This window comes from Liolophura sinensis, chromosome 8, assembly GCF_032854445.1.
Source record: "Liolophura sinensis isolate JHLJ2023 chromosome 8, CUHK_Ljap_v2, whole genome shotgun sequence".
Classification (NCBI taxonomy): domain Eukaryota; kingdom Metazoa; phylum Mollusca; class Polyplacophora; order Chitonida; family Chitonidae; genus Liolophura; species Liolophura sinensis.
This window is the reverse complement of record NC_088302.1, coordinates 25452419-25554268: the sequence shown is the minus strand read 5'-3', so window position 1 is coordinate 25554268 and position 101850 is coordinate 25452419. Positions and strand designations below refer to the sequence as shown.

The window sequence follows — 101850 nt, the reverse complement described above, 5'->3', positions numbered from 1 at the left end:
GCCATATGATATATCAGACCCTAATGAATAATGAAAAAATTCTTTTGTATTTGAGTGTGTGTGAATTTCCAGAGGTGAGAAAAATCTGTGAATATTAATTGCCAGCATAAAGCAAGACAATACACATACATTCATATATTTGCTTATAAAATCTATGTTAAAGGTAGTACTTTTACCTACTTGTATTTCACAGTGATGTTGTAGGCGTGTACCTACCAGTTGTGATTTTGTTTACGTTTTGTTTCATATATTTATGTCTTTGATTGCTGTTTTATGCTGTATGCAAGAAAATTTCACTAATACGACCCCAACCAGCACTATACAGCTGCATAAGGAGGAGCCAGCGATTGGCAGAGTCCTTGGTAAACCAATGGCCATCCGCAGGTTGCTAGCAGACATTGCCATGTACAACTGAAGAAATACACCAAGCATGACTCCTCCAGACTGATCCGTTCTTTGACCATTTTACTATGCTGATCAGTACAGCATAAGGTAAAATAAAAATTACCGATTTCCAAGCGTGGACAGAAAAGGTGCTGAAACCTGATACCCTACTGACAAGGGACACATAATAAGGCCTTATCAATTTGCTATACCATACTATGGGACAACATTACAAAGCGTATCAATTAAGTCTGTAAAATTTTGGTCCCCACAGACCATGAAACCCCCAAGTCAACAAGAAAATTAAAGTTAAGTCTACAAGGAAAATGATAAGCCAGTTATGAAACGGTGGGCCCGATTTGAACAATCCACGTGATTGACGAGTTGTCTCTGTCAAAGGATCTCGTATCTACACCACCACTCAAAGTCCGTGTATTTTGTGGGATGATAGATAGATATGATGTAAGACTAATAAGTATGTATAGATGTAACAGTTTATTCCACATCAATAATACAAAAGAACAACTACACTCTGCTGACTTACACAGGCAATGAACATAAACAAAGAAATGGAAAAAAAAAAAAAGGGAACAGGGTCAGTGATCCTCTACCAATCCATTTAAATCAATGACTGGAACAAATGACTGGAAATCATTTCTGCAGACCAACAGAAAAGGAAACTACAGCTTCAATGTGGCAAGCACACTGCATGCCTGGACTTCTAACTTGTCATTCATATATGCTACCAGCAGTGTGTGGTGTACAACAGCAGCAAATCTACAGGTAATCAACAGCCTTTAATGTTGTCTTGTGGAGAGTGGCTCGGCTGATTTACCAAAGTCAATCATGGAATGTGAAACAAAAAGGAGCGTCTAGCACTTCAACGGGAATTGTCATGTGGACATTGGGAGAATGAATTGAAATAATGACAACATATGAGCGTTACCTGGTCAGTTAACAATGTTTCAAATTTAATGTAACATACATTATTGCAATCAAGCCTGACCACTCTGCTTCAAGAATTATGATGCCCTTGTCAAGCAACTGAAAAATTTGACCTGAATGCATTTTATACAATGAAATATGAACTGAAAAGGGACGTGCTCCACAAAGCAATATTTTATGCTGAGCTGATTACCTACCGGTATCTTGGCAACACCTATTAAGGACAAAAGTAGCCGTGGTAGTTATATTCTAATCAGCAAACGATTGCTTTCTGGAATGGGGTCTTATGACGCCACCTTTAAGATATGCTGTTCAGTAGTACTTTTAGGAAAGTGCCATACACCGCAGTCCAAACAGTACTGTTTACTCAGTAAAGAAGCCCACTTGGAACCTTGATAAAATCTGTCATAAATTTTACAGCAATACAGAACAGTGGCTGTCCGTGTTGCATTGCTTGTCAAATCTGGAACTATTTCACACCAGACCCACCCTCAAGTCAAAATGTTTCAATTACAATCAATTGTTTCAGTTCCAGACTTGACAAACTATTCTGGGCATCGATCTAGACTACATGTCCAGTTACGCTGCAAGACCCAACAAAACAGCTGATTTCATAATCAACAACTGAGACTCTAATCATGCTGACAAAGGTCTATACTAACATACAGAGCGAAATGTTTCTCAACAAAGACATGGATGTGGCAGTGATCAGTTTATAATGGTCTTAATTACTTACATGTACAATTCTTCACAATTTTCACGTTAGTCAAAAATCACTAAAATTACATACATGCTTGTTATTCATCCAAAAATGTCCATAATTTGCTCTCCAATTTGAAAAAAAAACATTAATAGGCATATATCTAAAAAAAATATCCTAGATGTTATTTTTAAAATCACAGCTTATTCTCCTGTTTCATTGGGTATCCTTTCCGGCAAAAGTAACTCAGGCCGAAGCTGAGTAGTCTAGTCAAGTTGTTCACTCCTATATTAGTGAGGATGTTTTGTGGACAGAGTGGTAACACACTACTCATCCAATGCCAGAAAACAATGTTCAATTCAGTTTGGCCTCGAGCTGCCAATGCGCAGGAAAAGGTACCTATTTCACTTGTAACAGTTTTATTGCATTAACTGTATTGTATCCAAAATCGGATCTGCATGCATGCCAGCCAAATTATACGAGATCCTGACGGCCAGCGTCCAATATCTAACTACAATTTTTCCTATGAATGCATCAGTCACTGTTTTCATGTCTTTACTTACGTGAAGATACTCTATAGAATTGAATGAAAACACAAAGAAATTAGTTATGTACTAACGCTGACAGACGGAAAGCCAAGAAATACTACTTGTTTACAATGCTCACATGTTGTATGCTAAAAGTTGTCAATCTTGGAACACTACATGTGTAAATTTTCACTGTGCCAAGCCATTACTTCTATATTTATTTCATTAAGAACACAAATGAACGAGCAGCTAAAGGATTATTAAAACAAAACCACACCTACATGAAGGATGAATGTAAAATTCAGCTCTTGAAACAGCGAAGTGAAGAAAACAGCGAAGTGAAGAAAACGAACAGTACACATGGGAGAACACACAAAAGATTATGGTTGAAGAAAATACTGCTTGGTGACAATACAAACTTGACAGCTATGGACTGGCAAAGGCTGTGATTCAAACCTCAAAGCGGATGTGCCTGCACAATAACCTGCAATCCCCTAGCCCCCCACCCCCTTCAATCACCCTACCCCCCAATCCAACTGTTGCCTCTTCCTGCTTAATGGCCAGTGCAGTCCAACCTAAAAATGAGGTACACTGTACAAGTGTTTAGTCAAAATAAATTTTGGGGTTACACACTAAATGTATGCATTTCATTTTTCAACACCATGTACCAAAAGAAATGTTGAACCAAGCTTTTTGCATGGAGTTCAATCTTGGCTTAAGTAACCACACCAAAATATCAGATCTTTGTTACCCGGAGAAGTTTGTACAGCTAACCATCGGCATGTTTACCTCATTTTCAGCAAGTCATACACTGTTCCCTTGAACTGAACAACTCCAAACTAAGCCAATTTATGGTGATACACCAAGACTTCCCTGACTTCTATTCCATGTATGTCCACTACAATGGGATGCACATACATGTGTTACATTAGAGAATCAAAGTTCACAATCTTGATCAAGGGTTTTGATGAATGGCTGAAACTAAGAAATTTAATTTTCTTCGACAAAAAACATTCTCTTTGACCCAGTTAAAAAACTCTGCAAGTGAGATCTACTCTGTAACTGTAATCAGTGAGTCACCAAAAGTCGTTCCTTTAAAAGTCTTAGATTGATAGTATCCCCGTGAAAGAGCTGATATACTAAGTAGTGTTCTTCCCCTTCCAACATCAATACTCAAGATACATGTAACAAAAGCTTGTGAACAATGATTCTCATGCACAAAACAACAAGGATCGCCCAAGCATTTTTTCACATACTTCTCTCACCATTCTCACCAAAGCGCTCCACCAAGCACACTAGCAGATGGTTCATACAAGTACATAGCACAAGTACAACCACATTCCAAACCCCTCACAGTCTGCCTAATGTTATAACCTCATCTTTGTTGCTCTGTACATGTGTCTGTTTTCTAGCAATCCAAGGAGGCCATATTATGCCTTCCATCTAACAACACTGTCTGCACCCACAGGGTCTCATTCTTCTACAAACAGGCAGAGGTAGTCAGCACAAGGCTGTGTTTTACAAGTCCTGTCCAGTGGAGTCCACGTTCAGAAATTCTGGAATCTTCAGTTCTCGGCGCACATAGAACAGAATGTAGGCTTTACATTTGGCCACTGTTTCTTCTTCACAGGCAGTCACTGTACTGTCATTGAAGTGGTACCACCGCCCTGAAATATGCACAAGGAAGGCAGAGGTGTTACAGTTACGGATGGAAAATATGGACATGCACTTGCCGCAGCTGTAATCCAAGCCAATATGAAGTGCATAAATCACATCAGGGTTTTAATGTGCAACTTCAGTCCAAAGAGAAACCAGGTGAAAACATTAAAGTGAGAAAACACCACAGGTCAAAAAGGTAACACTATTTAACCGCTAAACATGCTATAAGTGAGGAGTCCTCAAAAACAAAATCTTTGGCAGTTTCCATAAAATTGTCAGGATTTAATGTGATAATATAAGTTACGTGGTTACTCAGTGACGGGATACGCAAATATATGGTGTCAGTAATCCTCGACCCACATGACGTTTACACCATATACACCACAGGTTACAACATATATTTCCATATCCTATCACTGAGTAACCGTAATACATTTATCCTGCAGAGACCCATGAATTCAGTGCACAAGACCGATATATAGTTGAATCACTTCAGCTATGGAATATTTGTATTGCCATTCCAACTACGGGCGATAGTCTACTCAGCATACACGTTTGAAGTCATCTGCAGGATTTGAGAAAATATCTCCGAATATATCCCCCAATGTATCCCCGGTGTTGTCCAATGAAAAGCGGTGTATTTTGTCTGATGCGAGATAACATTCCTTTTGTAACAATGAATTAGGCAGATATGACGCCACATAAGGCTGAAATGACATCATGAGTGACCATACATCAGCGATACATTGGTGACATCAAGTGTGCTTGGATGACGTCACATCAGGAACAAAACTGACAATGACAGGAAACTTTTGTATCCGTTTTATTCTCGGAAACTAACGATAGCAGTTTTAACACATTGCAATTCTGTTACAATTAAGGCAAGCTATTCAGACTTGATCTCAATCTTTATCATTTAACCCAACATTTAAGACCTACAGGTTTTCACCCTGGAAAAGCCCTTTAAATAATTTAGGCCTGTGCAGCTGAATAAGCACAGGAATAAGCATGACCAGTTTGACAAACTTCATTTTCTTTGTGATGTTGCATTGCATGGTGCTTCATCAAAATGTCATGCCACTAAACTGGCACTGTCTGCTGTGGACATGGCTTGTGTAATTACTAAGTAACTAAAATGAAGCTCTATTCAGTCATGTGCTGTACAGGAGAACTTTTGGGCTTGGTATGACTGTCTTTTGATGGAGATTACTACATGCCCAGTATTATGTGATAACAGAAATGTAATGCAGTTATACTGCATGCACTTACCTTCATGAATAGCATATGCCGTGTAATGTCCTGAGCCAGCCCTAGTAAATACAGGGAAGAAAAGAAAGATGTCAGTACTGGGCTGAACTTAGCTCAAAATCCACTTAGACAAAGATGAAATTATGCAAGTAGCAAATGTGACCTGAATGTAGCTGAATTTGCTTAACTATATAAATTGTGTCGATTTTTAAGCCTTACCATTACACTAACACAAGTGGCAAAGATGGCGTGTGATTTGTAAAAATTACTTCAAGGTGTCCTTTCAAAAGATGAAAAGACGTTGGCAATAATGTGTAGCTGCAATAGTGGACGACATAAATGTGAAGGAGACCATTTCAGTTTGGAGTAAATAGAACTTTGTATGAGCTTGTCTGGGAATTTTTCGATCAAACCTCTTGAGACAGGGCTACAAAACCTACCCGGATCCGTGATGTACAATAACAGCTGCTAGGTCATATTCATTGCTCCCTGAGTAACTTCCCCGTGTCTCGTGCTGTCAAGAGGTCATATCATATTTATTACTGTTACACACTCAATCAAAAGCAATCTTAATTACAGAATTCTAAGATCACTTTAGTACCTCTACCTCAATACCTCAGTGCGCCTGGAGAACTGTCTGCACACATACAACCTGCTAGAGGATATATCTTAAATTTAACGATTACCCTTGTTACATAGGGTAATTATGTTGAGACCATTAGATCCTTTAAAATACCCTACGATATGATGAATATGAATGGACACCAATGGTAGGTCAACATATTTCATACAAGGCAAGTAAAAAACAACACAAAACATATCTCACTTAAAAACTAAAATTCGTATGAAACTAAGTATGTAAGAACAGAAAGTTGCTTCCTTTAAATACAACCTTGTAAGTGGATTTCAGACTTCTTATATATAAGTTGTCCTTTTGTTCTATTGTACAAAAATTTGGGTGTGATGATAAAGTTGCTTTGCTATTTCAAAAAGGTAAGTATCAGTCAAAGCAGAGAGTATTTCTTCCCCAGGTAATTCATGAATAAGACAGCACAGTAAATGATATCTTATTTAATAGCATAATGTGAACACCTATTAAGAGCAAGTTTTGAAGCAAAATACAACGCTTAATTAAGCCATTACTTACCAAATTGTTCAAAACATATCGACTCATGTCCAGTCCGCGTAGAGGGAAATCCACAAAGGTCTCTAGCTTTACCCTGAAGCATGTATTCCACCGGAATCTCTTGATGTGTAGACACAGCACCTTCAACCATCAAAAACAAAACTATGAACTAGTCATATCTTACCCATCTTATCACTCAGTCCCACCCAACTTAGCATTCAGACCCACCCATCTTATCACTCAGGCCCTCCCATCTTATCACTCAGGCCCTCCCATCTTATCACTCAGTCCCTCCCATCTTATCACTCAGTCCCTCCCATCTTATCACTGACACACACCTAACTTATCACCCAGTCCCACCCATCTTATCACTCAGACCCACCCAACTTAACAATTAGACACACTCAACTTACAACTCAGGCCCTCCCATCTTATCACTCAGGCCCTCCCATCTTATCACTCAGTCCCTCCCATCTTATCACTGACACACACCTAACTTATCACCCAGTCCCACCCATCTTATCACTCAGACCCACCCAACTTAGCATTCAGACCCACCCAACTTAGCATTCAGACCCACCCATCTTATCATTCAGACCCACCCAACTTAGCATTCAGTCCCACCCATCTTATCACTGACACACACCTAACTTATCACTCAATCCCACCCATCTTATCACTCACACACACTCACACTTCATGACTCAAGACATACTTAACTTGTCGCTCAGACATATCCAACTAATCACTCACACCATATCACATAATATCACTCAAACAGAGCCAACTTAACAATTACACACACAACTTAACAATTAGACACACTCAACTTACAACTCAGACACTGCCTTCTTATCACTCAAACATACCTCACTTAACAATTAGACACACCCAACTTATCACTCAGACAAATCCAGCTTAATAATTAGAAAGAGCCAACTTAACAATTACACACGCACAATTTACCACTGAGTCAGCTTAATGGTCAATTACACAATTAAATATGTAAAAGCACAATCAGACAATACCCAGTTTTCCTTTATGACTGCTTGTGATGATGGTTTGCTGGTTGTTCAAAATATGACATCGACAAATACTGCAGACAACAAGTCAATTTGAGGTAAAGGATTGGTAAAATAAAACAATAAATTACATCTCACTTTGCCTCATGCATAAAATAATCAAATAGTCAAAACCAAAGCGCTAATAGCCACCAGGACAGTATTACTCTGACAAATCTGTGATGTTCTGAGTAGCCCACATGCACCCTTAACCTGAATCTGCACACCCCAGTAACAACAGCGAATGTTAGCACTTCAATCTTACATTTGGAAGTCGACGTATCCAGAACTTTTTGGTTGATCTTTGTCGTTTTTTACAGTTACTGCACATATAGAGTTCTGATTCCTCCAACTCCTCTATATCTGTGAAACTGGATAAACAATCTGTAACAGAAAGGTTTTCAAATGAACTCTTATCGTTTACAAAATGGAAACGTGCATGTGTTACACTCGTCCTAAAGAATTTGCAATAAGCAGTCAACAATAACCGTGTGGCCTGTTGTGAAGTTTGAAGTTTATTGAAGACCACTTGTGTTCCAACAATATGGTAAGCATATCTGCACTGAAAAATTTTAGAGCATGCTGACAAAAAAAAACAATCAACTAAAATAGGTAATTTATAAATATCAGAATAAATATTTAAACTCACTCCTTTGGATGTTTTTCTCAATTCTGATTTTCAGTCATAAGCTATGTGCACTTTTCAGTATGCAGAGTTATCTCTATCGCACAATTTAATAGCGTATGTAAGGTCTGACATCAGGCCAATATTGAAAGCAGTGAGTGTTTTTCCTTTCAAGCACATTAGGTTTGAAAAAAAATATCAAAACTACATCCACATAACTTTGCTGACTTTAAATAACACGATGAACAGTCAGAACACTACTTTGCTGGGAGTTCCCCATTCTGCTGAAGAAAATCCGTTTAGAAATCAATCACACTAAACTTCAATCCTGATTTAAGACTTTAACTCTTCAACAAAACACCTACTGTAAATGTAAGATTTAACAGAAGAATATCTTCATAAACCACATGAGTTTGGAAATATTTCCAGTGCATGGAATCAACAAGCAAAGAGAATGGGGAAATTTTTACGGACATCAAACATTACCTGCTACTGAGCACACCGGCTCTCCATCCTTTGGTTTTTGTGACTTTGAGGCAAACTGGACTGGAATGTCCAGAGATAAATCTGTGTATTAAATAGAGGACTACAGTTAGCAATATATATATATATAAATGTCAACAGATATTATTCATTTATTTGACTGCTGTTCTATAAGAATATTTCACTACTATGACGGCAGCCACCATTAGAGTGGGAGGAAACCCACAACCATCCGCAGGCTACTGGCAGACCCTCCCATGTACAACTGGAGAGGAAGCCAGTATAAGCTGGACTAACAGCATATCAATATGAAACTATAACAACAATGTAACAAATACGAATATACAACAAATATGAAAAATCTGTCAAAAAGGCTTAGATGGCACATTATCATTGTACAGAAGAATTAAAAAAAAATCATTTCTTCTTATAGCTATACTGTATCATTCAGTGATTGATTTAAAACAACATATATAATCTGAGAACAATCTTTGAGAGCTCACATTTGGTCATGAGTATGTACTGACACTGGACAGTGTAAAGAATAACCAAGCTGTTGAGCACATCTGAAGGTCTTATAGCAACTGTGGGTACATGTAAGAGTAACCCATAGACACATTACAGGCTTTGATTGGATTCACCAGGGCTCACCTAAAAATGGGTCATGTTTCTTAGACTCCATTCCACATATAAGGCAGTTGACTTCATTCTGCAACAAGCCCCCAAATATGGCAGTAACTATGGTGCTCTTTCCTTTGGGGCCTATGTAGGGACTGTTACTATTGGGATATGGCAGTAGAGTCAACAGCTCTGTATGCAAACGGTCAAGGAGGTAGCGCATAAACTCATGGGCATCTTGCTGTTGATAACCACTGCAACAGAAAAACAATTCACTTGTCACAATTTCCATACTGAACAGAGGGTCAACTTGTCTGTGAAAGGCCGAGGGTTATTTAGAAAAATTCTTGAACTAGAATTGTAAACCCTGCAATCAATTATCATCTGCAGGTCTGCAGTTATATCACTGGGTACGTTCTTCAATCTACATGAAAAACTTACCGAAACCTAGGCACAACTTTCCATATAACAGAGAAGAGAGATTCTGGTGAAATGGCTGCTTTACTGCCCTGCCAGAGAGCAACAAGTGTCTTCCTTAGTTCTTCAACCAGCAGTCTGCAACAAGAAGCAGCAATTGATACAGGATTCCAATTCTTCCTTATGAGTATCTTGCATACAATGCATATAATGGCATCTACAAACCACAATGGTAAGGTAACTTCATATAATTAAATCTCATATGAAATTATTTCTACCAGAAAGTGCTACACCTAGGTGTATTACATACTTGCAGGTAAGCGAATGATTTTACACTGTGATACCGATGAATTTACACACCTCACTGCAAGAAACTGTACAAATACAATGCAAAATATACATATACTTCTGCATCAGATCTTCTGATGAATGAAATAGTCAAGCCAGTGACTTGGATGCAGAGGGTGACAGGACTAGGACTACCTATTTGACTGATGTGTCTGAATGCTTATATCTGGGACCTTGCATCAATTGCATACATTATTAGACCTGCTACAGTATTTAAGTAGAAAACCCTTATTTTAAGCCCAATTAGATGCTTAATTTGCACTCGTAGGTGTGAGTTCATCAATTATTTCTGCAGGATGTGTCCGTTCAAGGGAGATAATTCTTAATATAACAGCACATGTAATTCATAACTGTCTATCCATAGTCACAAACACCTTAAAAAGTTTTTATTTTTTTCCCTGAACACAAAAAATGTATTTTGGGATACACACTCTTTTTCTGTTCTCCCAGGTTCCTGCGGGGGAGAGGGGAATAACTTATATCTTGTTGCTTGTATTCAGATCACTATAAAATTACTCACTGTCCCTACCAAAATTTCCTTTAGTCAGTAACAAACAGCATCACAAACTCAACACAATGACATGTTGGACGTTCAGATTAATTCAAAAAAAAATACCAATAGAACATTTTCTCTATTTCACTGAGTCAACTCTATGAGCTTGTTTTCCAGATGAAAAAAAAACAAGTGGATTTCCCTGGTGTGCGTATTGACTTTATCAGCAAACCCTTTCAGCTAATCTATAAGCTTAAAAATATTAATGAAACAACTATTATGTACACAAGCGCTAATTAAATTATTCCTATTTTTGTTAGATAAATATGAACTGTAAATCACGCTGAAGATGAATAAAACAAGTATATTAAAAACCAACATTGCATCTCCGTCCTTAAACTTCCTGGTAGGGTTGACTTTTTTAACTTTGCACATCTTATCTTCTAGCGATGGGAGTTGTTTTATGTATCCACAAAACTGCTGGATGTTACTGAAATAAGAAGGCATAAATCAATCAAAAGGCTTTCAAAAGCAAATACTGACATGAAAAAAATTGAGATAAACGCCAATTAATCACACTACTGGTAATTTACATAAACAGTTAATATCTAAATATCCCCAAAAGCACAAGAGCTCATGTATACAGTCATACTTACATGGATATACATACATGTCAAATACACTAATCTTCCATCCATTAATCCATTCATGTAAATTTCAAAATCTTTAAGAAAAACAAACTGACAACAGAATGATGTTATATCTACCATAAGAAATGAACAGTAATTCTCACAAACAGTACTGCTGATACTAATGATATTTCCAGCATGTGTCATCAACCCATCCTATGCACATCTTAATCAGATGAGATGCTGATCCTACGTGGATCATTCAGTCAAGATGGTTGATCCGTATGCCTATGTTGACACCATCCTTATAAAAATCCTTAAAATTATAAAAGATATATCTCAGTTACGTCTGCTTACATCTACTTGTCAAAATGACTGTCAGACCTTACTCATGTAATAAGTACTGATATGCCAATCTTGGCAATATGATTTCAACCACTAGCGCAGATATTACACTGGCGTTCCGGCCCATATTTGTATCAGAAATATCATTAGGGCAGCACTCTTGTTGTCCCACAAATGATCTGTCTTAGTTGTACATGTAAGAAATGAAAAATACATTCCACTAAAATTAAAGTAAGGCATGAACACTGCACTCAATACCTTAATGACTGAAGGACTGCATTCATAAAGCATGTATTTCCTAAATTGCGAAGACCAGATGACCTAGGTTTAAGAGATTTGCCATCCTCCTGTAAAGAAAACAAGAATTCCTTCATTTCATCCACAGCAGCAAAACATATTCTACATGTACATACAACTAGATATATATGTAACCAATGTCTTCAGACAAAATTAACATGGGGCAGACAGGGTAAAAATGAGAAGAAATGGGAATGAGACACCTTGATTTCAAATTCTCGCTAGGTCAGGTAGTACAGGAACTACCCTTAGCATCTTCACACACCCACAGTTTGTAAATACCACCTGCATCTTGAATCTCACACACATGCAAACCAACTTTATATGTAAAACACACAAAGTGGCGCATATAGTTTGTGTGTTAAGCTAATAACTCATCTATGCACACAAATCTTTAACATACCAAAAACAGAAAATATAATAATATAAATTTACACATCAATCATATTGAAATTTACACACTAAATTTCAAATTAAGACACAGATCTTCAAACATAGAACTACTTAAAACAAACTAAAATATGGGATCTTTTAAAAGAACCATACAGATTGTAAATAAATTGTGTACATCTTAATGCCTTCAAAACAATAAACTCACAACAATGATGTACTACCATTTCGTCTGTGCAACTCACAGTTTTGATTTTTTTCCTACTTGGGATGTTGTTTTCAGAAGACTCTGTAGAACCCCTGCGTCTGTTTTTATCTCTTATATGATTCTGAGCACTGCAAATAAAAAAGGACATAACACGCGCATAAAAAACAATCAAGTCAAACTATATGCATATTTTTATAGATGTTCAATGACAGAATTAAATGAGTCAAACTGTTTAGGTCAACAGTGGGCTTTATCAACCATTCAAGTAGGACTGGATGTCAACATATATGTGGTCGGCAAATTTCATCTTAACCTTCCTGTATACCCATGTTTGTTTAAGTGCTGCTCTGACATTCAATACTGACCAAGTTCGAAGTGAACAGGTCAAGTCTGAAAGGTCAAGTAACCAACACATTATCAATACAGTCCTCAGAACTAATTTACAAATTTCCACACTGGAAACTAAATGCATCAAATATAAGTTAAAGTACAATTTTCAGGACTGAAACATATGCCTGAGATGGCAGACAGAATAACAGACAAAACCATAAGGCTTAATGTTTACCATCAAAACATATGTTTACCATATCATAAACGACAAGCATATGAAACTAGTAACTAACTGAGAAAATATGTTTTTAGATGGATACACTCAAACTGCACAGCAGATGTTGAAACAAGTGTATCAAGTATACAGGTAAAGTAACTAATCCAAGCCTCCTGCAGGCAGAAAGCTCATCAGTGGATGGCCTAAATAGAACTGCATCCTGGTCTGTAGTCCTATATATCTGGTGGGCATTAAAATATGGGCCGTACTTTGATGCTGCATTTCTCCATTATCCTAAGTTCAAACTCTTTCAAACTTTAGACATTCAAATGGCATGATTTTGTTAATATACTGACCAAACTGATACAATTTTCAAGGTCATAGCTTGACTAGTCTGTACACAGGGTTAAAATGAAAATATAGCCTCAAAAACTCATGTTTCGGTGACCCACATTGCATCACCTATCAGGTGTCATGAGTAGAGAGCGCGCTGGACCTGTGACACGCGTCAATCAAGTGTTGTCTGGAAAAATTGTTTGGCTCTAGTGTCAGATAAACCCTTCTGCCAGATGTGCATAAGTTTTGCTGAATCCAGATGGTTTTCTCTGCAGTGGACAAGGAATTGATCGCAAGATGTTTTACTGAAAAGGGTCGGAGAGGGGCAAAAATTGTGAAAGAATTCCTGGTGAAAAACTGGAATAAAAGTTCCGTTAACAATGTGATCAGAAAGTTAGAAAGGGCAGGTTCTCTACAAAGGAAGTCAGGCAGATTGCAAGGGACCTTGGGGTATCTCGGACTTCTGTGAGAAATATGACAAAAGAACTGGGACTAAAATCATACAAGTGAATACGGACTTCAAGAAGTGATGAAACGGTTTGACAGAAAAGAAAAACACGCAGCAGAAACCTTGATAAGTTTTTGACAGAGAAGGTGAAGAAAACTGGCTTCATGGATGAAAAAAAGACTGCAAGCAATAGACAGAACGATCGCATTTATGGCAACGAAAGCGGGACATTCATGTTAAGAGGTTGTACCATAAATCAAGTCGGTTTACAAAGAAATTGATGGTTTCTGGTGAAGTTTGTTGGCGCGGGAAATCCCGCATAAACTTTACTGATACTGAAAAGACTAAGGTGAATTTTGAAAATTACATGAAACTTCTGGATCGTGGCCTTCTCCTTGATTTTCACTAGTTGTACCCAGAAATGACTCTGTCTTCCAGTAAGACAGTGTGCTATCCAATGCCAGCCGTGCAAACAGCAGCATCTTGAGGAAATGACTCCTTCATTCATAACTAAAGACGAGTGGCCACCGCAGAGCCCCGACTGCAATACCAAGGACTACTGTGTGTGGAATTCTCTGAGCGAGAAGGTTTATGAGGGTCACACGAAAAAATTCACTGAGGATGAACTAGAAGCACGCATCAAAGACTGTTCGAAAAAAATTACTCTTAAGGAGATTCGGGACTCAATCAGTTCATGGAAGAAATGTTTGTGCACCCTCCACTGAGAAGATGGAGGACCAACTGATCACCTTTACCAAGTAAAACAAGGTAGGACATCATTTTGAAATGTCCGGAACATGTGTTTTTTTACTCTACTTTCATTTTGGTCCTATGAACAGAAACCTTAAAGGATGAAATTGAAATTTGGTCTGTATACTTACGACATAATGGCTTAATTTATAATTTATTCATAATTCATTTATTTATTTGATTGGTGTTTTATGCCGTACTCAGGAATATTTCACTTATACGACAGTGGCCAGAATTATGGTGGGAGGAAACCATGTAATGGCTTTTGAGTGTGTAAATTTTTAGAAGCTGAAGTAAGAGGGTTTCGGAGATATTGAGTGTCACAGTACAGCCCTTTTTTTAAGCCCACCCTACATACTTCCATCTGTTATATACCTACCTAACTACTGTCTGTATACATTTCCGCACTTTCTCCACATTCCCTGATTGGGTATCATTAGTAACAAACTCATCACAGTTGTAGCTGAAAAAAAAAAAAAAACATGCAGGAAGATGTGACATGTATTCTCCAGTACCTGTATTTTGAGCAAAGCTATTAGGTATCACATCTTTTCTAAGACTAAACCAATAACACTCGGCCAAACCAGGAATACTGGTTCAATGATCAGGTACATGACATTCTGAGAAAGTCAAGATCCATCATAAATGGCATAATATTAGGAAAACAACTAAGTCATAGTTCATAGAAGGGAATCTTTGAACTCCTTTTCTTATCCACTTTCACTCAGATTGGTGCATGCATGTAAGCATATTGTTGTGCATTTATGTATTTGATAAATCGCTGGGTGCACAGAAACATATCTGTACCTAGTCAATGTTTCCTGAACAATCAACAGGAACAACATTCACAAAACTTTGTGTACATATTTGCTCCATAGACCACAACACAGAGTCGAGATGGCGTATTTTCAGACAGAGCATTTTTTCATAATAAGTCTGAAAAAAACGTCCCTTAAGTCCTATTCCCTTCCAATACACTGTACAGTCAAACAAATGATTAGAAGTGAAGTGTGGTTTCTTACCAGAAGGTGGCGTAGCTGTTACAGTCCATGCACACTGCGTGCTGGGGCTGTTCTTCATGGTGTTGTTTGGCGTGGGCGTTCACATATCTGAAATAAGCCAGGTTCAGGTGTTAACTTGTCAACCCATAAGTGGGTCATTCCAGGCTACAGGAATACAATCTACTGGCATGTTCAGGCAACTGTCAATAATTTAACAATCAAGATTCAGGAAAGGACCAAGATATAAGGAGCAATGTTCACGTTTTGATAACTGCATACCTGTACATGTAACTCTACTACTGCAGAAGTGAATCCGAAACGTAACATATTCTTCAAACTCTGTTCACTCAAACTACATGTACAATGTACATGTATGGGACAAAAGTCGCCAGCATACATGTACATGTACGGGACGAAAGTCGCCAATATACATGTAGTTGTCTCATGAATTAGTAGTGGATAGGGTTTAAACGTCTTCCTTACTCGTTCCCTGGGGTGTGGTAATATTGTTTATGCTCCACATTTTACACTGTTCTAGAAAGCATTTTATGTATGTCACAGCTGTCAGGTTTATGGTCAAATGATTTTCTAGATATAGCCTGAAGAAAAACATTGTTCTAAAAGCAGAGGGAGACAATGAAATGTCATGTATTAATCACAAATTTCTTCTCAGGGCGACTATACTGTATTATATGGGCTGAGGGAGAGGAGACACTTTGACTAAATGTTCACGTATTAACAATGTACAAGACTACATGTGCAGTATGCTCACCTGCCACAATTCACAATACCACAGCCAAGACACACCCAAGGGTTTTTGTTTGTCTTACACACTGAAAAAAAAAAACAGACATAACATAAATAATGAACATGAAGTCTGTCATGTGACTTCATTCAAATGCCTCTAACCTAACATACACGTACAGTGTATTACAATCTTGATTTTAGGCTACCTTATATACATGTGCCTGTATCTGAATGTACATCCAAGGCCACATTAACAGGAATATGCTTACACTTACCCTAATTCCTCAACATTTTAGTATAAAAAAGGGCAATTTTTATTGTAGTTTATGCGCATTTTTGGAGGCAAAACTACACTGGTCAGGTTGGCCCATTTCAGGGTTTCACAAAAAGTAGAATCTTATCAGTTTACAGAGAATAACACCTTTAGAATAAGCTTGAATAAGCCTTGGCTCAGTTACTACATGTTGTTACTTACATGTACACTGTACACGTAGGAAACCAAAGGGCATTCATATTTCATACCTGTAGAATACAGGACTGAGAGGGTATGTATTTTGACAAAACAAAAACAAAGCATTATTGATCATTTTGCAATGTAAAACTCATTACCTGTTGAAGAATCAATTAAAATATGATGTTTATAATTTTTCAAGATTCAGTCGGCCTAATTCTCTAAATAATACTTACTTTTAAATTTAAAAAAAGTCAAATACATGACTACAACAATTCCTGGATCCGACACTGAAAGCTATGATTTCAGTATAACTGACTTGTCCATATACGTGATGAGATGACGGTACATGTAGCTAATGTACACATATAATTATACTGGAATCTTCAACATTTGACAAAAATATATATAAAAAAAAAATTCAATCAAAAGTCCATTAAAAACTCTAAAATTTGGGGTCTTTTGAGTGATGTGGTCATGCAGGTAACATCTAAGGAACAAATTTTTATTTACAGCCTGAAGTTTAGGTTTTTGAGATCCTAACTAGATGTACACCTTTTTGAGTGTAGGCCTACATGTGCCTGAAGTGTCAGAAAAAAGCTTAAATCATGCCTAGAGTTATCTCCCTTTCCAAATTCTATTTGATGGAAAATATTGTTCATGAAAAAAATCAAAGCAAAAGAACGTAACTTTGCCTCTAGAAAAAAAAACTCCAGTCATCTGTGGGCCACATGTACAAAATCTCACAGGTCTTGAAAATGGACTTTTTACACTGTTGCTTTTGAACTTGGGGCATAAGTCATAATTAAATATACATGTATGACATGGTTTAATCCAACCAACTCTCCAAAAAAAGTTTTTATTCGCATTATGATTGATTCATGAATAATGCATTGTTCTCTCCACATTAATTTCATTAAAATCCCTATTTCATCATTAGCCAAGATAGCAAAAAATAATTCCCTAGCACCGACAGATTGATAGGTTAGGAATAATGATCTTCGAGTTTTGAAGGTGCAAGAAGTTTATTTAGTTTCAAATACAGCAGGACTATATTATGCAGACAAGTAAGGGCAAAAAGTGACAGGTGAAAATTCTCAACCTGTCGTCTGGGACAGGTAGGGCTTTTCAAACATCTCTCACCTCGCTTGTCAATTTTCACGAGACCAGCCAATAGCCTGCATGTATGAACCTGCACCAGGTAATTTCCGTGGTCTTGTTTTAAAATCTAGTCATGAGTGACTTTCAATATTATTCCAGAGCATAAGGCATGGGAGATTTAACATGAATAAGCCACATTTGCCTTTCAGATGGCTTCCATTTTTTTTTTTTTTTTATTGAAAAAGTCACCAGATCCCTCTTGACGGCCTATGCTTTAATCTAGTGGCAGCATGCTTACTACATTTAATATCTGTGTCATGGAAATACTCCATTTGAAATCGAATCCCTAAGCGCAATAACTTGAAGTAAAACACTGGAAAATCTGAAAACACCAAGTAGAACATTTTACTTTGAAATGAGGCTGTTTTAGTGGAAATGGAAAGCATCAGCAACTTCAAACTTCAAAGGCCACTGTGTATGACTAGCCTTACTAGTACATGTAAGCTGAATTGGCATTTCAAGAGTCTCACAAGTTCAAGCAACAAGAGAGTTTTAGGCTCTGGCAAACTAACGCAGATAAATAGTGTGGCCTTACAAGATTCGTTACACATCTAGAATAGTCGGGTCTATTCAATCAACAGGACCATTCGCAACTATCTTAGCCACGTTAGTTTGCAAGAGATCCCGCGCCCCCCTTATCTAGTCTATACCTGCATGAACTCACGACTCCTGAAATACCGATTCAGCTTATTTGAGTATGGCTGCTCTCATTTGGCGAGTATAGTAGCATGCAGCCTGAAATACAAATGTGACTTATTACATACAAGAGTAACATAGCAACAGGGATGGTTATCCAGCTTGCACTTAGAGGGAACAGTGCACACTGCATGGAGTGTACAAATATTGATTGCAACAGTATATGAAAGCTGTGGTGAATAATTTTCCAGATGTCTCCCATGTTAATTTTGTCAGAATAGGGTGTCTCAATGACACTCAGACACCCTCCTGGCTAAACCTATGGTTAGTTTTCACTCTGAAGGTCTTGGTCCATCAACAGATAAAAATAGGAGAGCTGCAGTAGTAATGTATAGACAGCCTGCACTATGAGCTAGTAAAGCTATTGTATGGTGTTCAGAATTTCTGTTGTGTAGATAGGGTACGTTTTACGAAGCTGCCTCCTTTATTACAATCTTGTCGCATACATGCAGTTTCACTATGGTTGTCATGAACATTATGTCAGGCGCAATTTCCAACTGCTTCATAAAAAAGGACCTGGGTAGGCCTACACATAAATTACCAAGCTGACTTAAATGGAGTGCCAAGAGGGCTTATTATTAACATTTTTGATAATATTAAAGTAATTTACAGGCATTTTACTAGATTAGCCAAATTAACTTGCAAGCAGCAACATTTTTTTTCTTTTGAGTCAGAAAGCTAAATTTGCACACAAACTCGTAAATGCCAAGGCAAATTGAAAATCTTAATAGTGTGAGACAAGATAATATGGAGACAAGAGACTGGGGCTAGAATGAGGGTAATTCACACAAGTGGTGTGAAGATCTGTGAGGAATCAAAGGAAACTTGCTTGTGGGAGGTGGGGGGGGGGGGGGGTCACGTGCTGGAGGAAACACTCTGCTGTCTGTCAACAAAGGCTCCCTCATCCACGACCAATTCACGTTACCTGAGCAGCAAAACTGAGGCGGGGTATTCTCTGTTCTCATCGGAAGCCTGCTGATTTTTACATTCTCTTCCAAATGCGGACACTCCATCTACTTCCACTGAGAATACTTCTGATGCCCAACTCGGTGATCTTACAGTGGAAAATGGTTTTGGTGGCATACAAATCACCTAGTTTCTTCAAGACGGACATCTAGCGTTATCACCTTTCCTTGCCGCAAGTCGATTTGCGGAAGCCAATTCACCGAGGTCAAGCAGCTGAATATCGTTTCATGATCTCGAGCATGACCCTTTAGTTAACACTTTGGCGCATCTTCGTTTGGATTAAAAGTGTTCGCGGCACGTTGTTTTGTATTAAAGGCTTCTAATTTTAATAAATATCTAAAAAAATCACAGCACTTATTTGCGACGCTCACGAACTTTTTTCTCTCTGGGAGTAAATAGGCCTCGCCTCGCGCAATCCCGCGGAATCTCGTAAGTGCACGTTATTAAAGCACCAGTCACTTGACACAAATCTGACGAAAGGAGGGTAGGCCAGCCGTTTCTGTCAGAATGCTGTAGACGTGTTTCTTCTCGGTATTTGTTCATTTGCTCCTGGTACATAACATTGTTTTTGTGTGTGTGTGTTTTTTTTGTTTTGTTTTTTTTTTTGTCATCTCGAAGTGACACTCAATCACAATCTCAGTCTAAACAAACTCACTCAAGCCGGTGCATTTGGACTTCGGCAATTAAGAGGTCTATAGTTGCATTTTCCAATAGCAGCACCTTTGTCCACGAAAATCTCCATTCCAATAATGTGTACAAAGTTTGTGAAGGTAGCCAACTACAAATGAGGAATAAGCCGGCTTTCATACGCGATGCGACTGAGCCACTACCCCTTAGAGTTATCTCCCTTGTGTTAGCAATGGCATGCTCAATAGTATCGGGTAACCGTTAGAATTTGATTGAAAGCAGGATATATAAGAAATAAACAGTTTCTTGCCTGTGGTGTGGTGAAAGCTAGGGATTTGTTCAGCACGGACATTCCTGGTTTTAAGGGTGATTTTGAAGCTGAACAAAAAATCGTTTACGGAATATAGGCCTGTAGACCTTATATTCTTATATAAGACAGAGGCCTGCATACATGTAGTACATTAAGCTCTGTGCATTTTAATGACAATTGGCTATCAATGATTTTAATTTTAATAACCAACGAAAAATGAACCTGCTTCACTGATTTTAAATGAAGGTCACTCCTTGGCTGAATAAGAAACAATTCGACCAAGACCATTCTTTCTGGGCCGAGAAATTGTAGGCCTTCATGTATATCGGCCCTATGCATGTCGTCTAGAATCGGCCTATGTACCCTAAATAGTCTTCGATCCTGATTATAGCCCACCTCTCCGCACAGATTTGTAAAATGCATGATACATATGTAGGCTTGTTCGTGTCCGATGGTTTTGTGTTCTTCACTAATCGGACTTTACCTTTTCTTACAAAATTCTAGTTCTTGTTCCGTTGATAAAACCATTTTGTGAACGAAAACGGCATTATATATTTGTGGATGCCGCGCGTTACTCCATACTGGGGAATATTTTACGACAGCCAGCATTGTTTTAGGAGGACACCGAGCAGAGCCTGCGGGAAACCAACAGGTCACTAAGTCATGTAAGGGAGATGGTGAATGCTGAGCGCTGACTACCACGTCTAGGCCTATACATACAAGTCTACGCGCGGAAATGACTCAGTGCCGATGTGTAGCCTATATTGTTGTGGTTTCAGTTGATACATGTTGATGTAACTCGGCTTTTCCCATGAAATGAGTTTTTGAGTTTTTGGGTATATTTTTCCGACTTGTAAACCGACTTGGGCCGACTTGTAAACCACCTTGTACAGGCACGCGTGCAGCGTGCGCCTTATATTCAGTTAGACTCATACGGCGATCTGCGTAATGATTTACGCGTAGGCCTACTTCTACATAAAATGCATGTGAAAGAATTGGTGATTGTAGGCCTGTAGGCCTAAATATCTGAAGGGGTCATGACAATGGTTGATGTTGCTAAAGTTGTACGGCTTATTGTTTTAGGCAAGAGGAATGGCTCTATCATTCCAGCTTTAATCATATTTTATGATATCATATTCATAATTATACTTGAAGTGATTGTACCCAAGATCTGGAGATCATTGTTAAGTGGTACATGATCGATGTTGTCATTTTCTGTCCATGCATCTCAGCTTATATGTATTTATTTGATTAGTATTTACGCCGCACTGTCCCAAAAAAAATCTGTTGTTTGGTGTCTGTTGTTTGAGAGATGCTAGAATGTATTCCATTCCACTTACTCTCCTGATTCAACATTAAGGTTGTGCTAGACTAACAGCTCCGAAATAATGTTAAATATGACACATTGTTATGTTATAATAACAGATAACATTCTAGCATCACTCAGACTTTCGATTGAAGTTGACACATTATTTTTTTTTGTTTGACTGAAGAATATTTCACTTGTACGATGGCGGCCAGCGTCAGGACCGGGGCGAACCCACGACCATCCACGTGTTGCCCCCAGACCTTCCCACGTACGACCGGAAAGGAAACTGGACTTTAACTCTCAGCAGGCCGCAGAATTGGTGAGGGGCTCCAGTTAGGGGCCTTTGCACCCTAACCACTCCGCCACGGGGACCGCCGTCCTCAGCTTATATGAAGGGGTGATGTTTGATTCCTGATCAAATCGAATTTAGCCCCATTTGTGTACTTAGAAGGTAGAAAATAAATAAATAAATAAATAACCACAAAAAGGAGGATGAGTGGAAACGAGAACTGGCAACGAGGAATATATGCAGCATAGAAAACAATATCGAACATTGAGTTTCTGGCAAAATAGTGAATGATGTTGGTAGAAATTTCTCAGCCAATCTTGTTAGTTTGATGTCTAAGACTGTTGCATTAACCTGCATATACGCAACGCTGATTTCTACCAGTAGCAGTCAACGTGTAGTATATGACAACCTTGTAGAAATATAATCCGGACAACTTATCAAAAATGTATTGTTGATTTATATTTACAGGTTAAATATATTGTTCAGTTTGATGCGCACAAATGATCTTATACTGCTTTGAAAATTGTTTGTATTTACATGTATAAATACGACCTGGACATTATAGCTTCCAAAACCTGTATAGGTGGCCCTTGAACAACCCCCTGTGATCTGGATTATCGCTCCAACTATATCCCCACACAAATTAACCGTCTCTGCTGCATATGGTGGTACATAAACATAGTGCCACGCGAAAGGGGACATATATGTTTGAAGTTGAAATTGACAAATTTACTACATTAATAATAAAGAAAACCAATGTGTAACGTATAGAACTACAGGCGACGACCATGACATATGGACAGACTGCTTTATGTTATAACGTTCCACGCGTCTTTATGTATTGTTATTTCCAGAGCTACCTCATGCAACTGGTTCACGAATAAAGCAGATCTATTTGTGTGTAAAATGATCATTTTTCTTTTTAAAAAAGGAGGATTAATTCACGAGATATTGAGATCAGAAATCAGAAAAGCGAGAATAGCAAAATACATTGCCAAAAAGTCGCAATAAGGTCAGTCTTCAACGTGTATTTTGGAGTTGCACTTGAGCACACTCACACACACACATATATATATACAGACAATAACTGACCACGGGGTCTCCGTGGCCCAGTCGGTTAGCGCGCTAGCGCAGCGTAATGACCCAGAAGCCTCTCACCAACGCGGTCGCTGTGAGTTCAAGTCCAGCTCATGCTGGCTTCCTCTCCGGCCGTAAGTGGGAAGGTCTGCCAGCAACCTGCGGATGGTCGTGGGTTTCCCCCGGGCTCTGCCCGGTTTCCACCCACCATAAAGCTGGCTGCCGTCGTATAAGTGAAATATTCTTGAGTACGGCGTAAAACACCAATCAAATAAATAAATAAATAAATAAGTGACCAAGAGATTACGTTTTCAAGCAAAATTTTGACCTTGTAATATAAGAAACAACATTTTAAAAGTAATTTGAAATTTTGACGTACGTTTATGGTCACGTCGTGATCCAATGTTTCACGACGCGATGTTTTGAACATTCTATTACCCTATGTCTTCAACGTTTTCAAACGCCTCTACATGGGGTGTAGAGAAATAATTTACAGTTTTATGAACTTTAATGACACAAACAAATCACTTTAGCGTCATTTTCATAATAATTGTGTGCATAAATTCCACTGAAATAAGTGCTTTAGTGGTTGAAGTGATTGAAGATTCGCATCAATAATTGGATTCAAGCTGGCTGAGCGAAAGAGGAGACGTCCATACAGATGACCTGCCTTTGCCGTGACGTACATAGATGACCCGCATTATGACACGCATCAAACTTGTTGATGTAAATCGAGCAGCGGGTGTCCTGCATGGAAGGAGTAGATCTCAATTCAACGTTGCTTTGATTAGATAAAGTGTGCTTGTATCCTGTTCTCAGATGTAACGACTAAAATTTGAAACTATTTGGCTTTAATTTTCAAGTACGAGAGACATGCCGATCATAACAAATACGTTTACACTGAGACGTATGCTAACACAATTTTAAACCTATAACGGTATAAACTCGGCCATGCAGGCCAGTTTGACAGAGCCTGACCTCCGCTCATATTGGCTTCGCCGCAAGTTAATATTTGCGTAATATGAGTGATAAAGTCGAAATCACAGACTCCCAGGTGCATTATCTATTATCGCTACAAGTCATCTAATGAATTTGCGATATCATTAAGAGAAATACTGTATTTCATGATGTTATTTATATATTAATCGGGAGAGTAAATGCCGTCTACCGGGATTAGAAAAATTGAAATAATTGAACTTTTCTAGTTATTTCCATACACTGGAGCATTGGGTATAATATGCTGCATTTATATGACTTTTTTTTAAATGTCAGCGTCGAATATGTCATAGATATGCGTAAGCTATATACATGCATATAGAGGTTAATTATGTCACTGTGTTTAGCCTATCAGGATAGATCTCTTCCTAGCTACATCCTGCTATAGTTTGTTTGTACCGTACGGATACAAGAGCCAGATTATGCCCATGAACATATGTTATAACAAATGTTATATTATATGTTGTTATTCGTCCCGTTAACGGTTCCTCATAAACCAGGTCTTCTACAAAATTGCTCTGGTTTTCGCTTGATAAAGACGTATAGGCGCTGCTGCTTTTGACAGAAAACTTGAAGGCCTAGGTAAACCTCGTCTCTTTTGTTTTACACATGTAAATTAGAACACTGAAAATCTGTTAAAATATCTAAAAGATACATATACACAGAATACGTTTACAGTGTACCAATAAATGTTTCGTTTATAAATGTTATGTTTAAAAATTGAAATGATATCGTTATTATTGTAAACATGACAAATGTTAAGCGCTTCATACCGGCTGTAATTGCGTGCTTGAATGTCTGTGTAAAAATGCCATTTGTTTACATAATTTTACACGTACATCGGCTGATGAAGGCAGCAAGCAAACTGTAGTAGCCCAAATCGACTATGCTCTATATTTGACTACTGGAATGCGGCCCATTCACATGGTTTATCAGAGATGTCGCGTGGCAACTTTACCGTAATTGGTACTCGTGATACATAAACACATGCTTGTTCTTCCCAGAGATGCAGTGAAGCCATGCTATGTTCTTATACAGTGATATGGTAAGTGGGAAGGTCTTCCAGCAACCTCATGATGGGCGTGGGTTTCCCTCGGACTTTGCCCAGTTTCCTCCCACCATAATGCTGGCTGCCGCCGTTTAAGTTAAAATTACTATTGCTTTATCGTATCACCTTTAGACATATTATTGTCACACTTTTGGAAGAATCTGATCCAATCCCCAAGAGCTCAATCTCCTGTGGGCTTAAGGTTAAGTCACTGCCAAAGAATATTTGGACAAAAAATCACAGACAAAAATTAAAACAAATCATTGTTCTATACTTTGGCATCATTTTGCCAAAGTATTGAAGTTCCCGACTAGTCTTTTCTGGAAATTAGATTCAAGGTGAAAATGATTATCTTTTGAAAACATAATACGCTTAGAAAGATTAAATATCACATATCACTTCAAATATCACACGGAAGGTACTAAATATTCAAATTTCGTCAATGGACACATTGAAAAGTATGTCACACGTTTTTATCACAATGACTCGCAACTGTTCCTCTCTCTCAACCGTACTCATGGTGTTTTATATGTTGTTTTTCTATTCTTCAGCGAACACACATCATGGAGAAGGAGGTGCTGGTTTTCGCTTTGTTGATTACCTTCATGGCTGTACATACACCACGGGACGTACTGGCACAACAACAATCTTATTCGTCTCAACAACAACAATCTGACATCACTCAAGGTTCTATCCAGGTATGTGCATATCCCGACAATGTGTCAATCATCTGGGTTAATGAGCCAAGAGCTTATAGGTTTAGGACACGACAACAGCGTGCCATTTAATGTGTGTACAAGTTTGTGTTCCAAGTGAGGCTCTTGCACCTGGATTAAGAGCTTACCTGCATTTCGTCGATTTCAGATATATCAGGTGCCAAAAGCTGGACGCACAGGTGAACTCAGCCCGTGATAACTCTGCTTTCGATCAAACTAAGATGATTGATTTAATACGCTGCTATTTTGAAAACTGAAATTTTTTACACCTATAATCATGTACCAAGACTCTTTCTCGGTTACGTCGACCACGTGGATGGAGAATCTGACTTTAGTTTAACATTACGTCGCCATTTTGACTCAGAAACCCTAGATTGTCGCCATCCGACAATGTTGCCAAAAGGTATCTTTCGTACATAAGGAGAGTGGCCCCACAGGGATCTTGCCCTACAGTCATTGTAGATTACATGAAAGTAACTCGAAATATTCCGATAGAAAAAAATTGTTTACCCTGAAAATGACACTTAATCGTCATTTGTTGTGGACACATCACACCTGCGCCCAAACACACGTACAAATCACCAAGTTTGCTTTCGTGTCGTTTTGTACGCACTGATACAAGATTTTGGCTGTTCAGTGAACATAACCCTGAGGGACATTGTTAGTCGGAATCGGAGGATATAGACTATAAATCATCAGATTCCAACACTCGTATACCAATCGTCAACCAAATTGAACGTTCCGAGTCTATAACAGCGTTCAGTACATAGCACCAAAATTCAGCAGAAATTATATAAAGTGAGAAATTCAGACGGATTTACGTACAGGATCCCCCTTCTACCTCTTCACATCATATTCTTCCGCATCCCTCTCGTTGCCCTCATCTTCCAAGTTCTCCTCAGTTCGCCACGGCGCAGTCAGATGTGCTGGGAAAGCCCCCTGAAAGCTCCTGTGGGACCACGGCCAGTTACCTTATAAACAAGCATTGTGCACGATGTAGATAAAGATTTAACTCATGCGCCTAGAACAGCAGCAGGTGGGTCGGTGTCGCTCTGTTTTGCTGCCCTTGACTTGGGTTCCCAGCACATCTATACCTACGCCAGAGCCGTCTGAAGAAAGTAGACCAAAATAAATGATTTTTTTTTTTCATTTCTGAAGATGGCGATCTTACATTTGTCTTAGAAAATGATGCCGTAACATATTCACAAATATCTAAGCAACAGTGTAGAGAAAAACATCAATGATAAAATGTAATTTTTGCCTTGTTTTCTTCATACATTTAACTGCTGTATCACACGGTTTCAGAATCACCATTGTTTTTTTTTCCTATTCTTGCAGGCCGAAGACATCGTAGTTGATTTTCGGAATATCGTAGACACTAACAATGACGGACTGTTAAGCTTAGACGAAATTGAGAGTTTATTGGACCGGACAGTATTCGGCTATTACAGATTGTTCATCGATGAGCTTTCCACAGGTTCGGACACCAACAACGATGGATACCTCAGCCAATTAGGTAAAAAGGGCAAGGCATCCGAAAAGAAACCAAAGAGATGTACACCGTGTAAAGAGCGATTGACAAATTGTTTTGGAGTCTTGGCTTCAATTTCTGTGATGATAATGAACAGGAAGGAACTGTAATTAACCATTCTAAGAAAAGAAAAGAGTTGATCTTAATTTTGGGACGACTTAAACGTTATACTCCTTATACAGCGCATGTGCCTATCTACTCTCGCTTTACATCACCATTACCGCTGGACAGTGTTGACCCTTGGAGCCTTGCGATGAACGTAGGCCACAGCCTCCTCGTGCTGAACTAGTTAATGTGAAACGAACACAGAGAGCGGCGCATGGGGTGTAAGGCGTATGCTTAAACGCAGATAAACTCGAATAAAGTATCCAGTGAAAAGTTGTAATACGTTTACAGATAAACAATACGAGTCATTATATCTTCTTTCTCTTATCTTTCAGAGACTCGACAGTTTCTGTCAAACTTGGTAACAAATTACCCCACCATTTGGCGGAATGTTTACTTGTACATCCGGGAGCAGAGATTGGCGGGAAGACAGGCGGCCGTCGAGTAGGCCGGGACTGTTCATTGAGTCCGGGGGTGTTGAATACTAAGCTCAACTACATAAAGAATAGCAAAATGCTTTAAGTTAACAAAGCGCCTTAATATATGTTTGATGTACTCTCAAGAGGTTGAACTTCATGGAAAACAACATGGGAAATAAAGAAATCCAATTTAAAAAAACTGTGTTCAGACATATCACTGCTTCTAAATTTATTTAAGCCTGTAGACATGTTGAAAGTTTTTGGCCACGTGTTATTTTAATGCATGTCGTTCTCCGTGTATATTTACACATGGGGAATTTGTAAGTAGCCTGAAATCTGAAAAAAGTTAACATTTTTTCAGGATGGGCAATCTGCTCTATCAACCACTAAATTTCATCGATGGCCTATTGTAATTGACATTTATCTTAAGTGCAGTGTTAAATGCGGAACAAATGATTTGGTAAAACAGGACATTCATAGCTCTAGTAACCCTGTGCATATCTGTGGAGAAAGAAGAGTTTGAAGATCGGTCCATCCGAAAGTTAAGATACAGTTTATGTACCGGTAATGCAAAATCCCGCTTTTCTACCTGAATTGCACGTGAACACAAGTCAATCTTATAGCATGCAAATTTCACTCTAAAGCGACATTTCACTCTGCATGGATTTCTTTCCCACAAAGTTTGTCGTGTGGTATTCTCATTGTTTATCAACATGCCTACCATGTGGCCAAGAAATCAGCGGTAGACTTTTAATGGTGAAGGCAGTTAGCCAGCAGTGGTGCCCGAAGGGCCAAGAGAGTGCAATGTACAATGCATAAGCGTACATGAGGTAACCACAACAGAGTTATCTGCTCTTATTTACATCCCATGGAAAGTGAAAAGGTTTTGGCCGACTCGACGGTCTCGTGCAAAACGTTCCATTTACCTCGTTCTCACCTTGGGGTTCCTGTTTCGCATCCATCGTGGAGATTTCATATTCAATTTTTTTTATTCTGCACTAGAATAATGCGTTATAAACAAAGGCCTACTTACAAAAACATCATGCATCGAAATCACACTTACACCAATATGCCTACACAGTTCGAGCAACATTTCAAACAACTTTCCAACCTTCGCTCTAATCGGGAATGCCGTTTCCGTCTAATGTTTTTGATTACTTACTCCGTTTTGTCTCTCTAAACAAACAAAAGTTTCCATGAGCTGAAAATATTCCCACCTCCGTTAACAAACTACAACTAACGGAGAAGAATCTCCGTAAGTTTTACGAAACGTCCTGCACTTGCCCTACCATGTAGAGACGGTTGCTTGGACATGTTAAGAGGTAATACCACTGACTGTCAGCCAATCAATCACAACCTCAATAAAATTTAATAACAACACAGATGTTTCTGTTCCTAGAAAACATATCTAAGGTGACTATGGATAAACACACTAAGCTAATTATGTAAATGAGAAAGACAACAGCAAACGCGGGTCATCAGAGTTTGAAGGAAAAAAAAGAAAAATAAAATACAACAACAAAAGAAAAAAACGTTAGGCCTAACTACTGCCTACAAGTTTCTAGCAAATGTAATCATAGAGTACATGTAGGCAAACGATTAGGGTTTTCATTTGTGAGGCTAAATACAGGGTGGAGCAAAAGTTTGGACCCATAGACAATTTACTATATAACAATTTACAGTTTACAATAAGTGTTCGAACTGACTTCCACCTTCCTCCAAACACTTTCTTACTCGGGAGATACATGGCCTTTCGACATTTCGAAGCATAGAGTTATTCCCTCTTATGGTTTTGATTTCTTGTTAGATGTTATCTTTTAATGCTTGTAATGTTCTTGGTTTGTTAGCATAAAACACAATTGCCTATGGGTCTACTTTTGCTCCACCCTGTATACTGTCTCGGTAACTGAAATTCTAAGTAGATTTCAGTTATAAAGGAAATTGTCTGCCATCTAGGAAGAAAAAAATTCCTGTTGGATCAATATACTTGGATAAATAAGTATTTTTTTTATATTTTCGTAAGTACTGCGGAAGCATATTCCACCCATTATGGTTTGAGGCAAAGAGAAAAGCTATAATCTCCAAACTTTTAGTATCAGGGCTAAAATTTGAAACCATTTGTGTTTGATTTTCAAGTACAAGTAACATATTAATCAGCCTATACTTTGTTTACTTTGTGTACTTTATGACTTAAGCTAATACAACTTATACAACGTTATACTCCGTCAGAATCTGACGTCAGGTCCGGTATCTATGACTTATGCTAATACAACCTATATAACGTTATAATCCGTCAGACCTCAGGTCCGGTACCCTTGATACTCATTTCACCGCAAGTTAATAAATGCGTAATAGGCCTATGAGCATTCAAGTCGAAATCACAGATAGCCCTGTGCATATATGAACATCACCGCCCTGGCATTTCGACAGGCATGAAAGTTTTGATATCCTCTGTGTCTTTGACTGATCGAATGATTGACAAATTGCATTTTTGTTGAGAGCATGTCTGGGAGACATGGAACATAAGAAAGCGCAAACGGTCACAGGAGCGTTGTCAACCACTTGTTTTAGACCCATTTGAACCGGGCAAGGAAATATACTGTAAATTAAACTCTTCAGACTAAATACCCAAATGTGTCCATTGCTTTCAGGCATTTAATGAATTTGTGATATCATTAAGGAAAATGGTATATTTCCCGATTTTATATATGTATTATCCGCAAAATTAAATGATATTAACTGGCACTAGGAATATATAGACCTACATGGTTTTTATGTATATGTATTTACCCATTATTAAGACAAATTTGTTGTTTTAACACAATCAAGAAAATAATTGAACTTTTCTAGCACTTTCCATAAATTGAAGTAATGAGTGTAATATTTGGCATTTGTATGGATTTGTAAATGTCATCATCGCATATTGCCACGGATATCCGTAAGCTACGCATGTATAGGCCTAGTGCATTTACTTATGTCACTGTTTTCAGCCAATCAGGCCAGACATATTCTTATCTACATCCTGGAATAGTTGACATTTACGGATACAATTTTGAAGTTATGTCCACAAACATAACAACGGTTGTATTATATATTGTTATTCATCCTGTTAAGGGTGTCTTCATAAACCAAGCCTTCTCCAAAATTACTCAATCACAGGCGCATACTTCTGTTGAAAGAAAACGTCAAGGTCTAGGTAAGCGTCTCATTCGCTTTACACATGTAGAGCACTGAAATTCTATTGAAATATCTAAACGATAAATATGCACAGAATATAAGCTTACACGGTAAAGATAAGTATTTTATGTATAAACGCTAAGCAGATTTTTGTTCTTGTTACGTTTAATAACTGAAAGAATGGGTTTTTTTTATAGTGAACAAGACAAATTTTTACATTGTAATGTGGTGACTATGTTTACAAATGTCTTTGTAAATATGCCATGTTTACTATACTAAACAGTTGCACATGTGTATGGGGTTTTTACACTTGATAACACCAAGTCACGTTTATTTTACTGGACTATTCATGTTTATTGAAAATATCCACCACATTATTACATGTATGTAAAGTTTTACGTGTTTATTATCATAAACACATCCCTTTAAATACTAAACCTGAACGAGAGCATAACTAACAACAGAAATGTGACCAAATAGAGCACACTCTATATAACTTCCGAGGTAGCTTCATCGCTTTTAATATAAAGCCACCTGCAAGGAATATTTTGACAAAACATCTGAACGAATTAAATATAAATAAGTCAGTCATCATATCTTGAGGGAGTATCACTTTACATTCAATTTTCCGTGAATGGACACACTGAAAAATATGTCACACGTCTTCATCACAATGACTCGCAACTGTTTCTCTCTTTCAACCGTAGACTCATGGTGTTTTATATGTTGTTTTTTGTGTTATTCAGCGAACACACATCATGGAGAAGGCAGTGCTGGTTTTCGCTTTGTTGATTACCCTCATGGCTGTACATACACCACGGGACGTACTGGCTCAACAACAATCTTACTCGTCTCAACAACAACAATCTGACATCACTCAAGGGTCTATCCAGGTATGTGCGTATCCTGACAATGTGTCAATCATCTGGGTTAATGAGCCAAGAGCTTATAGGTTTAGAGCATGGCAACAACGTGCCGTTTAATGTGTGTACAAGTTTGTGTTCCAAGTGAGGCTCTTACAGCTGGGTTGAGAGCTTACATGTATGATGTAGATGAGAGACATATAACGCACAAAAAATGAAACTAATTTTTTACGTGATAAATCTGCTTTTTATCAAAGTGAGATAGGTAATTTAATTCGCCGCCATTTTCACCCGAGTGACACAATGAGAGACTCGTGAGGTCAGAAATCAGATAAAACAAGTAACAGAAACTCATTCGGCGATGACACCAGATCACAAGTGGACGTTCAACTCACTAACTGGTGTCTCAATCATCTCAACAACTGGTGTCATCATCATCTCAACGACTAGTATCACCATCATCTCAACAACTGGTGTTACCGTCATCTCTGCAGTTGATGTCATCATCATCTCAATAACTGGTGTCACCATCATCTCAGCAATTGGTGCCACCATCATCTCAACAACTGTTTTATTGAAAGGGCGTATGGCTATCTTATATATAGTTAGCATCAAATACACCCCAGAATACGAATTAAGACTTGGACGCGCCTATCTTATGACATGGTCCTTTGTTGGTTTGTTCAGCTAAAGTTTGCTTTTGGTATTACCAGAACGGTGTCTCCTTGTTATCGATTCATTTGTGGAGATATACATGTATTTATGGTGCTGCCTCATTGGTAGGTAATGTCGAAGACACCCGTTATAATACCATAATACACCTCACCATGCGTTACACAGTAGACGCGAGGCCGATCAGCACCGAATCCTTTAAATCATTTTGAACGCCGTGCACGGAAACCACAAGATTGCCAACTCTGTACCTCTTTTTGACCACTTGTTTCTGTGTTTACACGTACAAAGTGGGAAATCTAGCCTCCTTCCGCTCATGTACATCTGTATTTCCGGATATATACATCATGTAGCAGTCATAAAACAAGCTACAAAGTAATCTTTTGAACGTCAGTAATAATCCATAAATACACCTGCGTTTCAGTCGCCTGCGAACGCCATTGTCACTGTGGCTCTGGAGGAATTAGACGCCAACAACGATGATAAGATCGAATTGTCCGAAGTTGGAGATTTCATCGACAGATACGTGCTTGGAACTGGACCAGCGCGATCGAGAAATGCAGAGGTAAAAGGCTATCTACTGACAGTGGTCAGCCTAATTGACTTGGACGACAATGGATTGGTCACTAGAACCGGTAAGGTTTATCATATACAAATTGGCTTCTAGGACATCTCCAACCTTTTACACTACCTACCGTGTTTAACCATTTGTTCGCGTTTCCTTCCCTCATACATGTATAAGACATGATTTCCTCAACCAGAATAGATTGATCTTTCGACCACTAAACATGGGCGAATCAATTCAATAAATCAATTCAAGCCAAATTTAGACGCAAAATGTACGTTATTTTGTTCAGTACAAGAAATCTGCAGTGGCCAACGGAATCGCTGAAATATGATTATACTGTATTATAATTTTTCATTCCGCGGTCCTTTTTTGCGCATTGTGCATACCACCTTGTTGGTCTATTCTATACACCTTAACTGGGGATAAAATTTCGAGATATAAAGTGGAAAACTACAATTAATATTCTTATTGATTTTGGCCAGGACCTTGGCTGTATCTTGTTCAAATTGATTTTCAAAAAAATTACAGAATAATATTTTGCAAATACATAAGTTAAAAGTGCAGTATTTGGTTTTCAGAGTTACGGCGAGCTGCATCAAAACTGATAAATCTGGCAGGTGTTGTTCAAGTCGGCCGTGCCATTGAGCTACCGCTTAACTACAAGCACGGAGATTTGGATCTCAATGCCATGGTAAGTCGTGTACGATAAAACCAGCCTTAAACGTACTATACTCAATGAGCGAACTAAGCCATAATACATATAGCTGAACCTCATTTTCTTGGCCATTTTCTGGCTAGAAAGGCTTAATGATTGATTTGACTTTGCACATCTTTTATAAAAAGTTCAGGCCCTATTCCCCCGAAAAATTTCTGCATTTTTTTCCAGAGACCCATATCCATAATGGGCACTGGTGCCGTCTTGATAGGTTATGTTATGAAACAGATCGCCTAGAATCATGAACAAAATACACATTTCTGAAAGGCAACCACGACTATTACGAATCTAACATTATTTTGATGTTACAGAAACATTTTGACCCAGAAATCCAAGATGGTGAGCGAGGCCGTCTTGAAATTTTAAGTTTTAACTAGCGCACCCATAATCATGTAACAAAGACACTTTCTCGACAGAGTTGACAACGGTGTGTTCAGAATCTGAGGTTAACTTAACGTTGCGTTACCCCACGTTAGCCCCACAGGTGTGGTTTTACTTCTAAATGAGCTCTTTCTAGTCACTGCAACTTGACGACTAGTTTTCAAATGAAATCACTTCAACATATTGTTTACCTTGAAAATAATACCTTTCGCCATCAGCTATGGGCAAATTACACCTCCACCCAACACATTTAGAAATTTAAAAAGTTTGCTATCGTGTTCTGTACACACTTTTCTGGTATTATGGCTGGATTGAAAATAAAATAATTTTACATATGTTTCAAGTCTTTTCATTTATAATCTTTCTTTGTACTTTATAAAACTTGCCCTGGTTAAAATTTCTTTTTTTTTCTAAGATGGTACCAAAGGTCATTTTGTATATCTCTTGTTATAACGTCTTGTTGTAACTATGTCAGATTCGGAATCTGACTTTCCCGACAAGGTGCATTTGTACTTGTTTCTAGATGTTCTGGAAAAATATAATTTTTTAATGACCGTTTGTTTTTTTCCTGTCCCTGCAGGCCGAAGGCATAGCTGTTGATTTTCAGAATATCCACGACACCAACAACGACGGACTGTTAAGCTCAGGGGAAATTGAGACTTTATTGGACCGGATAGTATTCGACTGGAGCAGAGCGTTCATTGATGGACTCGCCACAGATTCGGACACCAACAACGATGGAAACCTCAGCCAATCAGGTAAAAATGACGAGGTACCCGAATAGAGAAAAAAGAAAATAGCCACTGACAAGAAAAATCATTTATTTAATTGTGTTGATTTATTTCATTGTTGCCTTAAGACACGCTTAGAATTTTGGTATGCGCACCATTCGACCGGTTCAGGATAGAGGAAACTAAGGAAATCATTGAGGAAACCACCGTATCTCCTAGAGTAGATTAAACTGACGTAAGGAAACAGCCTATTCTTGCAGAAATCTGGATTAGAACACACGGCTTTATCGTGACCGTTTGCACTGTTTATCTTTAGTTGAAGACTAACTTGTTCCATCAGTGTGGTGTGCATAGCGGTATGTCACAACTGGAAAGGTTAGTCTGGAACTTTCCAGACATCGCTGGGTTGCGGCGGGTACTCCGGTTTCCACCACTCATAAAATTTACCCTAATCGTACAAACGAAAACTTCTTCAGTATGACGTTGGACAACAGTGAAACAAGACACGACCTAACTCAGGCTTAACCAGGCTCTCAGGCGTACGAGGCTTACGCTATATATACATTATTCTCCCGAGGCGGGGGTATATCAGTGGCGAATCTGTGTCAACAAGCAACAGTGTATCAGCTCGACTTAAAACCTCATACTTCTTAATTGCAGCGCATGTGTCTTTCTCTACGTTTGCTTTACATCACTGACACCACTAGACAAGCTTGACCTTTTCTGAGCCTATGCTGTGCACGTACATATAACAGATCCATCACTGGTTAGAGGAATGCTGTGCGTACTTTAGATAAAGAGAATGCATGTGTATAAAAGTTGAGACAGGGTTTTCTAACATCATTGCCTGTCTCACCACCGTGATACCAGTGACATCGACATTGTTTTAGATTTCTGTACAAATTTTTACTATAGGTGACAGAGATGTAAAGCGAACGTAGCGAGCGGCGTATGCGCTGTAAGGGTTATGCTATGTTAAGTTTAAAGTAAAAAACCACGATTCATTGACCTGTTCGCTCTTGTCTTTCAGAGACCCGACAGTTTCTGTCAAACATGGCAACAAATTACTCTTTCATTCTGCGACGTATTTACATCTACATCCGGGTACACAGATTGGCGGGAAAACAGGCGGCCGACGAGTGGGCCGCGGCTGTTCACTGAGTCTGGGGTGGGGGTGTTGAAATAATAGAGATCTAAGCTCAGCAGTATAGATATACTGTAACTAAAGAATAGCTATGCATTTAATGAATCGCCTAAATTATATGTCTGATGTACTGATGATTTGCTGAGTTAAGTGCTCATTTTTGTTACACGAAAACTAATGGTAATCATCTTGGGAAATAAATAAAAGCATTTTAAAACAATTGTGTCCAGATTAGTCATTAGCCTTCAGCTTCTTTTATGCCTGTATAATTTTTGAAAGGACCTTTGTGTTGTGTTGGTGCATTTCATCCTCCATGTATAAATATAAGGCATACATGTAGAGAATATGTCAGAAATCCGAAATCTGCAAATCGTAACCTAGCTTCTTTTTCATCCACTAAATCTGATTGATGCCCTATTCAAAATGACATTCTCTTATGTGCAGATGGAGGTGTTATTGTATCCACCCCTCTCCCCCCTTCGTGATATTTTTTCACGACTAGACTGGCAAGTGAACACGAGTCAGTCTGACAACATGCAAATATAGCTCTAAAGTGTGATTGCACCCACATCGATTTCAAATAACTCGAATCGTTTTGAAGCCACTCGCAGTTGTTTGTTATATTTACTTTGTTGTATTTGCTATGGTCACCAGATGGCAATTTAGACATTGAACAATTGACAGGTATATGTTGATTGTCTCGACTTCCTGACGTTTGGAGTTAAAGCAGTCTTCTCGCAACATTACTCAGATATATTGTCCTTGTCACAAATAACGAGACTGACATTGACTAACAGAGTTATTGGTGCTGTACTCAAGAGTACTTTAATGATTTGGAGATGATTAATTATAAGGGCGACGGAGTGTCGCAGTAAAACCATCCGCCATTGTCAAACATCTCGGGAACCTTGCCACATATGAGAGACAAATTTTCAGCCTTACAGCGTGGTGACCAGGTTAGATAACGGTGGAATTAAGACAAGTTATCTCCAACAAACTTTACCTGAACTTTTCAACGAGAGCTGCCGATCGCGCTTTTCCACCAGAACCCTCAGGACAGAGGAAATTGGAAAATCTTGAGTTCCCTGTCTAAGACAAACACCTCGCTTGAATAAGCGATTCAAAGGCAAACCTCAAAAGCATGCAATGAAGGCATGACCCACGGCCACGAAAAACAGCATTTCCAGGGGCATATACCTATATATGATATCTTATTTTCAGTCACAAAATCTGTTAATTTAATCCTGGTGTGATACTTGATAAAAAACACAATGCTCTGGCAACATTCAGGCAGCATAATATTCTGTTTCAAGGGTGTACCTGCTGTTATACAGTCTTGGCCACAATGGTTGGTGCATGGGTAATTTGCTTGAATCTTGACGAATGAACTTAAAATAAAACTTGTTTTGTGCGACCCATAACTAGTTATAAAAAATTCTTGTCATCTATATGGACTTTGACATTTATCAAATCTACTACCGACATCCTACAGCAATTCGTAGACAGTTAGTGATTAATTTAGATGGGACTACTCAGAATAAAGGAAATTCATTGAAAACCATGAGACAAATCAAAGCCTAAATCATTTCAAATCAAGCCGGTCTTTTACGGTACATTTGATTGGCTACAATGTCAATGCTTATCTTTGCCAGTTCCAGCATCTCAGTATTTGGTGTGGCCACCTCTGACGTCCATTATGGCCTGTAAACGACGTGGCTTACTCGCAACAAGGTTCTCCTGCCGAACATCAGGGATATTGTCCCACTCTTCTAAAAGTGCTGTTTCCAACTGCCTTTGGTTTTGAGGCTGCACATCCCTTGACCTTACTGCGCGGTCTAACTCCTCCCACATGTGCTCCATCGGATTCAGATCCGGAGATTTAGAAGGCTGGGGTCTGACATTGACGTTATGATTTTGCAAGAAATCGCGAACTACGCGGGCCCTATGTGGAGTGGCATTGTCATCTTGGAACGCATAATTGTCTTGGAACTCTGCCCGAGCCCACGGTATCATGTTACGCTCAAGGATATCCCTGTAGCGCACCCCATTTACGTTTTCCCTCAACACGATAAGAGCTGATTTCCCTCTGGAGTGCATACCTCCCCACACGTGGACGGATCCGCCTCCTCGTGCCACTGTTTCCTGCACACAGTCATCATTGAACCTTTCTCCTACCAGTCGACGAACTCGCACCCTCCCATCACATTTATGGATGAGATAATTTAATTCATCGGCAAACACCACATGTCGCCAGTGACCGATTATCAAATGTCGCCATTGTCTTGCCCATGCTAGACGTTGGAGGCGATGGCGTCGTGTTAGAAGGGGCTTCCTGAGCAGTCGTCTTTCCCTGTAGCCACGTTCAATCAACCTTCGTCGAGTCGTTCTAACGGAAACTGCCACATTGGTCGCCTGGACCCATTGATCGCGTAGCCATGTCGCCGGTTTTTTCCGGTTCCGTCTAGTTATTTGCAGCAAATGACGGTCGTCACGTGCAGTCGTTCTGCGCTGCGGACCTGTACTTTTGCCAGGTGCCATTTGACCAGTCGTTCGGTACAAGGCTAACACTCTGGTAACAGTGTTACGCCCTATCCTGGCTCTTCTGGCAATGTCCAATTTAGAATAACCCTCTTCGTCCAAGGTCACTATCTGCCATCTTGTTTTTGCACTACAAGGACCCGGCATGCTTATAACATACCGAGAATACCGAATGACGTTTTTTGTTGTCTGGCTGTATCAAACAAACCCGTCTGCAATGCCAACTTATCTGGTCTACGAATGATAGCTCAATGGTATGCCGTTCTTATATAGTCCCGCCAGCAGTAGACGGAACGTGTTTGATTGGGTTTGCCGCTCCTTTCAGATGCAACTTATAGTGATTTGGAAAGACAACATCCAAATTAGGTTGTAGTGGATACCATTATTATGCAAATGCCATTATATTATAGGTCAACGCAATGCACCAACCATTGTGGCCGAGACTATACATGCACTTGCCTTTGAGTTCTTTATTTCTTTACATCCATGACCAGAAGAAAGCTGTCCTTAGTAGCATGCCGTGTTATTAGTAATTGCATCCCCTACCGTGTCGGCAACTTAATTGTAGTTAACTATAGTCCCAATAAAAAGGTGGGGAGGAAATGGGAGTTTAATACGGTAGGAATTCTTTCATCACTAAAGGTACATAAAGTCCTACTGTACCATGTAACCGGTCAAAAATGTTAGGTAACTATTGCGGGATCAAATTTGCTGTAACGCAGGTGTCTGAAAAAAGCTTCGCAAAAACTTATGTAGATAGGACAAGCACTGGAGAAAATTGAGGAAGTGAACGTTTGTGAACTTGAGAAGTTTGTAAAGGAAAGAGGTGTCGCCTGTGCCACTGGAAGACGGTGAGACAAGTGATGGGTAAATTAATGTCTACAGAGGTTGCCTAACTTTTTTTCACATTTCACATGAATCAGGAGAACTGAAAATGGAGTTCTAATTGAAAACACCGCTACTGTACGTTACCACAATGTCCATGTACATTGCTGTTAAGAGTTAACTCCCTTGTATCCCTACAATGATCTACTCACAAGACTCTACCTCCCTCAGTCCCATGCCATTACGGAAAACCATACTTGCACTAAGCTGAAATTGAAATAGATTGTAGGGCAATTGCTGCACGTCTTGTCAGGTTGTTATTTGCATACTGGTTATGCCCAAAGCACTTTTGATAGGGTTAGTTGTGAAAGGCGTAGTGGCTCTCATTCGTGAAAATATTGTCATCGTTGCAATCTAAATGTTAGCGTCTATAACGTACATCTCTCCAATAAATAAACGTATACTTTTGCTTCAGGACACCTTCCTGTGAACTCTTACTTGCCCTGGATCAATCGATCTACACGAGCCTGGGCTATACAACTCTTGCTTAGTTGAATATTCCGTTACCCACGTCACATTTGAATGCAAACGTTACCCGATTAGCGGGTATTTGTTTTATTTGATTGGTGTTTTACGCCGAACTCAAGAATATTACGACGGCGGCCAGCATTGTGAAGGCGGGAGAGTGGGGTGCGTGGAACCTGGCAGAGCCCGGGGGAAACCCACGACCATCAACAGGTTGCTGTCCGACCTTCCTAGGTACGGCCGGAGAGGAAGCCAACATGAGCTGGACTCGGACTCACAACGAACGCACTTGTGAGAGGCTTTTAGGCCATTACGCCGTGCTGGCGTGATAGCCACCTCGGCCACGGAGGCTTCATGTGATTTATGGAATCTTCTTTTAACACCATACTGCAGAATGTTTCACTTGTGTGATGGTAGAGGAAAAGAGAGTGCCCGGCACAAACCACAATTTTTTGTCAAGTTACTCACCAACATTCGCACATGTGACGTGGAGATTTGCGCCCTATATTGGTGGTATAAGTGGTATTCATCGAAGGTCAGACTGAGCAAACGGCCACATGAGGGTCGTCGATCGCTTGAAGGAGAAGAAAACATAAAAATGATGCCAAAATCAGATGAAAGAGCGCCAAAACTTATTTGCAAATATGATCTTTAATATTTTATTGGATTATTTGAAAATATTTTTGTATGGTGGGTATTTGGAACCAACTTTTGGTATTTGTTGTTGTTGCATAATAATGTTCTAAATATGGATGTGATGCTTGTCTAATAAATTTATTTGCATGTAAATTTGTTGTTTATATCGAAATATATGCATTTAACTTAAATTATGATAATATTTATAAACATATTAAAAATATAAATACGATCCAAATTGCTTAATACATTTGTTAGCTGAAAAGAACAAATTCTAGTGCAAACATATTTATTAAACCTGTGTTACATCCTCATTTATGACATTATTAAACAAAGACTAGAAATACCAAAAGGTGGTCCCAAATACCCACCATACAAAAATTATTTTCGAGTGTCTTTTTCTCCTGAAGGAAAAATCGGAAAAAATATTGAAGACCACATTTAGGAATAACTTTTCGCACTCTTTCGTGTGAACCGAAATACAACTGGTGCTAGACAGATAGATATCGGTTGAGAATTCATTTCATTTACTTATATAAATAATATATAAATAAAGTGATTTAGAAGCATTCTGTACATTTAAATATGTGTACAAATTCAAGATACATCTTAGATTGCACTGATAGTTTCAAACGATAGTTCGTTCGAATCTCGCTGTGTTGTTCAATGTAATAGCCTATTCAAAATATTTTGCCACTTTTGTTTTAACTGGAAGATGGGTCAGATCAGAGTTAAAGATAGCACAGTAAAGTGTATGATTTTAATATGTTTTAGAATGTCATGACGTCACATTGGTTCCGTCTCATTCATCTCGTTTTAGTCGACGTCACGCAATTTGTATCATTTAATGAAACGTGAATAAAATATATCATATGAACGTATGTACTCAATTATTTTAATGCAACTACAAAGGCCTTTTAAAAATTAAAACTCAATTAATTAATTTCGTAACTTCATATGAGGAGAAATGTTACATAACAGGTAACAGCGTGGCAAAAGCTGAACTATGAATCAAGAAAATGCATTTGGCCAAGAGCATTCAATCCGTGACGTCATGATGCCACATCTGCTTTCTGAGTATGGAATAAATAGCTGCGCTATGACAATAAGTGGTGAGGGGCAATAGGCATGTGAGATATGCTTACCTTTTTGTTGTCATGCTCACGATGTCTAATAAGTAATGTATCATGTAGGACCTGAGACAACAGCATAGAGAGTAAAACCAAAGCAGTGACAACAGTGTGATAGTTGGCAAATGGTCACATCTCACCGGTGAAATTCGGCCTATTTTCAGTTTACTTTAGTTAGGATTTATTCTGTCTTATTATGTAAATGCTTAACAATGCAAAATATGTAAATACATCAAAAGCGCGTCAGGGTCTTCAAGTGCTCAGGACTTTATATAGTGTGACGTCATAAGCAAAGTTTAGTGTTGCGCAAGTGCAAACATTGTAACATTGTATTCTCCTCCGGCATCGTGTTTGACGTCGACTTTCCTCTGTATCTCTTGTGACGTCACAGGGCCTTGGATACCTAAAGGCCTGTTTGTGTTGCTGGGTGGAAAACATGGAACAGCAAGATGTTTGAGATTCTGCGATTTGGCGTTGCTTGGATGGCCATTTTGTTGCTGGCAGGAATGACGTCTGTTCCTCCAGAGGCAGACGAACCATCTTGGTAAGCCGATCGTACATTTAAGCTGGGTTTGATGGTGAGATTCTTTCGCCACAGCACAACTCGTCCAAAAATAGACACAACAACTTTCCCAGAATTTGCGTTGATGAGCAATATTTTGATCAGTATAGTAATATGACTAACAGATTTATTTAGCTAAAACGGACCTCCGTGGTCGAGCAGGGTTAACACGTGGAAAGGTCTGTGGATAGTCGTGGGCTCCCCCAGGCTCTGCCCAGCTTCGTCCTACCATAATGCTGGCCGCCGTCGTATAAGTTAAATATTTTTGAGTACAGCGTAAAACAACAATCAAATGAATAAATAAATAATATTTAGTTCAAATTTATTTAGAAAAAATAAACAAATTTATCATTGTATTTGACATTATATTGCGGATAAAATAATTTCTATTGAATTAATTCCGATAATTATCTTTACTTCAGAGTAACTTACAGCACAGGAATATGGTTAATTGAAATAAATAAAAACAAAACCATATTCAAAACAACACTGATCCGCCGTTTACAGACGGAACGATGTTTACAAATGAATGGTAATCAAGGATGTTCAACTACGTAGATATCCGACATAAAATAGGCCATATAATACACACAAATTAAATTAAATCTCAATCATATCGCATAAATCAATGAACATATAAGCAGGCAAGTTGTATATTGAAAAGAGCATTTAAAGGAACAGCTGCACGTTGACTTGGTTACAGTTGCCAGGCACCAGTGGAGCGCGATAGCATGTCATTTCGTCACTGGATCTCCGATCACTTCAAAGGCTATGCACCTAGTTTTTCTCCACTCGTGGACAACGCTGAACAAGCCCATGACAAACAGCCTGGACTGTGCTCCAAAACGGAATCGGGGTCGTGGGCCCGAACCGTTGGCGACAGAGAGTGAGTAGATAAACTGCGTGATATATAGGCATTTTATAACGGTAATTTGTTGTTCATCGTTCGTAGTTCTGAGTACTTCTGAGTCAATTTTATATGATTTATTATTTCTTATTTCTGACTGAATCCTGACTGCGAGAGTTCTCTAAGCAACTAATCTCTTGTCTTTGAATATTTGCTTTTAAGCATCCGAATCCAATTTTCGCCGACCATTGCAGAATTTGTCTGGACACAGTGAATGGTGAATAAACGACATACCATTTTGAGTACTTTTAATAAATTGTAAATGTCATAACTGCATTTTTTTACATAATTCATTTTTTGTCATAGTTGCTACTGTTTAAATGTTAACTTTGCCAGAAAATTAGGCCTTAACTGAGGTAAACTGGCAAGAGGCCATTATTTCACTGGTTACGTGTGACCATCTTCCAAATATCACATACACTGTCGTCAACTGCTCTTTCCATACTGTAGACTTTAATATTGTACAGAACTTACATTATGCAAACGTGATTAAGGCAAAAATCCTTCAGCAAAGAAATAATCAATAACAAGTGACAATGACACGGTGCATTTGACAACTGATGATTTCAAACAGCAGTTTTGTTTACTTTGTTGTTGTTTTGTACTGCGTGTGGTAACAGGCGTCTATGATGCGTGTATGAAGTGTGGTAATGGTACAATATTAGGTTATTATGGTAGATACAGAATGTGTAATATTGGCTGATAGTTTTAGTGGATAGGGTATAACAAATTAGAGAAGGGCTCCCGTGGCTCAGTTGGTTATCGCGCTAGCGCAGCGTAATGACCCAAGAGCCTCTCACCAATGCGGTCGCTGTGAGTTCAAGTCCAGCTCATGCTGGCTTCCTCTCCGGACGTACGTGAGAAGGTTTCCCCCGGTCTGTGCCCGGTTTCCACCCGCCATAATGCTGGCCGCCGTCGTATAAGTGAAATATTCTTGAGTACGGCGTAAAACACCAATCTAATAAATAAATAAATAAATAAATGACAAAGTAGACATGGTGGTATTAACTAGATATTGTATTACTGGACAGGTGTGGTATAAGGCCTCTGTGGTTTAATGTGGTCATTGTATAAAGCAGGTATGGTATATTTATTTATTTGATAGGTGTTTTACGCCGTACACAAGAATATTTCACATATACGACCGCGGCCAAAATTATGATGGGAGGAAACCGGGAAGAGCCCGAGGGAAACCCACGACCATCCCCAGGTTCCAAAGGATCCAGGGTCATTGCGCTTAGCTGGCGCGCTAACCAACTGAGCCATGGAGGCCCACATGTATGGTACGACCCGTCGATGGTTTAATGCGGTCATTGTATAAAGCAGGTATGGTATAAAACGTCTGTGGTTTAATGCGCCCATTGTATAAGCAGGTATGGTATAAGGTGTCTATGGTTTAATGCGGCCATTGTACAAAGTAGGTATGGTATAAGGTGTCTGTGGTTTAATGCGGCCATTGTATAAAGCAGGTATGGTATAAGGTGTCTATGGTTTAATGCGGCCATTGTATAAAGCAGGTATGGTACAAGACGTCTATGGTTTAATGCTGTCATTGTGTTAGACAGCTATGGTATATACTTGTGCATGTATGATATCACCATGGTATTGTAAAAAGCGGGCATGATACTGGGCGGGTATGGCATAAGACTGGTATCATACTCATGCCTCTAGTACCATAATGGTATTGTAAGATTTTATGGTATCAGGTGCAAGACAGTGTTCATCAACATTGGGCGTCTCCTCTTCGCATTATTGTCATTTTCTATAGCTTGATGCAAGCATTTCACCTCCTCTGACCCTTTCCCTTGCAGAAAAGCATGGATAGGCTTTAACTTTCCCTGGTGCAAATTATCCACCGTTAGCTTCTAGTGGTTCAACCTTTGACCTTTTGACAACCCTTGATATAGAGTATACCGTAATAAGCAAGCGAGGGGAATATTGCACTGCGTAAGATTGAAATGTCCAGATGCTGTGGTGAGTTCAAAACGCCATAGCCTCTATCAGATTTTCGCAGCTGAATTTATGAGGTGACCCAGGAAAACCTGTACAGAGGACAACATTATTTTGCGTACATGCGACATATAGTGAGAAATATAGCCAATTGCAACTATACCTAATTCTGTTCTCTGTCACAGCAGTATTCGAATTGTTAACATTTCTTTAAATTTATAAGCAAAGCTGCGAAAAATGACAATGTTTCCTTGTTCCAGGCCACGTCCCAACGGCTTGCTTCTCAGCATATTTTGTGAAACACGTTATCATACCATGTGGACCATCAAATACATCTCAGACGGCCAGTCGTGGAAAGAAGCGAGGGAAGCTGTGGAAATCATGTCAGAGGAGGTAGTCACCGGCTGTTTGTGGACGTTATCAGAACTAACTAAGATATCCGCAACGGTGTTAGAGGCAGGGATGGAGGTTACCAAAGAGCATCTTCCGGCATCTTGGGTTGACAAGTTGTCACGTTTCGCGGCTAGTCTGGAAAAGATGGGCGCCGCTGATGTGGGACTTTACACCATGGACTTCATCGCCACTTATCTACTGGAACTAACAGTTACTGATGTTGTCTCGTACTGTCTCAGTTTGAGAGAACCGGCGTACGAAATCACGCGTGGATGCGGTATTATATTGTCAGAAGCTGTAAGGAATTTGTCGGACAAGTGGAAGCGTTTTACGGAGTTCGTAGATGACCATTCTGGGCAACCATTCTTTCATTCTGGATATGGGTTATTCACTCTTATTCCAAGCCTGTTGAGCGTTTTCTTTGAAAGCTCGAAGTCAGCTGCGACACAGCTATTTGAAATCATACAAAATGTGGAGTATGGGGAATATTACGCACGATTATCTGCAATAATATCCAACAGTCTGGAATCTGGAGTGCTGAGTGGTATTTGCAAATTAACGTCGCGTCTTTTCAGTGAAAGCTGTCGGCTCTATAAAGCCATGATGTGTGTTTTGTGTACCACATGCTCCCCTGTACTTAATTATAACACGGTGAGGAAAATCACAGAATCTTTCAGCAATATCTGGACATCTTACGTAACGTCGGAGTCAATGTTTCTTGTAACAGAATGGCTCAGGGGATCGTGTGAAGCTATCTACGGGGTCCTAGTGACGTCACTCAATGTTGTCATGGATGTTTTTGCAAAAGCGAAGCATTTTATTATCTTACCAGCTTTTGACATTGTGTCACAGGCTTTATTTACATTCGGCATACCTCTAGAAATTCCGTCAATTGATGACATCTCGCAGCATCTTCAATACCTAGCAATGATCACCCTGCATGGAATGATAGCTATCAGCAAAGGCTCGCTGCTCATGACTCAGAAGATCGGAGGATTCCGGAAAGCCGGACATATAGATACGGTTGACACTGCGGGAATCATAATACACTGGCATGCCATTTATCGTCTCATAGGTGAGTAATCTTTAAATCTTAATCAAAATCAAATTGCCAAAGTATTTGTACAGATCAGCGCACACTACATTATAAAGTCAAAACGGCGCAAACCTTCCCATACACATACACACATTGGCTCCACCTGGAAACTGCTCTTTGAGATGGTCCTCCATAAATAAACTTTTAATAAAGCCGATGTAGGTCTTAAACTTTGAGACTGAAATATTTACTCTACCAAAATTTTAAATGTAGAGCTGAACGTCTCTTTACGAATCTTCAAGACAGGAAACCCATATGAACGGAGATTCATCGCTGTAACCAAAGGTTATACGAGATGAACCTGGCAGCAGCACCTCATGCTCACTGTTCCATCCTCGAAAGACAGTACATTTTGGTTTTATTAGTAAACCATAAAGTGAAGGAATCCCACCCTTAGGAAGAAGTATGAAAAGCATCTGGCGTTTCTGTACTTACACATCCTGACTTACTAGAAAAAGTATACTGTGTCTGATGGCCAACGCTCGTATTAATTAATTAATTTATTTATTTGATTGGTGTTTTACGCCGTACTCAAGAATATTTCACTTATACGACGGCGTCCAGCATTATGGTGCGAGGAAACCGGGCAGAGCCTGGGGGACACCCACGGCCATCCGCAGGCTGCTGGAAGACCTTCCCACATACGGCCGGAGAGGAAGCCAGCATGAGCTGGACTTGAACTCACAGCGACCGCATTGGTTAGAGGCTCCTGGGTCATTACGCTGCGCTAGCGCGCTAACCAACTGAGCCACGGAGGTCCCCTCGTATTAATTAACAATTATTTTGATTCTTTTCTTGCAGGTCTTGTTGCCATTGGTGGCCTTGTCATGCTGGTGGGAATGTTTCACAAATTTCTTAGAAGTAAGTAAATAGTATGTACTGTACATGTCAAATTATCATGAGATCAGCACAGCTCATTACAGGAAATATTATTCAGGAAATAAACGTCATCAGAAATCATTAACTTTCGTTGAAGAAACAGAGAAGGGTCTTCGGATATAGCGCACCACGTGTATATATATATATATATATATATATATATATATATATATATATATATATATATATATATATATATATATATATATCACCTCGAAAATTAGTTGACTTGGTTCTCTGCTGAGTGAAAATTGGCATCTCCACAAACTGTTCAAAACAGTTGTATACTTTGTGTAGATGTGTTATTTGTTTGTTTCATTGTTGCTTTATAGTATACTGACGAATATTCCTCTTAAACCAATGAGAATAAAATATGTCAAGGCCAAGGTCAACAATCTCGCACACATCCTGTGAGAACATCATTTTAGATTTATCAGATTTCAGATTTAGAATTGTCGTCTGTTGTGGAGAAACCACCGGACGCTTGACCAGCGATGACTTCTATAAACGACACATGATGCCGTTTATAAATAATACATCTGTAAATTTTTTATCAACAGTATCCTAGCTTTTTCATACTGTATACTACAGATTCATATTCAATGTACCACACGTTTTCTTTCTTTTCTTTTGCAGTTTCTGGACGGTACAGACGATGGCCTGTCCCCACTAGAACTGTCGTTTGTGTTGACGTAAGGCCAGATCAGGGCACCATATCGGCATCAGAAGCCAGTCCAGCTACTGAAGAACCAAACGAAAATGTGAACAAGGCAGTTAAAATTATCGCAGAACAATTTACCGCCATTGAGCGAATGAAATCCGACCCCAACTATCACTACTTCCATATGGAAATAAAACAATCGAAAGTACCAGTATATTTAAAATGCCTTCGAATTAGGGCTTCAAGGATAGCAAGAATCCGGCTAGCCAAAGAATGTCGAGCGACGAGGAAGTTGCAGCATGCGCACATCGTGAGGTTTGTTAACTGGATCCGGGTTGGGAATGTGTGTGCCCTAGTATTAGAATACACACCACACGGCCATCTTAGATCCGCCATGGCGTCACCGGGAACTTCATTCAAGCTGTTCGAGAAGATGTCTGTATTTCGCCAGATCCTTACAGCTGTGATATATCTGCATAAACAAAAAGCAGCGCACCTCAACATTCAACCAGGAAGTGTTCTGGTTTTCAACAAATGGAACAAAGTTAAACTCTCGGGCTTTGGTCACGTGATTAAAGTACGTCCGGATGAGACGTGTCAGGAGTACGACCTTCACCATGTGGCGGGTCCCATGGAAGCTCTCGTGCGCATGCAGCCGTACAACCCTTACAAGGCGGACACCTGGGCGCTCGGCTCGCTACTGTTTTACATTATCACAGGGAATTTCCTCCACGAGAAAACGAACACGCCGCTACCTGCCATTTTGCTGCCTGTGCTTAAAGAATGTGACGTATGCCACCAGAAAGCTATTCTGTCCACGCTTACAACTCTGCTATTTTACGAGCCTAACCGCCGTCCAGAACTCATCGTTGTGTTGCAGAAAATAAATGACCTGAAGAAGTAGCATGCGGTCTGTATTTGCTCTCAAAATCATTGATTTCAAAACATCTATTCACAGTCGCCTGCTTTACAGCATTATTATTTGCTTTGTGGTTCAGCGGTGCTAGTTTTCCTGAGGCAAAACTCTGGGTTTATACCCCAAAGATAATCTAAGAAAATTGTCCTTATAAATTTTGTTATACTCTAAAGAAAACATAGACTTTCATAGTGAAACAGTTTTCAAATATCGCGTATGTTGATGTGATCTAATGTAATGTTAATTTGTTGTAATAAAATTATCTTATTTTAAAATCCACGTGTTCACGTCAGCTTATACAAGCTTGCCATTTTCTATTTCACGGGTATGTTTTGTTTCTATCTGCAGAACAAAATGATTGAAATCCCAGGCGATGTGGTATTTTTCTGTTCTTCTGTGGCTTTTTTTGAAAACAGATTTTGCCGGGACTTATTGGAACCTAGTAGTATTTCGATATCGTTGTATCAGGTCCACACAGTACGATTGCATCTCCTATTTTCATTTGATTAGTCGGATTCGAAAGGTCGACTCTATACACTAGCACCATGTGAACGCGGCGTTAAAGGGATATATCACCAACGGCGTAAAAAAAAAATGGGCTGTTCCTTCAGTCTTCATCTTCCCTGAAGTTGAGACTTCCAGATGTTTACTGACATGTATCTAACTTTGAGTAAACACTCGAATGTTACGATCACAAGGTGTGTATATTCGTCTCGGATTAGTCAGTACCAGGCGAAATGCGGTGGCCTATAGAGGAATAAATACCTGTGACATGTCACAGTCATGGCTAAAATATCTGACGGCGAGCCTGACGTCATCAGATTTACTGCTGGATAACAGCCTTCGTGTGAACTATATCTTACCTAGCTATTAACATTCATTAAAAAGATATTTGCTGTAGCCTATATAGACCAATATTTCAATTTCATACCAATTTACTAAATAGTATATAGGCCTATTTAGACATGTTTTGTTATGTGAACTATTCCATATTGTTGCCGGTGGAAGACGGCGTGTTTTACAGAATTACCTCCCCTGAATCGTACAGCGCAGGCAGCAGTAGTCACTTCCGCCTGGTGGACACGACAGATGACGCAGTTTCACTTGTACTGTTTGTAACTCCGTAACCCATGACAACAAATACCATATATTCAGGGACAGCCTGTTTTCAACCCCACCCAAGCTGAATTTGAGTTCTTTTTCAGTTTTTTTTTTTAATGTGAAAATGAATGTGTACTTCAAAATCACTCAGATTCTCTCTCCTTCAATCTAATATCCCGGAGCTTCCGGGGCCTAGGCGGATCCTTGACCCACGCCTAATAGACTGTGATAATCGTTCCGCTCTTGTGAAATCCGCACGCTCCCGGTGAAGATCCACGCCCCTACCTTTACACGAAATAAGGGCAAGCCGGTTTAAAGCCACTTCTGCAATTTTTCTGTTCACGTGGTCAAATTTAAGTCAGTTCGGTGGTAGATATGTACTTCAAAACTATGTAGTCTGGACATTCAGTCCAATCACCTTCCTCACAGTCAGATAAAGAGTCTCAAGCCCTTTCCGTTCACATTTTCCGTTCATCTTTACCCAGTCGTTCAAAACTGTTTTTAGACATAATACCAGATTTGCATGCAACAAAAATCTAAGCCTTAAATTTTGTACTTCATTTCTCAGTTGATTTAGGCGCTAGCACAGCGTAATGACTCAGGAGCCTTTCACCAATGCGGTCGCTGTGAGCTCAAATACAGCTCATGCTGGCTATCTCTCCAGCCGTACGTGGGAAGGTCTGCCAGCAACCTGCAGATGGCCGTGGGTTTCCCCAGGGCTATGCCCGGTTTCCTCCCACCATAATGCTGGCCGCCGTCGTAAAAGGGAAATGCTCTTGAGTACGATCAAATAAGAACACCAATCAAATAAATAAATGAATAAATTTTGTACTTAAACCAAAAAATAATTGCGGAACAGTATATCAAATGTGCATTAAATTTAGAATGAAGTAACTTTGCTGTTGTACTTTGACTTTGGACAAGTGCATTGGCTACTGAATTTGGCTTAAATCGTAAACGTAAAATATGACTTAATACCGGTATTACCTTATACATTCTCGAACAGTTGGGCCCTGGCTATTGAGGCATTTGTTGCCCTCATGAGGGTTCTGCTTATTTTTTAACCGCGTGACATGACCCTATTGTGAAGCAGAGCTTTGAGTCATTATTACTTCAAAAATGACTTGTAGAGCAATATCTGCAATGTTACAATGTATCAGTTTCATTTGTAACGTCATTGTTATCTTTAGTGTGACGTCATCATGATGAGTTTTCTACACATGAATGAAAAGGAACACTATGACGTCACGGCGTTCTTAAAAGAAAGAAAGATCACTGTGAAGACCCCTGTGGTTACGTCATAATTCGACTTTTATATTACGGAAAAATGAACGTCATAATAGGTCAAAGTAGAACAAAAAACGTCAACGTCACAATGGATACAAGAGGTTATTATGACGTAAAAAAATCCAACATGCATCTTTATGAAACATGCACACGAATCCAATCATAGAGCACATTTACGTCACGTGATGCGCTCTTAGTTACTACGTTGCTAAGTGTAGAAACAAAAGAGATTCCGTTCGAAATGGCGTAGCAAAATGAGCTTTTTGCCTCGTGCACTACTGATTTGGTTTATTTTTGTCAGTATTTGTGCAATATTCATCGGATTGGTTGCTTTTATTCCCGTACATCCCAGGAAAGGCGTGGATTTTCTGTGGTAAGTCTTACGATTCGTGAATGTTTTGATATTAATAGATTAAGAACATTGTAATTGCTATACAAAAGAAGCACTTGTAGCGTTACGTGTAGCATACAGGGGTCATTTTCATGAAACATATATACTTAGTGTTGATTAGCCATTAGCTAAGTGAGTTTCATATCTTTACATCATACGTCATTGTAATTAAGGGCTTACTGACATAAGTGAGCTTCATTAAACCGGCCCCAACACTGTAGGCATAACGTCCTCATACCATTTACATGTTCATGCTCGTGTAAGTTTAAGATAGTTTCGTGAATCGGGCCCCAGATTTACACTCAAACCGACAAACACCACCACAACAATGACTTTGTAAAATAGAATCTTCAACATTAACTACAACTCAAAGTGCATGGACACTATTCAAGTGCTTACTTTACATTTTCTTGCTTTCGCCCTTTAGTTGCCAGGACAACAACAGCTACCTGGCGTACCGTTGGCTGTCCAATGGTGTAGACAGGACCTACTACATCTTGGAGGAGTTTCAGCGGTTTGCTAGCGGCAAGCAGATAGAGCTGTGTACTGAACAACGCACGGGCATCTGGGAAACGCTGGTTGGACGAAAGGGGTAAGGCAGCCCACTTGAAAAATGAGGCTACATAATGGATTTTTCATAGAAAGTTTGTAGCTTGTGACGTGCACGGTATATGTTCATCTTACTTTATGAGTTAAAATATTTAAATGGTTTCTAGAATATCTAGTTCTGGCTTACGACCTTGTGTTAATGTTTTGTATGCATACGTGTTTGTGTAATTCAAGATGGAAATATGATATGCCAAAGATACACACATTCAAACTGTATAGGTACACAACGATGTGTATGGAAGACATAGATCAATATGTCGTTGCAGTTTAATGTCTACCTGTCTTTTTACACAAATGCTTTAATTCAGAGAGATGCCACATGCTATCTCATATGCGTATCAACATTTTTGTTGCAAAATCTATACGTATACGCTGGAGTTCATCTTCACTGTTTTCTCCTTACACTTACCCTATGCTCTGCCAGATGTTTGGAAGTAAGATTTGGAATATAATAACTACTGTAAAACATCGATTGCGGGGCCTCCGTGTCTCAGTTGGTTAGCGCGCTAGCTCAGGGTTATGACCCAGAAGCCTCTCACCAATGCGGTCGCTGTGAGTTCAAGTCCAGCTCATACTGGCTTACTCTCCAGCCGTAAGTGGGAAGGTCTATCAGCAGCCAGCGGATGATCTTGGGTTTCCCCCGGACACTGCCTGGTTTCCTCCCACCATAATGCTTGCCGCCGTCGTATAAGTGAAATATTCTTGAGTAAGGCGTAAAACATCAATCAAATAAATAAATAAATAAATAAATAAAACACCGATTAGTATCACTTTGCTAATGGCAACATTAATCCGTCGGTTTCTTCTGGGCTGGTTCTTTTACTACGTTAATCATCCACTTCGTTGCAGTTCATGCGGTGGCGCTTTTTGTTTCAGTCCAAAGGAGAATGGATATCTAACGTCCGGAATATGTGATATCAATATGTTCCTTGTCCAACAACGGAGCCCTGCGCCAAAGAAATGGTTCCGGGAAGTCTATGAACAAGGCGTTTGGGCAACAACTAAAAAAGTCTTACGGAAATCTGTTCGGGGCTTTAAGAAAGCCTGGGCTTATTTTGTTGACGTCCCTGTGGCTCCTGTTGCCGTCGTTCCTCCAAGCCCCTCCCCTGTTGACGTCATTATAAACTGTTTCTATGAATGTGGGTTGCCAAGTAAGTTTATTATGCCGTGTACTTACCACTTTACCAAAAGGTAAATCATTTTATTTCCGTCTTATTCTGACTACAATATGACATATTCCATAAACTGTAGAATGGTCTTTTTAGGAATTTCAAGTAGACTTAATCATGCCATAAATTCTTGCCATAATATGTCCTGTTATTGTATGTTGGATCTGATCACAACCCAGCATTTTGAGTCATTCTTGACCAATGACATCTAATAAATTTCAATTAACATCACTGCATTTGTTTTACCTAATTTTGTCTAAGCCATGGTGCTACATATGAGGGCTTGTGAATTGCTAGTATTTATGCAATTGTATGAAAAGTTAGAATAAAACCCTAACTGAGGTAAAGTGACAAGAGACCGTATTTCGCCGGTTACGCGTGATCATTTGCCAGCTATCACACTGTCGTCACTCCTCTGGTTTTTCTCTCTGTGCTGTATGTCTTAATTATATGTAATCCGGTGTTATATTTTGGTGCGTTTATGGATGTGTACTCGTAGATAATTATCACTAATATGTTTTGTCTTTGTTTTTATCACCTAGATTACTTAAACGCTTTGGCTGTAGGAAGCGGTTTATGGATGATCTCAGTTGTTGTGTACCAGCGACTTTGTGGTGAGATATACATGTATATACAGTATGTAATCCCAAGTTAAATCCTGTGCGTGGGAAGTTTTTCGAGCAACCTACAAATTGTCGTGGGTTTCCCACAGCTCTCTGCCCTTCTCACGATGCCGCCGTCATATAAATGAAATACTTTTGAGTACAGCATAAAACATCAATTAATCAAAATCAATAACTAAATCAGAAGTTGTGTAAATCTAAAGTTACTACCTACCAGCTGGACAAGTCTGAATGTTAAGGTCGAACTTCTTAAGCGTGTATCTTTTACCAATTTAAATGAACAGTCAAGTTAACAAAATAACTTGACATGTCATTTGCTTTTAGACACCAGTGTATGTATCTTCAGTTTTAAGTGCTGTACAAATGTATAGTACTTAACGTTAAAATGCATAGACTATATCTGTTATACATGGCACCTTGGCAAACCACATATGATAGATATAGCATCATTATAGGAGAAGTTTTAATAACAAAATCTATATTTTCATCTCCCCTTCGCTTTACCAAGATCTCTGATGCGACATTATATTCACAATATAATTCCCTTTAATTCTGACAATTGAAACTCATATTCCAGTGATTTCCAGACGAAGCGAGGAAAAGAGGAAAGGACAAACAAGAGTGCCTTTGCCCGTGCTGAAAGTAATAGTTTCTAAGTACATTGCCCACAAGCTGATCAAAACTGGTCCGAATTTTCACGTTTTTCATTTGGTATCCAGAGAAACACACAAGGCCGTGTTTATGAAATACCTAAGGAGAAATGCCACGAAGGAGGCACGTCAAAGTCTTGTCAAGTCTTACCGGTCAACACGAAATCTGCAGCATTCAAACATCGTGCGCTTTGTCGACTGGATTGAAGGCGTGGGCTCCTGTTGCCTCGGACTGGAGTTTGCTTGCTTCGGCAATCTTAGAGAAGCCATGTCAGGAGTAGCCAACAAGATCATGGTCGGGAACAAAGTGTCCATCTTTCAGCAGATTCTTTCTGCGGTGGCCTTCTTGCACAAGTCCGAGGTTGCACATTTGAATATCCGTCCAGGAAGCGTCCTGGTTTTCGACAAATGGTTCTGTGTCAAGTTGGCAGGGTTCACCCACGTCATGAAAGTATCATCGAAGAAACTTTGCAACAAGTTTGATCTTCATCCTATCGCCATCCCAAATGAAGCTCTGAACGGAGAGCCTTATGATGCATTCAAAGCCGACATCTGGGGACTGGGTTCCCTCTTTTTTTACATTCTGGTTGGGGAATTCTTTCAAAACGAAACCAACCTGCCGTTACGTCGTATCATTTTCCCAGTTTTGGCCGGTTGTGAAAACACACAAAAAAAGACCATCATCGTCCTCCTGGCCAGCTTATTAGCATGCGAACCGACAAGTCGCCCGGATCTCGAAGAAATACAGAATAAAATAGACAAATTACAGCAATAGAAGGATAGCAGACTTTTAAAAAAATGCTCTTCGGACAGAGTATCTGTTCTTTCACTAATTAATGTTGAACATTTTGTGGTTGATATCCTATTTCGATACAGGATACAATATAAAGCATTGTTTAATCAAAGGATTTGCCTGAGGAGCTAAAGTAAAATAGAATTTATAACAAAGCAGTATTCTCTATATGTATTGAAAATTATTTATCTTTACTTAAACGTGGGAGTACTTGTCATAACACAATGTATTATGTAGCAGAACCAACATTCCGGAACAATGGTGAGATAATATTTATGAATTATTTTGAATGAACTAGTCTGCTAAAGAATGTAGTAGATGACACCACACACTACACTTGACGGTCGATAAAGCAATGTACAAAACTTACTCATATATTTGTTATATAATTTTTAATCGAGATATATTGTCTCGGCATGCCGGCGTGTTAAGAGCCTTCCAGCTCACAGCGACAAAACGATCCCACTGTTTCCTCCTTACTGTAGGCATTTAGACGTCCCTTCTCTAAAAGCTTAAATTCTTTGTTTCCCCACTTTCAGTGAGGTCAGATCTTAAAGCCGTTCCCTGACAAAGAAAAAACAAAACAAAAAAAAAAACAAAAAAAACAGATAAGAAACACCTGTTCCAATGTATTCAGGCTGTTTATCTATTGCACTCAAAAAACAACGGGTTGTATAAACACAAACTTGTGTTCATTCCAACAAAAGTCTTGTGTCATATTTTTAAAACTCTCGTGTTGAATTAACACAATGTCTTGTTTGTGTTTTACTTGTGTCTACTTCACATTTATTTAACACATGCTTGTGTTCGGGTAACACATTTCTGTGCTGAATGAAACAAGACAAGATGTTATGCTAGGTTTCAACACAAGTGTTTTTTGTGTGCACTGAGAGCTGAACCGTGTGCTCAAGAATATTTCACTTCCACATAGGCTTGGCGAATGCACGTGTGTGGAAAACACGGATAAGGTCTGGAGAAACTCACCACCGCTGTCCGTGTAACTGGCGGACCTAACTTTAAACCGCAACCGAGTCATTAAGAGCTGGATTCGAACACGCAACCTGCTTGATCACACAGATCTGCTACAATGTAGCGTTCTTTTAGCAGCATATCCCGTCAAGAACAACCCAAAACCTCCCTCCACCCCACCAACCTCTTCCTGTCCAGCAGGGCAGTATACAGAAGCAAAAGTGTGCGCTATTTCGGTAGCACACGACCAGTTGTCTAGAACTTCATTGTTATCTTTATATGCTAAATACATCAAATGGACAAATATGAACATCTGGCTATCGTAGATCTGGAGATATGTGTTTATAGACAAATATGAACCCCAGAGTGCAGTCCATCTTAACATTTGTTTATACTATCACATGGTCCTGTTCAAGTGAACATAAACTGTGTGACGAAAAATAAGCCTTGCGAATCTGAGTCCAACAGTATTTTCGTTTATTTTTGGAGCTTTTTATCCGCCATAAAAACATTTAAAGTACCGATACGACAAAATATGGCGGCGTTTTCGGCCAAATCGACGTGGTGTGACGTCACAACATTTTTATCAAAAGAGCCTTCCTTATTTACAGACATTTTTAAAATAGTTTTTTTCTGTAAAAATGCAGGACTACCGTAGGAACATTTTCCGTGCTCAAATTAATATGTAAAACCATTAGAACATATACGGTCGTAAAAACTCAACTTGGAAAATAATTGCTTTTGTGGAATTTCTCGAAAAGAAAGAAAAAGTAAAATTAAAAACTAATAAGCTGAGGTATTTCTGGTCACATCTCTCTGTTGCCATTCATCCGAGGCACACTTTGAGTTTATGTACACTTTAAAGACAAATAACCATTCATTTGACGTCATACAAGATGAAGCCAGTTGGCCAAAATTACGTACATCAAACTAGAAATATTTTTGTACAGAAGTCGAACAATCACCATTCAGAAGGGTTAAACTTATTTACAAAACCCATGCACGGATTGTTAAATTACATATTGTTATATTCATATCGTAAAAAGATCTCTTAAAAGGTGGGCGATGGAAATAAATAATAAAGTGATGTATAAATGACGATGTTAGCAATGGATAATAATTGCATTAGTGACCTGATAAAGTATGACACGAGTTCAATAGGTATGCTAGGGAGGGTTAGCATGAAGATGACGTAGGTTGTATACAGCAACATGTGGTATCGTCATCCCAGTAATCGATGTCTTCCATTTTCTGAGGGAGCTCCTTGTCACGTGTTTCCGGTACGAAGGTCATCAGGCCACACACAATAAGACTGCTCACGCCAAAAATCGAGCCTGGCAACCAGCGAAGTTCGTCCGACTGAAACACAGGGAGATTCAAAACCCAAACAGGAGTTTGCGTGAGGTTTTAATCAGAATGGTAAACATTCTCTGAGACTGGTAGATCTGAATTAATCACTGACTGCCTGTATTACAGTGTTTTAACCTGCTTATATATTACGTAATTTCCTGAAAATATGAGCAACCTCTTTTCGTAAAATTCGATGCACAACTGGGTCTACATTAAGACAGTCACACTGCATATACATGCATATGCATGTAGCTCATGCGAGATAAAATGTCGATTTATGCAGGCTACTTCACTTGATTAATTTGGTAAATGAATTAAAGAACATTCCTTAAAAGTTCCCTTGTACAGTTAGTTTGCTCTGGACCAAATCATCATATCAGTCGATTACTTTGAATTCATACAACAGCTAACTACTGAAATCAAAGAAGGTGATTTGTTGTTGAATATTTTCATCAATTAACGCACTGAAAACACTTATCCCATACTTTCTTCCATTTAATTATTTATAAACCTGTCATAATGGATTGAGAACGTTGCTCTCACGTTATACGCATTGTTGAGGTGAGTACTCTAAGGACTTAAATTGACATATTTGATATCTTTCTCTTTGAATTTTGTTTTCTTTTTCAAAACACAAGCAAGATACAGAGCCTCACCACAAGATTTGTAAACGGTGCTACCATACCCCCGATCCTGGAAGCGGACGAGGCCAGGCCGAGGCCGATACTCCTTAAATAACAAGGCAAGTGTATTTTTAGGCAACATAAATACAACATTCCTTACACTCGAGTATAGCATATGTCAGACTAAATGTCATATGAGATTTATCGAGTGATAGTTGATTGTACATATATTTAAAAAACAACCCACAAAAAATGAATAATTATACGGCTTAACTCCACATCAGCAATATATCAGCCATATCGTGGTGAAACAAACCACAACCCTAGCACGAACAAAAATGACTACATGTTAATTTACGTTGTATATTTTGTGTGCTTTAAGGAGTGTAATAACATATCTTACTTACAAAATGGTAATAATATATAATGGAGAACAATGTCGAGAAACTGGACAGAACTAAACTGCTTGACTAAGGCCGTAATAAGCTTTAAAGTATTAATTTCGAGTAAATACAGTCAAACATGGATTCCAACGCAAAAGGTCTAATCAGAGTCTCAAAAATTAGAAGAGAGAACAGCTAGCTTTCTTGTAACGCGTTTGGTCTGCACGTTGAAGAAATAAAATGCAACGGAGTGTTGATTTTGAGTTAAACGAAGGGACATCAGGTTTTCTGCTTTCAAGGGGAGAAACTGATGAGCCCTACATTATAGCAATATATGATTAATAGCTAGTTTCTCGCCTTTTAACAACACAAAAGATTAATACCACACACTGGTGAAATATTTATACTAGTAAAGTACAGCGGCTTGCAAAATAGGGTAAAACAGTGAACTGACCCTGACCCTTTGTGTTTACCTTGCATTTGTGGGGTACAATTCTGTGGTATAGTTAAACAGACAGACCCACGAGCTGGAAATAGCAAACTTGCCGATGATGGAAAAAGCTTTCACGTATGATGACAAAGATTTGTCTGAAACCAATATTAACCACATATGAATACACATAAAGATGTCTCTGCATTGCAATCGACTGCTTTGTCAACTAATGAATAACAATGGGTCCAAAAGTTTCAAATATATATATCCAAAGCAATTGCACACTTACATAAACATATTTACCTGTTTATTTATTTATTTGATTATTGTTTCACTTATACGATAATGGTCATTTTCGTGCATGCATGAATGCTTGGGGTTTTATGTCGTAGTTAAAGATATGACGTCCAGGAGTCAGCCAATTGTATGAGTGGAGGAAAACAGCCCGAGTTAAACCTCCGTCCTTTGGTTACTTACTGATGAACTTTCATACATGTGACATACAGATAACATACTGGTGGACTTCAACGAACCCCTGCGCAAAGGTCTATACGAGCGTCGTTGCCCACTTACTATCGCCAAGGCCCGAAGAGCAGGGCTTTGATTTGGTAGAATAATGGCAGAATATTCCACTGTTTTTTTACGAGCAGATCGCCGAACTCGGTCTTCTTCTTTGTTGGATACTTTTGGAACAGTATTTTTTCTTCGTCACATTGAAACACATCGACTTGTACTACCAGATATGTTTAGCACTGAATGCCACATGATGTATCTACAATTATTAACTTTAACCAAAATTGTTGTCCGTCATGCAGAGCGAAGTTAGGAAATGTGTATTAAACTTTTAAGCCTGATAGTGCCTTATTCTGAACTAAATTTTATAAGTATGGTTCTGTGGTTAATATTTTGCTTTTAATACAGTTCTGAACGACACGATGGTAAGCCATTTTGACATCACACCACAAACCTTTTTCTAGAAACTTTATCATCTAGAAATAGTATTATAAAATTGGCATTGACAGTCAAGATAACGCATTTTCCAAGTTCCACGAAGGTTCGTTATTCCACGTTTTTGACTAAGGCCTACCTTGTGTGGCGTTTAGAGACGCTGTGATGATCATGGCAAGACCGGCCATGGCGTGGAATATTATACAGGTCATCCGCCTCCCTGGTCTACTCGTGGGGAACATTTCAACAAAACAAACAAAGGTGTCCGAAATTATATGATATATATATATAAATATTTTAATGCTTGCTTTTAGCAGAATGTATTATTGCCATGTTACTCAGTGTGCAAATGATTATGGGCTGAGCGGTTTCCTTCAATAATGCTGGTCACCGTCGAACATGTGACATATTTTCGACTACGCTGGAAAACACAAATCAACTAAATAAACAAATAAATTTAAAAATAAAAAAATGAATTCAATCATTTAGCATTCTCTAGCGAAATTATAAGTAAATAAACGGTGTTGGTTTACTAACGGGGATACCTAATTTCAATTAACAAAATACAAGAACAAACAACGCCATAAAAGCTAGACTATTTACCGTTTCATAGTGAAATACGTAATGATGGCTGCAGGAAATTCGACTAACACCATCAAAAAGAAATTCAGAAATCTGTCACCACCCAACTGTGCGGACGTCAGACTGAGGCCGAAATAAACTAGTGCGTTTACAATCCTGTCGAGTAAAAAATGCAGGAGTATATGGCGTTAAACAGCGATGGAATAAATAAATAAAAAATAAATATAAAATGCATGTGCTAAAACAGATGGTTGTACGGTATATTCAGAGGTACTGACTGCCCTTAATATTGTACAGCTGTACATATACATGTTCGAGGGGGGTCTATTGTACTATATCTACACATGTACACGTTAGCGAAGAGTTGTAATAGTAATGAAGGATATACGTACACGTGTTTCTAACCTTGAATTTAATCGCAACAATTATTAGAAATACACACCCCGACTCAAAGCCTATCCCACAAAGAAACAAAAACCAACGAAGTGTTACGAAGTGTCAACGGGTAGTTTTTGTTTCTTTATACTTACCACGCAAATCCGAGAACCAGCGTCGTACAGCGAAGTTGGCTATTCCGGAGTACGTCCAGAATGCTGTACTTTAACTGAGCTACATCGGTTTGTGATGTCCCCTCCGAGATCTGGAAGTTTGAATAGGATCTTCCAGCATCTCCACTAATGCTGGGAATGGAGGAATGAAGACTAATGCGTGTGATAACAGACCCGGACAACGACGCTACATCGTCGATCTCCTTCTCCGGGGGCTTGATGTTATTCAGCCTTGAAGCTTGTTTCACGATCTTTTTAACTTCTGTAACCCTTTCGTTCGCCAATAGCCATCTTAGAGATTCGTCCACAAATCTGAAAGAAAGTAAAGCAAACTAAACATTCGAATACTACACTGGTCAGACAGATTTAGACAGATGTAGCTGGTGTAGGTTTTGACAGTTTCCCCTATGCATAAAACAGACTGTCGACATAAAAGTGAAATATTTCCTAAGCACTTATGGCGTATAGCATTATAAAATCAAACAAAAATATATTCTTACACAAATTTCAACAATAAAGCAAATATAAAAACAAATTAGCTAATTTATTTATTTATTTATTTGATCGGTATTTTACGCCGTACTCAAGAATATTTCATTTATACGACGGCGGCCAGCATTATGGTGGGTGGAAATCGGGCAGAGCCCGGGGGAAACCCACGACCATCTGCAGGTTGCGGGCAGACCTTCCCACGTACGTCCGGAGAGGAAGCCAGCATGAGCTGGACTTGAACTCACAGCGACCGCATTGGTGAGAGACAAGTTCAGCAAATAAACTTCAAAGGTACTAATTATATAGCAGGAAATGTAGCTGTGCCAATTAGAGATTGATTCTTGCCTCGTTGAGGAAGGTGATCGTAGGCTAATGAGGCTTGAAGCTATACCTTCGTAAACTATATCTGTGATCATGGCAGTTGCAACCAGCGTTGCTTTCCATTGTTTTTTTAAACTTCAAGGCATTTCTTTGAACAGACACTATTAACAGCCCAGCAAAGAAGGGTTTAAGTTGCGAAATTAAATGGCGGTGTCTTTCAGACCTCATCTGCTTCTGGTACACTCAAGCTACCAAGGGCCCTCCTCTGATTAATGTGATTGTTGTTCATGGCAATACTTATGAATTTTTCACTAATACGACTTTGGTCACTTTTATGGATGGAGGAAACTTGAGTGCTCGGGGTAAACCACCAACCTGTGGAAAATTACTGTCGACCTTTCCCATGTGTGACACAGAGATATATACACACTATTGCTCAACAAGCGCTCAAACGGTCTCACCCACGTTATATTCACCAAGATCCCGCAAACAGTAATAGCGGGGAATCAACAAATGCTCTGTCCAAGGCCGGGTTTGAATCCCGCATTTCGTGGGTATCAATTGAAAGGTGTGTGTCTAACCACTGGACAAAAGCTCGCCCCCTCTCATGTGATTTAAAATCCAGCAACAGCTCACGCTGGCTTCCCCTGCGTCCGTACGTTGGGAATCTCCAAGCAACCTGCAGATGGTCGTGGGTTTACCCCAAGCTCTACCCGGTTTCCTCCCACCATAATGCTGGCCACCATATGCTGGTCGTATATGTGAAATATTCTTGAGTAGAGCGTAAAACACCAATCAAATATAAATAAATCAATGAAATAAACTCCATCGATACTTACACATAATGCAGAACAGCCACGAATAAGGAGGCTGAACATAAGGCCAGCTGAAGGTCACGCCAACTTTCCTCTTTGAAGGCGTAACTAAACCCTACTAGTATACACTGACTGACCGCCCAGTTCAGTCCGAATATAAGGTGGACCAAAGTCCTCTGATCCATAGGGATGATTTCCATTGGTAACACCGTGGACGTCATTACTAAACTCTACAAGAAAAAAAATCAACAACAGAGCCATTCATTAACTGTTAAACATGAAGTTTAACGTCACTGTCACTCAAAATTATATCGGTCATATCATGCTGGTGTCTCTTTGTAGCAGGTCAGTCTGAATTGTGGCATGGTAATGTATTTTTGGGACATTATTAGAGAACATTGATCTATCCAGTTTAGACAAGGATTTCTACTTTTCGTCAAAATTAAGCATTTTTTGTCCCGTCGTAAGCGAACGTTGGTCTATCTGGCTTGGACACAAATCGCCAGTTCGTGGAAAAAATGAGGTACATATTTTAAAGTCTTTCACAAAGACATGATGGGTTGAAACTTCTTGCTCACCAGGCGCTTTTCGCTCACGAGTCGAACGCTATAACCGCTCGACCACAGCCATGCGGCAAAATATCCAAAATGTCCTGTCGTTATACATATGCATGTGATAACCATCAGTTGGTCAGGTAAAGCATCACAAAATTCATACGGAAAACAAAAATAGAGCTTTCTATATGGTACATGTGGCTAAAGCTGGACAAAAAACTACAATAATGGTATAAAAACCAATTTTTAGCTGTTACAAGCTGATCCCAGAGTCTCTCTGCATGTCTCTCTCCCTGTCTGTCGGTTGGTCGTCAGGAAGACTTTTTGGAAGGATATCGCAGCCATTGTCAGTTTGTTTATACTTGATCTGCATGTATAATATAATTACAGGATTAATCTTAAGGCTGACCACAGAGATATTAATGAAAATTATTTACCTGCTGAAAAGCTCCCAGGGGGAACCTCAGCGCAGTGAAGACCTGTATGCTTGGAGCAAACGCTGTCCCGATACCCACGGCCATCAGTCCAAGCTGACATAGTACGCAGACTCGGATCCTTCCGTATCGGTCAGCCAACAACGTAAAAAGCACGGCACCGATTGCCTGACCGATGATCAAGATGGTCTGGGAGAGTTGAACTTCATAACTTCTGCCACATACCAAGTCCCACTGATTCAGGCAAGTAATAAAACAGTATTAGGCGTTAACTGTTACATAGCACTGGCAAGAGGGTCATTACTGACGCAATTGACTCAAGCGGTTGCGTTTGTCCCTCACCAGTGAGGCCACAGGTTCAAATCCAGCACTGGCTGGTATGAATGTGGGTTTTGTTTGTATTCATTTATACGACGGGGTGCCAGGAGTAAACCACTGCCCTTCGCCTATGCCCTAACAAACCTCCTGACTTAAAACTGCCATTGGATCAGCGAGAGTCGGATATCCCAAAATAAGCAATAAAAGGCACATTCAAGTTACCTGTACGCACAAACGTCGCACACCAGGATCTAAAATACTACGCATCAAATACTGACTTAGCCTAAAAGTGCACAAAGGAAAACAACAGGTTTAGCGCGTTTTTAAAACCTGGGTGTAGACATAATGCTAGAAACAGAACGGTGATTGCGGTGATATAATACTGCGGAAATAACGATCCTTTGCTGCTTGATAATTCGGTATGCACCCTTTGTAAGGCTTTGATGACAAGACGTGTCTACAACGTTCTTCCACCGCTGTGATGAGCATATCTGTATTTCACACCTCGGGAAGTTCGCAACTTATTTGTCAATGGTCAGTGGTTTTCCCCGGTGTACTTTTTCCTCCCATAAAACTCTTGAACACTATTTCCTTAAGTGCAACAATCAATTAAATACATATGCAATAATCAAAATGCAAATATCTAGCCAAACTGCAAATGGTATCCTATTTTATAAATAGTATTCATCTTGTGTGCACGCGAGTTTGACCTGAAAAAGGGTAACCATGTTGTTCCGAACATCTCACAAGTGTCATCTCTGCAGATCGTACCTCTGTAACAATAGTGTCCAGGCCTGGGTGTTTGTTATACTCCACATCATGGGGACAGGCGGAGACAGTTGTGTTATCGCTTATGTAGCACTTAGTTCCATACGGGAGTTTGGTAGGGGCTACAGTCGTCAGAGATTTGGTTGTCTTGGGCTCCACACAACGGAAAACAGGCTGGTAACCTACATACAAAGAAGCTGTCTAGTTTTAACAAGCGTAATTGTTTCCTTTTATATCAAAGGATCACGTGAACGTCTAATTTGTTCAAACAGAACAGGGACGTCACCATAAACACAAATTGTCTTCAACTTATTCGACCATGTTTAACGTCATATTTATTTATTTATTTACTTATTTACCTATCTGCTTCAGGTTTAGCGCCGTACGATGTATGATGGTTATGGACGATGTAAAACCCCAACAGGGATGAATAAACAAATAAAAAATAAATAAGAAAATAAACTTTATAAATATTATCATAAATATTTTGGTGAGATGCCACATGACATGCAGTCATATTTACACTTCTATGGATGCATGTACTATAAAGCATATGGCATATCCTTGTTTGGTGTGGACCAACAAATATATTAAATCAACGAATGGTATGATTCACATACACGGCATTTTTTGCCTAACATTGACAATAGTGGAGCTCAGTTTGACAGAATGTACGGGGGTCACAAACGTATTGAAGCGTGACGAGCTGTCCAGCTTTCAGCTAAGCTTCGTACATGTCGTATGTATGAAATTGCATATGACACATGTATATACGTTCTTCCTCCTTCTCAAGCCCTGTTAATACGGGCAGTTACGTCTGAGCAAATGTTTGGCAAAGGTCATTGTATTTACTGTAGGGGATCACGTACGTATTTTTTAAATGACAAAACCATATTGACAGAGACACATAGACTAAAACCAGTATAGGTTTAATATGTTAATATTAGTCTCTGCGTTACTTTGTCCACAATAGTTGACCTACCTATGAAGACGATAGACAGTAACTGAAACGCCGCAGGGATCTGCAGTCCGAGTAAGAGGGCCACTTGTCCGATCTGCCACTTCCCCCACACACCCAGGTCCCTGTAGATCTGGTCAATTTGCTTACCTAAACTTAGGCCGTAAGCCATGATTGCGGGCGTCAGGAGCGCCCACCTGCCAACAGTTCCTCTCTGGTGTATTTAAAACGAAGCTAAACTGGGGCGCGTTCTTTTTCTGGTTAAACCAACTGGAACACATGCGGGATTATCTCCCTTAGATGGACAGATATACAAACTTTGTCGGGCGTACGCTCAACATTTCTTCATTTATGCAGTGCTTTACGCCGTAATAAATTATTTAAAAATACTTTGTTCAGAACAGCTGATACTAAAATATAACACAGCAGAAACACGGTATTATAATATCGGCTGATCGGGTAACATTAAAAAGGTTACAAGCTCGAATCCAGCTATCGCGAGTTCGGCTGTAGCTTTGTCAAGGGGCTTGGTATATACCTGGCAAGAATGCCGTGTCAAACACCAGTCAAATAAACATATAAATAAAATTCCCAACCAAGCAGCCATAACGGCATATTTCCGCTGATCACTAACCAAAAATAAATGAATAAATTGATTTGACTTGTTTAATTCAAGAAGTTTTGATTTTTACAATGGCTGCCCGTTTTACGGGTTGAGGAAACCGGAGTGTATCATGCCGATTTTATTGACGACCTTTAGTATATGCTGTTTACATATATACACCATATCGTTCAAGTCATTGTGCAAACGGCCCAACCAAGCAGTGATTTAATTAAATGGTCTAATATCAAATAAAATACATCATTACACATATATTATATTGTATAGTCTAAATATCAGACAACTTACTTATTTTTAAATGGTGATGCAAATGAAAAACTGCAAATTTTCTTATCTGCCTATATTTGGGCTTTTAATAAAGACAAAATCAGTCAGCATACCGTTCTTACACACACTCTACTCAACTGGAAGAACTAGAGAATAAAGCGATCCATAAAATGTAACCAAAGTAACCATGAACACCGAGGGAGTTGATAATTTTGAAAACAGGCGCTCATCATTTTAGGTGTACAGCGAACGGACTTCTCTGTCCGGTTTTGTGTAAACGCATGAGAATCTGGTCGTGTATGTTATATACCTTATCTCCCAGCCAAAAAACTGGTCTGGTCGTATACCATGAGTAAAAAATTCTCGAGGAAGGCGTTAAAACACTAGTCAGTAAAGGGAGACTTATGTTATATATTTGTTTAATTTCGACAATTTTGAAGCACACACCAGACAACCATTACTCAATCAGCCCAAGATACTGCCGTGCAAGTATAATGGCGCGTATAACTAACGACCATATGACCTGTATACTTCTGTATTGAGAATCTACATGGTCACGTGATACGTTCTGTTGTCCGTAAACATACAAATACACACAGCACACAAAAACTAGATCAAATTGCGGGTCGGCATATTTATGCAGCTGTTTTTTTTTTGGAATACAGTTATCGGCATGTACGTATTCTAACGTAAATAGATAAACTTGTCTGAATACAGATGCCAGGTTGGCGTAATTTGCTTTGGAAAATTTAACATTTTGGGTAGATGATGAATTTTGCATGTATATGTTAAACATGGATATTATCGGAGTTTATAACTTGAAATTGAACTTGGGTATTAAAATATCCATAAATCTGCCTTGATATTATTGGTGAAAGTTATAACAACTACATTTCATCTAAATGTTTTGCCTGAGATGTATTGTTATTGATTGTACCTGAAATATGCCCTATAATTAAAGATTTTAAAAGGTAGCTATTTTTTCCACTGGCTTCTGCCACGATGTCACAGATTCGTGTGCTTACATATGCTTTACACAAAGATCACCTGTGACGGTAGTCAGATGCTGAAGCACACGAATTAGTGACGTCATAGCTGAAGCCATTGAATAAACGCACGGCCTTCACCTTGAATAGTGCTATACAAATGTCGGAGTTAACGGTTGTGCTGTATACGTTAACAACCAGTGGATTAAGTGAGGTATTGGAAGTGAGTTGTTTGTAATTTCGTAAGAAGAACAATATCGTCAGTGATAAAAAATGATACACAATCCCAAATAGTACAAATTTGTCTCTTATTTAATATTTCACAAAGAAATATTACCTGCTAAACATAAACTGCAATAAATGGGGGAAAAAATTAAAAATGCAAATGTTCAGATCTTCATCACGTCAAGTTAAGTCACTTTTAACAGTGAAACTAAAACATTAAAATAATATATAAATACATGTATACAGAAGAAATACTGGGAAAAAATCACAAAGCCTAACTGTTCTTATAGTTCCTTTATGCAAGTGTTCCATACACCTTACAACACATGCGCCGCTTTATGCGTCTGAATGTAATCGGGTCTCTGTGATGATGCATGAAGTGATGTCAGAAACACAGAAACACAAAAACTTGATAAACACGAGTTCTCTTTATCTAAAGTATGCCCAAGATGAGCCCAACGGAATTTTATTTATTAATACTGATTTAGGTCCTCGCGAGGATATCAGCAATGAAGCGAAGTCTAAACAAGCCTACGTGCTTCGCACGTGCTACTAGTAGTAAGTTTGTCTAGTGGTGACATTGATATAAAGCGAGCGTAGTACAACTCTCACACCTACAGCCATACTACATACAGCGCATACGTCGCTCTCTACATTCGGTACATCACTGACACAAATTTTCAAACTTTCAAATTTTGTACCGAAACAACACCGGCGTCACCGGATTCACGTTGATGAGGCAGGAAACGATGTAAGGAAACACAAAAACTCAACCTTTAATAATACTTTATACACAAGCATTCTCTTCATCTAAAGTATGCAAAAAAAAAGCATTTTTTAAACAACATCTGAAACAATTTTATTTAATGAATGCTGACTAAATAGTTCCACGCGAGTACGCCAGTGGTGAGGATGAAGTCTGTACAAGTCTACGTGCTCAGACTCAAAAGGTCAAGCTTGTCTAATGGTGGCAGTGGTGTAAAGCGAGCGTAGCGGGGCTATAAGCAGTATGACCTATGGCCCCTCAACGCACCGGAAGTAAGGCATATTAATGATTTCTCATTTCATCACTATGAAGTTACATTTGATCTCAAACGGTTATTTAAAGTCATCGCCCCTGAAAACTCCTTCGCCTGCTCTCCAGCTGAAGCAGCACTTTAGCTGCAGTTTGAGATCGAGGCATGGCAATGTTTCAGATAGACTCTACCTTTTTAATCATGAACACTTCTGCTGTAAAACCTAGCTGCAAAGATTGTATGTGTTGTTACATGACCTAGGACTTCACAATAACCATGTTCTAACATGGTGTCAAATCGTATCGTCATAAAACTTACACGGCCTCACTTGGGTACAACGCTCTTTTATTTCTTCCGCTGAGTCAAATGTTGGAGAGAAACTCTGCTCATCGTATCGATTTGGGGGTTGGGGAAACTTGCTTACAATGAAAGAACTTGGTCATGTATCCGGAATAAACCTATGAAATATTTCCAAAATTATATTTAGGATACAAACCTATGAAATGATAATCTGGCAGGCCTGCTTCAAATTAAGTGTTCTTTATCAATGGCCGGAAGAGGAAAAGCGACAGAACTCCTCCTCAAATAAGGACACAATATTTTTATTTGATAAAATGGCAATGATTTGCAGGACAACAATGGCAATTTAGTACATTTGTTAAGTGATTACAAATGTACTTCTGAAAGCACCCTGTTCATTTAAAGAAATAATCTGAAGAAACAATCCAGTTTAAGTTTTTAGGTCGTGAGAACATGTATGAGATCAGTTTATTTTGAACACCATAGTATTTTGATGTTAAAATTAGCAAAAAATGTTTGTTTTCTATTCAAAATCGGACAAAAGTTTAACGGTGGACTCTGATCCCCCTTTTGTCTTGTCCATCTTGTCGGCTAGCGATTTTTTTGAGAACCACTTTTCTATATCTTGTAACGATTGTGGGAGTTCCTTGTCTCTCGTCTCTGGTAAGAACACAACAAGTACACAGGCGACGCAGCAGCTTACTCCCAACACGATAGGTAACAGCAGGGGGTAGTAAGTGATCTGAAATCAGTAGATCGAGAAAACTATAACTATCACAAAGCCTTTTATTCCGTTAGGCCTATGGCTTTGTAATGTGGTCCAGCTCCAGATAGGCCGGTTCTAGCATATCAGGGGATTTGTCAGGAACCATACACCGATTCCACAAAGCCCCTTCTGTTCCAGTCTTACATCCTTGTTACAGTGTTTAGTGCTTAGACTTTCTGAAGATTTGTCTTAATATAATGTTTACGAGGTGGTCACAATTTTAATTTCTTGGGCCCTCCAAAAAGCTTGAAAATCGTGTTTTGAATTTTGGATTGAAGTCAGACATGGCCCTGTGGAGTCGGCCCCTGGCCTAAGGCAAACATTATCTATGGCTTGGCGTGGTTTCCTCCATTCCTCCGCCACCACGTCAGTGAAATATTTTTGAATCTCATGAAACAGTTAATGAAATAAGTATATGTTCACTGTCTATGATTACATTAGGCTTTCTTGCACAACATTTCGATCTGGAGTGGCTCTTAAATCTGCAAGCAAATGTGGTATATTTCAATTATATAAGAAATCATGACCCGGTCATCAAAGGAAAAATGTAAGATTTGAATTAATCCTTGTATATCTGTTTTCTCTAAAAGACAAAATATATTTTACGCAAAATCCAATGAACCTGGTGACTAATGAGCTTACCTAAATATAGTTAAACACGTGAGAGGACTATTATGCTGATTTCATGTACAGGCGATTCCCCAGTATACTCTCTCCTACATGTAGTACTCACCCATAAGGTAAAAAACGGAGATACCATGCCACCAATTCTCGATGCCGACGAGGCTAGACCACACCCCAAACCCCTGAATGTAAAACATGCCGACGTAACCGTATACATCGTTCACATCGTTTCATATGGTCTTGGGATAACGGGTTAGTGGTATATCTGTTACACACTACTACATGCACATTCTTGTAATCAAACTTGTACAGACGGTTTCTGTTACATTAAACTCTACGAAATGGATACTGTTGCCTCACAAAGCTATTAAGTCTTAAAAAAAAATTAGCCCAGAAATTAATTCAGTCTCTTGTATAAAGACACCTGATTGAAGAGATCATTTCATGTAACAGAAACATTTTCAGAATTCAGCCTGGCTTGGATGTGCTGTTTCAACAATGAAACAGTCCAAGCACCTTTAGTGCATTGCTCTTTTCAAAGTGGTCATCTATGAAACATTACCTTTGAAAAGGGACAGTCATATCATCCACCCTGTTATCTGTGGTAACTATAGGGAATGTTCACATTTACCCTACTCCAAGATCAACCGTCTTGCGGATGTTTTTCTTGTTCTTTTGCGCTAACCAATGCATGCGGAGGATTTCACTTTGACTCCAAAGTTTCTGATTATGTTGAGACGATGTATTGACTACGTACCTGATAGTAGTTGGGAAAAGTTCCGACGTGTAGATAAACAAGATCCCAAAAGTGGCTGAGATCCCGAATTTCCCAATGATGACCATTGCTGTATTCACTTTTGATGCGATAGCTCCTAGAAAGTGGATGCCAAAAATAAACACCTGTACACCCTCACCACCCCCCCCCCCCCAAAACAAACAAAGAACAATAGCAGCAGAAAAAAACAAAAAGAAACAAAACCAAAAAATGAGATGTACTGAATGCCGTGTGTATTACACTGTTGAACACAAAATAGTACAGCGCCTTTATGAACAAAGCTTTCGACATGCAAGTCCTTTAAGGTGTTAGTTAGTGATCGATCCATTAATAGTTCTTACAGTCTCTTTAAGTATTTATTGGCAGAATAAATAGTGCACTTCAAGGATTATTTTGCATTCATGAAAACAATATGGTCAAATGTTACCTTTGACAAACTCTGTTGAGCAGACTGTTCCTGCCATGCAGAGGACTGTCAAGCCGATAAATATGAAACAAGTCGGACGTCTCCCAAACCTGAATTTGACGTTACGAAGCTTCATAAGCATTTCATTTAGAAAATTCTTGATTGTGACAAGATATGATACAACGGATATACACGTAAAAGTATCACAAACTAATAAACATGAACATCTTCTTACTTAGTTGAGCCAGACAAAACCAGGGAACATTCCGATTCATGAACGAACACAGTATACAGTTTGGACAATGATTTAATTCATTGGCCTATAATATTCTCTGCGGGTTTCTGTCATCATTGAAAACGACTGACTGCTTCTCATTGCAAGACCACATGTATGTCCTAATGTGCTAATTTCTCCACTATTCTAAGTTCATCGCTGCCTTGTTTGGAATATTAGTCTTGTGGTTATTGGTCAGGGTCGTAAATCATTTAACAAAATTTTCTGCGCTTTAATTAAAACAAAGCATACATTCTATCTAGTCCTTAACTGTCGACTAAACGACCCCGATTAAGTATTTACTCCCCTTCCTGTTTTTCTGCTGAGAAAATCTTCTACACTTCAATTATAACAAAGTATACATTCTGTCCAGCTGTTAATAGTCGACAAAACGAACCCGATTTAATATTTACTTGTCTACTTGTTTTTGTTTATCTTACCATTTCATAGTGAAGAAAGAAAATATGGCTGCTGGAGTATCTGCCACGGCCAGCAGGAAGTAGTTCACGAATCTGTCGCCGGCTAGTTGGTCGGAAGCCAGACTCAACCCGAAATAACCAAAGCTGCTGACAATCCTGCATGTACAGGGACACAAAAATTCCTTATCAAGACTCTCACTACAAAGCATTCAAGCATTTTAAGCCACTGGTTCTAGATGATCCCTATTAAACATGCAAACTACGTATTTACCATCAATAGCTGTTCTACTGCAGAGAAAGTGCATGGATTAAAGCTCACACATTTTCAGTGTGGTGTTCAGAAATGCAAATAAAAATCCAATGAAGTACAATGTACAGCAGGAAAAAATCAGCCAAATCAATGTACAGGTATATCGGCGTATAAAGGATCGCACATATTGCTTTTCCGTGCATGTATGTATGTCGTGATTTAATTTACCGGTACTGTCTTTGTAAACCTTACCAAATAAAAAACATGGCAGACATAAACTTTCTGAGGTGGCGATTGGTCAGGATATCACAGCAGCCGTATTTGGAAACTGGCTTCTTGAACGACACAGCTGTGGTCAAAGAGTCTCCAGTTTCCATCTCCTCGGATAAAGTCTGTGTATCGTCCTCGGCATTTATAGAAGTTGCGTTTGGCCAGTTGTCAAAGTACACGGTTAGATCATCGTCAGCGCTCATACGCACTTTGTTGATTTTAGCGGCCTTTTTTAAAATGCTTTGTGCTTCTCGCCCCCTTCCGTTAGCCACAAGCCATCGCATAGATTCGTCAAGATAACTGGAAAAAGTAATTAGGATGGGGACATGTGCATGAGAACCAAAATCTTGATATCACATAAACAAGCAGATGGTATAAAATAAAATACCACAAAGTACACAGCGTAAAAGTTCAAATAAGACATTTAAGCCAAATTATATTGGATCAGGTAAATCAGAGCCAAATTTGCGTGCACTTGTATGAAGACACCTGCATGGGGACAAACTATACAGAGATGACATAAAAAACGAGATTTAAACCTAAATAACGCAAGGCAAACGCAACAAGTAATTTAAAGTAAACTAATTAAAACATGCATCTCAGTTGCACTTTAAATGTAACTGTTCATATATCCAATTTATATTATATTCAACACAATGAATATCCTTCCCTCACTCTGAGCTAAGAGATATTAGAGACGATTATGAAGCACGATGCCAGGGATTCTGGACTCCCTGTCCACATTTACATACAAGAGAAATATAAACACTCTAAAACTTAGAAACTTAAACATCAGCTTTCCCAATAATAACTTGTGTCGTTGACTGAAATCCTCAACACGCAGTGAGTGAGTGAGTGAGTGTTTGGGGTTTAACGCCGTACTTAGCAATTTTTGTAATGTAATGTGCCTCCTTGTTGCAGGTCGGATTTCCATTTAGTGCTGCTTCACTGACACGCCTTACCGAAGGTAAGTAAGCCGCCCGCCCGAGCCATTAAACTGATATGGGTCAACCAGTCCCCTTCATGCTGAACGCCAAGCGAGGAAGTTAAAACTTCCTCTTTTAATGTCCTAGGTGTGACTCGACCCAGGGTTGAACCTAGACAGAGCTATATAACAGTAAATAAGTTCGAACGGTACATGAACCATGAGTGCTTGGGGTTTAACATTGTACTTAACAATTTTTAAGTCATATGACGACGAAGGAGTCCTTAGAATGCATGCAATGTGCCTCCTTGTTGTAGGACGGATTTCAACCGCTCTATTATCTGGTGCTGCTTAACTGAGACGACTTACCCAAGGCAAGTAGGCCGCCCAGCTCAAACCATTATGCTAATACAATCAAGCAGTCGTTACCCTACCGCCTAAATGCTGAACGCCAACCCAGGAAGTTACAAATTCCTCTTTCTTAGGTGTGACCCGACCCAGGATTGACCCTAGATTTACCGCCTCCGAAGCAGACGCTCTACCATCTACCAAATGAGCTATTGGATACGGTTCCAGCAAGTGAAAAACTATTTAGTGGTACGAATTTCAACGCAAAATTGAATGAATTGAGAGAACAGCGTTCTGTGACATTTTACAATGAAGAATACAACAAATACGTTATACTGTGTAAAGTAATGTGATATATTCAGTTATACTGAAATGCAGCCTGTGTAATTCTGAAACAATGAGCTGCTTATGAAAATTCACAGAATCTCTTATTTCAATTAAAAAATAACTGTACTGATAAACCAAGTAATCAAGGAATGAAAACACATGGACACGATATGAAATTTCGTGAATGAACTTACAACATATTAGGCAGCAGAAGTATAAGTGACACTCCAGTGAAGACTATCTGTAGATAGCGCCAGCTGAGGTCCTGGAAAGCGTAGCCCAGTAAAGCTAGCGATCCATTAAACAATCCCCAGATCACGCCAGTGATCAGCACGATGAAGGAACGGTACTCTATGCTGGTGATTTCCAGGGGAAGCACCGTACCCATCATGATGAGACCCTACAATATTACACATGACAATCATAAATCTGGTTGAGTAGTACATCAACTAAGCTATGGATATCAGTCAACTGCATGTTTATATTGGAATGGTGTATGCTATCTGAATCTGTCGTGTATTCCAACCAAATATACGTAGGTATCTATACTAACTGCAAGGCAGTAACACCACATTTTATTACGTAGAAAAATGATCTCAAATTCAGGATTGTTTAATTGTTGACATTTTTAATTATACGGAATACAAGAAATGCCACACTTTAACTATTTTGACATAACCGTTTTTTGCCTATATACATGTACGTGAAATGAGACTCAATGCAGCCTTTTTCATAAAAACCATTCGCATCAATTTAGGTGTACATCAGTCTTCGCTAGTTTTAAGAGCGGTAGTATGAGTGGACTGCAATGTAGTTGTTCTTATTTTTCGTGGTAGTGGGATGGGTTTTAGAAATGCGCATGCGTCGGAGCTCGTGACCTCACATCGGTCATTTTATTATTTTTTATTATTTTTTATGGATGAAGTTTGCTTGACGGGCATTATTAAGTTATTTTGATTATCAATGCCCTTCTGAACGAAAGTTGAACAAATCAAACTGACATGTATGTACGTACCTGCTGCAATGCGCCTGTCAGGAAGCGTAAAATTGTGAAGACAATGATGTCAGGTGCAAAGATGGTAATAGTGGAAACCACCAACATTGACCACTGCACCAATAGAAATATCCTCTTCCGGCCAAACTTGTCCGATAAGACAGACAAGAATGTCGCCCCAAAGGCCTGGCCCCCAATGAGCACCGTCTGGGTGAGACTGGACAGGTACTTCTCGTCACACACAAGCTCCCACTATTCAGAGAAAGGTTCAGCTTAAAACACCAACCTTGTCCCAAAGACTGTACACACTTCTTAACTTCTTAAGCGTCCGTTTTGTGTTTCCTTTTTCCAGAGGAAGGATTATTTATTTATTTATTAATTGGTGTTACGCCTTACTCAAGAATATTTCACATATCGGACGGCTGCCAGATTTATGGTGGGAGGAAACCGGGTAGAACCCGAGGGGAAACCCACGACCATCTGCAGATCTTTCCATGTAGGGCCGGAGAGGAAGCCAGCAAGAGCTGGACTTGAACTCACAGCTACCGTATTGGTGGGAGACTCCTGGGTCATTGCGCGCGAGCCCCCCCTCCCTCCCTTCGGCCACGAAGGCCCCCGGGGAAAGATTAAGTATGCTACATTCCAGGCTTCTGTACCTGGACAATTAATGCTAATGAAAAATATTTGTTTATTTTTGATAGTTGACAAAAGGAAGCATTTAGGATTAAAACTTAAAATACATTTTTGTTCAAAATAATAATCTTCTTTTGACAAATATTATATATATATATTTAAAGAAAATTTATGGAACATAAACATGTCTACTGCAATGTTAGATTTATTACGAAAATCTCTGATAAAGAATTCTTTAATACCAATGGTACGGGAGAGCTTCTAGGTTTTGTGACGTCACTCTCGACAACTTTTACATGGCAAAATGGCGTCACCAAATGAGTGGCTGGGTACTGGTTATTGTTTGCTTTTTGTTTTGTTGACAAAGCGGTGTAGAATTTTTTAAATTTTTTCAGAACATTTCTGGAACACTTAAATCAGCTTTAGTGGCCGACTTTATGTTCACTTTAAGAAGAATTCAGAGGGCGATTTTTCATTTTCGCAAAAAGACATTATATGTTATGAGTCTGATTTTACTGATGCTTATCACAGGATCATATATTTTCATCCACATCACGAAAATTTGACATACATGTATACTATACCTCTGCTACAATTGAAGATTGCTTCGGAGCTTCAAACTCATAACCGTTTCGACATTCTCTAATCTCGTATGACCCGTTAAAGCCCGAGATCACAGCATTGCAGGATGAGGTGAAGTTGTCTGCATTGTATTGTAAGGTTGTATTACTCCCAAGTTGGCACCTGAATGGTGGTTGGTAACCTACAGAGTAATCACAATCAATGAGAAATATAACCGGGAATCCAATTCAAATTATACAGTCGTCACGTAATGTCACCTTACCACTGCAGAGTCACGCCCTCCCAAACAGCCCTGAACTAAACTTGACAGGCCTCACGTTCTTTCCTCATTTCGCTTCGATTCGAAGCGTTTACAGCATTCAGATATCACGTAATCCAGCAGTATTAAAACTAACCTGTTAAATTTAACAAAATATTGTGTTTTCTGAATGATTCTAGAATAGATCATATTATTCAACATAATATTAGTTTATGGACAACGGAATATGTTATTGCAACGTAGCATTACGTCATCGACAACAGAATATATTATTGCAACGTAACATTACGTTGCGGATAACAGAATATGTTATTGCAGCATAACATTATGTTACAGACAAGAGAATATGTTATTTCAACATAACATTACGTTATGGACAACAGAATATCCAGTTACACCAACAAAAGTATTCTGCTCGAATAACAGAACAAGTTTGTATTGTATAATATACTATTTTGTAACCATACTGTATTATATACAGGATAACTCAGAAAACACGGTATTCTGTACAAAATGTTGCAAAAAGCAAAGCCTGCTCTTTTGGGTGATGTATAATGTATCTTACCTTATTTGTTTCGATTAAGTCTGCATAGTTATAGACTGGCAATAACGCTAAATTATAAATCCGTGTAAGTAGGCCTATAGAGACGTTTCAGTGAGGCATGTATACGTGCATGTCTGATTATTTCAAAATGGTATTAAATGCTTTCAAAAAATCACTAGTCAAAATCTTTGCTGACAGCTCCGTTGGTACAAATTACCTCTAACTTGATCCTTAAAGGGATAAACTGTGACGTCAAAAGAAATTTAATTAAAATCCGCAGAACACTTCCTTATTCTTCCTCCAACAGTGTTAATGAATGAGCAAATATTTTATGTGAAAAATGTCTTATAGGACACGCTGAAACAGTAAATATACACTGCATTCAAGCTCAGAAAGAGCCGTACATCATTCCTGGCAGCTGAGTTTTACCATGCAGACCCTCAACACGTCAACACTACTTCTCGGGTCAGTTAAAGTTGTCCCGATAACAGCACACTGTGGGCGAGTAGTACAAATACTAGGCTTACCGATGAAAACAATGGACAGGAGCTGGTAGGCAGCCACGGATTGCAGTGACAGAATCAAACCAATTTGGATACTTTGCCATCTTCCCCACACACCGAGCGATTCGAAAATTCTGTCCAGCGGACCTTTGCTGGCATCTGCAGTGGCCGCCATGCTCAGGTGAGGGTCCCATGTGGGGTGTCCACGTTTTACTTGGATCACGGCTATTGCGCATAAAAACTAATAAATCAACCACCTTCTATGTTTGCCCGAGAACGTAATGATAGACTTTGCAATCAGAATGCAAGTAAAAAAAACGAATATAGCCCTGTTGAAAACAATAGTATGCTGATTTTTGTCTTGATACTACCAGACTACGAATTCAACACGATGTGAGGAGACAAAACTGTTTTCTTTGTCATGCGACAAGCTAATGGCACGTGCACGTTAACACTTGCGACCAAATATCGCGGCTCGCCAAACGGTGTCCCATGCGATGTACTTCATACGAGGGCGAGGCAACATAGTGAAGCGTGGAGCGCTGTGTAGATTTTCATTTGGACATGAAATAATTTCGGATTCAAATCGGCCTTCACCAGGGAATTTCGGCACTCTCAATTATCTTGGGCATTGCTTACAATAAGCTTACCTTGGTTTCTTCCACGAGTCTCGTCTACTGTGTATTAAACCACCGCGGTCGCTGTGATGTCAAGCCCAGGTTTCCTCTCCAGCTTCTTCATGTGGGAGGGCCAGGCAACAATCTGCGGATGGTCGTGGGTTTCCCCCGAACTGCCAATTAAGTTGGCTCCCACCATAATTGTGGCCACCGTCGTATAAGAGAAATATTAATAAGTACGGCTTAAAACACCAATCAAATAAATAAATAAATAAATCACTGAGAAAAAAGAAGAAGAAGAAGAAGAAGAAGAAGTAGAATGTACAATTCAGGTCAAAGAAGAATGTACAATTCAGGTCAAAGAAGAATGTACAATTCAGGTCAAACTGGTCAAACTAAATGACGTCACCTAGGGGTTTTTTTCCAACCCAAAGTGGCGCGCGATTCGACGCGGCGATGATCGCTCGCCTGGTTGTACGGCAGAATGCTGCATCGCGATAACCACGATTGAAAGATCTCGACGATTTGTAAAGGTCGTAGTTAACGCCATATAAACTAGTTACTCTCAGTTTTAAGATCAGTTTTAATTTGGCACTAATCCGGAAAGATCAGGATAACCGTTACATAATTTTAAGCCATTTGGAGGCAATTTAAAAGTCCCTAAATGGAATACATGTAGGCCTACATGTACACGTAGGCTAGAAAAGACTGCTTCGCCAAATTCCGTCAAATATGCATACTTGGATTCTACCTATGCTGAAAAAGAACTGCTTAATTTAGGATCTCTTGGAATTTCAGTAGGAGTACAGTGGCTATACTAGCCCACGCTAGCCAAACTCCAATATGCTGGCTGGCTGTTGCTGTGCCATGCCATGTCGCTTGCATCTCCTCAGTTATCGATATCATGTTTATTACATCATGTTGACTAGCAGATAGTTGTCACTGTGGTGAAATAAGCTACATTGTATTGACTTACAATACCATTTGCATTGTACCATTTCTCAAAACTAAACCTCGCTTTACTGTGTCAAAGCTGCTGTGTTTTGACAAGGGAGGTAATTCAAGATGACAAAATTATGTTTTAAACAATATGGACTTCTTCTGTTCATCGGAACCTCACGGGAGAGCTCAGTGTTATATTTATTTATTTATTTATTTGATTGGTGTTTCCCACCCTACTCAAGAATATTTCGCTTATATGACGGCGACCAATATTATGTTATACTCGCCCTATGCCAAGCTGGCCTGAAGCCCTATTCTTTTCACCTCTGAAATACCTCGTCACGTCATGGTTAGAGCTGAATATTTCAGAAACAACTCTACGGAAAACCAGGTATTGAAGGAATGAAGATTGTGCGTGTATTTTACAAATACTTGTTATTTAATTATCATGGCCTAAACTTGAAGGTACAAGACGTGGAAACCCGGGTCGGGTCATGTCAAAGCCTTTAAAAATAGTATTTGTTGCTGCTTGGTACTCAGCCCTGAGAGTTTAGAGCAAGGTAACAGTACTAGCTGGCCTGGTGTGAGTATTTTGCGACTGGGTGGGGTGAATGCCGCCTTCGGTATCATACTTTAGTGGCGGCAGTACTTTGGCAGCATGAACTCGTCCTGCCACAAGAAGACACATTATATCTACACACACATAATGACCCCTCGTCGTCACTTGACTTAAACATAGTTAAGTTCGAACTAAAAAGCAAAGTGTACATACATATTTTACCTGGTCCCTTTTTCCAAAAGAGACAGTAGTTTAACTTGTAGTGCTGTAACTCAGCCCAAGTATTCAACGGTCAAGAAGGCCTAGTGCCTAAATATATCTTGCTCAGTCGCTGAGAAAGCGGCCATGAACATGTTGATCTAGGTTGACCGTATAAATCTGTATCTTCATGTGCCAGCGGGATACAGCAACGCCAAGGGACATCACTCGCACCCTTGTGCGACACCTTGCTTCCTGGCAGAAATTTAAAACTTTTGATAAACTTCCTGGTATAAAGCCGCAGACTGCACGTATCACTGCGTAACTGGGTTGGAGTGTTTTGTAGTCGGCCGTTTGAGTTCTGGAAATCAAGATCACCACGCAAAAATTTTGAACCCTTTTATTAACAACAGAAATAGTATATATGCAAATACTTATACAGTCCCTTCGATATGGTGTCAAACCAAAGAACAACTATTCAGATACTTACATTCTGTGGAAGCCCTAATATGAATTATAGCTATTATATACATAGCAGAAACATAACTCATAAACACATGCTTATTAAATTGCACTAATCGTACCCCGCGATTGCGACATTAAGTCAGTGAGTGAGTGAGTGCTTGGGGTTTAACGTCGTACTCAACAATTTTTCAGTCATATGACGATGAAGGAATCCATAGGGTGCATGTACGTGTAATGTGCCTCCTTGTTGCAGGACGGATTTCCACCGCTCTTTATTTAGTGCTTCTTCAATGAGACGACTTACCGAAGGCAAATAAGCGGCCCCGCCAGAGCCATAATACTGATACGGGTCAAACAGTCGTTGCACTATTCCCTTCATGCTGAAAGCCAAGCGAGGAAGTTACAACTTCCTGTTTTAAAGTCTTAGGTGTGACTCGATCAAGGATTGATCCTGGATCTACCGGCATTAAGTCAGTGGAATTATCATGTACATGCACGTGATGAAAGTTGAAATTGTGCTCCAGGAAGTTTGGTTTCCTCCATCCACAATGCCGATCGTTTTCATAAAAAGTGCAAAGGTTTGAGTTTACATTGCGTGTTGTATATTAAGCAAAATACAAAGAGCTGGAAGTCAGGTTTCGTTTTAATTTACAAATATCCTTATTGTCAAGTCTGATGAAGCATATTGCCTCTTTGGCAGCATTTCACTTTACAACGGCTCTGATGTCATGGCCTTCCAAGTCTACAAATCACAAAATATAAGATCTAACTCTCTGCAATCTGCTTGCATTTAAGCGGTGCCACCTAAAGACTCCCAAAACATAGTCTGAGGAGTTACAGGTCGAGGAATATGGCCCGCTCGACCCATGACCAGTAATATATTTATTTAATTTATTTGATTGAAACTTTCTGCCCTACTCAGAAGTCAGTCACTGGGTGTAGGTCCCACCGATAAACCAGCGTAAACCACCGATCTTTTGCAAGTTTCGGACGATCTCTTTTAGATGTGACGTAAATCATACGCACACCCTGTCGGTGAAAGAAAAGTGGTCTTTTAGGGACAGGAGATACAGAGGCCCACAAGCAGCAAGACCGGAGGAATCTACAAAATTCCCTGCCCAAGGCCGGCTTTGAACTCATGGCTTTTCATGGGTCAATGACAATGATCTGATGTGAACTGTGATGCATGTAAAACGTTAGACGTATATACACCAGTCAGATGAGTAAATACCTGAATCTTGGATGGGTTAAAAAAATCTTTATTGATACAAGGAATATTGCAATAAACTTTACTGTTAATTTATATTATTACTGTTTCATGGAGCATTTATATAAACTCAAAGAATATATCACCAGAACAGATTATTTTTTTTAAAATATTCTGATGTTGAGATACCAGTAATGGCTTGAACTACGCGTTTAATTACTTCACTTCCTAGATCTTTATGGAACCTTGTTAGAGCGCGGTTATTTGATTTTTGACATGACTTTCACGCAGTAAACCGGAGTATTTCGCTTAGAGGACGGCAACCAGCATAATGGTGGGAGACAGAGCCCGGGGGAAACCCCACGACCATTTACAGGTTCTTGGCAGGCCTGGAGAGGAATCCAGCATGAGCTGGTTTTGAATACACAGCTCTCGTATTGGTGAGGGGCTCCTGGGTTCTTGTGCTGCTCTAAAGAGCTGGGTTAAGATGCTTCGGACACACACGAGAGTATGTTTTAATCCTAGCCCCGGGCAAGACATGGAGATTTATGTCACCATTATCCTCGTAACTATGGCGAATACCAGCATGATGACGCACGATGACACAAAGCCACACGGCTGTGTTACAATTCATGTCATACTAGGCTACACAAGCTGCTTCAGTCAAAGGCTTTCCACACGATGTTGCACAGTGGACACTTAGACGAGGCTATGCAGTGGTGTTTCAATGGATATCCAGACGAGGCTATACAGTGGTGTTTCAATGGAAATCTAGACGATACGATTTTGCGCAGCGGATATCCAAAAGAGGCTACCCAATTGCGTTTAGGCCAATGTCTATCCATACGATGTTGCGCAGCGGTGTTTCATTGCAGATCCAAAAGAGGTAGATAGTGTGGATTTTAGTGAATAGCTATCCATACGATGTTAGAAATGCTTTATTCAATAAAACAGGCTAATTCAGAATTTCCATTTCTGTTTGTTTCTGTTTCTTCTGCTTGGTAGAACTATTCGTTCTGTACAGGTTCTCAAGATCAGCCAATGTCTGGGGCAAGTCTTTACCCCGAGTTTCCGGAAGTAGGGGACATGACAAGGCTACCAGAAGACAAAATCCGCCAAACACGGCGGCCGGCAACCAAGGTACCTCACGGGACTGCAAAAGGCAAATGTTTAGGGTGCGCATGTTCAAAGCAATTAATAAGAAACGTTAAACCTTGAAACTAGTCTTTGTTCTAACATACAACTTATGGGACTATAATCTACATTAATAATAGTACCGTGGGCTTAGCTTTCACATTACACTTTGTAAAAACTGTGTAAAACACAGGTGAAACATATGAGATGTAGACGGGGAAAAGTTTATATCTATTTTAACTGGTTGGTATAAACCCCATGCTGCCAAAAGCCTCGTGAAATCTACATCACACCATCCAGAACAAGAAAGCGGGCACCGTGAATTCCCGAAACTGACGATAATCATACGGGCAATGATATATATATATATATATATATATATATATATATATATATATATGAAAATATGGGATATGCTAACTATAATCCTTATGTTCCTTATAAGTAATTTGCATTGTTTATTTCACGTGTATTTATATCATTGCCCGTATGATTATCGTCAGTTCGGGAATTTACTGCTCACATCATGCCAAGCTTGACGTCGTCTCATAGTGAAACATCCTTGAGAAAACTGAGTCATTCTGTAAAAAAATTATGGATGAGAACCAGTCAGCACGGTGCCCGCTTTCTTGTTCTGGACGGTGTGATGTAGCTCATCAGTAGTCATGTCATTCGCCATTACTGTTGTTCCCCCTATAACCACAAGTAAAAATGAATAAAGAAGCCACACTGGCTTTGACAAAAGAAAACCATAATGATTTAGTTGTTTGATTTTTATACACTGTACCAATGAACATTTCGTTTATATACAATGGGGTATATCCTCAACCATCTGCTGGTTGCTGACAGAACTTCCTACATACGACCGGAGAAGAAACCAGCATCAGCTGGACTTGAACTCACAGCGATGGCATTGTTGACAGGCTCCTTGGTTAGTGTGCTGCGTTAAGATGCTAGCAACTCTGACAAGGATTCACTCATGTAGTTACATCTATGCAATTACTTACTAGTGTTGCAGCGAACGGAGACAGAAGTCCTCCTATGCGAGATGCTATGCTCACTACCCCGATCCCCAAAGACCTGTAGTAGAATCACAGAACCGGTATAGTTTAAAAGACACTCCAACTTGATTAATCTTACAGGTATGTTCTAAAGATACGTCACTATATGACAAGGCACAAACATCTGTTTTCACACCGACTTGAACTAATATATCATTGTTTAACATAGTTGAGTATGATTTAACGCCAGTTTCATCAAAAACATTTTTCATGCTCTTTAAAAACGATTGTGTATAAATTGGCACATCCACAATGATATGCGTATCAGCGGTACACACACGTATACACAAGTCACTGTGGATATATGTTACATGAATTACACAGTTTGTGTACTGCTAGTACACAAAATAATGTGGATGTGCATTTTTGCCACAATACTAGTACCACTAGTACACAGTAGTTTTTAGAGAGTATCACGACAGTATCTTCTTGTAGTGGGCCAGTCCCCATGTTATAGCCCGGCGCAAGTACACTATACAGACACCCTAGTCAATTTATTCAAGCCTGGCCAACAAGTGTTTGATTTATCTTTCCTGCCAGTAAACCTCAAGCGATTGAAGTATGGAGATTACCAATTCACTCCAACCCAGTACAACACCCCATGTGAACACGCGTTTTGTTTAACACATCTAGATTCTATTGACCCTCAGGTGTGGAAATACCAAAATTACTAATTGTCAAGTCGAACCCTTTTCCTCTCGGTCACCGCCGTACAATAAATGTAGTTACCACTGATATCGTCACCCTCTACCCCCAACCTACCGGCCTGGATAGCACAGTTGGTAGAGCGTCCGCTTCAGGACCGGTAGATCCAGGATCAATCCTTGATCGAGTCACACCTAAGACTTTAAAAGAGGAAGTTGTAACTTCCTCGCTTGGCGTTCGGCATGAAGGGGATAGTGCAACGACTGGTTGACCCGTATCAGTATAATGGCTCGGGCGGGGCGTCTTACTTGCCTTCGGTAAGTCGTCTCAGTGATGCAGCACTAAATAAAAGAGCGGTGGAAATCCGTCCTGCAACAAGGAGGCACATTTCACGTACATGCACCCTAAGGATTCCTTCGTCGTCATATGACTGAAAAATTGTTGAGTACGACGTTAAACCCCAAGCACTCACTCACTCACTCACTCTACCCCCAACCTCACCTCTTTGGGGCTTCAGGCACAGTTTGTGTGTACAGTTCTTCTGACCGTGATTTTCATCACATCTTATTCAAGGCTTCCAGGCGTGTTTGTATACAATAGGATATATAGATTTCCATACAGATTTTAAAAATGGCCATAGCTGAAAATTAAATGGAACTCACCTAATATTCGTTGGATATAACTCAGGAGTGTACATAAAGATCAAGTTGTATGTTGCCGCAATACTAAATTTTCCCAGCATTATTACACTGGTAAGTGCTATGTATCCTGCATAGCTATCTGAAAGACAATTCAAGTCACTTATAAATGATACTCATTTAGATCACATTTTATCTTTCCTCAAAAACTTCTAAAAAGAGACATGTCCCAAAACACGCTACAAGGTTCCCTCTTCACTTACATCAACGAGTTATATGTTTTTAAACGAATTTAAGCTCTATTGTAATCGTCAGGCTTATTTTAGGATGCAGCTATTCCGGCTTGAATCCTCACATATGCGTTCGAATTATTATTATTCTTTGCACTAATATCAGAAATAGGACATGTAAGAAACAAAATAGCACTGTTTTACATTTTTCAAACTTGAAAAGGCATGGCAAAAATAGCCAAAACTTTGGTATTTAGTAAACCTGTAGAATAGCTTTATCGAGTAAAAATTGGGGTGTTCTGAGTCATGTCACATGGTGGCCACGTTGGGTTGATATGAAAACATTTGGTGACTTATTTCCTGCGATGTATGCCTTTTTATTGCGATCAAATTACGAAAAACCGCAATTTCCCTCATATTTGCAGGTCACGTGACAAAAAACTGTTACTTCTGTAAAGGTGAAAATAGCTGAGTGAAAAGGGTTCATCTGTGTTAAGAAAAAGGGAAAAATTGACCAAAAGCCGATATACTAAAAAAAACAAACAAAAAAACAAACAAAACAAAAACAAAACAAAAATAATAGAACACGCATGTGAATATAATTAAACATGATTCGTCTGTTTTAGAATTATTGAATGGCACATTTCCTCAGGGCAATTTTTAAAAAAATATAAACAATAAATAATTCATCTGTTAATTGAAGCACTCTATAATCGTTATAGGATCTTAATTACATACTAGCAGTCTCATTATGATTAAATTATACTGAAATTAGCTCAGCGATCGTACGATACGCGGGACAACTACTGATAATTAGAACGGTACGTTTAATGTAAACAAAATAAGTAAATAAGTTGTTGATGATCCTTGGCTTGGCATCATTCATCCTCCAATAAAAAACAAATTTTCAGGATAATATTTTTTTTTGAGCCTTTGGTTTAATATTAAAAATAAATGTAATTGTATAGCCAAAAAGCCCTGGAAATTTTGAGACTAGTGAATTCGACTGTACAAATCTACAATAAACATGTAAAATAAAAACCTACAGCAATCAGTAGTATATATACAGAATTGTCTAACTCTGCACCTGTATATTATGTAAAAAGATTTGGAGGTTTTACACCGTTTTTAGTCGCAGAGTATATTGTGTATGTATATACCGACGGTTGATGAATATCTAGTTTATATCGCTACCGCAGATATATAGGCCTACGAAGTCGAATTCACTGATCTAAACACTTCCAGCAATTTTAGCTGTGAATTTGTAACTGTTGTTAACAGTGTACAGTCCGCTCTTCCTTTCCAGTCAAGTCCATTTCATTGTAAGTTTCCGTTGGACTGGTCCTGGTTGGTATATGTTGCAAAGCTGGTTGGGTTCCGGGTCGAGTAAAGCGGTTTCCTACATTGTTAAACTTTATCGTTCTCCACAAGCTTAATGACACTTTTTAATTTTAATTAATTTAAGTAGGTATGTAAATGATGACAATGCCCAGAAAACCTGAAACACCCATGTCAAAGGTGAAATTTACAAATACGTGTCTCATTAAGTTAACGCTTTTTAAAATGTATTTAGGCAAACACAGAAAATGTGGAAAGCAGCTATCTACCTGATGACAGGATCAATGAGCCATTTTAAATACTCAGTGTACAATGTATTTATGGCTAGGAAGATTGCATGGTTTGTAATTAAGTTGTTTGTATGTCAGTGCATAAGGACACCATTCAGTTAAATGGAAATGTAGTTGGATGGGAATGGAAATACCGGCATGATCTCTGGCTTCACTGTGTTAGCAGCTATATTTGAAATTAATTTGTTAAGAATAAGTAAAATGGACTGCTGTAGCGTTTTATTTTAAAGGAAAAAAGTCTTTCTCTTTACATCATTCTACACAGTTTTGCCGTCACAAGCAGACTTGCTTTTGTTATTAGGGATATTATAGTCTGTAAGTATAACTGTGTACAAACCTGTTGTGACGTGAATAATTGCTGCTCCTATTAGCGATAAACCAGCCAACAAGTGTAACACAATTAACACCTTCCTCCGTCCACATCTGTTGGGTGTGAAAAGTCATAAATTGCAACTGACCGTATTACCCGAAGAATGTGTACATTCATATACTGTGGTCACCATATTAAATCCTTTCCTTAGGAGACATGGTTGTAGCTAATCACATTAGTCTTCTTTCTTATGCTACCGATCGTATTATCTGAATATGTCTTTCACGTCTTAAAAGACGGCAGTATGTAGACAAAAAACCAGAACAGTGTCGACAGTGTGATAGTTGGCAAATGTAAAAATAAGACACTGGGGTACACTAGGATACGTGCTCATGTCAATGTCTTCTGAAACACCGCGATACTTGATCACATAGTGCTCTCCTGAGACATTGCGATAAGTGAACATATCATTCTTTCCTGAGGCATTTGCTATACCTGATCATATTGTTCTCTTCTGAGGCATTGTTATACCTGATCATAACGTTCTCTTCTGAGGCATTGTTATACCTGATCACATCATTCTCTTCTGAGGCACTGTTAAACATCATTATATTGTTCTATTCTAAGACTGAAAAATTTATTTGATTGATTGATTGATTGATTGGTGTTTTTTACGCTGTGCCCAAGAATATCTTACTTATACGACGGCGGCCAGCATTATGGGGGGTGGAAACCGGGCACAGCCCGGGGGAAACCCACGACCATCCGCAGGTTATTGACAGACCTTCCAACGTACGGCCCTGAGACAAAAAACCGCGATACTTGATCATATATCATTCTCTTCAGAGACGCCGCGATACTTGATCATATATCATTCTCTTCAGAGACGCCGCGATACTTGATCATATGGTTCTCTTCTGAGACATCGTTATGCCTGATCATATCGTTGTTAGAATTACTTTTGTTTATTACATTGTAATACTCATTTGTAAACCAAATCTATGATACTGTCAAATAAAAAAACGCCATATACGAAGAAAATTCTGAGAAAAAGAAAAGATTATTGAAAAACGAAGATGGGATGGAAGTGGGCCAAAAAGTGAAATTAAAAGTACATGTATATCTTACCTTAGTACAACGGGAAATAGGAGCAGGGCAGCTGGTGTCTCTGCAATGGACGAAAGGAACAAGTTGAGGTATCTGTCTCCGGACATGGTCATTGAGACCATGTAGAGTCCGACGTAAGTCAGGGCATTCGTGAACCTGGAAATACAATGGGTGGTTTTGTGTGTGGATTATGCCAGAAAATGCCTTCGCAGAGTAGACTTATATCTGCAAAGGTATGTCAAAGCTTTCCCGAGAATTATATCCTGATAAAGCTACAAAATCCGCTAACATTTCACAACATCGTACGCGATCAGGCGCAGCTGGGAACAGGGAAATTACAATATTACCATTTTAACAAATTTTGGAACGTTCTGATCATATTGATGCTTCAAGTTTCAACTGCAATATGTAGGGAAAAAGCCAAAAATTATGAACTCACCATGCAAGAAACATGACCAGTGTAATCCTCATGAGTTTTGGGTGCGTGATGAGGGCGAGTGCTGGCACGTTTGGTTCAGTTTTATCGGAGTATTCCACAGTCACACTGCGTTTTGAGTCCGTAAGTTCTTTCTCCCCGTTTGACAAAACCTCAGTCGAGTTCTCTCCCTTGTCATCTTCAGAGATATAGCGTGCAATAACTGATGTTATGTTCTCTTCGCTAATGCCATTTCGGTTGGCAGCTTTGCGGATGACTTTCACAGCCTCTTTGTTCCTTCCGTTCACCATCAGCCACCGAATGGCTTCATCAACAAACCTAAGTAAAATAAATCTTTATCGTAACATTTACAGAGATGCACATTTGTGGCAGTCTTTATTTTTTCCACCTCAAGACAAAGCCAAGCTTACCTTCAAATGGACAAAACTGCATATGCATTTACTTGTTCTGTTGCATTTTAATAAAATAAACAAATCTGGATTTATTTGATTAGCCTGATCTATTTCAACTAAATTGCTGTGATTTTAAAACATGGTCAAGTATTCGGGCCTTACATGGCTCTTTTTCCTAAAAGGTTGTTCTCTCCGCAACCGACAAATGAGGCTGTACGTATAGGTGGCATTGCAGCTTTGTTTCTCAACAAAGCTGTAACCTTACGCCGGTCTCACGTGCCAAGGCGGCGTATGCCGTCAAGATGCGGCGTCATGAGGATTAGGAAGGTGTAATGTTACAACCCCTTTGAGACAGCCACGTCCCCCCCCCCCCCCTTTTTTTTCCAGGTTTGGTTGCGACTTTACGTCAGGCAGTTACCTGGCAAAGGTTGCTGGTGCACATTGGGCTATGCGGTTTCTGACAACTGTAAACGTGACAGTCGCCGTGCGAAAGAAACAACCTTTTGTGCTGCGTTAAACAGCAGTAACATAAATCAATCAATTAATCAATCAGTCAGTCAATCAATCAATCAATCAATAAAATTAGTTGATTCTTGTAAAGCAGTCCATTGACAAATCATGTAAGGTATGGGACCTGTGTTAACTTGTTTACTTACAGGAATTCTATAATGACGTTGAGAGCTAATAGGGATAACACTAGCTGGACGTAGCGCCAGCTGTACCCCTTCATGAGGTACCCTACGGCGGGCAGGGCTAAGGTGCACACCGACCAAACAACGTTCGATATCAACGCCGCCATGGTTCTGTGTCGGGGAATGAACAGCTCCAGTGTTAATACCCATCCCACCATACCTGTGGCCTATGCAGAATATACACAACAACATCTCATTAGTACATGAAGCAAGGATGTAATTTAAGAATGAGAACACCAAAGAGATTTTTTGAAAAGAATCCATTTCACTAAAATATTTAACAAAAATTTTTAGCAAATATTAGACCTGTACTATTTGTAACGTTTATTTGGTCACTACAAAAACATTTACTTGGTCACTAAAACATCTATTTCTGGATCAACACTTCCATTCAAATTATTTTGTTTTGGAATGTATATTAAAAACACGTTGCCTTCGAGGCACGACAAATTAACAGAAATAAACTGTTGGCTACGAATGATGCTTTTACGAATATGCTGAACTTCATTATTGATGAGTAAACAAACACAGTAACAAACGCAGGAGAACAAAGTCAGGTGCAAAGTGGGAATGGTCGGGCCCAGTTTCACCAATCTTCCTCAATATTTTCAGTAAATTGCTTGACTACATAGTCAGAAAAAAAAGAACAAAGAAAAGAAAAAATGACAACTCGTTAAACACAACTTTAGTGTGGTATAATGATGATGCTTAAGCAAAGTAAACTTATAAAATTTCATTAAAGAGTGCCCTGTTTGATACAGTTATACGATATAATGGATATCGCCTACATATAAATGAAAGGAAACCAAGCAGGGATGAAGTTCTATTTCGAGTGGTAAACATTGATAAGTGTACTATAAGATACTATTAGATATTGAGACTATACCAGAGAATTTCTATGTCGTGATTTTGTGTATAACTATGCCATTCATTTTGCACGAAATTTACCGAATGACCTTCCCTATCCATATATGGTAATGCTCATAAATTCTCGTGCATATATTAATTTTGGTAGTTTGAGTTGAGTTGGAACTACTGCATTTTTTCTGGGCATATCCTCTACTTCTAAACAATGTACATATAATTGTATTTCACATCGTTAGTCTATCTAATGAACGAAACACATTTGTTCACTTTGGCACAGCTAATAATGTCTTAAAATCAGTAAGCACAAAATGAAGCAGAGTATAAATAAAATTAATTATTGCGTAAACACAGAAAATCACAAGAAACCATTTTTCAAAAAATATTTTCTTAATTATACATGTCTGCCATTAAAGGACAAAATGAGCTTGAAGTTGTAGCTGTGTGTTAAGAATTAATTCATACAGGTTCGTCTACAGGCCATGCCCTCAAATGCTAACTAAATGATAACTAAGCGCTGTGGTAGAACTGGGCGAGTGATATGTGCTTATTCGAGGTCACACCCTACTTCATCTGGTTTAAGTACATAGAAGTACTTAAACTCTACCATAGCATCACTCAATAGGTTTCCTTAGCATACGAAAAATAAAGACAGAATTCATTTTGTAAGAGACAAACGAAATATGTGATTTCTCAGCTTTCTTCGGAGTATCAATGCTTTTGCTTTGTGATAAGGTTTTTGTTGGATCGACACAAGACTCGATGTTCGGAAACTTACCGCCACAAATACGCCAATGAAAAACCTGGCTATGATAAACCACGTGATATTTGTTACAAGGCAGTTCAGGAGAGACACCACCAGAAACAGTAACTGGCACCATATCACCACTTTCCGTCTTCCATATTTATCCGCAATCGGCGTAAATACCACTGTTCCAACGGCTAAACCAATCGTGAAAATCGTTTGGGACAGGTCCGGGAGAAACCTCAGTCCACAAACCAGATCCCACTGAAGCAAAATCAGGGCACCTCAATTTGATTATTGTGAAACACATTATTTGAGGGAATAGAAAATGATTTATATAATTATTCATTTTATTGGTGTTTTAACGCCATACTCAAGAATTCTTCATTCATTCAACGACGGCGGAATCGAGAGCGTCCTGATTTAAGCTACAACCTATCCATCGAGAGCTTGATAGATGCGTGCTATATTGCAACATAATTTGTCGGTGAATATTTAGTTATATAACAGTAGTGAGCACCAGCTCTGCATTTACGACAGTATAGGCTGGTGAGTAGCAATTTACTCTTTACAGATTGAACTTCTGTTCTGGTTAATTACTGTCACTTAACTGGAAATCTTTAATGCCACGGGATAAGCAAATTCACCTCACACACTCAAAAGAAATTGAACATGTGTGTATGTCATATATCCGTTGGTATATTTGTTAAAAATATCCATTTAAGAATGTATCCATGTAGTATTAACTATAGCAATTTCTATGTGATTATATTGGTTCAAAATTAATAATTTTTAATTTAAACATTTTATCAATAAATAAAATTGCATAATTTGTGCTTATTTTAGGGTTACTGCTATAATGGCATCAGTAAAAGAGATATACCAAAACATGTATATATCACTCTGTTTGTTGTACAAGAAATGGATTAAGTATATTATCGAACAGTATATGTACTATCAACACCTGTCTGTGCTACAAGAAAAGAGATGGAAGTTTTTCTTCAAAGTTGTACCAATTACATTCTACAAGAATCTTTACTTGAAATATTACTTTAGATTGCAAGATTTTACAAATCGTAACACAATTCTTATATAGTGCAAGACAACAATAGTCAGTCAGGTTCGAGTCCGAGTTGCATTATCAGTATGTATTATGTGAACAAATATTTCAAAGTATAATATTCACAGCGCTAACGATGGAGGCCTCCTTGGGCTCGGCGTAGACAAATCCATCCGAACACGCCTGGGATGCGTTGACTGAGTCGATGAAATACAGGCAAGTTGAGTCAAAGTTAAGATTCTGGAATTCGCTTGAAGATGCATTCTCCCAACCAGGCGGTAAGCAAGCAAAGTCAGGTACAAAACCTGAATATAGAAGAAACGTCATTTCATTATACTGGCTTATGTCACTGTCATTTGTAACTAATTACTGTATTGCGACAGTCTACAGTGCATAATACATAGAGAAAAAGCCGCAAAAGTCGAACAACTCCTGCGTTCTTGTTATTTTCAGATTTTCCGGCTGTCAGATACTCTGTATACACCACTGGCATCGCTAACCAGCTTCATTACTCTTTGTCGATAACATTAACCCTAATATGGCCGAAGAGCAGATGTACAATTTCATGGTTAGAAAATTATGAAAAATCAAGTAACCTTTTCGTCCGGAAACTTTCCGTTAACGTTTCGAAAAAGAATTTTATTGACACCAAAACACACACGCTACAAACAGGTAATTTGACGAACTATCAACTGCCTAAAGCTATAATCCCACTGTGAGAAATCTTTGATTGCATGTTGCTGTCTTCACCACATGTGAGTGGAGCATTCGGATGCTAATATAAATCAGTCTCAGGTCACAGTTTTGTGTCACAGTCTTTGATATTAATGCCTGTGTGTTACGACCCAAACTGCCTGTATTATAAAGAGATGGCTTGTTCGAAATACACGACAGTTTAGCCGCACAAGGTAACCAAAACCAGCAGATTTTATTTTACAACAATTTATTAGCTTAACAAGAACAGATAATAAGACTTATACAAATATTAAGGTACTTAAGTAAGAAAGGATAGCAGTATCTATACAAATACTAAGGTACTTACGGTGTCAAGTCCAAACGGACGCATATATTCCATAATATATATACCACACAGGCATAAATGCTCAGAGGCAAATTCACAAGATGGAAAATCCACAGTATAACTGAGTGTATGACGAAATATACACAAAATTCCACAGACAGGGTCCGTGTACTAATCAGCACTGTGTATACAAGAGCACAAATTAAACATACAAGTTCAGATTGAACAAGTGCTCGGTGGAGTTAGGATATAACAAAGCCAGAGGCTATAAAGACACCAAAATTCAGCATAAAAAGGCCTACTAAAGTAATACACAGCGAAAGCATCCAAACTCTCAGTAATTCTCCTTTCTCCCCCCTCTCTTCTCCCCCTGCTTTCGTAGGTCTTATATAGCCTGGTGGAATTGTCTAGAACAAGAAAATTCCTGAACACTTGATGTAAACAAACAGGCATCGAACTGAGCGCACTCTGGAACATTCTAAGGTAGAGGCAGACAGCACTCCCTGAACTTAGCATATGTAAACAATGGCAAGCTAAATTTAGAAACTGACGGCAGTCGTGCACATAACACTGTGCAATGAAATTTATTATTTGCCTATGTCCACCCACCTATTATAATGATTCCTAGATACCCAGATGCCCATGACAAGTATGCTGAAGCAAGCGCAACATATTGCAGTATTTGCCATCTTCCAAAACCAAGAGCCTCCAAAATATAATCAGAATCGAACAAACGCCCCTCCATAGCAAACACTACCCTGCCTGGCTTATAAAAGTGCTAGCGCTCTATGCAGACCTTCTCGACGATTGTAATAAAACCCAGTTTACCCAGATAGCATATCTCAATCCCTTCTTGTGACAAAGCATATTGCATCGTGACAAACATGTCGTACTTAGATTCAAGTCAGGCGTCATGCAGAGTGTTCACGTGATTTTAAGCTATAAAATGAATTTAATTTAAGAGTTAGCTGATTTAAGCCCAAGGTTCTGAGTCATAAACTTGTTAGACACAACCTTGTTTGTGGTATTATTCCCTGACTCACATTTGAACATGAGTGCTAAGTTTCAGTTTTGTCATGAATAAAGTCAAAGTTTCAAAATAAAAATTCTCAAGATATGTCATAATTTTTGCGCAGAAAGGCGACCTATGAACCTTTGTTATTGTGTATTTTGTTGAAAAAAAGAACTAAATATGCCGATCTAATTTATTTATTGATTGATTTATTAATTTGTTTGATGTTTAACGCCCAAATAAAGAATATTTCACTTATTTCACAATATTTGACGACGACGGCCAGGGTTATGGTAGGAGGAAACCGGGCAGACCTTATCACGTGCGGTCGGAGAGGAAGCCAGTATGAACTGGACTTAAAACTTGTGTAAGCATGGATCTGGTTGGTTCGAGCTTGAGTCTGGGAGGCTTAGACATAAGTCAGCTTGGCTTAAGCATGACTCTAGTTGGTATAGGCATGAGTCTGGCTTAGACATGAGCCTGGTTGGCTTTATAAGCATTAGTCTGGTTGGTTTAAGGAGGTTTGTATGACCTATGCAGCATTTGATGGTGTTTACTGGGCAATTAAAATCAGGCAGTTTACTATAGTAATTCCTAAATACCCCGTCGCCCACGAGAAGTACGTTGTGACGAGCGCAGCATATTGCACAAACCGCCATTTTCCAAGTCTGACAGCCTCCAAAACATAATCCGCATGCAGCATATGCCCCTCTATCGCAAACACAACCGCCTTTTACAGAACTATATTAGCTTTTGATATGCCAATAAGGCCTAAACGGCGACAGTTGGACCCCTTGCAAATCAGAGTTTTATTCTTGTTGTGACGAAACATATTTAGTTGTACTTAACATATGGCACATAAAATTCAAGTCACGTTTTAGATTTACCATACATCAGATACAGTTCTTTTAATATAGTAGAAATTGTGTAGTGTCATTGATGGGTTACAGCGCTCAATTACCCCCCCCCCCCCAAAAAAAAAGAGAAAATTTAATATAACAGGCAATTGTGATATAGAATTGATAAAATATGAACAAACGAAATCATTTATTCACCTTACTACAAATCATTATTTCTTTTCACTTACCACAAAACTAAGTAGCCCACTGCCACGTACGGGACACTCTATGGTAATTTTTGGACCAATTTCTATTAACTTATCAGCGGTATTTTGCAACAGATATATCTGATCATTTTCCTAGTAAAATGTGTTCTCAGACATTGCTGACGTCATAATGCTTGGAAATATACATTCCAATACAGAGGATTGACATTACAAATATAGACTACAAGCCTGTAACTGAATATTCTCAAAATGTCTAAATACGTTGGTCAAAAGTTTTCGCCTGTTTTCAACTATTTGCATAAAGATTCCTTTCCACCTACATGCGCCATCCGATGCGTAAATTCTGGCCAACGCACTCTATCCGTGAGAACTACTTGATCTCAGTGATGTAAACCATGTGAACTAAGGGCATGCGCAGGAATAAACTGTATAATTTCGTACCCATAGCTCAAAAACAATATTTTACATACAAATTTAATATGTTTAACCATGATGTGAAAAGCATATTGTAGAACGTCAATGAACTGCTCAATGGAAACGAATCATAACTGCTTCCAGTGTCTTTTGATTTAAAAGGGATTCTTACAAATGATAGGAAGGCTATAGGTCATAACGGGGAAATTGAATACAAAATTCACCATTTCCAGACGACACAACTATGTTTCTTGAGGGATCAGAAGTTTTTACTGGAAAAAATAATTATACGGTTAATTAAGAGATCCCAACCAGTACACACTAAAGGCAGCAACTGTCTGAAGATGTTAAACATTGCAGATTTTATTCGTTCTGCAAAAATAACCTGCTTTAGGAGACTAGTTAAATGCGATAATAACTTCGCTTGGGACAGAACTATACTGTCTAGCGGAGTGAGGCCCAGAATTATAAAACGATTACGTAACAAAATTAACTCCTTTTGGAAACATGTGTTCATTTCATGGATTCAGTTTATACCTCTTGAATTTATGCCTTTTTAAATTTATACCTTTCATTAGAGCCGAGATAGAGAGGAACACAAACCTGGACTTTGCTCCTGTTGTCAAAGCGTTATATGTGATGAAAAGAGGTTTTCATTGATCTTAAAGTAATTCTGAATTCATGATACTCATTTTACATATAGTTGAATATAGGCGACTGGTTAAAAGAAACAGACCATAAAAGAAACTTTCCAATATTTGAGGGTTTAGTTAAAGAAGTAAAATGTTTTATGAATCTTTTTCGTTTTCGGTATCAAAAACAGGCAGTTCCAATAATTCCATTTTAGATTTTTATACCAACAAAGCATATTGTTACAACATACTTTTGGCGAGAATAAGTGAAAAGGACGGTGGCAGAAGCCGACCGAGTGGTGCAACTGTCAGCTAATTGCGTATTATTTTGGGGTTGCATAGAAACGCCAAGCATGTGACAAACTGTACCATCTGTTTTATTAGGAAAACATGTGTATGTGTGTAAACAATGCTGCCTGATGCTTTCAAGTCTGTGCTGTATATTTACCTCTGTATTTAACGAGCATATTTTTCATTAGATTGCAAATTACTGTTGTGATGGCGCAAGTGTTGGCAAAGAACTTATGCTAAAATGTTAGTTGGCGAACTTGAATCTAATTTTACCCGTGTTTGTAAATCTAACGCAGCTTCTAACAAATAGCCACAACTGGTGTTCTATGTAAATATGTCTATAAATAATTGTCTATAAATATGGTACTTTCGCTCCGTGGAGAAACTTGTACATTACTAGAACTTGCAGTCTCATGTAAAAATAAAAGCTGACCTAGATGAGTAAACGAACATAACGTTGAAGAACCCAACTCAAGCTTGGTTCACCGCCCAAGAGTTCCGCTACAAATAGTAAGTAACGTCTTCATTGTTACGATGTGAATAGATATATTCCAGTACGTAGAAAAGGTTTTCCACGTGCCATATACTAAAAGTAGCCCATCCACAGCCTTACATATACTGTAGGCATGCTTATGTCTTTCACCTTTCAGCCCTTTGGTCCGCCTGAAGACGACATCCTCGGTTGTTACATCAAATTACGAAGGTAAGGCTGATGACCCCTATGTAACCTAAACTGCTATAGTTCTCTGATTTATCGTTTAACTTCTACCCCACTGTCGTCATTCTTCTAGTTCACTCGCTATGCTGTAGTCACTTATATCACATGCTTACATACACCAAGGTTACCCTTGTTAGCTAAGAATCGTCCCTTTGCATTGCTTTAGTGTTGCTGTTTACAAAGGGTGATGACAACATCGCATATGGTAATTTTTTACCAGTGATGTCTCATAAATTGCAATTAACACCATTGTATTTTATTTCACCAAATTTTGTTTAAGCCTTCGTGCTAAAAGGTAGTGTAAGTTACTACTATATATATTTCAGCGCAGTGAAATTTTAGTTTCCTACCAAGAAAACCGCAGCAAAGTTGGCTTCTTGAAAAAGTCCATTTCAGTGAAATGACGGTTTAATTACTCGCAGACTAATCCCTGCGATCGCCTCGTGCTTTACTTAAGAAGCAAAGGTGTGGGGAACGAAATCAGCCCTACACAAACATGGTGCATGTCCGGTTTAAGGCGGTGAACTAAGAGAGAAGGTGAGAAATTAAATATTCATCGAGAAAGGATAACCTCTACCAGCCGCCTTCTGTGAAATAGTATATACTATATAGTATACAGTACTATAAAGTAAAAAAGCTCACATAGGTATGGCGTCACGCTCATGTCACCCACGAGGAAAATGAGGAGCAGAGTTTTTATTGTGTATGTAATATATATACGTACATATGCACATAATGAGAGCCGAGAAATTCTGTGAGTTTTAAAATACATTATTTTCAAAAAATTTTCTTTAACCATTCACTTCAACATTTAGAATAAAACCTAAACAAATGTAAATTCACAAAAGATTCCAGTGGTTACCTGAGTCCGTCCATTCACCGACCGTCACACTGTCGCCGCTGCTCTTGCTTCACGCGCTATGCTGTAGGTTTTAATATGCTCGCTGTGAGTTTAAGTCCAACGCATGCTGGCTGCCTCTGTCATCTCTGTAATCGCACGTGCGGAACGTCTGGTAGCTACCTGCGCATGGTCGTGTGTTTCACCGGGCTCTGTCCGGTTTTCTCTAACCATAATGCTGGCCGCCGACGCGCATATGGAATATTCTTGAGTTCCTCGTTAAACATAAAGCAAATAAATAAGCCAAAGGTAATGTTTCTATCCATCAGCCTCATGCAGTTGTTCAACTTTCTGCAGCGATTTCTCCACTTAAATGTTTGGTGTTGATACTGATAAATTCAAAAGATTCATTTTTTCTCGGTTTACCTTGTCCATTTTGTTGGCTTTTTTACATAAACTGCCTCTCAAAGTTAGATTGTAAAAGAGCAGTGTTAAACGCACGACTGAACGGGCACTTCCCCCATGGTCTGTATGCATGTTACACTGAGCAGCTGTTGAAAGCGTGCTTTCCGTCGTTCTAATTGCCAGATAAATTAACATTCTATTCGGACAAGCCTGCGTGTTAATGTTGCTCAGACATCGGTCTCCATTGTTCTCCTCTTATTGCATGGTCCTGGAGTAACTTATTTGACAAATCGTGTTATACCTGCAGTCTATGTTTTGAGTTCTTGGTGTCGAAACCAAATTTATGGGATAAATATTTTAACTTTATTTTCTGTGCAATAACAAGCAAGTCCAACATAATAACGTGTAGGCCTCGAGCTTGTGGTATTAAGTGTCACTAATGATAAAGTATGAGTGACTTACAGACAGCTGAATATATATATTTATTTATTTATTTGATTGATGTTTTACGCCGTACTCAAGAATATTTCACCTACACAACGGCGACCAGCATTATGGTGAGAGGGAACTTGCTGACTTAACCTTCCCGAAGAGGAAACCATCATGAGCTGGGCATGAACTCACAGCGACCACATTGGTGGGATAACGGAATATAAGCAAGAAGTTAAAAGAAACAGACTTTAGAAGTCAACCCAGTATGAGGTAAATTGACAAAATGCCAGATTTCACCGCCTGCATGTGACCATTTGTACTCTTACACTGTTATCGTCACTGCTCTGGTTTCATTTTCTATGCTCTATCTCTGTGCTGTGTAGTCTTTTACATACACTTTCAGTAGGAAGGATTAAAAAAAAAACATCCACGCCATATTTTGAGAATACACATGACTATTTCTGCACTGGACGAACTACTTCGAATATGCGTTTCGCCGTTCATGAAATTTTTGACGTTATGAGCTTCTTGACGTGGAAAACTCTTGAGACATGACATACATCGCTGCTTGCAGGAGATTTAGCCAAAGCGGTGGTATAAGTGTTCAGCCTTCGACTCGGACTTAATAAGAGTGGGTTGTGGTTCCTACAGTCTGCGCTATACTCGCTATATATGTTTTTCATTAGTGGATTTAAGTAACCCCTGACAACCCCTGGATACTGTCACTATCAATGAACTCAAGGAGAGATGCTTTAATGTTGTGTATGCAAAGCATCTTGTTTACTAGGATATTAAGGCCCTGGGGCAGCTACATGTATGACATGTGATCTATGCTTGTTGCGGACAGCTAACTGGTGATAATGTTAAAGGAGAAGAAAATTATGTACCTTAAGTTGATAAATTATAAATAAAGTCAGTGCCAAAATCCGCTGTGGGCGACTCCATTTTGCCTATAAACTAGTCCTGAACTCTTCTGTGTTAGGACGAGAATTGCTGTCGGAAACCGCTGAAGTGCAGTTCGTACATTTCCGGTAGAACTCTTCTTCCCAGAAGGTAGTGAACAGTACAGTTCGTTTTCCGCTTGACGATCAGGAAACCGGAATGTTGGACGTAGGTTCCGAGTTTACACGAACAAGTCGACAGTATTAAAGACTCTCTTTGGCTAAGAGGCAACATACCCCCAGCATAAATTAAAGGGTGTTAAAGATGGAGGACGCGATGGACGCGATTTATGCCAGCTTTGCCGTTTTCAGGCTTTACGTGTATGGCGAGGAAAAATGGCAAACTTATACAGCAGGCACCACCAAAAAATGTGCTCTTTTTAGCCTATAGTGTCATGTTTTTAGGTTTTCTTC

At 39.1% G+C, this 101850-nt stretch overlaps 5 protein-coding genes and 1 long non-coding RNA gene across 6 annotated transcripts; 3 read left to right on the top strand and 3 right to left on the bottom strand.

Moving 5' to 3' along the window:
• Positions 1-3086: 3086 nt before the first annotated feature.
• On the bottom strand, positions 3087-19768 carry LOC135472784 (ubiquitin carboxyl-terminal hydrolase 3-like). The gene is made up of 15 exons (XM_064752452.1): positions 19566-19768; positions 16358-16418; positions 15607-15693; positions 14964-15047; positions 12541-12631; positions 11867-11955; positions 11014-11124; positions 9818-9931; positions 9410-9630; positions 8762-8842; positions 7916-8034; positions 6611-6730; positions 5904-5977; positions 5485-5525; positions 3087-4223 (listed from the first exon to the last, which is right to left on the bottom strand). The coding sequence occupies exons 1-15, from the start codon at positions 19651-19653 to the stop codon at positions 4075-4077; spliced, it is 1530 nt and encodes a 509-aa protein (XP_064608522.1). The 5' UTR covers positions 19654-19768; the 3' UTR covers positions 3087-4074.
• An 11353-nt stretch (positions 19769-31121) lies between these two features.
• Positions 31122-36504, top strand: LOC135473834 (uncharacterized). Its single transcript, XM_064753743.1, has 6 exons — positions 31122-31229; positions 31957-32103; positions 33170-33380; positions 33892-34004; positions 34990-35167; positions 36171-36504. Exons 2-6 carry the CDS (start codon positions 31969-31971, stop codon positions 36299-36301), a joined length of 768 nt encoding a protein of 255 aa, XP_064609813.1. The 5' UTR covers positions 31122-31229; positions 31957-31968; the 3' UTR covers positions 36302-36504.
• Positions 36505-46206: 9702 nt separating this feature from the next.
• On the top strand, positions 46207-48473 carry LOC135472164 (uncharacterized). The gene is made up of 3 exons (XR_010444507.1): positions 46207-46825; positions 47648-47707; positions 48362-48473. It is a non-coding gene; the product is annotated as an uncharacterized LOC135472164 (long non-coding RNA).
• Positions 48474-48780: 307 nt separating this feature from the next.
• On the top strand, positions 48781-49290 carry LOC135473356 (sperm motility kinase Y-like). The gene has a single exon (XM_064753206.1). The coding sequence runs from the start codon at positions 48781-48783 to the stop codon at positions 49288-49290; it is 510 nt and encodes a 169-aa protein (XP_064609276.1).
• An 8610-nt stretch (positions 49291-57900) lies between these two features.
• On the bottom strand, positions 57901-78911 carry LOC135473355 (uncharacterized). Its single transcript, XM_064753205.1, has 20 exons — positions 78761-78911; positions 77433-77611; positions 76237-76467; positions 75416-75621; positions 73604-73921; positions 73123-73257; positions 72430-72518; positions 71985-72099; positions 71337-71409; positions 70388-70579; positions 66446-66635; positions 65467-65645; positions 64381-64611; positions 63414-63619; positions 61744-62073; positions 61235-61369; positions 60771-60856; positions 59724-59838; positions 58901-58973; positions 57901-58253 (listed from the first exon to the last, which is right to left on the bottom strand). Exons 1-20 carry the CDS (start codon positions 78909-78911, stop codon positions 58071-58073), a joined length of 3417 nt encoding a protein of 1138 aa, XP_064609275.1. The 3' UTR covers positions 57901-58070.
• A 4768-nt stretch (positions 78912-83679) lies between these two features.
• Positions 83680-89948, bottom strand: LOC135473354 (solute carrier family 22 member 15-like). Its single transcript, XM_064753204.1, has 7 exons — positions 89917-89948; positions 89499-89633; positions 88866-88964; positions 88398-88483; positions 86227-86344; positions 84866-84938; positions 83680-83877 (listed from the first exon to the last, which is right to left on the bottom strand). The coding sequence occupies exons 1-7, from the start codon at positions 89946-89948 to the stop codon at positions 83680-83682; spliced, it is 741 nt and encodes a 246-aa protein (XP_064609274.1).
• Positions 89949-101850: the final 11902 nt, after the last annotated feature.

Excerpts from the sequence above, each read along its gene's own strand:
- LOC135472784 (XM_064752452.1), bottom strand. The coding sequence starts at position 19,653 with ATGGAGTGTCCGCATTTGGAAGAGAATGTAAAAATCAGCAGGCTTCCG. Across the intron at positions 15,048-15,606 it reads AACAGCTACGCCACCTTCTG|CTACAACTGTGATGAGTTTG; the intron begins GTAAGAAACCAC and ends TTTTTTTTTCAG. Across the intron at positions 8,035-8,761 it reads GCCGGTGTGCTCAGTAGCAG|ATTGTTTATCCAGTTTCACA; the intron begins GTAATGTTTGAT and ends TTTCTGTTACAG.
- LOC135473834 (XM_064753743.1), top strand. The coding sequence starts at position 31,969 with ATGGAGAAGGCAGTGCTGGTTTTCGCTTTGTTGATTACCCTCATGGCT. Across the intron at positions 33,381-33,891 it reads TGGATTGGTCACTAGAACCG|AGTTACGGCGAGCTGCATCA; the intron begins GTAAGGTTTATC and ends TTTGGTTTTCAG. Across the intron at positions 35,168-36,170 it reads TGGAAACCTCAGCCAATCAG|AGACCCGACAGTTTCTGTCA; the intron begins GTAAAAATGACG and ends CTTGTCTTTCAG.
- LOC135473356 (XM_064753206.1), top strand. The coding sequence starts at position 48,781 with ATGGCGTCACCGGGAACTTCATTCAAGCTGTTCGAGAAGATGTCTGTA.
- LOC135473355 (XM_064753205.1), bottom strand. The coding sequence starts at position 78,911 with ATGGCGGCCACTGCAGATGCCAGCAAAGGTCCGCTGGACAGAATTTTC. Across the intron at positions 66,636-70,387 it reads AAGGGGGATCAGAGTCCACC|AGAGGAACTGTTGGCAGGTG; the intron begins GTTAAACTTTTG and ends TAAATACACCAG. Across the intron at positions 61,370-61,743 it reads CTGGTTCTCGGATTTGCGTG|GATTGTAAACGCACTAGTTT; the intron begins GTAAGTATAAAG and ends TTTACTCGACAG.
- LOC135473354 (XM_064753204.1), bottom strand. The coding sequence starts at position 89,948 with ATGAGGATTACACTGGTCATGTTTCTTGCATG. Across the intron at positions 89,634-89,916 it reads CTGGTCATGTTTCTTGCATG|GTTCACGAATGCCCTGACTT; the intron begins GTGAGTTCATAA and ends TTGTATTTCCAG. Across the intron at positions 88,484-88,865 it reads GAAGAGAACAATATGATCAG|ATGTGGACGGAGGAAGGTGT; the intron begins GTATAGCAAATG and ends CACACCCAACAG.